This window comes from Taudactylus pleione, unplaced genomic scaffold, assembly GCF_031769625.1.
Source record: "Taudactylus pleione unplaced genomic scaffold, aTauple2 ptg000201l, whole genome shotgun sequence".
Classification (NCBI taxonomy): Eukaryota; Metazoa; Chordata; class Amphibia; order Anura; family Myobatrachidae; genus Taudactylus; species Taudactylus pleione.
The window spans coordinates 37,162,055-37,283,326 of NW_028284603.1; the positions used below are offsets into that span (position 1 = coordinate 37,162,055).

Below are 121,272 nucleotides of genomic sequence, written 5' to 3' on the forward strand. Positions count from 1 at the left end.
CCGCCATGACAGTTCCTCTCATGTGACAGTCCTCCTAACCAATGGTAGCATGATCTCAGTCAGCTGACGCTGTGCTCCAATAATCTGCTACCCCTGGGTATAAATCCGCCCCCAGAACTTCAGGAAGATGCTGTTCAACTTCGTTATTCCAAGTGCCTGTGTTACTCCCACTGTTGCTCTGTGCTAAATTCTTCAGGGTGTTGCTTCAGCCTGCTCAGTTTCCCAGTTTCCTGTATTAGCTTCCATGCTAAACCTTACTCTGAGACTTTAGCTTTCTCACAGTCCTTCAGTGTTTCATGTCCCTTCCCTGTGTGTCTTTGTATATGTGCTGCTAATTCTATTGCAGCTTTCCTGTGGCTATTACCCTGTATCACTGAAGTGTCAGATTACCTGCTGGTATTAATTAGCTCACAGCTGGACCCCCCAGCACATGTCTGTGTCAATCTGCTCTGTGTCTTGTCAGTGCAAATCTGCACTTGCAGTTAGCACTCTCCCAGTGTATGCCTATCTTCTCTATATGTCTTGTCTGTGCAATCTGCACCTGCATATATAATTATTCCCAGTATTTTGCCTTTGCCCAGTACCAGTATTTCTAGCTCTCCCAGTATTTGGCCTTTGCCCAGCACCAGCATTTCTAGCTCTCCCAGTATTTGGCCTTTGCCCAGCACCAGCATTTCTAGCTCTCCCAGTATTTGGCCTTTGTCCAGTACCACATTTCTAGCTTTCCCAATATATTCCTTGAGTCCACTCTACTCTTGTATGTGCAATCCCCAGTATATGTTTATGTTTTCCTGCATATTTAGCAAACTCCAGTACCTGCCTGTGTCCACATCTCCCTGAGCTGCTGAGCTAGTCAGCTCCTGGATTTCTTAGTGATTCTTAGTACATTCTCAGTAATCTCATGCTAGCCGGTGATCAGGATTTCTAATTGTGTTCCAGTGTATCTCCAGTGTTCTAGCAATAACTTAACGTAATATAGTTTCCGGTCTTCTGCCATTCCCAGGTACCTGTCCAGAGGGCCGCGACCTGCTCACTTGGTGCAGCGGAAAACCAAATCCCAATTGGAGGGGTCACTGGAGAAAACCACCAAGTGAGTTAGACTCCGCGCCTCTGGACAGGTCTAGCCAAACCTGGGTTTGGCCGCAAATAGGAGACCTAGCCACAGTCACTCCGATAGTCACCTGAACCCCCCGGCTCACCGTCCTCCACAGAGGATCACTTTCACCAGATTGTGACAGTTTGAACAGCCTAATATGCAAGCCGCCGGGTTCCAGGTTGAAGCAGGTTTTCAGGATTTACTCTTTCGTGTGTCTGCACAGGAGACAGCTTTGCAATCCGTCAGACAGCAGCTGCAAGAACTCTCTAGTCAAATGATGGTTATTCATTCAGTTCTAGCTGCTTTGCCCCCAGACACACCACAAGTTCCGCCAATGAATTCTCCACAGTTTCGTTCCGAAGTTTCAATTCAATGAAAAATTTTCTGTGCAAGCTAGTGAACCTCTCAAGTGTCCTCTGGTTCCCCAATTTCCTGATATTCGTGACCCTGAACCTTTCAAGAGTTTCTACTGGCTTCTAGAACTACAAAATCTCCGTCCCAAAATTTTTCAAGTTATTTCCAAGCTTTCTAGTGCTCCTCCTGACTTGACTAACAGCTTTTCCAAGCAAACTAAAGTAAAGCATCAAAGTTACCTGCGCCCTAAACTTACTGAGGTTGAAGGTCAGCGACGCCGGGAACTGCATCTGTGTTTATATTGCGGTTATGACGATCACTTTCTTAAGGACTGTACTCTGCGCCCACTGAGAAGTGGTGACAAGTGTGTGACTCCTAATGTCTGCGTTTTCAGTTCTCCCCATCATCCATCAGTGATTCCCGTTTCTTCAGTTACAGATAAGGAGGTGATGTCCACTAAGCAAAAGTTCAAGTTTTCGATTGGGGCCCTGCTACAAGATGCTTCAACCCTCGTCTAAGAAATATTGGGAGGATATTTCAACCTTCTAAAGTCAGGGACACTACTCATTCCACTTCTACTGGTCACGGCCCGGATTCCATTTCCATCAGTCCCAGCCCGGATTCTGCCTGTTCCGGTCCCAGTCCGGATTCTGCTTTTCCCAATAAGGGACTCCAGTCAGTAGCCCCAGGAGGGGTCTCAACTTCATTACCCCAGCAGGGGGTCCCAAATCTCGCACCCAAGCAGGGGGTCCCAAATCTCGCACCCCAGCAGGGGGTCCCAAGTCTCACACCCCAAGAGGGGGTCTCAAGTTCCACGCTCCAGAAGGGGGCCTTCGTTTCAAGTTTCATGCCCCAGGAGAAGGTTTCAAATCTCTCACCCCAGAAGGGGGTTACAAGTGTTGTACCCCAAGAGGAGGCTTTCATTTCAAGTTTCACGCCCCAGGGAGGGGTCTTTGTTTCGAGTTTCATGCCCCAGAAGGGGGCCTTCGTTTCGAGTTACACGCCTCAAGAGGTCTTCGTTTCGAGTTTCACGCCCCAGGAGGAGGCCTTCGTTTTGAGTCTTATGCCCCAGGAGCGGACCGTAATTTCGAGTGTTTACCCCAAGAAGGGATTTCAAGTGTCACGCCCCAAGAGGAAATCCTCATTTCAAGTTCTTTACCCCAGGAGAGGGTTTCAAGCCTCTTACCCAGAGAGAGGGTTCCTAGTGTCCTTCCCCTAGAGGGGACTTTAAGTGTCTCACCCCAGGATGGGGTTCCCAGTGTAATACCCCAGGAGGGGATTTCCAGTGTTACGTTTCAAGAAAGTCCTTATTTTAAGATCTTCACCCCAGGAGGGGGTTTCAAGCCTCGCACTCCAAGAGGGGGTTTCAGTTTCCTCAACCCATTAGGGGATTTCAAGTGTCTCACCCCAGGATGGGGTTCCCAGTGTTGTGCCCCAAGGGGGAGTTTCAAGTGTTATTCTCCAAGATGAGACCTCAAGTGTCTCACCCCAGGATGGGGTTCCAAGTGTTATACCTCAAGATGGGATTCCCAGTGTTATACCCCAGGAGGGGATTTCAAGTGCCTCATCCCAAGATGGGATTCCCAGTGTTAAACCCCAGGAGGGGATTTCAAGTGCCTCATCCCAAGATGGGGTTCCCAGTGTTATACCCCAGGAGGGGAATTCAAGTGTCTTACCCCAGGACGGGGTTCCCAGTGTAATGCCCCAAGATGGGGTTCGTGGTGTTATTCCCCTGGAGGGGACTTCAAGTGTCTCACCCCAGGATGGGATTCCTAGTGACATCCCCCAGGGGGGGATTTTGAGTATTACATTTCTGAAGAAGAGTTCAAGTGTCTTACCCCAGGAGGGGGTCTCAAGTCTTGTACCCCAAGAACAAGGGTTTCCAAGTGTTAGTCCCCAAGATGGGGGTTCAAGCATCATACCTCCAGAGGAGGTTTCTAGTTATGTACCCTGGCAGGGGGTATCAAGTCTCATAGTCCAGGGGAAAGTCTCAAGTTTTACATCTCAAAAAGGGATTTCAAAATCTGTATCCCAAGGAAAGATCTCTGGTTCTTTACTCAAGGAAGAATCTTCTAGTGTTGTGTCAAAGTCAAATGTTTTAGTGCCCAAGCCTACTAATGTAGTAAAATTTATAATTTCATCTTTCCAAGGTAAAGCTTGGGACTGGGTTGAGCCTATTTATGATTCAAAGGATCCGATGCTGTCAGATTTAGTAGCGTTTACTGCGGCAGTCATTAAAGAATTTGGTCCAACTTATCCTTACAGTTCTCTTGAGGATACTCATCTCAACAAAGTCTCAAGTTCTGGGTTACCACCCTCTGCTATTAAGCTCAGATGCATTTCTTTGAGTCCTTCTCAAAAAGATCCAGTTCAAAAACAACCTGTCCCGAAGGATAAGACTCAAGGAGGCATAAGGATGATTAATTATAATACAGATTCTGACTACGATCCTGAGTACGATGAAAAAATAATTTCGGTAATTCCCGTGAAAGACACTTTGCAACTTAAGTCTTCTACTTCTAGTTGTTCGAAAAAGTCTCGGAAAAAGAAGAGTCAATGACTTCCTGGTGACCAACCTTTCTATGACAAGTTGACCATTTTTTCCAATTATTTAGTCCCAATTGAAGTTTGAGAGACCATCTGGTAGTTGTGTACCTTGTTCTTCTAATCTTCAAAAACATCTTATGTCTTCAAAGATTTTTGACTTTCCTGTGTTTTCAAGTATTTTTTTGTGTCTTTCTGTGGAGTTCCAGCAGAGTTTTTATGGGTGTTCGGTGCCCACCCTAAAAGGAGGGGGTACTGTCAGGGTTCAGCCTAGGATCGGCTGTCTCTTACCTCCGTGCCGGCTTCCCCTGATTTCCTTGTGGTCAGACGCCTGGTGCAGTGAGGGGTGAAATGCTGAGTATTCTTCCTTAGGTGCTTTTGCGGACTTCCATGGTCGGCTGTGTGTTTTGGGGATTGGAGTTCCCATCATGGGCGCCGCCATGACAGTTCCTCTCATGTGACAGTCCTCCTAACCAATGGTAGCATGATCTCAGTCAGCTGACGCTGTGCTCCAATAATCTGCTACCCCTGGGTATAAATCCGCCCCCAGAACTTCAGGAAGATGCTGTTCAACTTCGTTATTCCAAGTGCCTGTGTTACTCCCACTGTTGCTCTGTGCTAAATCCTTCAGGGTGTTGCTTCAGTCTGCTCACAGTTTCCCAGTTTCCTGTATTAGCTTCCATGCTAAACCTTACTCTGAGACTTTAGCTTTCTCACAGTCCTTCAGTGTTTCATGTCCCTTCCCTGTGTGTCTTTGTATATGTGCTGCTAATTCTATTGCAGCTTTCCTGTGGCTATTACCCTGTATCACTGTAGTGTCAGATTACCTGCTGGTATTAATTAGCTCACAGCTGGACCCCCCAGCACATGTCTGTGTCAATCTGCTCTGTGTCTTGTCAGTGCAAATCTGCACTTGCAGTTAGCACTCTCCCAGTGTATGCCTATCTTCTCTATATGTCTTGTCTGTGCAATCTGCACCTGCATATATAATTATTCCCAGTATTTTGCCTTTGCCCAGTACCAGTATTTCTAGCTCTCCCAGTATTTGGCCTTTGCCCAGCACCAGCATTTCTAGCTCTCCCAGTATTTGGCCTTTGTCCAGTACCACATTTCTAGCTTTCCCAATATATTCCTTGAGTCCACTCTACTCTTGTATGTGCAATCCCCAGTATATGTTTGTGTTTTCCTGCATATTTAGCAAACTCCAGTACCTGCCTGTGTCCACATCTCCCTGAGCTGCTGAGCTAGTCAGCTCCTGAATTTCTTAGTGGTTCTTAGTACATTCTCAGTAATCTCATGCTAGCCGGTGATTAGGATTTCTAATTGTGTTCCAGTGTATCTCCAGTGTTCTAGCAATAACTTAATGTAATATAGTTTCCGGTCTTCTGCCATTCCCAGGTACCTGTCCAGAGGGCCGTGACCTGCTCACTTGGTACAGCGGAAAAATATGAGATATGGTAAGAACTTACCCTTGTTATCTCTATTTCTACGAAGTCCATAGGGTTCCACAGGATACCTTGGGGTATAGGTGTGACGTCAGTCGCAGGGCACCAAAGAGTTAAGCTTTCAGCCTCCCAGGATGCACTAGGTCCCCCTCCTATACCCCGCCCCCGGGCCAAGGCACCTCAGTTAGTTACCAAGCCATAGGCCGGAGGAGGAGAAGGAAGAGAGAGAACAAAGATCTGGACACATACAAGAATCACATTCTCACCAGAGGGAGACGGAAAACCGGTGACCAGAGCAAAGCCCATCTGCAGCACAGGTGCGACAGGGCGGGAGTCCTGTGGAACCCTATGGACTTCGTAGAAATAGAGATAACAAGGGTAAGTTCTTACCATATCTCATATTTTCTACTTCAGGGTCCATAGGGTATCCACAGGATACCTTGGGGATGTCCCAAAGCAGTATCCTTTAAGGGTGGGGACGCTCCTGTGCAGAAAGGAGAATCCGCCGCCCGAAGGAAGCATCCTGAGAGGCGAAGGTGTCAAACCTGTAATACCTCACGAAGGTATGGACAGAAGACCACGTAGCAGCCTTGCAGATCTGAACTGCCGAGGCACCACGTCGAGCTGCCCACGAAGGACCCACAGACCTAGTGGAATGAGCCTTCAGAGAAGGAGGGACCGGTAGGCCTTCATGAAGATAAGCTTCAGAAATAGCCATACGGATCCAGGCTGCCAAAGTTTGCTTTGAAGCAGGCCAACCCTTTTTACGGAAGCCAAAGAGGACAAACAAAGCGTCCGACTTCCTAAACGAAGAAGTGCGGTCAACATAAGTCCTTAAGGCCCGCACAACATCCAAAGAGGCCTCACCCACGGAAAGACCCGGTGAGTTAAAGGCCGGAACAACTATTTCCTCGTTAATATGAAACTGGGAAACAACTTTGGGAAGAAACTCGGGCCGAGTGCGGAGCACTGCCCTGTTCCCATAAAAAACCAAGAAAGGGGGTCTACAAGAAAGAGCCCCTAACTCAGAAACACGTCTGGCCGAAGCAATGGCCAGAAGGAAAACAGTCTTAGCTGTTAGCCATTTAAGATCCACTGAGCCCAGTGGTTCAAACGGCGGTCCTTGGAGAGCCCTCAGGACCACAGCCAAATCCCAAGGCGCCACAGGTGGAACAAAGGGCGGCTGAATGCGGAGAACACCCTGCATAAAGGTGCGCACATCCGGGATTGTAGCAATCCTACGGTGAAACCAGACAGATAGGGCCGAAACCTGTACCTTCAAAGAAGCAAGGCGAAGCCCATGATCTAGTCCCGCTTGCAGGAAGGCGAGAATCCGAGACAGACGAAACTCCCGCGGTGCATAACCTCTCGGTCGACACCACTGGAAGAACGTATGTCACACGCGATGGTATATCCTCGCGGAAGACGGTTTCCGAGCTCGTAACATGGTACGCACCACAGAGCTGGAAAACCCCCGGGACCTCAGCATGGCCGTCTCAACAGCCACGCCGTCAAAGACAGCCGAGTCAGGTCCGGGTGAAGGCAAGGACCCTGAGACAGAAGGTCCGGTCGTAGCGGCAACCGCAGAGGAATGTCCACGGACAGACCCTGAAGGTCTGAGAACCAGTGCCGTCTGGGCCACGCGGGAGCTATCAACAGGAGCGTCCCTCCTTCCTGTTTGAATTTCCGGATTACCCGTGGAAGAAGGGAGACCGGAGGGAACAGGTATGCGAACCGGAACGTCCACCGGACGGACAGAGCATCCACCAGAGACGCCCCTTCGTCTCTTGTGCGAGACCCGTACACCGGCAACTTGTTGTTGTGCCGGGACGCCATGAGGTCGATTTCTGGAAGACCCCACCTGTCCACCAGTAGTTGAAAAACGTCCGGGTGCAGGGACCATTCCCCCGGATGAACGTCCTGGCGACTTAGAAAGTCCGCCTCCCAATTGAGCACTCCCGGGATGAAGACCGCTGATATGGCCGGAAGATTGCGCTCCGCCCAAACCAGGATCCGAGAGACCTCTACGAGAGCCGCCCGACTGCGAGTTCCTCCTTGCCTGTTTATGTAGGCCACGGTGGTAGCATTGTCCGACTGGACCTGCACCGGGCGACCCTGGAGAAACCGCTGTGCCTGCTGGAGAGCATTGAAGACCGCACGGAGTTCCAAGATATTTATTGGAAGCTCCGCTTCTGTCGGCGTCCACCTGCCCTGGAACAAGTGTGGACCCGAAACTGCTCCCCAGCCCCGAAGACTGGCGTCCGTTGTCAACAGGACCCAATTTGGAACCCAGAACGGACGTCCCTTGTTGAGGTGGGTCGTCTGTAACCACCACGTAAGGGACAGGCGAACCTCCTGGGTGAGCACAATCGTCTGGGACTTCAGAGACTGAGTCAGCCCGTTCCACTTGGACAGGATCAGGTGCTGCAGAGGTCTGGAGTGAAACTGGGCGTATTCCACCATGTCGAACACCGACACCATGGAGCCCAGTAACCTCATCGCCGAGTGTAAGGACACCCGGCGGCTGTGCAGACAACTGCGCACCCTTGACTGTAAAGCAGAGATCTTGTCCTCCGTCACGAAGATCCTTTGCTGTCCCGAGTCCAATAAGGCTCCAAGATGCAGAATCCTCCGAGACGGGATTAGAGTGGACTTCTGCCAGTTGTTTAGCCAGCCGTGCCGTTGCAGCAGTGCAATGGTCAGGTCCAAGTGGCGTAACAGGAGCTCTGGAGATCCTGCCACCAATAACAGGTCGTCCAAATACGGCAACATGCGGACTCCCTGCAGCCGCAGAGAAGCCGCCATGACCGCCATCACCTTGGTGAAAACACGTGGTGCTGTTGCCAGGCCAAAAGGTAACGCCCGAAACTGGAAGTGGTCGCTGCTGATTGCAAACCTGAGGAACTGTTGATGGCGCCAAAGAATAGGGACATGCAGGTAAGCGTCCTGTATGTCCAATGACACCAAGTAGTCCCCAGGTTCCAGCGCCAGAATGATGGACCGTAGGGTCTCCATCCGAAACTTCGGGACCCGCAAAGACTTGTTGAGTGCTTTGAGGTTGAGAATCGGACGATATGACCCATTGGGTTTCTGTACCAAAAATAGATTTGAATAGAAACCCTGGCCCCTCTGGGAGAATGGAACCGCCACTATAACTCCAGCCTGGAGCATAGTGTGCAATACCTTCCGCAGCTCCGTAGCCTTGTTCCGGTCTGATGGGAGACCCGTGGTGAAGAAGCGAGCCGGGGGTCTGTGCCGGAAGGAGAGGGCGTATCCGTGGGAAACCACCTCCAGAACCCAAGTGTCTGTCGTAGTGGTCGACCAACACTGGGCGAACTGTAGCAGGCGGCCTCCCACCCTGGGATCCCCCAAAGGGAGGCCCGGACCGTCAGGCCGCAGGCTTGTCATCTGGCTTGGGGGCCGGACGTCTGGTACTCCATGCCTGCTTCCGGGGCTTGACCGATTTCTTAGGGCCAGCCTGTCGAGGAAACGACTGTGGTTTGGGCCTGCCCTGGGCCCTAGATGACCGAAAGGACGATGGTCCCGAACCAGAAGGAGCAGCGGCCGACGGGAGACAGGCAGATTTGGCTGCCGCCAGCGTGGCCACAATCTTATCCAGATCCGGACTGAAGAGAACTTCTCCGGTAAACGGCAACGCTTCCAGACCTTTCTTGGAATCTGCGTCCGCCTTCCAGGATCGCAGCCACAAGGTGCGACGAGCAGCTACCGCTGCTGAAGAAATTCTAGACACCAGAGTACTAATGTCTAGAGCCGCCTCGTTGATGTAGGTGGCCGAATCACGGAGATTGCCAATCAACTCCGCCTGATCGGCCGGACAGTCGGATTCAAAAGAAGCCTCTAATGAATCCGCCCAGCGCTCCATCGCTCTGGCAACCCAGCAAATGGCCATAGCCGGCCGTGCTGCCCCCCCTGCAAGGGAATAAGCGGACTTCAGGCAGATTTCTACCTTGCGGTCCGTAGCATCCTTAAGGGAGGACATGGATGGCATCGGCAATGTGGCACTACGGACAAGACGGGTCACGTGAGAATCCACCTGTGGAGGGGATTCCCACTTCGCAAAATAATTATCTGCGAACGGATAAGCCACCGCCAGGCGTCTGTGCGGCTGGTATCTTTTGCCAGGTTGTTTCCACGCCTCCTCTAAATGGTCCACCAACTGACCCGAAAGAGGAAAGACTGTGGCATCGCCCTTCACATCTTTGAAAAAGGCATACTTAGATTTAGCCGCTGGGGGAACTTCGTCCTCAATCACCAAGGCTGTGCGGACCGCCCGAATAAGTCCAGGAATATATACTTTGGACTTAGCATCAGCGTCCTTAGTATGGAGAGGTTCCTGATCGTAAGGATCTAGAATCTCCCCATCATCAGACGTCCCTTCGTCATCCTCATAAGGAGCGGACAGAGACGCCACCGGCCTTTTATGAGACCGCATCACAGACTCCCCTTGCAACACATCCGACAAGTGCTGTACAGAACTCGTCAGGGAGTTAACCCACGCTGGCTCCTGAGAACCCGGGAGCGGGGAAATAGGGAGACTGTGGGGTACCACCAATTGTCGTGGGAACCCCTGCATGGGTGACGACACCACAGACTGCTGGGACAAACCCATCGGAGTAAACGCGGGCTGCGGAGCTAACTGGCCCACTAAAGCTGTTAACGCCTGAGCGAAACAAGCCCAGGGCGGCTCCTGTACCGGTGCTGTAACCGTAATAGGCCGCGCCATGGACAAACACTGCCGGCAAAGGCCCTCCGCGCTACCCTCCCCCTCCGCTAACGGTACTTTGCACGTGGTACACTGTAGCCGGAGGGGAAAATCACTTTCAGACATGATGGCACCACGTATGTGACCTCTCTCACCAATTAAGTATTAAATAGGCGAGAGACCACCCTGCAGCACCGCACCGCAAGGGCTTTAGCAGAAAGAACAGGGACAGTAATAAAGCTGACAGTTTAGAGAAGAAAAGATTACAGGCAGCAGCGCTAGCACAGTCACATACAATGCAGAAAAATAACAATTCCTGCACTAACAGCGCTGATCACTCAACTACACAGACACAGGGCCTGGTAGGACACAGCGCTGCATACACAGACCTGACCACAGCGGAGGAGAGGTATGCGGGGGGACCCAGACCACGATGCTTCCGTCCAGCGCTTCCAGCAGCGTTCACCATGCGTTCTGGAGAAGATGGCCGCCGAGGAGCAGAGAGGAGGCTGGCCTGGGGGAGGAGCGCTGCCACAGGACCAGTCGGCAGCATGCAGAGAGGGCTGTGTGCAGCGGGGGAGGCGCCGGCTGTGAGACAGGGAAGGCGCGCTCCCCTGGCATGCATTTAACCCCTGGGACGCCGCAGCGCTACCGCTCTGCTGCGGTCCGCTGTCCCAGGGGGTAGTGGAAGCGCAGGTTGGTCGCCTGGCTCCACGCTGCAGCCAGTCCCCAGGGAGCCCCCTGCCTGGGGACTTAGGACCATGTGATCAGCGGGGACCCACCGCGGGACCCCGCTGCTTACCTCTGTCCCCCTTGAATCCGGCCATGGTCCGGAGCATCTGGGGTCACCGCTAGCTGTGACCCCAGACGCCCACCAGCATCCCCGGATCAGTACCGGCGTTCTGGTACCGGCGGGGTGTAGGGAAGACAGCATGGACGTCAGGACTGACTGTCCATGCTGTTCATCCAGTTGTGCAGCCACAGCTGCATGAAGAATAAGCTTCAGGGGCTCTTCTAGCCCCCACTCCAACAGGTGCACCCGACTCCGGCCGGGCACCAAACTAAACTGAGGTGCCTTGGCCCGGGGGCGGGGTATAGGAGGGGGACCTAGTGCATCCTGGGAGGCTGAAAGCTTAACTCTTTGGTGCCCTGCGACTGACGTCACACCTATACCCCAAGGTATCCTGTGGATACCCTATGGACCCTGAAGTAGAAACCAAATCCCAATTGGAGGGGTCACTGGAGAAAACCACTAAGTGAGTTAGACTCCGCGCCTCTGGGCAGGTCTAGCCAAACCTGGGTTCGGCCGCAAATAGGAGACCTAGCCACAGTCACTCCGATAGTCACCTGAACCCCCCGGCTCACCGTCCTCCACAGAGGATCACTTTCACCGGATTGTGACACAGTCATGCCGGTCTCCGTTGAATCCAGCTCATCACCTGAGACAGGTAACTCACAGACACCAATCGTGACAAGCACCAAATGCACACCCCTAGTTAAGGCCCCGACAGTGAGACTGAGAACTTAGTTTGGCTTGCTGTCACTGTTCCTGTGGATACACTGTAAGCCAATGGTGACGGGACTGGGTTTGAGCTCCGATAGGCAGTGATGGCATATAATGGGGTTCTGGCACATACAGGGCAGGTCAGCTACTAATGGCATAATAGGTACCCCATATTACCATATAAAGTGGGCATGTGTGGGAAATGGTATATGTAGGGGCATGAATGGGCTCTGTCTGGCATATTTACAGCGTGTTTTGTTGTAGCTTTTTAAAATATTTTAAAAACCTACAGCATTCAGTTGTAATTGTCTGTGAAATGTGCCCTGATTAATTTAAAATATGCTATAATAGATGTATCAAAAGCAGGATAGTGTCGACATATGATATAGTATAGACGTACCGCGGCTGCAGCAACATTATAATAAGGAGGCAGATTCAGTGTGAAATGTGGCTACTGCAGACTTGCCTACCCTCCCGCATTTGGCGGGAGGCTCCCGATGGTTAATTAAGCCTCCCGCAAATAATACTACTACTCCCGGTTTCACTGCCCCTCTGTGAAAATCCGAACTTCGCATGCGCTAGCCCGGAAATGCAGGGGGTGGGGCCTGATGGGAGATGTCATGACACACCACTGCGGTGCACCTAGTCAGTCCTATCCCCATCATCAGTCTCCATAACTCTCTGTCTGTAATACCAGGCTGCCCACCTCCTCCTTTCCCTGGCTCCCCTTCACCTATAATATCAGGTTCACATTCCCAGGGCACTGAAAATAAAGCAGCAGCAAGTGAACGAGTATTGGCTCCACCACCTCTTAAAGCCTGCAGGAGGCGGAGCCTATTTTTTCAGGGGCGGGGATTCAGAGTGACGGACAGATGCTGTTGCCATGCTGACTAGTCCCTGCAGCAGAAGAACATGGGGGAGGATGTGGGTAGGCAATGCCGTTCTGCTGGTATGGAAGATCCTGAGAGGCCACCTGCAGCTGCACCACACAGGCACCTGAGTTTATGTAGATTAATGAAGGAAGGTCCATCCCGGCTTCAGAAGAAGTACAGGTACTGACTAACATTATACTCCCCTGTTATCTGTGTGACCCTAGTACTTGTACTAACCCAAGCTGACTTCTTTGTTGTTACTACTGCCACCTTCGTCGTGCGGATGCGCTCTGGGCCACCATCGACCCGGTTGCGAGCGATCAGCGCTTGCGACCGGGTCTGAATCAGGCCCTGGTTCCCTTGTATTTATTGATGATGTGACTGCTGACAAAAGCAGCAGAATGAATTCTGAAGTGTTTCGGGCAATATTATATGCTCATATTCAGTCAAATGCTTCAGAACTCATTAGACGGCTCTTCACAGTGCAGATGGACAATGACCCGAAGCATACTGCAAAAGTAACCAAAGAGTTTTTTAAGGCTAAAAAGTGGAATGTTATGCAATGGCCAAGTCAATCCCCTGACCTGAATCCGATTGAGCATGCATTTCACTTGATGAAGACAAAAGTGAAGGGAAAATGCCCCAAGAACAAGCAGGAACTGAAGACATTTGCAGTAGAGGCCTGGCAGAGCATCACCAGGGATGAAACCCAGCGTCTGGTGATGTCTATGCGTTCCAGACTTCAGGCTGTAATTGACTGCAAAGGATTGCAACAAAGTATTAAAAAGTGAAAGTAAAATTTAGGATTGTTTAGTTTGTCCCATTACTTTTGGCCCCTTAAAGAGTGGGAAGCACATAGAGAAACCGTTGTAATTCCTACACCGTTCACCTGATTTGGATGTAATTACCCTCAAATTAAATCTGAAAGTCTGTAGTTAAAGCACATCTTGTTTGTTTATTTTCAGAGCCATTGTGGTGGTGAATAGAGGCCAAAATATGAAAATTCTGTCAATGTCCCAATATTTATGCACCTGACTATAGGTCCCTGCTACTACCTCCATCTGTCAATTGTGTCCTGCTAATACCTGCTTTCTCACCTGTGTCCCTGCTATAGCTGCCATCTGTCACCTGTGTCCCTGTACTACCAATTTTGAAGCTTGTAGGCTAGTACTGTGTGTATGTCCCCCAGTTTAAAATTTATCAGCCAGCCCCTGGCAGTGTTGTGGAGTAGTAGTGGCCGCCTAGCAGTTCAGCACAATTGCACAGTGTGCTTGGCGGCGGCGGAGGCAGCAGTGGCAATATAGACATGCTGTGGTTTCCTCTTCTCTTCCCTGTCAATGGTGGCCTGGTAAAATGTAAGGGAACTGCATCATGGCTTTTTACACCACTAGACTGTCAGACCCAATGCTAACAGGAAAAAGGGAAGAAACTGGGTGCTGTGTCACAGGCATTAACTGCACTCTGAAAGGGCACTCAGTGACATCCATCCATTCCATGGCTGTCAGAGATTACCCTCTCTGGGCATAGGTAATGCCTGTGACACTCAGCACCCAGTTTCTTCCCTTTCTCCTGTTAGCATTTGAGTTGGACAATCTAATAATGTAAAAAAAAAAGGAGCCAATCTCTCCTACAGTGAGCTGAGTGGTAATAGATACGCCCATAGTGAAGATAAACACGCCCTTTGGGCAGAGCTGGCCATGTCCCCTCTGCTTCCATCTATAATCTCCCTGAAACTACTTTTCAAAAGTAGGCAAGTATGGGCTACTGAATAAGTTGATCTTGCGGGCATCACTAGACTCAGTAGACAGATGCAGTGTGATAGGGAGCAATTCAATATAGTGACTGTGAATAGCGGTACTGATTGGGATATATTATGTAGTGGGAATAATACTGTGGCATAACATCGGCCTTGATATTAACTACTAAGTGAGGGACTTATGTGAAAAGCTTATGTGTGACACTAACATAAGTGTTAATTAAGATATGGGGGTGATATATAAAAATCCCTAATTGGTACTCACACACCCATTATACTGAATGTGAATTACATACTATGTGAACAAAAACAGATCCGTTTGACTTCTAAATCCATTAGATACAGGCAGAAGATCTTGATTATAATTTGTGAATTACACACACGGACATTATATAGAGTTTATTGTGCAAATGTAAATACTGGAATGAGAGGACTGAGAAAGTGATATCAGATAGAATATACAAGGTCTGTCTAAAACGTTTGGTGAATGGTCTGATGTATCTGTATGCAATGCTTGCAACAAGGTCGCTCATGCTCGCTGACATGCATGGACATGTCTGGACCTGCCCCCAGTCGGGGTTTGCCCAAGGCCACTACCGCACTGCCATTGCATTCATTTCAACAGAGTGTCCCGAGCAGTGTGCGTCGAACAGCAATGGATGCAGTGCTTGCAGTGTGAGGGATGCAGTCTGTGGGTGCAGTGTGTGGGTGCAGTGCTTGCAGTGTGTGGGATGCAGTGCTTGCAGTGTGAGGGATGCAGTGCTTGCAGTGTGAGGGATGCAGTGCTTGCAGTGTGAGGGATGCAGTGCTTGCAGTGTGAGGGAAGCAGCCTGTGGGTGCAGTGCTTGCAGTGTGAGGGATGCAGTGCTTACAATGTGAGGGATGCAGTGCTTGTAGTGTGAGGGAAGCAGTGCTTGCAGTGTGAGGGAAGCAGTGCTTGCAGTGTGAGGGAAGCAGTGCTTGCAGTGTGAGGGATGCAGTCTGTGGGTGCAGTGTGAGGGATGCAGTGCTTGCAGTGTGAGGGATGCAGTGCTTGCAGTGTGAGGGAAGCAGTGCTTGCAGTGTGAGGGAAGCAGTCTGTGGGTGCAGTGTGTGGATGCAGTGTTTGCAGTGTGAGGGAAGCAGTGCTTGCAGTGTGAGGGAAGCAGTGATTGCAGTGTGAGGGAAGCAGTCGTTGCTGTTCGACGCACACTGCTCGGGACAGTCTGTTGAAATGAATGCAATGGCAGTGCGGTGGCGGCCTCGGGCAAACCCGACTGGGGGCAGGTCCAGACATGTCCATGCATGTCAGTGAGCATGAGCGACCTTGTTGCAAGCGTTGCATACAGATATATCAGACCATTCACCAAACTTTTTAGACAAACTTACCATAGGAATAAGTGTGTATTTATAAATCTCTGAATCACTTGATACAGAGTTAGGGTGCATACACACCAGGACGATATCGGCATGATTTCCCTGATCAGCACGACAAATCAAGCATATCGTGCGGTGTGTATGCCCGTTTTGCGCACTCCCGCGGTCTCATGCGATATCGTATGATTGGCCGTGCTGCACGACCAATCACATGATATCGCATGTGAGGCTGTACATATTAATAAATGACGGAACAGTGAGCGTTCTGTCTTTCATTAACTCTTTTAAGTGTGTACCGGCAATCACGCGATGTCCAGGGTGAAGGCAAATCGTCCTGAACATCGGCACGATTGCCGGTAGTTTAGGTGTGTACCCACCCTTAGAATCACTAAAGGTGCGTATCCACTACACGACAGTGAAACAACTGTATGATTACAACATTGTAATCGTTTAATTGTTCATCATTCTGTGCAGTGGATAAAGGACCTCATTCAGAGTCGGTCATGGGCGCCGATGCGCTCGTAACCGACTCGATGGTTTGGCCTGCGCATGCGCAAGCCCCGGAGCGACAGAGCTCGTTACCAAAGGGGCGGCTGTCGATGTTGATCGACAGCTGCCCCCATTTGGTAGATGGGCCGGGGGGGGTGGTTTCCAAAACGGATGCGTTCCTTTACGAACGCCTACCGTTTTGTGGGCGGCCGCACTGACATCATCAGTGATGTCAGTGGGGAGCTTCCTGCTCCATCAGAGCAGAAAGCTCCCTGGGGCTTACGAGTGCCCAGACCCTACCCTAGGGTCTGGTCGTAAGCCCCGATGGTCGCGATGGTGATCACCACCGCAATCATCAACCTGGTCGGTCGTTAAGCTGTGGGTGATAACCCACAGCTTAACGATCGACAAGGAGGCGGCCGTTCAGAATGCAAGCGGCCGCCCTGATTCTGTGCGACTGCCTCTGAATGAGGTCCAATGTGCCCACACTGAACGATATGTCGTTCAGTGCAGGAACCCTCACTCATCCCCGAACATGCACAACCTGTTGATATCGGCAGGTTGGCCTGCATGTTCAGGCGATGACAAATGCCTACAACGACCAGCGGGAGCGCACATCACTGGTCGTTGACGGCATATTTACTGCACGATTAATGAACGGAATGAACGATAACTATGTCGTAATCGTTCAATCGCTCATTTTTTCTCATGTAGTGAATACGCGCCTTAAGAATTAGTGACAAGATACATTTGTTTCAGAAACTTCCTGTGTATCTGCATAATAAGATATATTTGAATCAATTGTATTGTTACACAATATGGTGTGAACACTGACATTGAATGCACATAGTGAAGATATGTAATACCTGAAGTATTTAAAAGGATTTATAAGCTTCAGTTAAATAAGTATAAGGTTATATATTCAGCTATCAATAGCTGTTACCTGCTGAGAACTGTCGAGTATAAACAGAAACAATACATTTAATAATACTCTATGTTTCCTCTCACGACTCCTCTTCCCCCCCCACAGCCTCTTACAGTAGGTGAACCCCAAGGTTCTGTTCTTGGTCCTCTCCTATTCTCCCTCTATACTTCCTCTCTAGGTGAACTCATCAGCTCTTCTGACCTCCATTATCATCTCTATGCTGATGATACTCAAATCTACCTTTCCTCCCCTGATCTCTCCCCCTCTCTTCTGACTCGTATCTCCAACTGTCTCTCTGCTATCTCTTCTTGGATGTCCCAGCGATTTCTTAAACTTAATATGTATAAGACAGAGCTGATCATCTTCCCACCCTCCCACATCACCTCACTTCCCACTATTTCTTTATCAATTGATGGAATAACTATCTCATCTAGTCCCAAGGTGCGCTGTCTTGGAGTTATCCTGGACTCATCCCTCTCCTTCAAACCACATATCCAGAACCTTTCACAGTCCTGTCGTTTCCATCTCAAAAATATTTCTAAGATCAGACCCTATCTCACCCAGGATGCTACTAAAACACTCATACACTCACTGGTCATCTCCAGATTGGACTATTGTAACCTCCTCCTATCTGGCCTCCCCAAATCCCATCTCTCTCCTCTCCAGTCTATCCTTAATGCTGCTGCACGGCTTATCTTCCTCTCCAAACGCTCTACATCTGCCTCCCCTCTCCTACAAGCTCTCCACTGGCTCCCCTTCTAGAACCCAATTTAAGGTTCTCACGCTTGCTCACAAAGAAGGAAGTCTGATGATACTGGCCCAGTGTTCTCCCCAGAATTTTTTTCCAGCCAGGTGGCATTAAGAAGTAGCCGGGTGGGGGCCTTCGCAATAATAAAATGTTTTAAACCCTGACCTTATACTAATTTAAACTTGAAATAACATTTTATATATTAATTCTCTTATTAGAGGCCCAGTTGTCTGAATATGAAAAAGCTGCAAAGTCTGTAGGATCTGGTCCTTTTTATACAGCTCCCAGATACTGTCCCCACTTGCAGGCTCCCAAAGTGCAAGGTGGTAGGCTGTTTCTTGCTGGGTGGTGCACCTGCAAAAAACAGCCTGGAGAGAACACTGCTGGCCTGAAATCTGGCAAATAATATGGTTGCAACTCTGACATTTTTAGCCACACCTACTGGGAATCTGTACATAGTATAAAATAAAGTCCCTAGTAGGCGTCTGTGTTGGTTCTGGCAAATCTCAAGAACCACAGGGCAGATTTTAATGCAGTTTTCACTATTCTATAGAGCATTTGGCGAGGAAGGTTTAGGTGTATGAAACATTAATGTATGACAAAAGAGAGCTGAGCAGTGACGATTGAAGTGAATCAAGTCAATAAAATAAAATGGACATCCAAGCACTTTCTTGTCTTATGCTGCCTAAACCGTTAAAGATATATCATGGACTTTATTTTACACCATGTAGAGATTGATACATATCTGTTTTCTCCAGGAAAGTTGAAGCCCTGTTTACGGACACAAAATTTCAGCTTTTTTCCCTTTTTTTACCGTAACTATTTAATTTATGTGAAAAACAATTCTTTAATTTCAGAGTCCAGTTCCAGGTAAGAGTCTGCTTTGGCGTGACAATAAAGCATAGGGACAGATACTTAGGGGGTCATTCAGACCCGGTCGTTAGTGCCGATGCGCTCGGACCGGGTTGATGGCCCCCACAGAGCATGCACACGACGGCGCCGTCGTGCGCAAGCGTAAGACCCGCTACGACCGACAGCGCCAGTCGTAGCGGGTCTCGATCCAAAGGGGGCGAGCTGTCGATGTTGATTGACAGCTCGCCCCGTTTGGAAGGCGGGCCGGGGGGGTGGCAGCCCAAATGGAGGCGTTCCCATGGGAACGCCTTCCATTTGTGGGCGGCCCCACTGACATCACTAGTGATGTCAGTGGGGAGCTTCCGGCTCAGACAGAGCCAGAAGCTCTCCGGGGCTTACGACCCTAGGGTCTCGTCGTAAGCCCCGATGGTCGCGATGGTCTCTGACCATCTCGACCATCACCAGAGCGGTCGTTAGAGCTGTGGGTGTTAACCCACAGCCTAACGACCGCAACAGAGGCGGGCGGTCAGGATGCAAGTGGCCGCCCAGTTTCTGAGCGACCGCTTGCATCCTCCGACCGCCTCTGAATGAGGCCCTTAATGTGGCTGGAGTTGACCTAAGTGGAGCCTGTTTTCTGATGGACAGCTTTACACGGCCCTTTTGCGTGTCACATCAAAACTAAATATTTTTGTGTTGACGTCAGGAGGAAAAACTACGTGTCTACAAGGCAATTTTATACGCCCTCGGTTTAAAAAGATTATCGGCGTAAATTCAAAATTGCTCCCATAAGAAGCCGGGGTGGGTCGCTAGTCTGAAAATAAAAAGGTGGTAACGCTATTTGTGACATACTGTAAAATGGTATTAGACCAGAGCTAATGTTGACAGTGTGTTGAACAATAATTACACAGTTTAATACAGCAAAAGACAACAGGCAGCACTCTGTGGCTTTTCTCTTGGCCATCAGCTCCTTCCTGCTTTATTTGTTACAGCTTGTACTTTATGCCTTAAACACTTTAACATGCCTGCTAATATGTTATTACAGATAGATGTCTATCATTTGGCCCGATTTCAATTAGCCGCGAATAGTCAGAATCCGCGAAAAAGTATTGCCGTCTGCAACTTTTCGCCAGGCGGAAACTTATCTCCGTATTCAATTACAAACTCTTTTCGCGTATGCGAAAATGCAATGCAATGTAATAGGCGAAAAAGATTTGCCTATGAATTGGTGTCGAAAAAAAGTGCAAAATCGCTATTTTGGGGTGCAAAGGAACACCCCAAAAAAATGCTTAGAAAAAGGGGTGAAAAAGTGCAAAGTGGGGGTACAAACTTAAAAACTAGCAAAATAGACTTTTGGGGGGTCTGCAAGTATGGGTGAGGTGTTTTTTGGATTGCAGGTGCTTGCTGCAGGTACGTTTTTTATGTTTTCTTTAAACTTTACTGTAGCGACTTTAAACCATTCTTGCACCCATTTTCAAGTACCCCAAATTTGACAGTACTACTTATTTTATAAAAAAAAACAACTGCTTAATGCTATTCTTCACCACTTGTGCAAAGACGCTATTTAGAAGAAATTGACAACCTTTAAGTACCCCAAATAGCTTTGTTAGGGCTATTCAGGGGCATGTACATTGATCCCCAATGTTATTGCATATTTTAGGGGGTGTCAGGCTGATTTCCCCAATTCTGACAGTACTTTTTGCCTGGTTTGCATTCGTCGGGTTGCGCTTTCACGTGTTATAGAATTGAATTCGGCATGCAAACAAGTATCGCATGTGCAAAACTAATTGAATACAGCCCTATGTCTGATAGATTAAGGGTAACGTGTAGACCTTTTGAATATTAGAGGGACCTCAAGTGTACGGGTAGCAGGATGATTAAACTCTTGGATTATATATGCAGTACAATAATTATAGTTTAATATATATAATTTTGTATTACATTGCACAATTCTGTCTATGGGGCTGATTCTGTGTTGGGAGCAAAGCAAAAATATGAGATATGGTAAGAACTTACCCTTGTTATCTCTATTTCTACGAAGTCCATAGGGTTCCACAGGATACCTTGGGGTATAGGCGATGGCGGCAGACACCCAGGCACCACAGAGTTCAATTTTCAGCCCCCCGGGATGCACTGGGGTCCCTCTCCTATACCCCGCCCCCGAGCCTCAGGCCACTCAGTTTCAACAAGCCATAGGCCGGAGCAGGAGCAAAAAAGAGAGAGGACAGTCTGGAACACACAAGAATCACATTCTCACCAGAAGGAGACGGGAGAAACCAGTGACCAGATCAAAGCCCATCTGCAGTACAGGTGCAACAGGGCAGGAGTCCTGTGGAACCCTATGGACTTCGTAGAAATAGAGATAACAAGGGTAAGTTCTTACCATATCTCATATTTTCTACTTCAGGGTCCATAGGGTATCCACAGGATACCTTGGGGATGTCCCAAAGCAGTATCCTTTAAGGGTGGGGATGCACCTGTGCTGTACGGAGAATTCGCCACCCGAAGGAAGCATCCTGAGAGGCAAAGGTATCAAAAGCATAATACCTTACAAAAATATGGACAGATGACCACGTGGCTGCCAATCACCGCTGAGGCGCCACGTCGAGCTGCCCACGAAGGACCCACAGACCTAGTGGAAGAGCTTTAATAGAGGATGGAACAGGAAGACCTGTGAATCCATCCTGCCAAAGTTAGCGTAGTGGCAGGCCAACCCATTTTATGGAAACTAGAAAGGACAAAACCGAGAGTCTGATTTCCTAAATGTACTGGTACGGTCAACTTAAATTCTTAAAGCCCGTACCACATCCAAAGAGGCCTCACCAAGAAAGGACTGGGGAAGTAAAGGCAGGTACTATAATTTCCTCATTGATGTGGAAACTAGACATCACCGTAGGTAAAAAACCAGGGCAAGTGCGAACCACTGCCCTGTTCCTAGGAAAGATGAGAAAAAGTGAGGTCTACATGACAGAGCCCCCCATTCTGAGATCCTACCGGCCGAATCAATGACCAGAAGGAATACAGTCCTAGCCGTAAGCCATTTGAAATCCACTGAGCCCAGTGGATCAAATGGTGGTCCTCAGAAAGCCCTAAGGACCACAGCCAAATCCCAAGGAGCCACAGGTGGAACAAAGGAATGCTGAATATAATGTACACCCTGCACAAAGGTGCGGACATCAGGAAGAGTAGCAATCCTACGATGAAACCAACAGGTCAGAAACCTGCACCTTCAGGTAAGCAAGGCGAAGACCATTATCTAAGCCCACCTGTAGGAAAGCCAACACTCTGGATATCCGGAATACCCGAGGAGCATAGCCTCTAGTGCGACACAACTGAAAGAAAGTATGCCATACCTGATGGTAAATTCTTGCAGATAAAAGCTTCCGAGCTCTTAGCATGGACAGAGGCCCTGTTGACTGTAGAGCTGGAAAAACTCCTAGACCTTAAGAGGGCAGTCTCCACCGCCACACCGTCAAGGACAGACAACCCAGGTCTGGGTATCAGCCAGGATCCTGAGACAACAGGTCCGGTCGTAGAGGCAACAGCTTCGGAGTGTTAACTGAAAGGCTCCAAAGATCTGAGTAATAGTGCCGTCTGACCCACGCACGAGCTATCAGCAGGAGCGCGCCTCCTTCTTGCTATTACTGGAGGAAGAAGGGATAACGGAGGGATGAGGTACACAACTTGGAAGGTCCACTGGACCTACATACGTCTACCATAAGAGTCTCATCTCTGAAAGGCTCCATTTGTTCACCAGAAGATTGAACACCTCCTGATGAAGAGGACATTTCCCTGAATGCACATCCTGCCGCCTGGGAAAGGCTGCTTTCCATCTGAGCATTCCTGAATGAACACTGCCAACACCCAAGCCAGAATTCGGGACACCACTGTTAGTGTCGCCCGACTTCGGGAACCTCCTAGGTGGTTTACATAAGCCATCATGATGGCGTTGTCAGACTGTACCTGCACGGTATTTCCGTGGAGGACCTGTCCTGCATGCTGGAGAACCTTGAATACTGCTCAGAGTTCTCAGATGTTTATAGGAAGCGCAAAAGCTACTGGTGTCCACCTGCCCTGGAACAAGTGTAGACCCGTCACTGCTTCCCAGCCACGGATACTGGCGTCCGTCGTCAGAAGGACCCTGTCCACAATCCCATAGGGGGTGCCCCTTGTTTAGGTGAGCTTTCCGCAGCCACCAGGCCAGAGAGAGACAAACTTCCGGGAAAAGCACTATTGACTTTATCCTATGGGGCAACCCATCCCATCCAGAGAGGATCAATTATTCTAGAGGTTCAGAGTGAAACTGGGCACCATGTCGAACAGCGACACCCTGGAACCCAGGAACCACATTGCCGAGTGAATAGACACTCGGCGACTCTGCAGGCAACTGCGTACCTTTGCCTGTAATGCAGAGATCCTTTCCTCAATCACAAAGATCCTCAGATGTTGGGATATGGAGCATCCTCTGTGAAGAATCAGAGAGGACCATTTCCAGTGTATCAGTCAGCCCTAACGTAGCAACACAGATATTGTCCATTGCAGATGGCACTGAAGTATCTCTGGAGACCCTGGTAACAACAGGAGGTCTCCCGGATTGGGTAACAAGCGGACCCCCGCCATCGCAGATGGGCTGCCATAACTGCCATGACCCTGGTAAAACTGGAAATGCTTATCGACCACTGCAAACCTGAGGAAAAACACTGGTGTGCTAAGAAAATAGGGACATTCAGGTAGTCACCCTGAATATATCCAACGACACCACAAAATTCCCAGGATCCATTGAATGATGGAATGCAGGGTCCCCCTCCTGAACCAAGGAACCCTTAAGAATTTGTTGAATGATTCGAGGTTGAGGATGTCCAGGTAAGACCCATTGAGTTTCTGTACCAGAAAGAGGATGGAGTAATACCTCGTTCACCTTTGTGGCAACGGAATAGGTACTATAACTCCTGCCTGGAACATAGAGTGTAACACCCTCAAAAATTACAGGGCCTTGTCTTGAATTGACAGAAGACCTGTAACTAAAAACCGTCTGGGAGGCTTTTACCGGGAGGAGAGGACATACCTTCAAGAAAATACTTCCCATACCCCAGTGTCCATGGTGGTCAGACACCAGCACTGGGCGAACTGGAGAAGCCGGCCTCCAACTCTGGGGTCCCCCGAGAGGAGGCCCGTCCCATGAGGCTGAAGGCTTAAAGTCCAACTTGTGAGTAGGACGTCTTGCACTCCAAGCCTGTTCTTATGGTTGAGAAGATTTCCTGGCTACTGACTGTCTTGGAAAGCTATATTTTAGACTTGCCCTGGCCTCACAGGGCCAAAAAAACGAAGCCCCAGACCCCGATGGGACTGTAGCCGATGGCAGACACGAAGATGTAGCTGCTGCCTGCGGGGCCACAATTGTGTCCAGATGAGGGCCAAACAGGACCTGTCCCGTAAAAGGCAAAGCATTCCAAATGGAATCTGCGTCCGCTTTCCAAGAGCGCAACCACAGGGAGCGGTGAGCCGCTACTGCTGCCGAGGAGATTCTGGAAAGGAGTAGGCTATATGTAAGACGGTCTCATTATGAACGTGGCTAAGTCTCTGAGAATTTGCCACTACCCACCTGCTCTGCTGGAGAGTCAGTGTGCAGAGATCCAGTTACCTACCCAGCGCTCCATGGCTCTGGCCCCCCAGCACACGGCCATAGCCGGGCTGGAAGCCCCTCCAGCAAGGGAATAATTGGATTTTAGATATATTTGCACCTTGCAATGTGTAACCTCCTTCAAGGAGGACCTGGAGGGCATGGGCAACGTAGCACCCCTCACTAGGCGTGTAACATAAGAATCTATCCGTAAAGGTAACTCGCATTCGGAAAAATAATTATCCGCAAAGGGGTATGCAAAAGGTCAACCGTTTTTGAGGCTGGAACCACTTACCTGGATTTTCCACGCCTCCTCTAAATGATCCACCTGACCAGATAGAGGAATTACAGTGGCAACACCCTTATCCTTAAAGAAGGCATATTTGGATTTAGCCACGGGGGATATGTAATAACCAAAGCCGCACGGACTGCCCGTATAAGGCCAGGTATATAGACTTTAGACCCAGACTACGCCTCCTTTGCACTAAGGGGCTCGTGTCTGAAAAAGTCAATAATGTCACAGTCATCAGACGTCATGTCCTTACCCGTCTGAGACCCGAAAAGCCGTTTAGAAGGCCGAAATGGTGACTCCCCCTGTAAAACGTCCATCAGGCGCTATACCATTTAGACAATAAATTCACCCACACAGGCTCTTGCGAGACCTGGGGGGCGAAAAACAGGATACACTGGGGTACCATTAACTGCCCAGGGACCCCTGCATGTGCTGAGACCACCACTCGCTGCGATAACCCCTATGGGGAAACGCAGGGGGCGTTGCCCACAAGGGCTGTAAGCATCTTAGCCAGCCGAGGGCGGTCCCTTTTTTGTGCAGGCACAGTGACAGAAATGGGGCGTGATATATAATACAACATGCCCTCCATAAACCCTCAGCTTCTACATATCCCTCTGCTAACTGTACATGATATCAGTCAATTATAGCTGGAAGAGGATATCCTCGTTCACTTTCAGACATGAGGAGTGTGAACGGAGCGTATGTGACCTCCCACACAGAAAAACCACGTTTACTGTGAGGTAATAAACACCCTGCAACACCGCACGGGCTGTAGCAGAAGAATAACAGGGATAGGAAAATGGCTGACAGTCAGAAATTAAAGTACAGGCAAACAGCGCTAGCATTTAAGTCACATACAATGCACAGATATCATCCTGCATTACAAGCACTGCGATCAACTACACAGACCAGAGCCTGGTAGGAAACAGTGCTGCATACACTGACCTTAATTGAAGGAGAGGTAAGCGGGGGACCCGGACCGCAATGGCACCTGTAACAGCTTCCAGCAGCGTTTGTCACTCCCAGCACATGTAGTGAGAAAATGGCCACCGAGGAGCAGAGAGGAGGCGGGCCCGGGGGAGGAGCGCTGACACAGCCCGCTGTGGAATGGCACTGTGCAGCGGGGGAGACGCCGGCTGTGAGACAGGGAAGGCGTTCTCCCCTGGCCTGCTATTAACCCCTGGGACGCCGCGCTGTACCGCACATGCTGCGGTCCACTGTCCCTGGTGGTCTAGTGGAAGGCGCAGGATCAGTACCTGGCCCCATGCGCAGCCGGTCCCCAGGGAGCCCCCTGCCTGGGGACCAAAAAGGACTGTGTTACCGGGGGGTGCCCACCGCGGGACCCCGCCGCTTACCTTGTCCCCCGTGCATCCGGCCACAGTCCAGGTAGCCGGGGTCACTGCTAGCTGTGACCCCAGCTACCTACCAGGATCCCCAGATCGGTACCGGCGGGGTGTAGGAGTGACAGCATGGATGTCAATACTGACTGTCCTATGCTGGAGCACTCTAGTTGTGCAGCCACAGCTGCGAAGAAATCTTCAGGGGCCTTGAAAAGACCCCCCTCTGTATGGTGCAACTGGTCCGGCCAGGCACCGACGAAAACTGAGTGGCCTGAGGCTCGGGGGCGGGGTATAGGAGAGGGACCCCAGTCAGTGCATCCTGGGAGGCTGAAAATTGAACTCTGTGGTGCCTGGATGTCTGCCGCCATCGCCTATACCCCAAGGTATCCTGTGGATACCCTATGGACCCTGAAGTAGAAAAAGTAAGTAGCTTAGTACCTTGATAAATCATGTTGCACAGCAGGTGGGGCAGATATCGCTCCCGAAACTTTGATATATCTTCTATATTAGTGCACACTATCATGGATGTACTTATGTACCAGCAGAAGCTCAGAGTCATAGCTGTGCCCTCTACAGGCTGCACAACCAACAACAGCAGCCCGTGACGTCATCAGCCACGCTGCGTGACCTCTACAAGCTCCGCCCAGAGGTCTGTGAATCGAAACCGGCTTTCCGTGCGGCCAGTGTGGTGACGTAGTTATCAGTCTCATCCAATCAGCGCCTGCATTTCGGGGAGGGCGGGGGATAGCTGTCATGGCCGCCTCCTGGAGAAGTCGTTCTGAAGTGATGATGAGCGGGTTACTGTACAAGGCATGGGGTGCTGCTCGGTGTGGAGTGAGGCGCTTCCCCCTGCCCTGTTCCCGTGTAGTGCTGAGTGGCAGCTGTAGGGCAGCCAGCGGCTCTGTGGGTGTGGAGCTGGGCGGCAGGTAATGCATGTGCAGGGGCACACGTGTGTCCCTCTCCCTGACTGACACCTGTCCTCTCCGTATTCCTGCAGTAAAGTACATTGTGGTCATTTAGTAGAAGAGTCAGCAGCACCATATATTTATGTATATTATTTATTTTATTTATTTTTACAAACATAATGAGTCACAATATCCTGGCCACAGTGTTTAATGCTATATTGTATTTTTGCTTGGTCATAACGTGTGTATCTGTATAATAATTATGGTAATGTCTGTTCCGTCTCCGATATGTGCTGGACTACTCTGCGGTATGGATGACCATTGATGATTTCAAAACATTCATGGTGGCCGTCCGATGTTATCTAGTTTTTCCATCAATGGCAGAGAACCAATGGTTATCCTGCCATCATTGAATGAGTGGGAGCCAAAGGTTTTTTGTGTTTTTTTGTCCCTTAATGGGACAGAGCTTAGCCCCTCCCCTGGCTGCCTCTAAGCCCTGCCCCCATTTTTTATTGGAGCATGGCCTGTCGTTCCCCCAGCAGCAGTGGTCATCGAGGGTGTGCAAGCCATTGATAGTTCACCATAGATGGTTTTTGTGCCATTGATGGTAATCAGCGATAGGCCCACCGATGGCCACCCCTATCAGTGATTACAAACCATTGATGGTCATCAGCTGATAAATAGTTTTACCATCGAGTGCTGCACTGTGTGTAAGAGCCGGGACGATGCTGACCTGCTGAGTGACAGCTGAGCCTGTCAAGTCAACTATAGAGTGAGGCTGTCAATCGGCACACTGCATACCTCCCAACATTCTTAATATATGTATCAGGACCCCTGTACACCCAAAATGGGGGTGTGGCATAGTGGTGAAGGAGGCATGCCCTCATGGCACCCCACAATTTTTTATCACTCTGGGGGCGAAGCCAGCACACTTGGTGATGTCCTGTGGGAAATCCTCTTGCTGCCCCCAGGCTCTCCCCGCACAGTGAAGAGATGCCGTATGCATTAGCACAGCATCTATTAGAGCAGCAGTGAGAGTGCTCTCCCCAAACTTCTCCCCACAGCCGGACACTGCAGCCGGCGGGTGGGGCTACGAGACAGTTGGGAGGTACGACCCTGTATGCTCTTTGATGGCCTGCCTTGCTCCATAGCTGACTTGACAGGCTCAGCATTCTGGCTCCAGATAAAGTTTGCTGGGATGCCGACCGAGACTCCTCCCCCGGGCCCTGTTCCTGTCAGAAGTTGAAGCTACCTGACCTCCGCACATGCACAAAGGAAACTGCCCAGCTGCACTGGCCGTCCCTTCTATGCATGTGCGAACACTTTGATGGACAAACTTATCGGTGGTACATAACTGCATAGTTTACCATCTATGGTTTGTGCCACTGCTGCCATCGAAGGAGGTCACTCTGATGGCCATCCCTACTCTGCTGGCACAGGAACAGGGTAAGTATTCAGTGGGGATGGAATTGGGAGGGGGCCAGATGTCAGACGGACCGATGTTACCCAGGTGTACTTGTATATATATGTGTGTGTGTGTGTACACACACATATATAATAATATAACTCCACCAAAGCAAAACACTTTGCATTCACGGGTGTGGTTAAAAAAATGTTTCATTCAAATAGATGCGCTTATCAGTTAGCTGTTCTATAGCCGCGTTTAACTTATTAGACTATGGCAGCGGCTCCCCAAGCTTCTGTCAGGGATGCAATTCACCAGTAACTGTATCAGCAAGAAATATTTTCAAATAAAAAGACAAAAGTAAGATTTTGTTTCATCAATAAATAATAAAAAAAAATCTATTGGTCAGGAAAACCCATACTCCTCTCTGGGTTACTACAATACAGACCTAGTTTGATTAGTTTTAAAATCACATATAGCTTAATACTCATTAAAAAAAATATATATATATATATATATTTTATAGTCAGTCACGAAGACTTGAACTGTGGCTTTTCTTATGCGCAGTGCAGGCATGTTTCCATGAAATGTTTTGTTTTGCTCATGGGATGCTGGGGCTGAGAAAGCATGTGATTATGCATATTCCGTAATATCAAAAGCATGTCCTAGTGTGAGATGACAGCAATACATTGCTTCAGTTGCTACACATATATAAACTTTCTTTTGTCAACAGAAAGTTGGAAGTTACCTCCGGGAAGCTTGCACGCTTTGCAGATGGGTGTGCTGTTGTGAAGGTAAAGTAGAAAATGTGTCTTCTTCAACTATTAACTTCCTTAGGACTTAATATAAAAGTGTAAAACCCTGTAATTGTCAAAGCTAAAAATAAAAATGTTTTTTCCTTTCGCAAAATATACAAAAAAATTTGAAATGTTTAAAAAGCATATACTTTTTTTTTATATAAGGAAAAAAAACTGTTGCATGAATGAGAGAGTCTGTTACAAGAACATGAAGTAATTTAATTTGAATGAATTTCAGGTTTATTGTGATTATTATTATTATTATTATTATTATTATTATTATTATTAATTTATTTTTTTTTTTTTTTTTTTTTAATCAAGCTAGGTGATACTTCAGTAATGGTAACTGCTGTGAGTAAGACAAAGCCTTCTCCATCTCAGTTCATGCCATTAGTGGTAAGTGAGATTTACGCCTCTGTTTTACATTTTTCAGTGTACGTGAGCTATAGCCACTGCAAGCCAAAAGCAAATCTGCTTCTGAAACGGTATGCAATCTGGAAGCTGGCGGACGTAAGCCCAACAGCCGGCTTCCCGACTGCTTTATCCCGGCGAGGGTTAAATGACAGGCGTCTAATTCTAGACGCCTGTAATTTTACCGACGCCAGGAGACCGACACCCGGCATCCCGATCGAAGTGATGCCGGGCGCCGCTGCAGACAGCCGCGCGGGGGGGTTAGGTTTAGGGCCCCTGGGGGGGGGACTTAGGGTTAGGCATCCCACTGGGAGGTTAGGGTTAGGCACCCCCAGGTGGGGGGACTTAATGTTAGGTACCCCCCCGGGGGGCTTAGGTTTAGGCGGTGGGGAAGGGGGTTTAGGGTTAGGCACTGGGGGGGAAGGTTAGGGTTAGGCACCCCTAAGGAAGGTTAGGGTTAGGGGGTTAGGTTAGTTCATACTTACCTGGGGACGATCGGGATTTTCAGCCATGTCGGCCAGCCGCTGTCGGGATTTGAACCGCCGGACTTGGGTCCGGTGGTAATTCGTATGTATTCCTCTGAAACCACTTTCCCTTGAATCTAGTTTTCAGCATATATGATCTATTGCTGTCATTGGGTGCATACATCTAATGGTGTCCCCTGGAAGGCAGATGATACCTGCGTTTTCTCAGGAAGAGTCACAGTTTGCTTATCTCAGTGATAAGAATTCCATGAAAGCTGCTTTGTTCATGCTGTGCTAGTGTTTTGATTTCCCATAGTGTAAAATACTTCAAATTATTTTCCTTGTAATAACAGAAATTGCCAATAAGTGTATCTGTTTTCTAGGTAGATTATAGACAAAAAGCTGCTGCTGCAGGAAGAATACCCACAAATCATCTAAGAAGAGAACTTGGGTCTACTCCCCATGAAATTCTTACCAGCAGAATAATAGGTACTTTACAAATAAGTTACTTCTGCAACATATAAAAAGTGCCTTCATTTTTAGAGTCTAATTTGCCCAGTACGTTGTTTTGACATTTATATTTAATTTTGTCTCCCAATCAGTAACCTGCTTTTACTTACTATTGCTACTGGTGTTACTTGGCTACCAGACAATTGTCAATGATGTACCATCATGAGACAGAGGGTATTAGAATATTCGCTGCCACCACCGGTCTCCTTCACTAATACTTGTGACTACTTACGGTTTTTTGGGGGGTTTGTTTTAGCAGCCGCAGCACCTATTTACTGGTGACTGGCTCATTTTTCTGTGAACACCTACAGATGTGTCCTCATACACCTTTGCTCTAATCATGTCAAAAAGCCCCATTAGGCGCGTCACAGACTTTGCAACTTTTCCGCACCAAGAGTCTTTTTTTTTTTTCTCAAATTTTGTGTCTTATTCACACCGCTAAAGTGACAAAACTGCATTACAAGCTTGCATTGACCACTGGCACTGGCAGTACTTCTCCTTCTCTGTGCGACTAAATCGAAAATGTGTAAAAGAAAAAAAAAAAAAAAGGGTTCAGACACGAGTGGCCATGGCCATTCCTCTTACTGAATCTATGCTTAATATGCAACTCTATACACATTTTATACCAATTCCTTTGCAACAAAAGTAGTAACCTAGCATCTTTGTATGTGGCTATGATATGACTAAGATGCAATATTTAGGAAAAGCTTTGCTTCACTACCATTTGCAGAGTGTCTAAGTTCATGCCATTAAAGTAGCACCAAGCGTCTTGCACCAAATGGCGTAAAGGCGTTTAGCTGTATGAGGACTCATCTGCACTTTGCACTTTGGATCAAGGCTGGAGCAAGATAATTGACTTAGAACGCGGTGTTCAACACAGGATAGCTGATCACGATGCACAGAATGGACATTTCTCAAATAAAGTTTTGGTCTGAAACGGGCCTAAAAAAGAGGGATTATCTCTTATTATTATTATTATTATTATTATTATTATTATTATTATTATTATTATCTAGTCAAGAAAATCACAAAAAATTCCCCCAGGTTAGATGGCAAGGAATAGAGTGGCACCGTCTATCTGTAAATAACAGATGCTCAGCTGGTATAATTGTCTTGCAGGAATTTTAATAAGAATAGTGTTTATTGTTCCAATGTCTAGTGCCCCATAAAAGCCTAAATCGACACACCTCTGGCTTTTATGGGGCACTAGACTCTGGACACTAGATGGGGCACTATAACCTGGAGCTGCTACAGCCAGAAGTCTGTTCTTCAGGGGACACTGGCACTACTGAATAAGGGCCTGGCACTCCGATCCCTATATGTAGAATTGGATTGCAGCAGTCCAAATACAGACATCCCCTTCTCGCACTTTGCTCCTACAAGGTTCAAGTGAACCCCGCCTGGAGCTACTGTGAAAGCACTCCTACACTACTGAGACCTACCAGTTTCACACTGTATCCTAGCCACCTGAAGGGAAAAAAAAACTACTCCTAAGGCCTGTTTCTTCACTTAATTTGTGTGCAACCTCTAATATTTTTTTGTTTGATCCTCTAGTTTGTTAGATCGAATATGCAGCTTCCTACAGCATGTCCATGTGTCTTTATTTAATTGTTCTTTCTATGGCACTTTCTCTACTTTTTTTTTTTTTTTTTTTTACAAGTTCATAATGACTAAAATTAAACATTTTTATCTTTACAGATCGGTCAATTCGGCCCTTGTTTCCCTCTGGTTACTTTTATGATACACAAGTGAGTGTTATGTGTTTGTTGTAAAGTGAGTGTTAAATTTAATGGCTACCTGAGTAAGTTTTCATCACAGCATTTTATATGTTTGGCTTCATGATTGTTTATCTGGGGATGTTTCTGTTAAACATCACAAATGCAATACTTGACTTATTTGTTTTTCAACTGTAGATCCTATGTAATTTACTAGCAGTGGATGGAGTCAATGAGCCTGATGTGTTGGCCATAAATGCAGGTATTACTGATTTCCCTACTGCTCTAAATACTTTATGCTGACATTTCAGAGTATTTTACCTCACTAGTGGCCTGATCACTAATATGTAGATGACAGATATGGCAATGAAGCAAGAGAGAGGGTGATGGCGGGGAGGAATACTAAAGATATTGTGGAATATGCTGAAATGAATATCTTAAATTGTTATTCTGCACATTTATTTCCCGTTGGTGTGTACATTGGCATATAAGTAATGTGTAAAGCTGCATATATTTATCCTTTTGTTGACCATCATTTCTATTGCTTGATTTATCAACAGTGAATCTTGTTTAGAGTCGGTAGGATTGCATAGTGTTTGATATCTGCAGCCTTGTTCCACCGTCTTGTGCAAATTGGTAGTTGTGATACCATTCATGCTTTCCTAATAACTTTAGGCTGCGTACATTATGTGCTCAAAGCTGTTATGGTCATTTATGTCTTCTTTTGCCACTTGCTTCTATAGTTGTACTGCATTTCACATAGGGTTTTCTTGTTTCAGCTTCTGCTGCACTTGCACTGTCAGATATACCTTGGAATGGACCGGTTGGTAAGTAAAGATTATACTGGATATGACTGCTACAATACCTTTTGGTCTGGAATAAGGAGATTTAATGTGTGCTGTAATGAATTGTTGCCTGTGATTAACTGAAGTATTACCAATTGCTTCATCATTAGATTTATTACTATATGTAAACAGATACCAATAAAGATCTGAAAACCCTGCAGGTTCTTAAAGGGATGTTCACATGTAGGTCCAATCGTGATTCACACAGAAGGCTAATAGGAAAAGAGGTGAAGAAACACCAGCCTGTGTTTGTCTGTTCCAGTTATCACAGACAACGGAGCAGCAGTCACATGACACAAGCCCACCAATCATAGTAACACAGTAGTGGTGCCCTGAATGCAAAGGAATTAAACGATGCAGAAAGTGAAGCACAAAGGGAATAAGCGCATCTCCGGAATATTCCAGATTCTATCGAAGTTTGTGGTTTTTTTCTGTAAATAAAGCCCAGTGTTTCATCACAATGTTGAAATCTGCCACACATGTCTGTTACCCATCCAGTGTCATAAGAAAACACATTTTTAATGTATATATTTTTGTGTGAAATACGTGAGTGTTGGAGAATACTTTTGTGTTTGGAAAACTTGAATATTTGGTTTAAAGCAGAGGTTTCCAAACTCTGCCATTACAGTGCAGGTTTTAAGGATATCCAATCCTGAGTCCAGATGGTTAAATCAAATTGACTGAGTTACTAATTAAGTCACCTGTGCTCAAGCATGGATATCCCTAAAATGTGGACTGTAATGGCGGAGTTTGAGACCCTCTGGTTTAAAGTATGCAAAAACCAAATGGAGAAACGTTGTTCGATGAAAGTGTGTTATGTGGAAATTGTTTCTCTTTATGAAGATTGATCACCTACCTACAAAATTGAAATTTTTGCTTATACACCTTGTTAGTGTGCAGTGTTACTGGGTGCTCTTATTTATAAATCTGTGAAAAGCCGTTTGTCATCTGGTATAAAAAGGATCTTATTATACTATTTTTAGTAGGTTTCCGCAGCTTGTGTATCATCTATTTACTCTACTTTAGCTCACCAACATTTAGTTTGGGGAAGCGATCTGCCAGCAGGTTATAAAGATCTGCTTACCGCTGGTTTATGTTAAATCAGAACGCCCATAATGAGCTTGAATTGGCCTTGTTGAAGGAGGAAAGCAGAGTAGAAAAAAAATAATTCTTCTTTCTCCCCGTCCTCCATGTGTTGCTCCTTCTGATTGGTATGTACATTGGTCACTACTATAGTCAAAACTCGTATGTTTTACTTCTGAATCACATGTGACTTATGTGCAAAGTTTTATTTTTGGTACTATGACTTATTTCTTAAATGTTTACTCAGGGTTGGCTTTTTAAACCATGATTTAAACCAAATGGTTAAAAAAAAAAAATAATAATAATTTTATTATGCTGTGACTATGTGGCTTCTTAAAAAAAGCCTATTATAAGGGAATCCCCCTGGTATTTTTCCACATTCTTGTTGCTATTGGTCTTCATTTCAATGAGATGAACCAATGCAGTAAATTCACACACAACAGAGAAATATGGAGGGTGGGAGGGTGAACAAGATTGGAGAGGTACTATATCTGCCTAGCATCAGCTAAGACTTCACAAACTCCTCCCCTAACAATCCTACAGGACAGGAGAAAACCACAATTAACATTCTCAATCTTAAAGAGTAAACAACTCTAACACATTAAAGAGGCAATACACAGAGAAACACTCGATTTTATTTTATTTTTTTTAACGATTTAACTATAACGACGTCGTTATCGTTCAATTGTTCAAAAAATCGTTCGGTTTCTGAGTTATACCAATGAACGAAATCGTTCAAGCGCGCTCCCGTTTGTAGTTCATTTCAGACTGTCCAACAGAACGATTTTCATTAAGGGAAGGAACATTTTTCGTTCATCGTTGTAAAAATCGTTCATTACACTTCAAAAAATCGTTCACTTTTCAAGGGAAAATCTGACAGATAATCAGTTACAAAATCGTTACGTGTGTACGCACCTTCATAGTTTAATTTCCTTCATGTTTATTTCAATTCAAAACCTTCATTCCTACTGAGATGAGTGGTAGCTTGTGATCTTCAGCCGCTTCGGGGATTTATGTGAGTCTCCCCGTATTTTTAAAGTGGCAAGAATTTTAAAGGCTAAACCAGCTTGGTTTAGCCCAGTGGTTCCCAAACTTTTTTGAATCCTGGCGTCCTAGCGTATCAGCATTTTTTTCATGGCGCCCCAAGGCCAAAAGTTTCTTACTGAGAAACTCAGGAAAAATTATTACATGAATTACTTGTGCTTACCTGCCATCTTATGTGGTTGTGGGCAGGGTTGGGATTCTGTTGGTCCATGGTTTTTTTATGATAGGCATAATCAGAGCTGTTGGCTGCCAATCAAATGGGGCATAAATAATTTGATTTGGCCCTGAACCACCAACCCGTTGCACCACTGCAAGGCTGCCAGTTTAGGAACCTCTGTTTCTTCTTCAGGGTCCATAGGGATCCACAGGGATGCCTTGGGGATATTGTGGTTGGAGAGATCCAGGCACCAAACAGTTAAAGCCTCAGCTCCCAGGTTGCCTCGAATCCTCCTCCATATATACCTCGCCCCTAGCCACAGGCATTCAGTTTGTTTGGTGCGGCATGATTAAGATGCACCTTTGTAACAGGATAGCTCTGGCAATTTTATATTATGCTTTATTTTATTTCCATGTTTTTGGGTTAATCTTAAAGCGTAAAAAGGGTATGTATATTTATAGTCTGTGTGCGGATACTTTTTTTTTTCTTCCTTTTACTAATCAGTGTTCTATTTATTTCCTTTTCCTACTTCTCCTAAATGGCGTCATTGGTATGAGTGTGATTGTTTTTAACCTACCTCTTATACTTGAGTAGAATTATACTGCTACATTTTCTACTTCAGGGTCCATAGGGTATCCACAGGATACCTTGGGGTATAGGTGTGACGTCAGTCGCTGGGCACCATAGAGTTAAGCTTTACAGCCTCCCAGGATGCACTAGGGTCCCCCTCCTATACCCCGCCCCCGAGCCAAGGCACCTCAGTTTAGTTTGGTGCCCGGCCGAAGTCGGGTGCACCTGTCGGAGTGGGGGCTAGAAGAGCCCCTGAAGCTTTCTTCAGTGCAGCTGTGGCTGCACATCTGGATGTACAGCATGGACAGTCAGTCCTGACGTCCATGCTGTCTTCCCTACACCCCCGCCGGTACCAGAACGCCGGTACCGATCCGGGGATGCTGGTGAGCATCTGGGGTCACAGCTAGCGGTGACCCCAGATGTTCCGGACCATGGCCGGATCCAAGGGGGACAAAGGTAAGCAGCGGGGTCCCGCGGTGGGTCCCCGCTGGTCACATGGTCCTAAGTCCCCAGGCAGGGGGCTCCCTGGGGACTGGCTGCAGCGTGGAGCCAGGCGACCAACCTGCGCTTTCCACTACCCCCTGGGACAGCGGACTGCAGCAGAGCGGTAGCGCTGCGGCGTCCCAGGGGTTAAATGTATGCCAGGGGAGCGCGCCTTCCCTGTCTCACAGCCGGCGCCTCCCCTGCTGCACACAGCCCTCTCTGCACGCTGCCGACTGGTCCTGTGGCAGCGCTCCTCCCCCAGGCCAGCCTCCTCTCTGCTCCTCAGCGGCCATCTTCTCCAGAACGCATGGTGAACGCTGCTGGAAGCCTGGAAGGAAGCATCGTGGTCTGGGTCCCCCCGCATACCTCTCCTCCGCTGTGGTCAGGTCTGTGTATGCAGCGCTGTGTCCTACCAGGCCCTGTGTCTGCGTAGTTGAGTGATCAGCGCTGTTAGTGCAGGAATTGATTTTCTTTGCATTGTATGTGACTGTGCTAGCGCTGCTGCCTGTAACTTTTCTCTAAACTGTCAGCTTTGTTACTGTCCCTGTTCTTTCTGCTAAGCCCTTGCGGTGCAGTGCTGCAGGGTGGTCTCTCGCCTATTTAAGTTATAATTGGTGAGAGAGGTCACATACTTGGTGCCATCATGTCCGAAAGTGATTTTCCCCTCCGGCTACAGTGTACTACGTGTAAAGTACCGTTAGCGGAGGGGGAGGGTAGCGCGGAGGGCCTTTGCAGGCAGTGTTTGTCCATGGCGCGGCCTCTTACGGTTACAGCACCGGTACAGGAGCCGCTCTGGGCTTGTTTCGCTCAGGCGCTTACAGCCTTAGTGGGCCAGTTAGCTCCGCAGCCCGCGTTTACACCGATGGGTTTATCCCAGCAGTCAGTGGTGTCGTCACCCATGCAGGGTTTCCCACGACAATTGATGGTACCCCACAGTCTCCCTATTTCCCCGCTCCCGGTTTCTCAGGAGCCAGCGTGGGTTAACTCCCTGACGAGTTCTGTACAGCACTTGTCGGATGTGTTGCAAGGGGAGTCTGTGATGCGGCCGCATAAACGGCCGGTGGCGTCTGTCGGCTCCTTATGAGGATGACGAGGGGACGTCTGATGATGGGGAGATTCTGGATCCTTACGATCAGGAACCTCTCCATACTAAGGACGCTGATGCTAAGTCCAAAGTATATATTCCTGGACTTATTCGGGCGGTCCGCACAGCCTTGGTGATTGAGGACGAAGTTCCCCCAGCGGCTAAATCTAAGTATGCCTTTTTCAAAGATGTGAATGGCGATGCCACAGTCTTTCCTCTTTCGGGTCAGTTGGTGGACCATTTAGAGGAGGCGTGGAAACAGCCTGGCAAAAGATACCAGTCGCAGAGACGCCTGGTGGTGGCTTATCCGTTCGCGGATAATTATTTTGCAAAGTGGGAATCCCCTCCACAGGTGGATTCTCACGTGACCTGTCTTGTCCGTAGTGCCACATTGCCGATGACATCTTATGTCCTCCCTTAAGGATGCTACGGACCGCAAGGTGGAGATCTGCCTGAAGTCCGCTTATTCCCTTGCGGGGGGGCAGGACGGCCGGCTATGGCCGTTTGCTGGGTTGCAAGAGCGATGGAGCGCTGGGCGGATTAGAGGCTTCTTTTGGTTCCGACTGTCCGGCCGAACAGGCGGAGTTGATTGGTAATCTCCGTGATTCGGCCACTTATATCAACGAGGCGGCCCTAGACATTAGTACTCTGGTGTCTAGAATTTCTTCAGCAGCGGTGGCTGCTCGTCGCACCTTGTGGCTGTGATCCTGGAAGGCGGACGCAGATTCCAAAAAGGGTATGGAGGCGTTGCCATTTACCGGAGAAGTTCTCTTCGGTCCGGATCTGGATAAGATTGTGGCCACGCTGGCGGCAGCCAAATCGGCTTGTCTCCTGTCAGCCGCTGCTCCTTCTGGTTCTGGACCATCGTCCTTTCGGTCATCTAGGGCCCAGGGCAGGCCCAAACCACAGTAGTTTCCTCGACAGGCTGGCCCTAAGAAATCGGCCAAGCCCCGGAAGCAGGCATGGAGTACCAGACGTCCGGCTCCCAAGCCAGATGACAAGCCTGCGGCCTGACGGTCCGGGCCTCCCTTTGGGGGATCCCAGGGTGGGAGGCCGCCTGCTGCAGTTCGCCCAGTGTTGGTCGGCCACTACGACAGACACTTGGGTTCTGGAGGTGGTTTCCCACGGATACGCCCTCTCCTTCCGGCACAGACCCCCGGCTCGATTCTTCACCACGGGTCTACCATCAGACCGGAACAAGGGTACGGAACTGCGGAAGGTATTGCACACTATGCTCCAGGCTGGAGTTATAGTGCCTGTTCCATTCTCCCAGAGGGGCCAGGGTTTCTATTCAAATCTATTTTTGGTACAGAAACCCAATGGGTCGTATCGTCCGATTCTCAACCTCAAAGCACTGAACAAGTCTTTGCGGGTTCCGCAGTTTCGGATGGAGACCCTACGGTCCATCATTCTGGCGCTGGAACCTTGGGACTACATGGTGTCATTGGACATACAGGACGCTTACCTGCATGTCCCTATTCTTTTGCGCCATCAACAGTTCCTCAGGTTTGCAATCCGCAGCGACCACTTCCAGTTTCGGGCGTTACCTTTTGGCCTGGCGACAGCACCACGTGTTTTCACCAAGGTGATGGTGGTCATGGCGGCTTCTCTGCGGCTGCAGGGAGTCCGCATGTTGCCGTACTTGGACGACCTGTTATTGGTGGCAGGATCTCCAGAGCTCCTGTTACGCCACTTGGACCTGACCATTGCACTGCTGCAACGGCACGGCTGGCTAATCAACTGGCAGAAGTCCACTCTAATCCCGTCTCGGAGGATTCTGCATCTTGGAGCCTTATTGGACTCCAGACAGCAAAGGATCTTCGTGACGGAGGACAAGATCTCTGCTTTACAGTCAAGGGTGCGCAGTTGTCTGCACAGCCGCCGGGTGTCCCTACACTCGGCGATGAGGTTACTGGGCTCCATGGTGTCGGTGTTCGACATGGTGGAATACGCCCAGTTTCACTCCAGACCTCTGCAGCACCTGATCCTGTCCAAGTGAAACGGGCTGCCTCAGTCTCTGAAGTCCCAGACGATTGTGATCACCCCGGAGGTTCGCCTGTCCCTTGCGTGGTGGTTACAGACGACCCACCTCAACAAGGGACGTCCGTTCTGGGTTCCAGATTGGGTCCTGTTGACAACGGACGCCAGTCTTCGGGGCTGGGGAGCAGTTTCGGGTCCACACTTGTTCCAGGGCAGGTGGACGCCGACAGAAGCGGAGCTTCCAATAAATATCTTGGAACTCCGTGCGGTCTTCAATGCTCTCCAGCAGGCACATCGGTTTCTCCAGGGTCACCCGGTGCAGGTCCAGTCGGACAACGCTACCACCGTGGCCTACATAAACAGGCAAGGAGAAACTCGCAGTCGGGCGGCTCTCGTAGAGGTCTCTCGGATCCTGGTTTGGGCGGAGCGCAATCTTCCGGCCATATCAGCGGTCTTCATCCCGGGAGTGCTAATTGGGAGGCGGACTTTCTAAGTCGCCAGGACGTTCATCCGGGGGAATGGTCCCTGCACCCGGACGTTTTTCAACTGCTGGTGGACAGGTGGGGTCTTCCAGAGATCGACCTCATGGCGTCCCGGCACAACAACAAGTTGCCGGTGTACGGGTCTCGCACAAGAGATGAAGGGGCGTCTCTGGTGGATGCTCTGTCCGTCCGGTGGACGTTCCGGTTCGCATACCTGTTCCCTCCGGTCTCCCTTCCACGGGTAATCCGGAAATTCAAACAGGAAGGAGGGACGCTCCTGTTGATAGCTCCCGCGTGGCCCAGACGGCACTGGTTCTCAGACCTTCAGGGTCTGTCCGTGGACAGTCCTCTGCGGTTGCCGCTACGACCGGACCTTCTGTCTCAGGGTCCTTGTCTTCACCCGGACCTGACTCGGCTGTCTTTGACGGCGTTGCTGTTGAGACGGCCATGCTGAGGTCCCGGGGGTTTTCCAGCTCTGTGGTGCGTACCATGTTGCGAGCTCGGAAACCGTCTTCCGCGAGGATATACCATCGTGTGTAGGCATACGTTCTTCCAGTGGTGTCGACCGAGAGGTTATGCACCGCGGGAGTTTCGTCTGTCGGATTCTCGCCTTCCTGCAAGCGGGACTAGATCATGGGCTTCGCCTTGCTTGCTACAGGTTTCGGCCCTATCTGTCTGGTTTCACAGTAGGATTGCTACAATCCCGGATGTGCGCACCTTTATGCAAGGTGTTCTCCGCATTCAGCCGCCCTTTGTTCCACCTGTGGCGCCTTGGGATTTGGCTGTGGTCCTGAGGGCTCTCCAAGGACCGCCTTTGAACCACTGGGCTCAGTGGATCTTAAATGGCTAACAGCTAAGACTGTTTTCCTTCTGGCTATTGCTTCGGCCAGATGTGTTTCTGACTTAGGGGCTCTTTCTTGTAGACCCCCTTTCTTGGTTTTTCATGGGAACAGGGTAGTGCTCCGCACTCGGCCCGAGTTTCTTCCCAAAGTTGTTTCCCAGTTTCATGTTAACGAGGAAATCGTTGTTCCGGCCTTTAACTCACCGGGTCTTTCCGTGGGTGAGGCCTCTTTGGATGTTGTGCGGGCCTTAAGGACTTATGTTGACCGCACTTCTTCGTTTAGGAAGTCGGACGCTTTGTTTGTCCTCTATGGCTTCCGTAAAAAGGGTTGGCCTGCTTCAAAGCAAACTTTGGCAGCCTGGATCCGTATGGCTATTTCTGAAGCTTATCTTCATGAAGGCCTACCGGTTCCTCCTTCTCTGAAGGCTCATTCCACTAGGTCTGTGGGTCCTTCGTGGGCAGCTCGACGTGGTGCCTCGGCAGTTCAGATCTGCAAGGCTGCTACGTGGTCCTCTATCCATACCTTCGTGAGGTATTACAGGTTTGACACCTTCACCTCTCAGGATGCTTCCTTCGGGCGGCGGATTCTCCTTTCTGCACAGGAGCGTTCCCACCCTTAAAGGATACTGCTTTGGGACATCCCCAAGGTATCCTGTGGATACCCTATGGACCCTGAAGTAGAAAATATGAGATATGGTAAGAACTTACCCTTGTTATCTCTATTTCTACGAAGTCCATAGGGTTCCACAGGACTCCCGCCCTGTCGCACCTGTGCTGCAGATGGGCTTTGCTCTGGTCACCGGTTTTCCGTCTCCCTCTGGTGAGAATGTGATTCTTGTATGTGTCCAGATCTTTTTTCTCTCTCTTCCTTCTCCTCCTCCGGCCTATGGCTTGATAACTAACTGAGGTGCCTTGGCTCGGGGGCGGGGTATAGCAGGGGGACCCTAGTGCATCCTGGGAGGCTGAAAAGCTTAACTCTATGGTGCCCAGCGATTGACGTCACACCTATACCCCAAGGTATCCTGTGGAACCCTATGGACTTCGTAGAAATAGAGATAACAAGGGTAAGTTCTTACCGTATCTCATATTATTTGAATGCATAATTACTGTTTTGTTTTTTTTTTCATCTGTGAGAGCTTGAGTCTTACATTTTATTTTCCTTTTTCCCCTGCATCAGGTGCTGTGCGAATTGGTCTGGTTGATGGAGAGTTTATTGTTAATCCCACCAGAAAAGAGATGTCTACAAGTACACTAAACCTAGTAGTCACTGGCAAGTCCCAAAGCCAAGTAGGTAAGTAGAGACTTCTTTTCTATGAAAGTATAGCTCCACAGGGAGACATTGGGGTGTAGGTGGGACCAGGAGGACCAGACACTTAACAGCAAAGCTTTTCAGTCCCAGGATGCTCCTGCCCCCTATACCCCGCCCACAGCCTAAGGGCACTTCAGTTTCGTTGGTTGTCCGGCAGGAGCTGGACCACCATTATAACAGAGGGCTGCATTAAGCAGCCCAAGCTTTAATTTTATGATTTCATTTACTTTGTCTTTTTTACCAAACGGGCGAGCAGCACCAGACATTCCTCTGAACATCTGTGCTGCCACGCCATCAACCCTCCGCAGCGCCCTGATACCAAGCCTGTACTAGGTACTCCCGGCGGGGCTCCGAGGGGGACTACCTAGCAGGCTCCCTGGACCTCCAGATTGCAGCCCGGAATTCAAGGGACAAGTAAGGTGGAACCCCTTTCACGCTGATGTGGACACTGGCTCGCCCACTAGACAACCGGGACATAACGATACTGGGGCAGAGGCATATTATAAAGGCCAGGGGACCTGGTGGTTAATGTCAGCCATGGGATAAGGTGCTCTCCCTGCAGCCCCTCCCCTAGCTCAGGGCGCCTTTCCACTGTGGTCTTGGCGATTCCTGAGCTGCTCCTCCCACACCCCCTCTGCCCCCTCAGATACGGGCCAGGTTAAACAAGCTATATCCTACCAGCCACTGCGGTCTGTGTAGTCGATTTTAGTGCCCATTGCAGACATGTAATGTTTTTTTCTGCGTTTGTATGTGACTTGTGCTAGCGCTAATCTCTATTTTCTATACTGTCAATTTATACCTGTCCCTTTTTTTTTTTTCTACTATACCCTGACACACTAAGGTATTGGGGGTTCATTGTACCTCACATCTATTTAAGTGTGAGGACTATGGCATACTATATACCGCGGTTGCACACTACCCACTGCCACATATAGCATGGTTGCACACTATATTGTGCCATATGACACATACTGCAAAGTGTTCATTGCACTGTATCATTCTGTGTATTTTGTTATTCTTGTGACTATGTCTGGCAAAGGAAAGAATAACAAGCAGCCTGATGCTGCTTCTTCTACTCTGATATCTTGTAAGTCCTGCTCTGCGGGCTTAGCCACAGAGGACCTCATTCTCTGTATTAATTGTTACACAGCCCCAAGTCCATCAGCCCTTGTGTATCTCCTCAGAACCCACCCTGGGCTGCCTTTTCACAAATGCTATCAAACTTTCTGGACCAAGTAGCAGTCCCCATGGTAGCTGTTAGGATCTGCAGTTAAGCAGATCATATTGCTTGGAGTTCCAGCCTTTGTTGCTACTGAGGCACTGCACTAATTACTGCCTGTCTGTGTGCAGTGTCAGGTGCACTAATTGATTCTCCTGTCTGGACACAGCCCAGGTGCACAATAGTCTGTCATAAAGGGAGACTTGCTTAGATTGGACTCTGATTCAGACCCGCTCGGAAACTTGTCGATGGTGGCCCAGTGCGCAACCGCGCCCCGTAGCAAGTGAGACCTTCACTCGCTCCGGAGCTCGCAGCAAAACGGGGCGGCTGTCGATGTTGATATCATCTGGGGAGGCAGAAGACGCAGATCTCTCTCACTCTGACTCCTTCTCCGGAGAAGAGGAGCCACCCTCTAAACTAAACTAAGTATACCTGCTGTTGTGAGAGCTATTAAAACTATTCTACAAATAGAAGAGGATGAACCCGCTTCTAAGAAAAAACATGCACTTTTTAAGCAACAAAAGGTTGTTTTACCAGAGCTTCCTCACTCTGACCAGCTATCTGATCACATGAGTGAAGCTTGGAATATGCCCTTTAAAAGGTTTCAAATTCCAAAATAGTTCAGTTCCTTTTGCCAGCTTCCAGCTCCTGATTGTACTAAATGGAAAGTTCCCCCAACGGTGATTCTCATGTAACACGTCTGGTTAAAAATGCCACCTTGCCCAATCATACTGCAACCTCCTTGAAGGAGACCACAGATTGATGTATAGAAGCTTGTCATAAATCTATATACTCTCTTACAGGAGCTACTACTCTTCCTGCTAGGGCTACGGCCTGGGTGGCAAAAGCTATTGAGAGTTGGGCAGAGGCCCTAGAAGAGACTTTTCCCCCTGATGCTTTGAGGGAACAACTGTCCTACATATCTCACATTAGGGATGCAGCCTCCTACTTGGGTGAAGCAACTCCTGGCCTCCAGGATAGTGGCCCGTCGTATTCTTTGGCTACGTTCTTGGAAAGTAGGTGCAGAATCAAAACGGGCTTTAGAGTCTCTGCCTTATACAGGAGACATCCTATATGGTCAAGAATTGGATAAAATTGTGACTACTTTAGCTTCCAACAAGACTGCGTTCCTGCCCTCTACATATAATATAAAGCTGCGGATGTCATCCTTTTCGGTCCCTTCACCCTCAAGGCAAAGCCAAGGGTCAGTCCTTTCCACGGCAACAGACATCAACCAAGGCCTCCAAGCCTAGGGCCAAACAAGCCTGGGCTACTAGACGTCCACCTGCCAAGTCTGAGGACAAGCCTGCAGCCTGACACGTCAGATGCCTGTGTAAGAGAAGTGGTCTCCCACGGATACACCCTCTCCTTCCTGAGGTGACCCCCCCCCCCCCCCAACAGTTCTTTTGCACAGGACCTCCATTGGACTCGACCCATGCCCTGCTGTTACAAAAAGCCATTCAGTTCTTACTGAATTAAGGGGTAATAATTTGGGTCCCCTCCTCACAACGGGGCAATGGTTGTTATTCTACCCTTTTCTTAGTTCAGAAGCCCAATGGGTCTCATCGGCCTATCCTCAAACTCAAATTTCTGAACAAATTTATCAAGGTGCCCAGGTTTCGTATGGAAACCCTCCGTTCTATTATCCTAACTATGGAGCCGAGAGATTTTATGGTATCCCTAGACATTCAGGATGCTTAACTACATGTACCTATAGCGCCTTCCCATCAACAATATATACGGTTTGCTACACTGCAGCAACATTACCATTATCAGACTCTGCTGTTGACCTCTCATTGGCCCCTCGGGTCTTTACAAAGATCGTGGCATTAATGGTGGCCTCTCTTCGTCGTCAAGGAATCAGACTGCTCCCATACTTGGATGATCTCTTGCTATTGGCCAGCTCCCCAGAGACTCTTCACCGCTATCTGCAGGTAACCATTGCCTTTCTACAAATGCACAGTTGGCTGATCAACTGTAAAAAGTCTTCCCTGAGACCCTCTCAAAGGATGGTACATTTGGGAGCCCTCCTGGACTATCAAGTTCAGCGAATCTTCTTCCTAACGTCGGACAAGATTTCAGCACTGCAGCACACGCTACGCAGACTGCTCCACAATCGCAGAGTGTCGTTTCACTCTACAATGCAGGCCTTGGGATCAATGGTGTCTACCTGCGGCATGGTGGAATTTGCCCAGTTTCACTCCAGGCCACTACAACACCTGATCCTCTCTAGGTGGAACGGGCTACCCCATCTGCTCAGATCCCAGACGATGAGCCATCCCCCAGAGGTTTGCCTGTCCCTAGCCTGGTGGTTACAGACTTCCCATTTGAACAAGAGTCATCCATTTTGGATCCCGGACTGGGCTCTCCTCACCACGGACGCAAGCCTCCAGGGTGGGGCGCAGTAACCGGCCAGCACTCCTTCCAAGGCCTATGGTCCCCAGTCGAGGCAGTGCTGCCAATCAGTTTCCTGGAATTTCGAGCCATCTACAGAGCTCTCACTCTGGCTTAGAATATTTTGAAAAACTGGCCAGTACAAGTACAGTCCAACAACGCCACGGCTGTGGCCTACCTCAGCCACCAAGGAGGCACTCGAAGTCAGTCAGCAATGACAGAAGTGTCCCACATTCTCACATGTGTCGAACGCAAACTCCCAGCAATCTGCACAGTGTTCATCCTGGGGATTCTCATTTGGGTAGCGGATTTCCTCAGCTGTCACAACGTGCACGCAGGAGAATGGTCTCTACATCCAGAAGTCTTTCAGCTTCTGGTGGACAAATGGAGTCTTCCAGAAGTGGATCTCATGGCCTCAAGACACAACAACAAACTTCCAGTTTATGGAGCCAAAACAAAGGACCTTCATAGACGCCTTGTCGATAAAACGGAACTTCCAGTTGGCATATCTCTTCCCTCCAATATCCTTTCTTCTTCGAGTGCTTTGGAAATTCAGACAGGAGGGGGTCACAGTCCTACTGATAGCTCCGGCTTAGCCCAGACATCATTGGTATCTGCGATCTTCACAGGCTCTCCATAGACGTTCCTCTTCAACTTCCTCTACGAGTAGACCTGATGTCTCCATCCGGACCTGGCCCGTCTGTCTTTAACGGCATGGCTCTTGAGACATTCCTCCTAACGGCTAATGGTTTCTCCAGCTCTATGGTCCATACCATGCTCAAAGCACATAAACCGGCCTTAGCCAGGATTTACCACAGAATATGGCATTCATATTTCCAATGGTGCGCTCCCAAGAAACTACGACTCTCAAGTCTTTAAAGTTTCTCGTATTCTTGCCTTCTTCAAGCTGGCCGTCTGTCCACACCGTTCTTTGGTTCTGTGCATTTGATACATTTGCCTCTCAGGGTGCTTCCTTCGGGCGTAGGGTTCTCCTATCAGCTCAGGAGCGTTCCCGCCCTTGAACAACTGCTTTGGGACATCCCCAATGTCTCCCTGTGGAGCCCTATGGACCCTGAAGAAGAAAAGGAGAGTTGTGGTAAAATTTACCATCATTAACTCTTTCTTCGAAGTCCACAGGGCACTCGCCATGACACACCTGGATTCTTTGGGCTCGTCCTCTTGGTCACTTGTTTCCTTCTTTGCATGAGAGTGTGATTCTTTAGTGTACCAGTCTTCCTTCTCTCCTGTCCTGCTTCTGCCATGGGCTTGTTAACAAAACTGAAGTGCCATCAGACTGTGAGCGGACTATAGGGGGAAGGACCGGAACATCCTGGGATTGAAAAGCTTTGCTGTTGGTGTCCGGTCCTCCAGGTCCCACCGACACCCCAATGTCTCCCTGTGGACCCTATGAACTTCGAAGAAAGAGCGTTAACGAAAGTAAGTTTTACCATAACTCTCCTTTTTTTTACTTGCATTTTTAGATAGTATTCTGTACATTTGACTTATATTTAATATATAAAGCCAGGATCAGCTATGGAACTGTAGCTGTACATCATTTATAAAGTATCTGCACTATTGTACACAACATCTGCTCCTCTATTCCCTTCCGTCATATATTCCTTCTTGCCCTAAATATATATTGGTATTATTGAAGCCTCAGACTAATTCTTGTCTTGACGGCACTCGGACTCATCTTTGGATAGAAACTGCCGCTTACTAACTTTGTCACTGTGTTTTGTACAGACCAAAAGTTACTTTTATTACAAAGAAATTTTCGTGGTATATTTTGCTTTGTTTACCTTAGCTTTTTGTATATGGGATTTATAACAAATGTTCTTTTGATATTTGACTAGTGTCCTCATTTAAAAGCTGAAGATTGTATGGGGTCAATTCAATTAGACACGACATAGTCGCATCCGCGAGTAAGTGCTGCTATATGCTGCACTTATGGTACCGCCAGACTCATGGATTTTTGTTTGCAGCCAAATAGGGATGAAATCTGGCAAGAGTCGAATTTCGGGGCCATTGGTAGCGTTTCCAAGCCCTTCTCGCATCTAATTGAATCGAGCCCCTATTTGTCAGATTCGTTTCTGTGCATGTTTCTGGCATTTTGGATGATAACATACAAACAAGTTTCAGGTCTTTTTTTTTAGTGTTTATTAAATGCTAGAAAACCTTTTTGTTGCTGTAGAACCTCCACACTGATTCTTTCAGCAGTAAACCCAAACTTCAAAAGGAAAAAAAAAAACTACAGTTTTGTGCAACTCAATAAAACTTTACCATTAAATAATTTACAATACACTTTATAAATAATACGTTTGGTAACTTAACTGAATTACCCCCTAAAAATGCAATTAGGAGAGATTTGTAGTATAAAGACAAACAGACTGGTCAAGGCTTTATTTATCTAATATTCATCAAGACTAGTTCTTCTACCAATAGTGACTTCTGTATTCTCTTACAGTCATGCTTGAAGGTGCAGCAGAAAATGTATTACAACAGGATATTTGTCATGCTGTTAAATTGGCGGTGAAGCAAACAAATCAAATAATTCAGGTTATAGATGAACTTGCTAAAAAGCACGGGAAAGAGAAGAGGGTTGTGGAGAAAATGTACACACCTCCTGCTGAGATTATAGAGATTTCAAGAAGGTGAGTAGAATGCAATCCTAACACTCCTCCACTAGGGAGATGTTAGTGTGCCTGTTATACAGTGTTAAAATGATCATTTAAAAGCTGTACTATCATATAGTAATAGATTTCATGAAGGGACAGATTTAAAATGTGCTGATAAATTTTATCTTTGGGAAGAGCATGTCCTAACTCGACATAAATTGCTGGGTAAAAATAAAGCTCTTCAGCATTTGTGGGTTACGTACAAAAGCAGCCAGTATTTGCCCTGCATGCAAAAATAAATACATATCTGGGCTCTTGCATTGCGATATGAGCTTGTCTATGTGCACAGGTGCTCGCTTTTTATTGCTTTGCGCCCAACTCCGAATCAGTCCCTGAATGTGAACTAGGAGAGTGGAGTAGTGGTATGCATGGGTTTAAGTGCTTGAGAAATTATTTTATTTGAGGCACAGGTGTGTAGAATAAAAATAAGCATTAATGGCATAAATCAAAGTGGTAATTGGATGTGATGCGCAGTATAGCACTATTCAACAGCAATAGTATGAAGGGCAAGGCACTCTTTATGCATGGTTTATTGTTTGTGTAAACATTTTTCATCTTGTCTGGAAGTGAATGTAGAGTACTGCAGATAAAATGAGTACAGTTTAGGATGGCAAAGTACAAAGAACCATTGACGTGGGAATGACAAAGCAGTAAGTCAGTTGGAGTTGAAGTTATTGGTAAATAGGATAACGTTGACCTCTTGCCTTAAAATCTTAAAATTAAAAGGAAACATCTGTAGAAATATTGGATGGGATAAGGATTGTCTGAATCCAGGATCAAAGATCAACATTTCTATTCAACCGAACACTTAATTATTGTTAAAGTATGATGCCTCAAAGTTCTGGTATATTTTAATTTTAGATCTTAGAAATTAACTTATAGATATATTTGTGCCCAGTATTCTCACCCTCTTTTAAATGCAAATTAGGGTGAAATATTATATCTAAGCGATTGCTATGTCCATATTATCCCTTAAGTAAGCTACTTGAAACTTTGGCGTTTCAAGCCACATACGTTTTGTACAGGACTTTCTAAACTACAGTATATGATTCCTCCACTAGGTGGTGCATCGTGGACACAAAAAGAATATCTCCCTATTTATAGTAAATAGCTGTTGCATAATTTTGACAGCCCAACTGAGATTACATTATTAATATTGGGTATGTGTTAGCTTTGCTTAAAAGAATGGTCTGCTTTGTTTATTATGCTGGTGTGTAAAGTTTGCTGGGTTTATTTTATCCCCCCCCCCCCCCAATTATGTATGAGAACTGTATTTCACTTGTAGCTCAAAAGAAGTGGACACTTTAATCTGGCACTTTTTGTGTTAGGTTTTCTTTGTAATCTACTTGCTTTTTATGTGATCCATGTAAAACTCATGTTTCGTTCCCTCAGTCTTGCATCTGAGAAGATATATGCAGTCTTTTCTGATTTCACCCATGACAAGGTAAATTTCATTAAATCATTAGGTGTATTTTTTTACTTGTCTGTGTAAGTCCATGGAAGTGTACGTTCTGCTCATGAAATACATCTCCAAAAGGGAGCATGCTGGTTTTGCTGTGCATATTAAAATGTAGTTTTGATAAATGTGTTGCAAGATATGTACCAAATGGGGAGCATTGGGCCAGCTGTGCTGCAAGACTCCTTTGACAGAGTGCTGCAGTGTTTCATATACGATGCATGCTAAGCATGTTGGTTATTGCTGTCTCTTAACAGTTTATTGTACACGTACTACATATTTGTAACTGTTTTGAGCCCTATTTTCTTGTGAAGCTGCCAAGAACGATACATAGATTGTCATGGAATACTTATTTTCCCTTGTTAGTATTAATGGAAATAAACAATAGTATTATTAAGGCACCATAAGGGTTTCATTAATCACAGCATAAAAATAGCTTCCAGTTCTAGGCGCTCGGCCTAAAGCCTGTAGAGGAGAAGACCAGGTGGTGCAGAATGGAGGCTTATTCAGTTATCAGCGTTTCCATATCAGCAACGATCTAGATGTAGCCAGAAATTTAGAAGAAGTCAGATAATTAGTGAAAGAACTGCTTAGGGCAGCAACTGCAGCACTTTAACTTACATGGAAAACTACAAACACAGCATACTGGCGAAGTAAATTAATCCATGTTTAATCTGTTATTGACCGCTTTGATGATCTATAATTTTTTTCTACAATATCTTTTTTAGATCTCTAGAGATGAAGCGATTAACAAAATTAGGCTTCAAACAGAAGAAGTATTAAGAGGTAATATTACGAGTTCCTCAAAATGTAGGTACTGTGTGCTGGTCACCTTTACACCCAGTAGTCGCAACCATCTTGTGGGTGTAATCAACGTTCATGTCTATTCATCCTATCCATTCATTAGAAACTAGTGACATCACTTGGTTCTTTATAGCTAAGTATTTCTGATACATGGATTCCTTGTCAGTTGATAATCTTTATTAGTCCACTTTAATGGGTTCTGCCAAGTCACCAACCCCTTGCATACTACAATCTAATTAACACCATAACATACACAGAGAGCGAATTTACAAAAACACCATAACAATTTATGCAAGATATTGTTGATGCTGCCTAAGTAGGCTCTCACACTGTGCCATCCTGTCGTCTTGTTCTGTTACAGAAAAATTCCTCAATGCAGACCAATATGAAATAATAGACTCTTTCAATGCTGTCTCAAAAGAAGTTTTTAGAAACATCATTTTGAATGAACACAGAAGGTATGGTATCTGCATTCTATTGACTATTGTATACTTAAAATGTAGGTTATTTTCTTTCATTTTCTTTCTTTTAACATTGTTTTTTTTTACTAAAGATGTGATGGCAGAGACTTAACATCTCTCCGAAATATCAGCTGTGAAGTTGATCTTTTAAAACCTCTACATGGTTCTGCTCTCTTCCAGAGAGGCCAAACACAGGTAAGTTTTATTGTGCTTTATACATGACCTCTTCTGTGTCCCACTTTTTTTTTTTTTTTTTTTTAAAGTATTGGAGGTTTTGTATAAATCAAAAGATAGGTTGTCACTTTATACTTAAAATATTATCTCCTGTGTGTGAATGTACCTCTTTAACAGTTATCGTGGTTACAATTCTAACTGAAATACACTGTCATTTTTTGCTTAGGTTCTTTGCACTGTTACTTTTGACTCCATTGAATCAAGTTTGAAAGCCGATCACATTACAACAGCATTAAGGTATGTTCTAGCAGCGTACAGTCCTAATCCCCTTCCCCCGTCTTCCATCTCATGTTTGAATATAGTCAGATTATTTAAATTGTCTCTGCTTTTAATTTGGTTTGTGAAATGATTCATTAGATATGTTTAAAGGATAATTTCTCCTACCTCTATAGGGGACTCTGGCGTATGCGTATAGTGAGTGCAGTGTGGAGCCTGGCAATTGAAATCTTGATAATTCTTGAGATTGGCTCCTCCCCTTTTATACCCCACCTGACCTCAGTTTTAGTTTAGTGCCCATTGGAGCTGAGCAGCTTGTCTCAGACTCCTACTTAGCCTGACATTTTATTTTTTGTTTCCTACTGGGCGTGCTACGCGAGTCTTGCCTACAACGTGGACTGCCTCTAGAGGAACCCGCCATAAGGTCGTGTCTGGGTATCCTGAACACTGTGTCCTCAGACACTGTGGTTCCACCGCGCACTGAAGGCTCGCGGTAGCGGTTAGTAGGGTCCGCCTCTGGACGGATCAGCTTTCTTGAAGTTGCGGTTGTTATCCCTCCGGTCCCGTGAGTGCCATTGCTGGGACTGGTAGGTGTCGGGGCCAGAGCAGCTGCTCAGCAGCATTTTATAGGCGGCCTGGATCCCTGGCCTCGCAAGAAGGAGTTCTACGGTGTCAGCCACCTTCTGACAGACGATTTTCTTCAGCTGAGCGCGCTTCTGCCTGCAGGATTGCCTACCAGAACTGCCAAACAGTACAGCGGCCCACTGAGGGAACAGCCATATCAGAGCCGGAAGCCGCCATTACACAGAGAAGGCTTCACAGCGCAGCATTAGCCCTGCAGCCACCTCCTAACAGTTCTTCAACATGCAACATGCTGGATCAGGCTTGCACTCCCCCCCCCCCTTTATACCTAACAGGACTGTGGGGTTTTACATGTGGGGCACTTGTGCGTGAGTTCTGTGAATGTGTGTTCAAAAAAGTTTCTTCGCATCAGTTTAGTTTATACTATCTGCCATTTTTGCTGTATCTGTATTATTGCCTGTTGTATTTCTATTACCTTGCATTCTGTTACATCTTCGGTCTGCTCCTCTCTCCTTTTTCCTCTCACATGATGGCAGGGTAGGGCAATGCTGGGGGAGCGCCTCAAACAAATAGTTGGGCTATTCAAAAGGTGTTTGCTTGTGCTAAGTGCCAGACAAAGTTTCAAAATGCATGGTCTGACTAGGGAACAGTCTGTGAGTTCTGCGCTGTTGAGCCCTCGGTTAGCGCAGGACTCAAGACTGCTCCCTAGTCAGACCCCACATAGGGAGACTCCAGCTTGGCTGACCACTCTAGCTGGGGCCATGTCTGAATTGTTTTAGCAGTTAGTGGCCTCTAGGCAAGTGCCCCATTCAACTCCTCGTCCTGCAGCAACTCTCTTGTGGCGTGGAAAGAGGCCTTTGTCTTTTTTCTGTGCCTCCTTCTTTTCTTGAGGAACCTCCCTGGGCTCTCAAGGGTTGGCTAGGTCAGTTCAAGGACTGGTACAGGTTTCATCTCCCTAGGGCAAACTTTTTGGACCTACATCCAGTCGTTTTCCACACACAGTAGGACCATGTTAGGTAGTCAAGGGAAGCATAGGCTTCCAGCGGGACTCCAGACCCATTGAGACGTATCCTCGCAAGGGGAGGAGGACGATGAGTTTCTAGATGACTCACAGGTCCTTACAGGATTCCACTGACTCACCTCAGGAAACCTAGCTCTTCGTAGCTGGAGAACTTACTATCTGCTGCGTGGCAGCATTCAGACCGTACGTTCCAGATCTCGAGGTTTTATGCTTTCTCCTATACCCACTACCAGTGGCAGATAAAAAAAAAAAAAAAAGTGACTCTCATTCTTTAGTGGATCATTCCATTTCCCATCTTTCCAAAAAGACTACTATTCCTGTTCCGAGAGCTACTTCTATTAAAGATGGCTCTGATCGATTTATGGAGCCACTGGGGCCTCTCTGAGACCAATTCTGACCTCAGCCTGGGTCAACAAGGCATTTGTGAAGTGGGCATATATTCTGGACAGTTTACATTCCGGTACCCCTAGGCTGCCACTGGTCGAACACTTTATGGAGTCAGCTACTTGGTGAGGCTGCTATATATGCAGGTCTGGTATAGGATTTTCGCAGAGCCCAATGGCTGAGATTGTGGCAAGCAGATTTTTGTAGGTCCTCTTCCATGGAGGTTCTTTTTCCAAGGGACTTCCGGTGTCCTCTCAAAGGAGAGTGGCCATTAATACGGCTGTGTGTTAGTCCGATTCCAACACATCAGAGAGGAGAGAGGTTTTATTCAAACGTTTTTGTAGTTCCAACACTAGATGGTTCAGTCAGACCGATTCTCAAGTCACTGAATGTGCATCTTTGTTACAACAAGTTCAAGATGGAATCTCTAAGATCTGGGATAGCGAGCATGGAAAGGGGGGAGTACCTGGTGTCAGTGCACATTGTGTGCTTACTTATATAATCTCATTTGGGAACCCCATCAGGCTCTCCTTCAGTTTGCAATCCGAAACTTGCATTATAAATTCAGTGCCCTCTGCTCCTCACCTTTTTTCCTTGGGAGTGACTTTCATCCCTGGACGACCTCTTCATCAAGGCTCCATCGGTGGTTCTCAATTCTCATGGCCACCTGGTGCTTCAAATTCTCATTTCGCATTGATGGATTCTAAACTTCAAGAAGCCCAATCTAGTTACATCTCAGCAGTCACTCCTTTTTGGGGATGGTTTTCGACACTCGTCACGAGTGGATTTTTCTCCCTTCGGACAAGAGGCAAGTCATTTAATTCCTCGTGAGGCTGGTTCTTAAGAGGCAGACTGTCTCCATTCATTTGTGCACATGCCTTTTAGGGGAAGCTCGTCTCTGCCTTCGATGTTGTCCAGTTTGTCTGGTTTCACTCCCGGGAGTTTCAACTGGACCTCCTATTGAAGTGAGGTGGCTCTCGCCTTCATCTGGCCATGGTAACCCGCCTTTCCCCATCTGACAAGGTTTTCTCTCCTTTGATGGTTGAACTCCAAGCATCTTCATGATGTTGGTCACCACAAACACCAGCCATAACGGCTGCGGTGCAGTGCTCCTTCAGAATCCATTCCAGGGGCTTTGGTCCACAACTGAGGCCCTTCTGCCAATGTTCTAAAACTCTGCGCCATATTCAATTCTTTGCTGGTGGCCCAGTCTCTCCTCGGGTGTCTGCTAAAGATCCAGTCAGACATTGCTGCAGCGTATATCAATCGGCAAGGAAACAAGGAGTGCTCTGGCCATGAAGGAAGTGGTTCGCACCCTCAAGTGGACGGCATACCTAAGTCATCAGGATCTCCATCCGCTCGAATGGTCTTTGCATACCAAGGTGTTTCAGGTCGTGGTGTCATGGTGGGGGACTACCATAGTCGACCTTATGGCGTCTCGTCTAAATCTTAGTCCCTCTACTGCTCCAGGACAAGAGATCCGGAAGCGTTGGCTGCAGATGCTTTCTCCATACCTTGGGATTTTCGTCTGGTGTACTTGTTCCCCTTATTTCTTCTCCCCTGGGTGCTCAATCCCCTCGAGTTCACGGATGACAACTCTGGTGGCTCCGGCCTGGCCCAGGAGGTCGTGGTACATGGACCTCCAACAGCTGCTAAAGGATGATCCATGGCCCCTTCCACTTCGTCCCTATCTGCTACTACAAGGGCCCTGTGGCTATCCTGCTGTCCTGCATTGCCTCGGCCACGTTTGACGGCGTGGCTGTTGAGTCCTTCGTCATCACGAATCTGGGTGTTCCGGCCGCAGTTATACCAACAATGCTCAGGGCTCATAATACGGTTTCCGTGGCTCATTATTGTATATGGCATGCTTAAGTGTCCTGGTGTGAACGTCATCCGTTCTCTCCACTGTCTTTCCGGATCACTAGTCTTTTGCGGTTTCTTCAGACAGGTATGGATGCGGGCCTGCGCCTTGGATCTTTTTAAAGTTGCAGATGTCAGCGTTGTCTATATTTTTCCATCAAGGCCTGGCGTCACCTCCTGCGCTTCAGACTTTTATGCAGGGAGAGTGATCCCTCTAGCGATCAGGCGGCCGCACTGGCTGATGTTGCGGTTGGTCTCTACCAGCTCCTTCTTCACTTCATCATATCGAAGTCTAACATGTTCCAAAGCCAGGTGACTGGTGGGCAGGTCGGAGCTTCTCAGTGCCAGCTCTGATGCCATCATCCTTCTACTCATAGACCTCCACAGGGGTGGCTACATTTTTTATTTTTTTATTTTAATAACATGTATCCCCCATAGGTTTTGGGCGCAAAAAAGTTTGCAACCAATTTGCAATTGAATGTCTGCGTCGTTTGTTTGCGGCCGATTGAATATGCCCCATAGTGCTTTCACAATAACTGTGCACAAATACTAATCCACATAGTTCTTTTTTTTTTTTTTTGTTGTTCCATTGTAAACCGGGCATGTGAAGTTCTGCAATGTATGCTTCAGTAATGAGAGTGTTGTTTGTTAAGTCTTATTTGGTAGGAATTTCAGTAACACAATACACCTTTTGTAATGTTTCACAGTCAAAGGTGTCTAAGGTGATGTCTGCATGAGTCTCCCAGGAAAAAAAAAATATCAGCAATAATTTGAATTCATACTCAAAATCATGATATCCATGCATTCATTTGAAATGCAACACATTACAGGTTGGGATGCGGTGAGGATCCCGACTAGCGGGTTGGCGTCTGCCGGAACCCCAGTATCGGAATCCGGAACGCAGAGACAACACCGGCGCTGAAATCCAGATAGACTGCATCCAGATCATAAGGACACCACGGAAAGGTGAGTATCAAACTCGGGGGGGCGGAGAGTTAGTGTTAGGCTCCGGGCAGGGGTGGTTACGTTCAGGCACTGGAGGGGGTTAGGGTAGGCACTTACCGGGAGGCTTAGGTTTATGGTTCGAGTAGGGAGGGTTAGTATTGGGGTACAGGAAAGGAGAGTTACTGGGTAAATAGGACATGGGAACATTAGTTACCGTTCCGCTGTGGGGATTTGAACCATTGGGATGCTACTGTCAGTGTACTGGCAGCCAGCATCCCGTCCATTGGTATTTCATATCGATTCCAACAGGTTAAGAAGTGTACATTGATTGCAAATTGCATCCTGGTATGCGAGCAGCCAGTTTCATCAGAAAACGGTCCGGCAAGAACTGCCTGGCAATGATAATGTGCTAGTTCAGTGGTGCAAATTACCACATGCTGAATTCCCTGAGATTGTATGAGTGGATGTTTTTACGCCTTCATTTTCACACATCACATGCCAGAATTGCCAAATCATTCTTGGGGAAAAATGTGAAGTGTTTTACATGAATCTCTGCAATACTGAAATTAAACAAATGGCTTTAAGGCCACAACAAGAACAGCAAAAAAAATATTCCTATGAACCCCGTGGTTTTGTATGTTTACTGTATGCATTACTAGGATGAAATGTATGGAGAAGAGCTGAGCTTTGCTAGAAAGTGGTTACTGGTAAACAGATGTACGTAGATGGTGACAAATAGCTCTGTACGAGTCACACGTTTGACATTTATATTCCATTGCTACTGTTATTTTTAAAACGATGAATGTGAGATGGTTTTGTAATTGCTGGAAATGGAGTGAGTGGGTGTTTTCCAGCTGAACAAGACACAGGCATTTCATATTGTGAAAAGACACATTGCTCCCTATATGCCTTCAACCAATGCACTCATAATCTACTCACGAATATTTCTGAAAGTACCCATGTTCCTAATGTGTTTTGGGAGAGCTGCCACATAAGCCCTACCATCACTCTGGAAGGGTTGGGTATGAAATCCCGGCTGTCGGGATGCTGAAGTTCAGAATACCGACAGCCAGAATCCCGACACCCATAGGGAAGAGCGGTAATCTCACCCTAAACCCTAGCCCTCCCTCCCCGGTACCTAACCCTGACCTACCTCCGTAGTGCCTAAGCCTAACCTCCCCCTCTCTGCACCCTAATTCTAATCCTCCCCGATGCCCCTAACCCTCCCCCTAGTGCCTTACCCTAACCCTGCACCCTAACTTCCCCCTAACACCCCGATACTTACCTTTTGGATGCCAGCGGTCGGGATACTGGTGCCGATATCTCAACCTGTCAGGATTTTGGTGCCAATATTCAAACTGTCGGCATCCCTGGGATGTGCTACAAACAACACTGCGACTGAGGCTTCTTGTTAGCATAAAACTGTGTTTAAGTGCATGTTGTTGAGATATGTTTTAGAAGCCTGCAACTATTTTTATATAGTTCAAACCTGTTCTCTCCCTGTTTTTCCCATCCCTCTTGCGTCCGTACATAACCTACTGCTCTATTGCTCTAAATCTTCCCTTCCTTTGCTCACCTATTCCTTTTGCACCTGCGGCAGATAATTTCCATCCCTGCTAGTATTATGTCAGTTCCAGACCCCCCTCCTTTTCCAGAGTGGGTTGCCCAGCCCTTCTGACACCTCTCCCTGTCGTGTGTATGGGTCCATTTTATTTTCACTTCTGCACCTCACTTTGTAATATCTACTTCAATATAGTAGTTAGTCTATATTTACTTTACGTAAATTCAAAATCATTTGTCGTATTCTGTATACATTTTAATGACTAGCTACACATTACACATGCTAAATCATTCGTAGACGACCTGATTCTGGGTCAGGGTTTCGTGCATAGCAGAGCAGCTCCCTCGCTTCGATCTATTGTCCCTGTTACTACTTTTGAATGTCTTTTACCTGCATCCATATGTATGTATTATTTATCCTGTGTTATTGCAGGTCTACCTATACTACCTTGAATTCCCAGTGCTAATACAGTAGCTAATATTCTTTTTATTGTGCTACAAATGGAAATGAGATTCTTGCTAGGAGTCTCCAAAATGCCCAAACCGAAACATAGATTTCATTGCGTTTGAAAAAAGACGGTGGATTTGAATATTATACACCCATGAATAAATATATATTTCGACATAGATGGAAGTATGTGCCTTATGCTGGAAATATGTGCTTTATGCCATGAGATACAGGAAGCATTGACTAAATCATAAAATGGAAATGGCTTTTAAATTGACCTTTTAATATCTTAAATACACTTAACCATATTAATAGATTAAAATAACATTGAAGGAAAAAGGGGATCTCAAAAACCAGTGTTAGAAATTGATGAGCATAGTAGACCTCTGGGAAGTCAGTTAAAATACAATCCAAAGTAAAAATCACGGTAACAGCACATTGAAAGAAATGGCAATTGTTATGCCGTAGTGCTTATTGACAGCAATACTGCAGATGACATGCCACTAAAGGAATAGTTTAGGAACTGTTATAAACTATTGCAGGGGTTCTCAAACTCGGTCCTCAGGACCCCACACAGGTCACGTTTTCCAGGTCACCCAGCAGGTGCACAGGTGTAATCATTACTCATTGACACTTTTTAAAAGGTCCACAGGTGGAGCTAATTATTTCACTTGATTCTGTTAGGAGACATGGAAAACATGCACTGTTTGGGGTCCTGAGGACTGAGTTTGAGAACCTGTGAACTATTGCATAAGGAACCACCATAAGATATAGTTTTACCTTAGAAGTGTCATCCTTAGTAGGCTGCAAAGTGTATTTTTATTGCGTATTCTCAGTATACCTCTCTTGGGTCTTAGCAGCGTGAGAGACTCCTGGGTCTGAGAGGTTGGAGCCAACCAGCTGGTAACAGGAAACAATGCAGATATATATTGGTTCTGCTCTGTATGCGGCAACACAGTCCTGTTAGTAGTGAGAATCTGTCTGGTGTAAACGAGTTATCCGAGAGTGTTGAGAGCTAATATTGTTATCCTGTGGTCCGGCTGTCAAAATGTTTCGTTCTCGTTGCAGAGAACTTTTTCAAGGTCTTTATCTATTGTATTCTTGTATCAATTGTCTTTATCTGTTTATAAAAGTCTTGTTGTTTTACTTAATGCTGGTCCACCTTGTAAATGAGCTTGCTCAATGGTGTTCGACTGGGATTGCTAAAGAAATTGCTGAAATCATGAATATGTTGGAAAATATCTTGTATTGAATGAAGATAATGTGAATATGATTGGTCATTGGGTCTTAAACCTATTCTATTTTTACTTTGCCTAGTGGTGTGAAAGACAAGAATTTCATGCTGCATTATGAGGTAAGGCTAGAAGATGACCTAATGTTCATTGATCAGTAGCTATTCCAAACCCTGTAGCCTTAAGTTATTTCAACGTATTATTTGTGCCAACCTCTCTCAATGCCTCTAACTGTAGAATCCCATGGTTATCCTGCCACTACTAGTAGACTGTGCACAAGTCCTGTACCCTTTTCTTTATACTCTTGCAAACTGGGTCACTTCTCAATGCTATTGCAGGCTGCGATTCAATTCAGCGCAATGCTGAACAGCCCCGGGAAGGAGCTCCCAAGGCTATTCGATTCAGCGCGCTGTTAAGTTGGAGAATCCTGGTTCTCACGACTTAACATTGGTGTTCAGTTGTGAGAACCGTCATCCTCTAACTACAGTGCCGGCCGCAAGGCTGTTAGCGCAGCGCTAAGCTGGCAAACAGCCGCACGGCCGGTACTTTTGTTGCCCCTCGCACCCAGGACCGTAGAGAGCCTCGGGGGCCCCAGGTACAGAGGGGGCCCCAAGTACAGAGGGGGCATGGCCTAATTGTGGGAGGCGTGGCCATGCCCCCTTGAGCAAAAAAAAACAGTGCGCAACCGGGAAGGGGGGGCTGTAAGCCCCTCAGCCCGGCGCAAAGCCAGGGGGGCGCGATCAGTGTGATCGCTCCCCCCCACAGGCAAAGGAGACTGCTGTGGCCACGAGCAGTCTCCCACTGCAGCTCAGCACACGCTGTGTGCTGTGCTGCTGAGAGAGAAGGGAGGGGGGAGCGGCACTGGACCCGGGCCCCTCAGCAGGGTGTGAGAAGAAATCCTTTAGTCAAGCCAAACATCTCGCTGAATTGAATAGCTCTGGGAGCTCCCTTCCCGGGCTATTCATCATCACTTTGAATTGAATCGCGGCCACAGAGACCCTAACACAAAGGTAAGCTAAAAAGTATATATTAGTCCAGAGGTTCCCAAACGCGGTGCTCAAGGCTCCCCAACAGTTCAGGTTTTAGAGATATCCATGGTTGAGCACAGGTGGTTATATCAAATTAACTGAGATACTAATTAATCACCTGTGCTCAACCATGGATATCTCTAAAATATGAACTGTTGGAGAGCCTTGAGGACCGCGTTTGGGAATCTCTGGGTTAGTCTAATGGCAATATTGATGGATGTATTAACATGCAGGTATTATCCAGACGTGTTATTGCATAATATGGAACACAGTGACTAATCTGTACTAAAATGTAATTTATCCCTGTCTCCACACTGCTTATGGTATTTCCCTCCTCATTGAACTATTTAGAAGAACTTTTCTTGGTATCTGTAAGAAGAAACACTTATAATCATGTCCATGTGTATAAAACCAAATCACAAAATTGAAGCAATAATTTGAGTGTGCTAACCCTCTCATTACAACAGCTTGGGAACATGCACCATCTGTGATAAAATTATTGTGTAGACAGGGACACAAATAGGACTGGTCAGGAATATAATTGACAGATATTGGTTCCTAACATATAACTATTTTTAGCATATACATTCCCCAGTTCTGAAATCAAATTGAGTAGAGGAAATGTCTGTAGTCCGTATAAGCAGTGGGTGATGTTTTGTCCTACACACCTGTTTGATCCATATGTTGTATAATGCTAATATTTTTTACACATATAGGTAAATAAACAAAACACTAATGGTGCATACACACGGTCAGATCTGTAAGATGAACAATTGAACGATTTTTACCAAAGATTTGAACGATTTTACAAACGATTTGAACGATTTCAGCCTGTATTAAAATTAATGAAATCGACCAAATCTGACTGCAAGCACATCAGATGTCAGATATCGTTATCTGACAATCGGGAACGCGCATCGTTCATCGTTACAGGCCCACATGTCAGATTTTCTGTCAGATTTGAACGATTTTTAAAATCTTAATCGTTCAAATCTGACAGAAAATCTGACCGTGTGTATGCGCCATTATAGGAATGTTACCAGAAATGATGGACTTAACCGATAAATAGGGAGATACATTGACAGGCAGATGCATACCCAGCTTCCCTACTGTTTGGGAGCACTGATCAGAAAGACTGAGCTAGCTTATGTTATAGAATGCTGTTCGATGTATTGGGAGTACTACATTGTAGCTACTCTCTTGTGCAGAGAAAAAGTTTATAGAACACGGTGTACTAAAGCCTAGGCCCTAGACCATTTTCCCTTTGTGACAAGTTCACTTTAATATTTAATTCCTCACATGTGCCCCTCCCCCCTTTATTCTCTGTTCTCTTGACATGGATACATTCTCAGTGGTGTCAGACCTGTCTAAACCGTTTAATGCGAGAGGATTATCCTAAAGTATTTTGTGAAGAGATGAGGGGATTGACAGATGCAATTAATGGCTCTGCAGGCAGACTAATACCTTTTTTAAAGAAGCTAGGAAATGTTCTATAACGTGAATTATGCACGTTATTATGCAGTTATCTAGAAAACATTAGGAAGATATGAAGGGAATTTTAAAGTGTTGGACATACAACAGAAAATAGGAAAAATACAAATCATACTACATAAACACAATTTAAAAATATGGTGTGTGTTACAATGTCCTACCGTGTTTTGTCATTTCCAGTTTCCCCCATATGCAACAAATGAAATTGGCAAGGTTGTGGGAATGAACCGGAGAGAACTTGGTCATGGTAAGGAAAGCTAGAGGCAAAACTTAGTAAGTGTGTTTGTTGTAGAGGTGAAATACACAAATATATAATGGAGGCCCGTACACATGGGTCAATGTGCCCAGTACAGTGTCCACCATTTTATGTTTTCTCTGCTCAATTTGTACATCAACATATGCAGCATATTAATATTGTCATTAATATTACTGGACTACACATAAATGTAGAAATGACATCATATATGAAGTGTATATGTTTGTTTATAGGTGCTCTAGCAGAAAAAGCCTTAAAAGCTGTCATTCCTAAAGACTTTCCCTTCACTATAAGAGTGACTGCAGAAGTCTTGGAGTCTAATGGTAAGTTAAATTCCAATATTGTAAAATAGAAAGACTAAACCTTTTTTATTCTCTAAATTTAAAACTATTAAGGTGGCCATGCTGATGATATTAATGATAGGGCCCGATATTGCAGCTTGCGGTGGCAAATGTACTTTGTGGTTAGTTTAGATATCTTTCTCCCAGCACATACTGTGTGAAATGCTTTTACACTATATCCAGACATGCGTGAAATGATAATACAATAATGCCAAAAAATGTTGGTACTGGCGCAACCTCCTAAGTAATTCAAATAGTTCAAACAATATATGTCCACAGTCACTTACTTCAATTAATATAGTCCTGGATGTATTTTACTTATTTACCAACTTTCTTTCCTACATATCTTTTTCACCTTAGTGCGGTATTCTCTTGGTTTTCATCTCCCAATGGATATTCTCCACCGTAAGTGCATTGAGGGGAGAGAGCGAATTCTATTAATAGTGTAATACCGCTTTTATTAATACATTGATGGACATACAACAATTTTCCTGCTGAATCCACCACCAATGAAAGAGCCGCGTACTGGATTGGGCGGTGTATAATGCTCACCACATCACGTCAGAACAAAAATCCTCCCAGCGCCTCCCAGGAATTGGCACCTGGCAAACCGTGCTCAACATGTACTCCACTCAGATGGACCAACACCTGGTATTCTGCTCTCCTGCACCAATGCGTTTCAACTCCTACACAGTCTTTATCAAGGTGGTTTTGGAAGGAGCTAAAACGTGTCTGTGGAGAATATCCTTTGAGAGAGAATAAGAAAACCAGGAGAATACTGTACTAAGGTGGAAAAGATATGAAAGATGGAAAGTTGGTAAATACGAAGCCTTCCCTTTAGTAGTACATCCAGGACAATATTAATTGAAGTCAGTGACTGGACATAAATTGTTTGAACTATTTATTTGAATTACATTGTAGGAGGTTGCGCCAGTACCCAATTTTTTGTATTATTGTCTTGTATGAGAGGCTGTGTGAGACCACCTCTGTGGTTCTGTGCAGCACCCATTGTTTGAAGCGTGGGATTTACTTTTTTCTCATAATATGCTTGAAATGATAACCTGTATACTTAATGTATATAAAAGAAACAAATATTTAAAGGTCAGTAATCTGGGATTTAGGGAAATCTGTTTTTAAGATGGGGGATCAGAGCACTGCAGTGCTGGAGCTCCCTGTTTCTATTTACTTTGTGGTTAGTTTAGATATCTTTCTCCCAGCACATACTGTGTGAAATGCTTTTACACTATATCCAGACATGCGTGAAATGATAATACAATAATGCCAATGGTGTTCAGTTGAGGCATTCAAGTCCTTTACTTAGTATGAGGGGGGAAGCAGCAGCAGCCATAGAGCTCCCTTTAATAATGCCAGACAGGTTTTGTTGACAATGGAGGAGATCAGTCCTGTTCAGCCAATGTGCTGGGCGAAATCGGCCTGTCATAACTTCCTGGCGTGGCATTGGTCTCTGAGGTTGTACTAGATTTTGGGACCTAGGCCCTGGAAGTCAGTCTGCGCTGCATGTCACCAAGATGGCTATAAGAAAAAGTTAAACTACCAGGCTAATCTTTGTGTATTGATCAGATTGTTTATAGAAGCTGTTTACTCTTCGACCCCATTCCCACCAGGCCTAGTGTAAAAAACTGTATAAGAGAAAGTCAATTAGCTCTTGTAAAGAAGTATAACATGACTATCTTCAATCGGGTGTAGCTGGAGTAACAATCAAGAGGTTCAACAACAGCTGCATGCTATCAAGAAGCAGCAGTTCCATGTACTGGTGAAGGAGCTTTGTGGTGATAATGATATCCTCTTACACCAACACCATATTGGTTGGCACTTGATACTCAGTGAGTGACTGGTTTGACCATGCAGCGCCAATAAGAGCAGTTAAAAATTATTTGTTGACAGCAAAACCTCCATAAAGCATGGTGGATGATAGGGTGGCAGAGTAAACTCATCCCATCACAAACCCCATGCCCAATAGTTATCTAATATTGATTAAATCATTATTATGCATGTTAGTAGATGTGGTCGAAAAAAGACCACATATGGGGTCTCTGTTGCATTGACGGTGTGTTTGTTATCTGATGCTAGGTGCACGACTTTATGTACCTATATATTTGTTAGAACTGCAGTATTTAACCACCAATTTTCTGATAAATATGAAACCATTATGTTCAGTAATATAGTAACCATTAAGTGTTCTTGGTGTTTTTATTAGAGATGTGCGATCGGTTTTACTCTGATATGTTCGAATCTCAAAAACGACATCATATTGGCTATCCGGCTGTCACGTGTTTTGGATAGCCAATAAGAGAAATCCGAACTTGGCGATAAGGACCGAAGAAAACCGAACCCGCACATCTCTAGTTTTGATACATTTGTGTTTGTAAAGTGTTTATTACACAGCTTCCCTCATTGAGCTTGCTTTTAAACACTATTGTTACATTAGGTTCTTCATCCATGGCGTCTGCTTGCGGTGGCTCTCTGTCATTGATGGATGCAGGTAATAATTAGCACTTTTTTTTTTTTTTCAATATAACTTTTGCCAACTAAATGCTGTTCTAGTAGTAAATTGAATTTTGTTTCTGCTTTTATACTAAATAAAGGCTCAGAATGAAAGACCGATGATGGGGTTAGTAACGAATAGATAAAATATAGTTGCCTCTGGTGACAGCACTAGGGCTCCTGAGCTTTTGCATCTTAATCTCCTGTAAACAATGAGGAGGTAGGAAGTGGCGTGTGAACTTGTTGGGAGCATCTTCATGGATTGTAATGGTGAAGAATAATGTTGATGTTTATAGACCCTATAGATGATGATGATAATGGCTTAAAAACTAAAAACCTGAAGAGGACTGGGTAATTAAAAATAGGGGGAATATAAGTGAAAGCAATTGTAATAGTATAACAGATATTTTTAGTTATGTTATATTACTGTTTTTCAAACGGTTAGGAGTACCTATTTCTGCTCCTGTCGCTGGTGTTGCAATTGGATTAGTGACCAAATACAATCCGGTAAAGAAAGATGAAATCGAAGATTACTGCATACTCACTGATATATTAGTAAGTATAGAGTGGATGACTGAAAAATTAAATATTTTAAGATTTCTAAAATATTTTTCATGTTTGTGACAGAATGTGCTTCCTCTGACATACAAGGGGTTTTACAGATTGGGGTTCTTAAGTCAGTAACCTGTGTTAAGCTGGCCATACACCTGCGCGACCAGCATCAGATCAGATTCACCATCTGACTCCCCGGAGCTCCCTGGCAGTCCCGGCGGCATATTTGTTGTTTTTCTTAGCACACAATCTGTCGTACAATCGCGCTCATTAGGGAAAAAGTCATTGAAATGACTTGAATGGACGCACGATGCATCGCATGCACAAAATAAAGGGTACGATCTGCACACGATAGGATGGATCATATGTACTTCACATCTGATCATACGATCCGTTTTAGGAGCTGCGGGAGCGCGCATCGGATCTTATCTTACTCCAAAAATACGCGATTTTCACAGGATCCATCCTAAGGACTCGTCGAAAAGGGGCAATCGGTCTGAAATCGTACAGGTATATGGCCAGCATTACTCTGCCACCAGAAAGTCTTCTCTAGTAGGGTGGTAGCCTGACTCCGGGGCAGCAGTCTCCTTTACTGAACCAGCATTGCTCTTTGCCTTTAGGGACACAAGTGTATCTAGGAGGTGCCATTAGAAGCCCTAGACCAATAATTCATTGACTATTATCTATATAAAACTGTGTATGTTTGGTAAGATGGAGACCTTGCCATAATGTTTCCATATCATTAAAACAGGCAATGATTAACTAAGCATCTTGCATTATGTGAATTTGCCCAAATCATGCAGTTATAAGCATGAATTACAGGCTCATGGTTCCGTTTTGTTTAAAGTTCTCTAACTGTTTACTTAAAACTTCCTTCTGTTTCCTCCCACGGCTTCTGCTTGAATATTTCTGCTGACCTTTCCATTGCAGAATGTTTTTTACTCTAGATATATTGTATGTCTGGTATTTGTCTCCTGAGGCAGCAAATGGATGTATTCTTTACATATTGGTGTGATATCTAAATTCTATAACTCTTAGGCTGGGTACACACACAAAGATTTTCTATCCAACTAGTTGATTGGTTGGAATGAAAATCTGGTAACTTATGAAAGCAAATGACAATCAGCAATTTGCTCCCAAACGCCGGAAAATTGACAAAATCTGTTGTTTGAACAAATTGTTTAGATCAAAAATTTAACAAACTTGTCTGACGACCATTTTCATCTGTTTTCTGGCATTTAGGAGCAAATTGCTGATCATCAGTTACTCCCATATGTTACCAGATTTTCATTCCAACCAATCAACTAGTTGGCTGGCTGGACAGATAATCTTTAGATGTGTGGCCAGCTTTAGAGTATGGTTGACCCTCAGAAGAAAAGGGCTTTCTCCCCTTTCTGGAGGTCTATACATAGTTCCTGTTAACACAGAAGACGCGGCTGCATGACATCATAGGTCACGCATGCCAAGTTGCTGTCCCTGCCGCCCGCAGAGTGCTCACTGGTATGCTACAGTTAGTATAAGCAAGGCTCCAATCACAGTACCTCAACAACTCCTGCCACTGAGGAACAGGGACAACTGCGATCTGCTGTTGGAAGGTAGGGGACAATGTGGTGTTTTTCTACTTCAGGGTCCATAGGGTTCCACAGGATACCTTGGGGTATAGGCGATGGCGGCAGACATCCAGGCACCACAGAGTTAAATTTTCAGCCTCCCAGGATGCACTGGGGTCCCTCTCCTATACCCCGCCCCCGAGCCTCAGGAGCCTGTGTGGGTGAATTTATTGTCCAAATGGTATAGCGTTTTACAGGGGGAGTCACCATTTCGGCCTTCTAAACGGCCTTTTGGGTCTCAGACGGGTAAGGACATGACGTCTGATGACTGTGACATTATTGACTTTTTCAGACACGAGCCCCTTAGTGCAAAGGAGGCGTAGTCTGGGTCTAAAGTCTATATACCTGGCCTTATACGGGCAGTCCGTGCGGCTTTGGTTATTACATATCCCCCGTGGCTAAATCCAAATATGCCTTCTTTAAGGATAAGGGTGTTGCCACTGTAATTCCTCTATCTGGTCAGGTGGATCATTTAGAGGAGGCTGGAAAATCCGGGTAAGCGGTTCCAGCCTCAAAAACGGTTGACCTTTTGCATACCCCTTTGCGGATAATTATTTTTCCGAATGGGAGTTACCTTTACGGGTAGATTCTCATGTTACACGCCTAGTGAGGGGTGCTACGTTGCCCATGCCCTCCAGGTCCTCCTTGAAGGAGGTTACACATTGCAAGGTGCAAATATATCTAAAATCCAATTATTCCCTTGCTGGAGGGGCTTCCAGCCCGACTATGGCCGTGTGCTGGGGGGCCAGAGCCATGGAGCGCTGGGTAGGTAACTGGATCTCTGCACACTGACTCTCCAGCAGAGCAGGTGGATAGTGGCAAATTCTCAGAGACTTAGCCACGTTCATAATGAGACCGTCTTACATATAGCCTACTCCTTTCCAGAATCTCCTCGGCAGCAGTAGCGCCTCAATGCTCCCTGTGGTTGTGCTCTTGGAAAGCGGACGCAGATTCCATTTGGAATGCTTTGCCTTTTACGGGACAGGTCCTGTTTGGCCTTCATCTGGACACAATTGTGGCCCCGCATGCAGCAGCTACGTCTGTGTGTCTGCCATCGGCTACAGTCCCATCGGGGTCTGGGGCATCCTTTTTTCGGCCCTGTGATGCCAGGGCAAGTCTAAAATATAGCTTTCCAAGACAGTCAGTAGCCAGGAAATCTGCTCAACCATAAGAACAGGCTTGGAGTACAAGACGTCCTACTCCCAAGTTGGACTATAAGCCTTCAGCCTCATGGGACGGGCCTCCTCTCGGGGGACCCCAGAGTTGGAGGTCGGCTTCTCCAGTTCGCCCAGTGCTGGTGTCTGACCACCACGGACACTGGGGTAAGGGAAGTATTTTCTTGAAGGTATGTCCTCTCCTCCTGGTAAAAGCCTCCCAGACGATTTTTAGTTACAGGTCTTCTGTCAATTCAAGACAAGGCCCTGTAATTTTTGAGGGTGTTACACTCTATGCTCCAGGCAGGAGTTTTAGTACCTATTCCGTTGCCACAAAGGGGAACGAGGTATTACTCCATCCTCTTTCTGGTACAGAAACTCAATGGGTCTTACCTGGACATCCTCAACCTCGAATCCTTCAACAAATTCTTAAGGGTTCCTCGGTTCAGGAGGGGGACCCTGCATTCCATCATTCAATGGAGCCTGGGAATTTTGTGGTGTCGTTGGATATATTCAGGGTGACTACCTGAATGTCCCTATTTTCTTAGCACACCAGTGTTTTTCCTCAGGTTTGCGGTGGTCGATAAGCATTTCTAGTTTTACCAGGGTCATGGCAGCCCACCTGCGGATGCAGGGGGTCCGCTTGTTACCCAATCCGGGAAACCACCTGTTGTTACCAGGGTCTCCAGAGATACTTCAGTGCCATCTGCAATGGACAATATCTGTGTTGCTACGTTAGGGCTGACTGATACACTGGAAATGGTCCTCTCTGATTCTTCACAGAGGATTCTCCATATCCCAACATCTGAGGATCTTTGTGATTGAGGAAATGATCTCTGCATTACAGGCAAAGGTACGCAGTTGCCTGCAGAGTCGCTGAGTGTCTATTCACTCGGCAATGTGGTTCCTGGATTCCAGGGTGTCTCTGTTCGACATGGTGGAGAGTACCCAGTTTCACTCTGAACCTCTAGAAAAATTGATCCTCTCCGGATGGGATGGGTTGCCCCATAGGATAAAGTCAATAGTGCTTTTCCCGGAGGTTTGTCTCTCTCTGGCCTGGTAGCTGCGGAAAGCTCACCTAAACAAGGGGCACCCCCTTTGGGCTTGTGGACAGGGTCCTTCTGACGACGGACGCCAGTATCCGTGGCTGGGAAGCAGTGACGGGTCTACACTTGTTCCAGGGCAGGTGGACACCAGTAGTTTTTGCGCTTACCATAAACATCTGAGAACTCTGAGCAGTATTCAAGATTCTCCAGCATGCAGGACAGGTCCTCCACGGAAATACCGTGCAGGTACAGTCTGACAACGCCATCATGATGGCTTATGTAAACCACCTAGGAGGTTCCCGAAGTCGGGCGACACTAACAGTGGTGTCCCGAATTCTGGCTTGGGTGGAAGACTATATCTCTGCCGTCATCAGCAGTGTTCATTCAGGAATCCTCAGATGGAAAGCAGGCTTTCCCAGCCGTCAGGACGTGCATTCAGGGAAATGTCCTCTTCATCAGGAGGTGTTCAATCTTCTGGTGAACAAATGGAGCCTTTCAGAGATGAGACTCTTATGGTAGACGTATGTAGGTCCAGTGGACCTTCCAAGTTGTGTACCTCGTCCCTCCGTTATCCCTTCTTCCTCCAGTAATAGCAAGAAGGAGGCGCGCTCCTGCTGATAGCACGTGCGTGGGCCAGACGGCACTATTACTCAGATCTTTGGAGCCTTTCAGTTAACACTCCGAAGCTGTTGCCTCTACGACCGGGCCTGTTGTCTCAGGATCCTGGCTGATACCCAGACCTGGGTTGTCTGTCCTTGACGGTGTGGCGGTGGAGACTGCCCTCTTAAGGTCTAGGAGTTTTTCCAGCTCTATAGTTAACAGGGCCTCTGTCCATGCTAAGAGCTCGGAAGCTTTTATCTGCAAGAATTTACCATCAGGTATGACATACTTTCTTTCAGTTGTGTCGCCCTAGAGGCTATGCTCCTCGGGTATTCCGGATATCCAGAGTGTTGGCTTTCCTACAGGTGGGCTTAGATAACGGTCTTCGCCTTGCTTACCTGAAGGTGCAGGTTTCTGCCCTGTTGGTTTCACCGTAGGATTGCTACTCTTCCTGATGTCCGCACCTTTGTGCAGGGTGTACATTATATTCAGCATCCCTTTGTTCCACCTGTGGCTCCTTGGGATTTGGCTGTGGTCCTTAGGGCTTTCTGAGGACCGCCATTTGATCCACTGGGCTCAGTGGATTTCAAATGGCTTACGGCTAGGACTGTATTCCTTCTGGCCATTGATTCGGCCGGTAGGATCTCAGAATGGGGGGCTCTGTCATGTAGATCTCCCTTTTTCTCATCTTTCCTAGGAACAAGGCAGTGCTTCTCACTTGCCCTGGTTTTTTACCTACGGTGGTGTCTAGTTTCCACATCAATGAGGAAATTATAGTACCTGCCTTTACTTCCCCAGCCCTTTCTTGGTGAGGCCTCTTTGGAAGTGGTATGGGCTCTAAGAATTTAAGTTGACCGTACCAGTCCATTTAGGAAATCAGACTCTCGGTTTTGTCATTTCTGGTTTCCATAAAATGGGTTGGCCTGCCACTACCCTAACTTTGGCAGGATGGATTCACAGGTCTTCCTGTTCCATCCTCTATTAAAGCTCTTCCACTAGGTCTGTGGGTCCTTCGTGGGCAGTATACGTGGCGCCTCAGCGGTGATTGGCAGCCACGTGGTCATCTGTCCATATTTTGTAAGGTATTATGCTTTTGATACCTTCGCCTCTCAGGATGCTTCCTTCGGGCGGCGGATTCTCCTTACAGCACAGGAGCATCCCCACCCTTAAAGGATACTGCTTTGGGACATCCATAGGGTTCCATACGACTCCCGCCCTGTCGCACCAGTACTGCAGATGGGCTTTGATCTGGTCATCGGTTTCTCCGTCTCCTTCTGGTGAGAATGTGATTCTTGTGTTTTCCAGACTGTCTTCTCTGTCTTTTTTTGCTCCTGCTCCGGCCTATGGCTTGTTACGAAACTGAGTGGCCTGAGGCTCAGGGGCGGGGTATAGGAGAGGGACCCCAGAGCATCCTGGGAGGCTGAAAATTTAACTCTGTGGTGCCTGGATGTCTGCCGCCATCGCCTATACCCCAAGGTATCCTGTGGAACCCTATGGACTTCGTAGAAATAGAGATAACAAGGGTAAGTTCTTACCATATGTCATTTTTTTTTTTTTTTCTCTGTGGGGAGCCATTGTGAATGTTTGTTCTGTGGGAGGCATTGCATTTGTGCTTTTTCTGTGGGGGTCATTGTGAATGCGTTTCTTCTGTGGGGGCCATTGTTGTGTTTTTTCTGTGGGGGCCATTGTTGTGTTTTTTCTATGGCGGCCACTGTTGTGTTTTTTCTGTGGGGGCCACTGTTGTGTTTTTTTTTCCTGCGGGGCCATTGTGATTCTGTTTAATTTTAGCTAATTATAACAGAAATAATGACAAATATCAACATATATTAAATATTGTTGTATATTATGTTTGAAAAAAAAAAAAACTACTGGTGTGCCTTGGCAGTTTAAATTTTTTTAATATGCAGCGAGTTAGAATAGGTTAAATGTCATTGGTGTAGTGTAGGGGACGTTACTGTGTGGCATAATGGGCACTACTACTGTGTGGCATAATGTGTATAGGGGGTAATACTGTGTGGCATAACCTGAATGGGCCCTGCAGTAGGCCGACGGCCGATGACGTTAACGACCCACGGGAGCGCACGTATCATGGGTACACACTAGACGATGTACCCGATTTACTGCTTTGATCTGCGGGACAACATATCATCTAGTATGTACTCACCTTAACTCAGAGCAGCTGACCAACTTTATAACTCATGCAAGTTCATATTAACGTCAGACTGAGGTTAAAAGGATACTTTTGTAGCTTTCACACAGATTTTTGGCAGACTGCCAGTTTCCACTAGAGCCAGCCCCAGAACCTGTGTAGTTTGTGTCCCTATTTTTAGGGATTGTGTGACAGTGTGTGGTCCTAACGAAGTTCAAACCTAGGCAAAAACCGAATCCTGGTCAAACTACACCACAATTCCAAATGTGCTGGTGCTGGATCCAAAATTCTGGCCGTGCATACAGGGCAAACGGAGAGGCACACATTTGATTATTATATAGATAGAATTTTATATTTTTATTGTAACAAAATTCTCTGGCTAATCAATATATTGTGATACTGAGAATTTTTACCTATTATACCACACAAACAAGTTACATTAAGATTGTTCATCTGGAGGATTATTTTAATTGGATTGTGAATTTTAATCAATTGTATGTGGGTTGTTGATCTAACTGACTCAGTATCTTAATCACCCACAAAGTGCTACACGTGCTACTCACTGTTTTTTACTGCTACTCACTGTTTTTTACTGCAACTCTAGCATGAACTGCAACTGTATTTGAAGTAGTATTATAAAAACTTGCACGCTGCTGGCTATTATGAATACCCTATACACTCTTATTCTATCCTTGTTATGGTTACAGTTTAGCACTGTTCTTTCATTTTTTTTCTTTGATTCTTCCTTTATTCTGTCTTTGGGGCTATTTAAAAAAAACCTAAATACTGAAGGACTGTGCATGGTATGGGGGAGGGGAGGGGGTGTGCAATTGGTGTTTAGACTTGAGATAAAATGAACTTGGCCAAACTGTTTTGCTGAGCCTCTATACCCCAGAGTTTAATGCAGGGGTCTTCAAACTTGGCCCTCCAGCTGCTGTGGAACTACACATCCCAGCATGCACTGCCACCTTTTTGATATAACAGAATGCTAAAACTATGTGCAGTGCATGCTGGGATGTGTAGTTCCACAGCATCTAGAGGGCCAAGTTTGAAGACCCCTGGTTTAAGGTGTCTTGCAACGTATGAATTCCAAATGCGATTTCTGGAAGAGGTTCATGGACATTTTGAAGGTGTGTTCAGTGCTGTATAGTGTGCAACCAGTTACTTGTGAGCAGTTTTGTGCACAGTTGGTGATTGGAATTTATAAAGGGGGTGTATAGGGCACAAAGCATAGAAATTATAGACCTTAATAACTATTGTGTGTGATGCATCATTTGGTTTTAAGCAATTTTCACACCTCTAAGCCATGGAATATGTTGCGTAAGATGTTGCTTAATGTCTAGTACAACGACACCTCAATTGTTATGTAAAAGAACTTTTTCCTTTGCAAAGTGCATCTGTAGATTAATGTAAAACAACAATGTGTAAATGTTTTGAAGTATTACCGGGCCTGTCCTATTCCCTGCTAATGGTTTAAGAAATATTTTAAATATAAGACGTTGATGTAGTTCGCCTAATGATGATGTGACTGACACCGGTTTATTGTTTTAAATAAACAAACTGAAGTTATCACTCATTCTAGTTGCCTAGTGGATCCACTGGGTCCTTCGTTGAAGGAAGTACTGGGAATCCCCCACAGTAGCTCCATATAAGCTTTGCTTGAATTCTGCAGGAAGCAACATATGAGATAAGGTACCCAACGATATTTGGGATGCTGAACTGCATGGGGACCAAAGGGCGGCAGCACTGATTTTTTCTTTTCTTGTAGAGCTTGTGGGATTCCTCATGGAAGCCCTAGTAACAGCCAAGTTCAGCTCTCTGTCTGTGGCAGCTCAAAGGTTTCTGTTCTTGTCTGTACTGTAGACATTTTCAGCTTGGATGGAGGCAACAGACTTTAGCGACCCCAAGTACTGGAAGTAGTTTAAGGGAAATATTAAAGTTACACACACAGTAGAAAGTGATACCAGGTGCTAGCGATGGAGACTGATAGTGATTCTGCAACTCTGGTCACCAGATCAATGTGCTTTTGTGTCGGTGAGTGTCTGGTGGCCAAGTACTAGAAGAGGTCATTAATGGCGGGTTACTAACAGGAAGAGGAACCTAAGAACAAATCTATTGTCCTGCCTCCACTGACCATGTGGCATAGTAAACCCATCCTGTCACAATCACCATTACTTTTCGTTTGTCTTAAACAACTCCTGGCTTGTGCTTTGTTTGATTGTCTTCGATTGCTTTATCAATAGCATCTTCAGCTCTGTATAGGCATTGTTACTGGCACCAAATCCTACTTTGTACATCTTCAGCATTTTGAGACCTATTCTTGTCAATGACATGTCTTGTTTTAATGTATATAGTAAAAAACAATGTGTTGCAGAATGGCGCTTGAACATGTATTGAGGGATAAAATAAACCAAATTTACCTACAAATACAGGGGAAATAACAATTAGGTTTATTACTTAAAAACATACATAAGATCACCTAAAAAACAGGAAATAATGGTACAAGAGTGGAGTTCCTTAAAGTCAACTTCCTCACTAAAGATCTTTGCTGCGGTGGGCTGGTGCTAAATCCTTAGCATAAGGTCCCGGGCTCAATAGTCAGGCACCACCGCAGAAAGCTTTCTAAAATCCAGTAGTTAACATGTGATGTGAAAAAAGGCTGTATTTATACCCTCCAAATGGCCCTTATTAGTGTTCTGATTCCCGCCTTCCACAGGACATTTCGGCTGTTAGCTTTACATCACTTCCGGTTATGAAAAGGAAGTGGCTCGCGTTCCACTGTGTTTCCGGTGGAACCGGAAGTCCTCTGCGTTCCACCTCGCAGAAATCTTTGATTTTTGCGTTCCACCTATGTTTACTAGAGCGTGAGTACCGGGCTTCAATCGCGGCCATTTTGGGGTGGTTTTTTTTTTTAGAAGTAGGATTAGGTTATTATTGCGGGATCAAACGGAGGTCTAGACTTGATGAAGTGGCATTTAACACAAGCGTTAATGTGTATAGTAAATATAAACTATGCAACATTGGCTAATAAATGTGAATGTATTAGTAAAGGTTCATATGCATGTGATCTGAAATATTACTTTAACAAAACCTGAGGGTGTTTTGTTTTTTTTAATCTTAGGGCATTGAAGATTACAATGGTGATATGGATTTTAAAATGGCTGGTAGCAGTAAAGGTATAACAGCATTGCAGGTAAATGTTTAATATTTCTTGAGTTTTCTTTAATGTAGACATTTTATTGCACAGAATTTAAATTAATTGTATTCCCTCTCACTTTATAGGCAGATATTAAAATCCCAGGGTTGCCACTAAAAGTTGTTATGGAAGCTATCCAGCAGGGGAGTGGTAAGTACTGTATGTCTGAATGTGTTTTTAATATGTAGCCAGCAATTTAGCTCTTATACAGTGTAATCCATGATGCAGTGATTACTGTAACTGGCTGCTGTGCAGCTCATCTGACACATGGATTGTAATTGACCTTACTATGATAGTACATCATAGCATAGCTCATAAAGAAAATGTCTGGTGTAATGAGGGTGAATGGTAAATATCTGTAATACCCCCTTATCAAAATAAAATATATAAATAATGTGTATGTAATAAGTATACCACTCTATGGTGTGTGGTCGTTCTATGATATACCTGTAACCTCAAAATCCTGTCTGTTTTATATATCAGTGGCAAAAAGAGAAATTCTGCAAATCATGAATAAAACCATTGCAAAGCCAAGGGAAGTAAGGAAAGGAAACAGCCCTGTAACAGGTAATATAGTATAGTATTTGTATACAGTATGTATGTTCCCACTCTTATGCTCATTACTGTAAATTATGTATATTAAGTAATAGAAGCTAGTGAGGATTACTTTTAAACATGTCACAGAAAGCTAATATATAATTTAGGGCTTGATTCACAGATGTATGCTAATGGCATTGCAGCTGCATCTGTACGGAAATATGCAAATGTTGCAGCCGTCGAGAGATGTGTTGAGATGGCCACCTGCGGCTTTGCACATCAAAGCATCTGCATAGAAAGTTGCGCACAGACACCGCATTGGTTGCAGATCATTCAGTTGTCCCAATCCTGAGTAAGTCTATGGTCCCGCAGAATGGCCGTGGGAAGTAAAACGACGTAGCCATGTTTCTTGTGTACGGGATTGCAGGCAACGACATGCCCTGGAAACTGTCATGACAAACCTGTGTTTTTGCCACCACTCCCCATTACCTCCCTCAAACACTGCCGGCTTGTCAATCACACTGTGAGTAAAAAGTTGCAGCGAGCGACTATGGTAAAGTACTTTGACGCATGCCCAGTGCAACTTGGATGCATGCGCAGTTTACTGATTATCATGATCAACTCGATAACATCTCTGAATCAGGCACTTAGTGTAGAGAGGAGTGTATTATCCCATATGTAAATATTTACAGTCTTTTCTCTTACATCCACTTGGGGACTCTGAAAGCCATGGGGCATAGTGACTCCAACTTGGACACTAGCATTTCTGCACAAAACGTTGCTCTTCCCTTCCTCTATAACCCCATCCTGTGAGCAACTTATACCCCTTTCAGACATACAACCCGGGAAATTTCCTGCTCAGACCCAGGAATTTCTCCTGTGAAAAATCCCGGGTATTTGGTCTAGACCCCCCTTTCACACTACAGTGTCTACCCGGGAAATCCCCGGTAGCACCATTCAGACGAGCAGGGTTTTTCAGGGTTTTTCAGAGTTTTTCAGAGTTTTATTAAAGTGGATGGTAAGGTGCAGAGGGACAGGTGGGGAAAGTGACAGAGGGACAGGTGGGGAAAGTGGCAGAGGGACAGGTGGGGAAAGTGGCAGAGGGACAGGTGGGGAAAGTGGCAGAGGGACAGGTGGGGAAAGTGGCAGAGGGACAGGTGGGGAAAGTGGCAGGTGGACAGGTGGGGAAAGTGGCAGGTGGACAGGTGGGGAAAGTGACAGAGGGACAGGTCACTGAAAATATCTGCTCCTACTCCCTTTCTCCCCCCCCCAGCCCCTCTCCCGTATGCAGCATGTGTGAAAGAGCAGAGCAGTCTCCCTGTACCTGTAGTTTCCAAGCGCAGCTCCGTGCAGCAGTGAGAATACCGGGAGGCTGTAATCTCTCCCTCCACTTCTGCCTGGCGACAGCCGGAAAGTTCCCCCGCTGGGGCTGAGGACAGGGAAGCCGCTGCTCTCAGTGCTGCCGGCGCTGAGTATGGGAAGGGGGGGAGGTGCGGGCGCTGTTACTGGTGGCGCTGCTACTGCTGGTAATTACAGGGACAGGGGGGGCGCTGCTCTCAGTGCTGCCGGCGCTGAGTATGGGAAGGGGGGGAGGTGCGGGCGCTGTTACCGGTGGCGCTGCTACTGCCGGTAATTATAGGGACAGGGGGGGCTGCTTCTCTCAGTGCTGCCGGCGCTGAGTATGGGAAGGGGGGGAGGTGCGGTCGCTGTTACCGGCGGTGCTGCTACCACCGGTAATTACAGGTACTGGGGGGCCGCTGCTCTCAGTGCTGCCAGCGCTGAGTTTGGGAAGGGGTGCGGGCGCTGTTACCGCCGCTGGTGCCGCCTCCCCGGTGGCTCAGTCAGAGCCAGGGCCAATCAGAAACTGCCTGGTGCAGCCCGGGAGTAAAATCCCCGGGTTGCACCATTCACACTAGAGCAGGGTAGTCTTCCCGGGACTTCAGTCCCAGCAAATACCCTGGTCAATTGCAGGGTCGGCTACCCGGGAACATGTTTCACACAGACATGAGACCCGGGAATTTTGGCCGAGGCAGGCCAAAATCGCGGGAATCTCAGTATGTCTGAAAGGGGTATTAGTTGTTGTGTACATTAAGAGCACCAAGAGGGATGAAAGGCTCTGTTCCCCTTTGTCTACTGCTGTCTCCTGCTCCCCTTGTGTGAATACATCACAGAAGGCTATCTCTGCCATCACAGCTAGAAAATTTCTGAAACCTGAAAGTAAGTTTCGGATTTTCTTAAAGAGCCATACTGCAAAATGTAAAAGTCTACCTAAGGTGGATGCTACCATAGCGAAATTATCTAAAGCTACCACCATTCCGATCCTGAATGCTGCATGATTACAAGTATAGGAAAATTAAAACAATCGTAAAATTAATTTATATAGTGGCCTGAGCAACGTTGGGAGGGTTGGAGTCTGGTAGGGGTGATTCTGAATTAGTGACCTTGCTTAAAAACATCCCAGTGGTGTTTTGAATACCTGGATGACTTGGCTCTGGTTCTTAGTCTGACCGTAGCTAGAATTTTGGCTTCAATGGTCTTTGCTCTCTACACCCTCTGGCTTAGGTCCTAGGATGCAGGTGTAAGAAGACTTTTTTTGGGGACGTAGTATTTGGCGTTCTTGTTTTTTTTGCTCTCGGGATATCAGCCAAGGAAAGACTCAACTTTCAAGATACACCTGTCCGGGTAGTCTAGAGGAAAAGAGACCAGCAGCCAATCCCATAGACAAATATTCTGCATAAAGGGCAGCCTACCCACCCAGCGGATGCAGCATCATTTGTTCTTTTTTACTCAATATTCCTAGTAAGTGACATCATGGAATGAAAATGTATTCGATTGATCTCCACCCAGACGTTTTTCACCACCAGTTTTGCTGAAAATCAGGAGAAATTTCAGACCCAGCAATTCACGCCTTTCTAGTCAGAGGTGCGGTTATTCTAGTTTCCGAATAAAAACACTTATCGTTGTTTTGCTAACCCCTTTTAAGTCGAAGAACCAAATTAAGTCCATTTCATCTTTCAAGATGAAATTGTTAAGATCATCAATGCCATGAAATGAGTCAAGTTCATGGTAACCATGCATGTTAACTTGCGTCTTCCCATCTTGGAGGGCCAGCAATGCTTTCTCAGATTTACAGTTCACTCACACCATTTCTAGTTTCAGTCCCACAGGCCTTTACCATGAATATGGCGATCATGACCACTGTTCTGAGGTCCAAGGGTGGGATGACCCTCCCTTACCTGGAAGGTTTTCTAATAAAGCCAAAGTTTGCTCTTGTAGTGTTATGAGGCAGTACAGACTTTGGGCACCAATAGTTAAATTATAAATTAATGGGAAGCCGATATAGTTCCATTGCAGTATTTTTAGTTCAACACTAAATACCAGGTTTTTTTTTCTCTTTATGGACCATATAGTCTCATTGCAGTGACTGTTGAGGTGTTTATTGGCTCTTAAACAAACAGTTAATATTTGCATGACTGTTCAGATGAAGATGGTGTATACTTTTGAATACGTACAGTTCAAAAGGTTTTAAGGCAAGGCTGTTCCGGATAGAACTCTTGAAAGTCTTTCACCATAGAAACAGACGTTCCTTTTACAGAGAGACGACAAACTGAACAGCTTGCCCTATTGAATCGGACGATTATGAAAATTTAGTGCTGGGGGGAGGCTGTCTCATTCATGGTCTTGTTTCAGAGTCTGTGATCCATGGGGGACACCAGTGCAGAATATTATAGTACTGTTTATACAAAGAGTTGGAATACTGGTAGTAAGACAGGTTTCTTGATCAAGATGTCTCCTCAGATTTTGGAATGGTGGTTTCACCCAGAAATCAACATAATTGCCTCAAGATTGAAGCACAAGGTAGAAAAGTACTGCTTAAGGATCAGGTGTTTCCAGTGGATGTTGTGAGTGTTTCTTGGGACTTCATAAGATTTATATTTTCCCCTCAGTGGTGATGCTCCTGTACATCCTCAAGCAGCTTCTGACTCTCCAAGGAGATCATGGTACACAGAGATCCTAAAAAGGACAGTGGGACTGACTTGGATTTTTCCTTTAAGGCAGGATCTGTTAACTCGTGGTCCCTGTTTTCTCCCTGACTTTAATGGTGTGGCATAATCTGTTTACAGATTTGGTTCTCCGACAGAGTGGTTGAGAACATACTGAAGGTGCTTGGGGAAGGATTTATCATAGCGTCTAGAATAACTTAGGTTTTCAGCTACCTTTTACTAAAGGTTCAGCTTTCTGAAATGGCAGGTGCACATCTTAATTAGAAAAGTATGATTCCAATGCTAAGATGTTTACAGGGCATTGCCTTATCTATATCACTAGGATACAAGGTTTTAGGAAAATGTCAAATCTTTTTGTTCTTATGGTGCTTTCACAAGAGCTAGATGGATCAATTTGGCATGCTTACCAGGGCCATCATGCTTACCTTGAGGTGGAAAAACCTGTTCCTCCCAATGTAAGGGAACATTTTACCTGAATAATCTCTCCCAATTACTCACATCATGGTTTTCAGTGCCCCCCTATGAATTTAGAGAATATGTTTTAATAGAAGTTAACAATTCCTATTTATAAACTGGAAATTGAACCCCCCCAAACAAGGAACCCTGAAGTCTCATGTCAAAGGTATCAAGTATTTTATAGGTTCTTAGGAAGAAGAACGTTGACTACTACTGTATGATGTACTGTTTGAAATGCTAAAGTTCTTACATTCTTTGAATTGTTTAGTTTTTCTGTACTGGAAGTAACCAATCGTGATATACATACGGTACTTTGTGCTTTACAGACTGGTCAATCCCTTTGTACTTTTTTAATTGACTCTTTAAAAAAAAATAATTTTGAAAGGTTTTTCTTTTTTTTTCCACTCCTGACCTTTTTACTTTAACACTGAATACATTGTAGTTTTTCTATTTCTTCCTTACATATAGTAGGTTTCATTAACATTTCCTCCAAATTGCAAAAAAAAAAAAAAATTGCCACCACCCCATATTGGGGTATAGAGCCACCAGAATAGCGTATGAGTTTGCACACCTCAAGTTAAATAGTCCTGGTAAGCATGCCAAATTGATCCATCTAGCTCTTGTGAAAGCACCATAAGAACAAAAAGATTTGACATTTTCCTAAAACCTTGTATCCTAGTGATATAGATAAGGCAATGCCCTGTAAACATCTTAGCATTGGAATCATACTTTTCTAATTAAGATGTGCACCTGCCATTTCAGAAAGCTGAACCTTTAGTAAAAGGTAGCTGAAAACCTAAGTTATTCTAGACCTTTTTATACCATGTCCTGTATCTTTATTTGTTAGATACACTGTGCTATAGTATCTTTCTGGTGTTAAACTTCATCAAGCCTCTGTCTACACATAAACCACATTGCAGCTTCTCAAATCCAGCACGATGTGGTTTCCAGTGAGTAGCACAAATGGCTAAAACTACATCCACATGACACGGCACTTGAACTTTATGCACCCTGCAGCCCAATTGTGCAAGGTAATTGTTAGCAAAAAAATAGTTGTAGGATAAAGTCCTTTTGGAAAGGATTTTGCAAACGTATCCCCCCAAAAGACTCCAATGATGTGACTGAATAATGAAGATTTATGCTGAACATCAGCACCTTACTGGGAAGATATTGTTGAATAATTAATGCTTCTATTTTACAATAGGATTAATAAAGTAGCTTATTCATTTAGTTAGACATTCGCATACATGCAAACAAAACCTATGCATAGGATAGTGATCTGATGATCTGTACTGTTGCTATCTGTGCATAAGTAAGTGCCGTAAGCCGTTACAGAGATTAATGTGATTTCTTTTTTAATGACTTTAAGAAAACATCAAAGTGCCTTTATCCAAGAGAACAAGATTTGTTGGTCCAGGAGGATATAATTTAAAAAAACTGCAAGCTGAAACAGGTTAGTTCCAAAGTATTTTTTTTTTTTTTTTATATATATAGAAACTTTTTATTGGTGAATATAAAGTGTCCTTTATATATAAACGTCATTGTAGATAAACACTTTGGTTATAGTTCTAATATAATGGTTCACTGAAAACTGCTTGGGATTCACTGAATTTCTCAGGGAGTGACTTGTGACTAGGCCCTTCTATACATCAAGTTGCGGCATCTGTTTTCCTCTGCTGCCATGCACAGATGAATATTAATCAATAGCCATACGTATTTCTTAGAGATTGCTGCCATTTATTGCATGTAGTAGTAATAGGGAAATTCTTATCTTTGTTTAGTCTGACTGGTGTCTTTACACAAGATTTCATCTTGAGACCATGTTAAGGCTTCAGTTATAGATTTTGCTAATGGATTCTAAGATGAAGATGACATTAATTTTAAACCCATTTTGGTAATATCTTCAGGTACTATGCTTAAAATGAGTACAAATTATATTAGCGCCCATATGTTAGTAAACCCATTTTCAATTTACAAGCAACCCTACACTTGCTGACTCAACACTTTTTTGAGCCTAATGGCCTTTTTGCCTCCGATTTATGCTGATTTTGATTATTCATATTCTAGATTTCTCCTTCATCAACTAGGGAACACTGGGGTATAGACGTGGGTCGAGAGAGCCTGGCAATGAAAAAAATTCTAAAGCTGTGATCGGCTCCTCCCTCTCTATGCTCCATCACCCCCAGTTTTAAAAATGTGCCCGAGACAAGCCGGAGCACTGTGGGCTGTCTCCAGCCCTGTTGATCTATTTTTTGGGGAGAGTGTTAGTGCCGATTGCCCTATAACAGGTGGCTCTCGCAGCGTGGTAATCCTGCTTCCCACTGTACAGGAAAGAGGCAGGTGGGGAGAAGTATAGCGCGGCATGGTCCCCATATATTCCAGCCGTGGACCAGCGTTAGAGGGGCGGAGCTTAGGCGGGCATACATTATGGTAAGGTTGCCTTTTCCCTATTCCCCTTGGCAAGTTCTGCACTGTACGGTGCCATTTTACAGAGTAGGGACGCTGGTGCTGCAGGCTCTGCTGGGTTGCCATGGTCACGGGGGAGCTAATCCAAAAGTTACGTTTGGATTAGGTAAACATCACAAAAGCTATTTGCTTGCTCTAAATGCAAGAAGAAATTCACACATGCACGTTCAGGGGGTAATTTCCTATGTGATGCGTGTCTATGTCAGAACAGTCTATTGCTCGGCAGGATGTGCTTATGCTTCCATCCTGGATGCAATCTTTTACTGGTGCTATGGCGGATCTAACTTCTGAGTTAGCCGCCTCCAGAAGGGAAAGGGAAGCTGCTCGGGCCCAGTACTTCCCAACCCCCTTCTGCAACCAATAATGGGCAGAAGGTTTTATCCCGTTCGGTAGACCGTTTAATACATATGATGAGTTCTTCTTCCAGACCATCGAATGTCGGTGCCAACCGGCAGTCCAGAAAATGAACTTTCTACTTCAGGGTCCATAGGGGTCCACAGGGTGACCTTGGGGTATAGCTGGATCCTCAGTCACCACGGAGTTAAAGCTTTTAGCTGCTCCCAGGATGCACTTGGGTCCATCCTCCTCTATACCCCGCCCCCGAGCCACAGGCACCTCAGTTTAAGCTGGTGCCCGGCCGGAGTCGGGTCACCCTGCGGGGGGGGGGGGGGGGGGCTGCAGGAGCAGCCCCCTAAAGCTTTTTATTTTTTACTACAGTTTTTTTTTTCTTCAGAGCGGCAGCGATGGGCTGTCTGTACAGACGCCCACGCTGCCGCTCCTCCCTGCTGGCACAGCGACGCCAGTACTGAACTGGGGATCGCGGTGGGGGAAGCCAGAGTCTGTACTAGCCGGACTCTGGTTTCCCCCGGGACTGCTGCCGGAGACGCCGGGGAGATGAAGGTAAGCCGCGCACCGCTGATTAGCGGCGGTGCGCGGGTTCCTTTTAAACGCAGTCCCATGCCCCCGGTCTAGGGGAAAGACCGGGGGCGCTAGCGGTGGCGGCGGGGGGCTCCCCCTCCATTGGTGGCATACCCCGCCAGACCACTAGACCACCAGGGTGAATAACGCGGCAAGCGGGATGCCGGCAACCCGGGGGTTAATATGCTAGCCAGAGGAGGAAGCCTTCCCTGTCTAGCGGCTCCTCCCCTCAGCTCGCCTTTCAGCTAGTAGTCTGGTGTCGCTGAGCTGCAGATACTCGGCCACTCCTCCTCTGATGTCTCCAGCAGCCATTTTCTCCAGTGGCAGCGCAGATACTCTCGGGGAGCACACGGACCGGTCCCCCTGTGTACCTCTCCCCTGCAAAAGGACAGTGTACACAGCACTATAGCCCTCCCAGACACTGAATCTGGGCAGGTTGATTGTAGTGGAAAGGTGCAGTGAGTATATCTTCCTGCATGGTATGTGACTTTTGCTAGTGCTGCCTGTCTGTGCTAATTTCTACTTACTGTCAGCCTATACCTATCCCTTTCCTTCTCCTACAAGCCCTACAGGTGTTCGGGGGAAGGGTGTTTCTACTGATCTCACTTACATAGATCACGTATTTGTGAGGTCCGTCACATACAGTTGTGTGCTACACAGGGCCATATTGTGGGCTGTTGTCCAGCACACTGGTGAGTGCGCATGTTTTCTTCCTATGTCATAACTGTATATTTAATTATATAGTCTGTCATGTCTGAGGAGGAGATTGAGCACTCCGTGGCTCCGGTATTTGTTCTCCTGCAGGCGCTGTTCTGCAGGAGTGGATAGGGAGGATTTGTCACAGGACGGCCTGTGCGGACGGTGCCAGGCGGTCCCTGGTACGTCTAAACCTCCTATGTCGCAGGAGCCACCATAGGCGATGTTTTCCCAGGTGCTGGTGTCCATCGCGGACCGTCTTGTCAGTCCCGACTGCCGTCCCTACTTAGGGCTTTGCCCCAGCCTACCATTCCCCGGGTGTCCCACAATTATTGCAGACTCCCCCGGGGTCTCAGCCTTTTGGTCCCTATGCGGGGTTGCCAATGTATATACAGTCCACCCCTGTGGCGCAGCAGGCTGTGGTGCCGTTTCAGGCTCCTGTGGCAGCTCCTCCACCCTGGGTGGATGCGCTTTCCCACACTGTCCAAGATTTGGCGGCAGCATCTTCGGCTTTTCAGTCGATGTTGCACAGTGACGTACCCTCCAGGGCGTCTAAACGCTCAGTTATGGTGCCGGCTGCGCATTTATCGGACTCTGAGAGGTCCTCGGATGATGGTGAGGTGCAGGATGACTCAGTGTCTACCTCCTGGACTGAGGCATCTGAGGCTAAGTCTTCCATCAATGTGCGGGCTCTGGTTAGGGTGGTGCGGGCCATTCTTCTGATTGAGGATGAGGCACCCGCTCCCAAGTCGAGGTATCCTAGTTTTAAAAAAGCTAAGGTTACTTCTGCAGCGTTCCCCTTGTCTGATCAGTTGACGGATCACATGGCGGTGGCCTGGCAGACACCCAGTAAGCGATTCCTGCCACAGAAGCGGTTGGCGTCCAATTATCCATTCCCGGAAGCGCATTGTAAGAAATGGGGAACTCCGCCTGCAGTCGATTCCCATGTAACACGCCTCATCAGGAGTGCTACTTTGCCATTGCCGTCTATATCCTCGCTGAAGGATCCTACGGACAGGAAGGTGGAGACTTGTCTAAAGTCTATTTACTCTCTCTCAGGGGCTGTAGCCCGACCGTCCATGGCCATCTCCTGGGTGGCCAAGGCCACTGAGGGTTGGGCCAACGCCTTGGAGGATACGTTTACAGATGAAGCTCCGGATGTCCAGAGGGCGTTGTTAGGACAGATGAGAGATGCCGCTTCCTACATTGGAGAAGCATCTTTGGATGCTAGCCTGCTGACCTCTAGGGTTTCGGCTGCAGCAGTGTCTGCTCGCAGATCCTTCTGGTTGGGGTGTTGGAGAGCAGACGCTGATTCAAAGAAAGGCTTGGAGGCCTTACCTTTTAATTGGTCCGGACCTGGACAAAATAGTAGATACCCTGGCAAAATCCAAGTCAGCCTTCCTCCCTTCAGCTACGACACCTACTAAGGTCCGGAGCTCGGCCTTTCGCTCCTTACGGGTTCAGGGCAAGGCAAAGGGTCAGTCCTTCCCGAGGCAGTCCGCAACCAAGACTGCCTCAAAGCCAAAGAAGCAAGCCTGGAGTGCTAGGCGCCCTTCTTCCAAGCAAGAAGATAAGCCTTCTGCATGATGGGACGGGCCTCCCTCTGGGGGACCCCAGAGTGGGGGGCCGACTTCTTCAATTCGCCCAGTGCTGGCACAATACCACCACGGATGCCTGGGTGCGAGAAGTGGTCTCCCAGGGGTACGCCCTGTCTTTTCGGCACAGGCCGCCTCGCCAGTTTTTTTGCACGAGTCTTTCTCAGGAAAAAACAAGGCCTTGCAGGTTCAGGAAGCCATAGAGGCCTTGCTGACGGCGGGGGTCGTTATACCCGTACCACAATCTCAACGTGGGATGGGGTATTACTCTATGCTGTTTCTGGTGCAGAAACCCAATGGCTCTCATCGCCCCATCCTCAATTTGAAGTCCCTGAACAGGTTTCTCAGGGTTCCCAAATTCAGGATGGAAACTTTGCGTTCCATCATTCTGGCGATGGAACCGGGGGATTATATGGTCTCCCTGGATAACCAGTATGCTTACCTCCATGTGCCTATAGCAACATCGCACCAACGGTTTCTGCGGTTTGTTATTCTCCACAACCACTACCAATTCAGGGCTCTACCCTTTGGCCTCTCCACGACACCAAGGGTATTTACCAAGGTGATGGCGGTCATGGCGGCTCACCTTCGGAGCCAGGGGATACGGTTGCTACCGTATCTAGACGACCTCCTCTTGCTGGCAAGCTCCCCGGAGGTACTGATCCAGCATCTCCATCTGACGGTCGCTTGTCTACAGGCGCACGGGTGGTTGATCAACTGGAAGAAGCCCTCTCTCATCCCATCACAGCGGATGGTTCATTTGGGGGCCCTGCTGGACTCTCGTCAGCAACGGATTTTTCTGACTCCAGAGAAGGTCTCCTCCTTACAGCTGCGGATTCACAGTTGGTTCCATGGTGTCAGCATTCGACATGGTGGAGTTTGCCCAGTTCCATTCCAGGCCCCTGCAGAGGCTGATTCTTTCAGAATGGAACGGATTGCCACACAGGCTCTGCTCTCAGATGCTGGTGTTGTCCTCGGAGGTGCGTCTGTCCCTGGCCTGGTGGCTACAGACTGCTTATCTCCTCGAGGCGCCCCTTTTGGGTCCCGGAATGGGTTCTGCTCACGACAGATGCCAGTCTCCGGGATTGGGGGCCGGTGACAGGCTCTTGTCATTTCAGGGTTGTTGGTCGGCGGAGGAAGCGATTCTTCCCATCAACATCCTGGAACTGCAGGCAGTGTACAGAGCCCTGCAGTCATCCGGCACCGCTCTTCACGGAAGGGCCGTTCAGGTGCAGTCAGACAACGCCACCACGGTGGCGTACATCAATCACCAGAGAGGGACTCGCAGTCGAGCTGTGATGTCGGAGGTGTCCCACGTCCTGGTTTGGGCAGAGCGCTATCTTCCAGCTCTCCTGGCAGTCTTCATCCCGGGAGTCCTCAATTGGGAGGCAGACTTCCTCAGCCGTTACGACGTGCATCCCGGGGAATGGTCGCTTCATCCAGAGGTATTCCAATTACTTGTGGACAAGTGGGGGCTGCCAGAGCTGGACCTGATGGCATCCCGTCACAATCACAAGCTACCCGTGTACGGGACAAGGGATGCAGGCGCAAGTCTGATAGACGCGCTGTCGGTGAAATGGCTGTTTCACCTGGCTTGCTTGTTCCCTCGGATATCTCTGCTGCCTCGGGTCCTGCGCAAGTTCAAGCAGGACGGAGGCACACTGATCCTGATGGCCCCAGCTTGGCCCAGAAGGCCGTGGTACTCCGATCTGCGGAGCCTGTCCATCGACGCTCCGTACCTCCTACCTCAACGGCGGGACCTGTTGTCTCAGGGGCCCTGTCTTCACCCGGATCTGGGTCGACTATCTTTGACGGCGTGGCTCTTGAGACAGCCGTCCTGAGGTCTCAGGGCTTTTCTAGCTCCGTTATTACCACCATGCTGAGGGCGGGCAAGCCTGCTTCCGCGAGGATCTACCACAGAGTGTGGCACACTTACTTTCAGTGGTGCGAGGCCAGAAAATATGATCCCCAGGTGTTCCGGGTTTCGTGTATTCTGGCTTTCCTTCAGTCGGGTTTGGACTTAGGATTACGTCTTTCCTCACTGAAGGTGCACGTGTCTGCTCTGTCGGTGTGGTTTCAGCGCCTTACAGGGTCCTCCTTTTGAGCCCTTTGAGTCAGTAGAGCTCAAGTGGCTAACTTTTAAGACAGTTTTCTTCTTGGCAATTGCTTCTGCCAGGAGGGTTTCGGATTTGGGGGCGCTTTCCTGTCGTCCTCCTTTTCTGGTTTTTCATCAGGACAGAGCGGTGCTTCGCACTCGTACTGATTTCCTGCCTAAGGTGGTTTCCAGGTTCCACATTAATCAGGAAATTGTTGTACCAGCCTTTCAGTCGCCTGATCTTTCGGCTGGGGAGGCTTCCTTAGACGTTGTCCGTGCACTCCAGGTTTATGTGGACCGGACTAGTTCTGTGAGGAAGTCGGATTCTTTGTTTATCCTCTTTGGTTTTCACAAGAGGGGTTGGCCTGCCAACAAACAGACTCTAGCCCGTTGGCTTTGTTCAGTTATTATTGAGGCTTATATGGAAGAGGGTTCCAGCCTCTGTTAAGGCTCATTCCACTCGGTCTGTGGGCCCTTCTTGGACTGCTAGCCGTGGCACCTCTGCTGTTCAGCTGTGTAAGGCGGCCACCTGGTCTTCCATTCAGACCTTTTTTGAGGTTCTCTGCGTTTGACACCTTTGCCTCTCAGGATGCATCCTTTGGGCGCCGGGTTCTCCTATCAGCACAGGAGCGTCCCCGCCCTTAGTTGGACTGCTTTGGGACATCCCCAAGGTCACCCTGTGGACCCCTATGGACCCTGAAGTAGAAAACAAGAGATATGGTAAGAACTTACCTTTTGTTATCTCTGTTTCTACGAAGTCCATAGGCTCCACAGGGCACCCGCCCTGACGCACCTCGCTTCATATGGGCTCTGTGACTGGTCACCGGTTTTCCGTCTCCCATTTCTGTGAGTATGGTTCTTGTGTGTTCCAGTCTTCCTTCTCTCTGTTTTGTCTCCTCCTCCGGCCTTGGCTGCTTACCAACTGAGGTGCCTGTGGCTCGGGGGCGGGGTATAGAGGAGGATGGACCCAAGTGCATCCTGGGAGCAGCTAAAAGCTTTAACTCCGTGGTGCCCGAGGATCCAGCTATACCCCAAGGTCACCCTGTGGACCCTATGGACTTCGTAGAAACAGAGATAACAAAGGTAAGTTCTTACCATATCTCTTGTTTTACCGGCGTTTCTCCAATTGGAGGAAGAATGTAATGGAAATGATTCTTCACAGGAAGATGAGACACTGGAGGACTCTGATGTGGAAGTCTTTTCTTATGAACCAGAACGTCGTAAGGGGTGGAGGCTTTGATTCTCGCAGTTCTTGAGGTACTTCAGGTGTCGGTTACAGATGTTCAGGAATAAGTGGATGCAGACCTGTTCGGTAACAAAACTAAATCCACTGTTACCTTTCCAGTTTCCCTGTAATTGGACGAACAGATGGTGGCTGCCTGGAAACATCCAGATCGGAAGTTTCGACTTCCGCGCCATCTGTCTCTGTATCCTTTTCCCCTAGATAATCGGAGTAGATGGGAAACTCATTCACAGGTGGACTCTTCAGTCTCTCGCCTTTCTAAGAAAACTACCCTCCCAGTACCAGGCGCTACGACCTTGAAGGACGGATCAGATCGCAAGATAGAAGTCACTCAAGACCATCTACGTAGCTGCAGGGACTCTACTTAGATAGGCCCTTGTTTGCTCTTGGGTCAACAAGGTTGTGGAAAAGTGGGCTGAGCTTGGTACTCAGAGATTCTCTCCCTCCTGGCGGACGATCCTTGGCCTCTTCCCCTTCGCTCAGACTTTCTGCAGCAGGGCCCTTTCGTTCACCCCGATTTACGTTGTCTTTGTTTGACGGCGTGGTTATTGAAACCACCATTTTAAGAAGTCTGGGTATTCCGAGGAAGGTGATTCCGACCATGCTTCAGGCTCGTAAGCCGGTCACCTCTTCTTGTACAGCCATGGCCAAAAGTTTTGAGAATGACAAATATTGGTTTTCACAAAGTTTGCTGCTTCAGTGTTTTGAGACCTTTTTGTCAGATGTTTGTATGGTATACTGAAGTAAAATTACAATAATTTCATAAGTGTCAAAGGCTTTTATTGACAATTAAATTTTTTATGCAAAGAGTCAGTATTTGCAGTGTTGACCCTTCTTTTTCAAGACCTCTGCAATTTGCCCTGGCATGCTGTCAATCAACTTCTGGGCCACATACTGACTGATGGCCCCCCATCTTTGCCTAATCAATACTTGGAGTTTGTCAGAATTTGTGGGTTCTGTGTCATGCCAACAGTAAAGCTTCTCAGCCAAGGGAGTGGGATCACTCACAATTTTGCCTAAAAACACAGCCATGAATAAAGAATGGTACCAAAACATCCACCAAGAGCAACTTCTCCCAACCATCCAAGAACAGTCTGGTGACGAACAGTGCCTTTTCCAGCATGATGGAGCACCTTGCCATAAGGCAAAAGTTGATAACTAAGTGGCTTGGGGAACAAAACATCGAAAATCTTGGGTCCATGGCCAGGAAACTCCCCAGACCTTAATCCTGTTGAGAACTTGTGGTCAATCCTCAAGAGGTGGGTGAACAAACCTACAAATTCTGCCAATCTCCAAGCATTGATTAGGCAAGAATAGACGGCCATCAGTCAGTATGTTGCCCAGAAGTTGATTGACAGCATGCCAGTGTGAATTGCAGAGGTCTTGAAAAAGATCAACACTGCAAATATTGACTCTTTTCATAAACTTAATGTAATTGTCAATAAAAGCCTTTGACACTTATGAAATGATTGTAATTTTACTTCAGTATACCATAGTCACATCTGAGAAAAAGGTCTAAAAACACTGAAGCAGCAAACTTTGTGAAAACCAATACTTGACATTCTCAAAACTTTTGGCCATGGCTGTACAACCTCCCTTTGTTCCACCTATATCCCCGTGGGATCTTAACCTTGTTCTTTCTTTTCTTCAATCCATGCTCTTTGAACCTTTTGGCTGACATTAAATTGAAGTACCTTACCTGGAAATAGATTTTGTTGTTGGCGCTTGCTTCTGCTAGGAGAGTTTCGGAATTGGGCGACCTTTCTTGCAGGTCTCCCTACTTGATTTTTCATGAAGACCGAATGGTACTATGTAGCTGCCCGTCCTTCTTACTGAAGGTGGTGTTGGCTTTTCACATAAATCAATCTATTGTGGTTCTGGCATTGAAGGATTCGTCGGGAGCTTCGGACCCTCTGGATATGGTGCGGGATCTATGAATTTATGTATATCGCACTGAAGGGATCCTTAAGACTGATGCTCCTTTTGTCCTTTATGATGTGGCCAAGTGGGGTTGGCCGGCATCCAAGCAGTCTTTAGCAAGATGGATCCGACTGACTACCAGTCAGGCTTATTTGGCTAATTCTTTGCCCCCGCCAGTTTCCATTTCTACACATTCTACACGCTCAGTAGGTACTTCTTGGGCGGCACGTCGGGGGAGGTCTCGCTACTTGGTCCTCTCTTCATACCTTTGTCAGGTTTTACAGGTTTGATACCTTTGCAGCCTCGGATGCTAGTTTTGGCCGTAGGGTGTTACAAGTCTCACAACACTTTTCCTCCCATGAAGGGGGCTTTGGGACGTTCCTAGTGTTGTAACTCCAGCGTCCCCTAGTGGATGAAGGAGAAGACAGGATTTTGGTACTTACCGGTAAATCTATTTCTCAGATTCCACAGGGGACACTGGACGCCCTCCCAGCGTTTTCCTGTTGTGTTAAGTTTCCTGTTGTGGTTGTTTTTTTCTGCATTCCTTGCTACAGTGTGTTGTGGTTTCTGATGTGACTGCTGTATACCGTGCAGTGTGGTTGGTTTGCGGTTGTGCTCATTCCCTTTTATAGCTGTTCCTTCTCCTTTGTGTTTCTTCCGTCTCCTCTCGGCTCAGTTTTTTTTTTTTTTTTAACTGTGGCTGATGGGGCATAGAGGGGAAGAAACCAGTCACATCTTTAGACTTTTTTAAAGTGCCAGGCTCTCTCGACCTACATCTATACCCCAGTGTTGTAACTCCAGTGTCCTCTGTGGAATCAGAGAAACAGATTTACCGGTAAGTACCAAAATCCTGTTTTTAGAACATGGTTCCTTTACATACTTTTAAGCAATAGTGGATTTACTTTGACTGCTTATTTGTTTTGTTGGGTTGTCTGATTGCTTAGCAAGCTTATACTCTCTAGTTGAGTAAATTTTCATGCTTTTATTCCTCGATATCGCTAATCTTTCTATATTGCTGTATGGGTGTGTGACATTGCAATTAATTTAATATGCATTTCAAGTAATATTTGTTTTCTTATTTTTGTGTGTTTCCCCTTCTTTTTCCGCAGGAGTAACAGTTAGTCAGTTAGATGAAGAAACGTTTTCTATTTTTGCACCAACGCCCTGCGCAATGCAAGAAGCGAGGGAGTTCCTTAATGAAATCTGTAAAGATGATGTAAGTGATACACTCTTGTCTGTGCTGAAACTGTTACTCAGTTAGTCCTTTTGCTTTTTCAGTTCTAACACATTTTATATTTTGCAGCAAGAGTTTAATTTGGAGTTTGGAGCCATTTATACAGCAACCATAACAGAAATCAGGTGCAGTGGAACTATTCTGATGGGGTTTTTTTTTTTTTCATTTAAAATACTTAATTGCGGTTATCCATATAGCTATAGTCAGGTGCATACATTTTTGGACATTGACAGAATTTTCATATTTTGGCCTCTATTCACCACCACAATGGCTTTGAAATGAAACAAACAAGATGTGCTTTAATTTGAGGGTAATTACATCCAAATCAAGTGAACAGTGTAGGAATTACAACGGTTTCTATATGTGCCTCCCACTTTTTAAGGGGCCAAAAGTAATGGGACAAACTAAACAATCCTAAATCTAACTTTCACTTTTTAATACTTTGTTGCAAATCCTTTACAGGCAATTACAGCCTGAAGTCTGGAACGCATAGACATCACCAGACGCTGGGTTTCATCCCTGGTGATGCTCTGCCAGGCCTCTACTGCAAATGTCTTCAGTTCCTGCTTGTTCTTGGGGCATTTTCCCTTCAGTTTTGTCTTCATCAAGTGAAATGCATGCTCAATCGGATTCAGGTCAGGGGATTGACTTGGCCATTGCATAACATTCCACTTTTTAGCCATAAAAAACTCTTTGGTTGCTTTTGCAGTATGCTTCGGCCCATTGTCCATCTGCACTGTGATGCGCCGTCCAATGAGTTCTGAAGCATATGACTGAATATGAGCATATAATATTGCCCGAAACACTTCAGAATTCATTCTGCTGCTTTTTGTCAGCAGTCACATCATCAATAAATACAAGGGAACCAGTTCCATTGGCAGCCATACATGCCCACGCCATGACACTACCACCACCATGCTTCACTGATGAGGTGGTATGTTTTGGATCATGAGCAGTTCCTTTCCTTCTCCATACTCTTCTCTTCCCATCACTCTGGTACAAGTTGATCTTTGTCTCATCTGTCCATAGGATGTTGTTCCAGAACTGTAATGGCTTTATTAGATGTTGTTTGGCAAACTCTAATCTGGTCTTCCGGTTTTTGTGGCTCACCAATGGTTTACATCTTGTGGTGAACCCTCTATATTCACTCTTGTGAAGTCTTCTCTTGATTGTTGACTTTGACACATATACACCTACTTCCTGGAGAGTGTTCTTGATTTGGCCAACTGTTGTGAAGGGGTTTTTCGTCACCAGGGAAATGATTCTTCTGTCATCCACCACAGTTGTTTTCCGTGGTCTTCCGGGTCTTTTGGTGTTGCTGAGCTCTCCGGTGCGTTCTTTCTTTTTAAGAATGTTCCAAACAGTTGATTTGACCACACCTAATGTTTTTGCTATCTCTCTGATGGGTTTGTTTTGATTTTTCAGCCTAATGATGGCTTGCTTCACTGATAGTGACAGCTCTTTGGATCTCATATTGAGAGTCGACAGCATCTGATTCCAAATGCAAATGTCACACCTAGAATCAACTCCAGATCTTTTACATGCTTAATTGATAATGAAATAACGAGGGAATACCCCAAACCTGTCCATGAAATAGCTTTTGAGTTGATAGTCCCATTACTTTTGGCCCCTTCAAATGTAAGAGGCACATATAGAAACCGTTGTAATTCCTACACCGTTCACCTTATTTGGATGCAATTACCCTCAAATTAAATCTGAGAGTGTGCAGTTAAAGCACATCTTGTTTGTTTCATTTCAAAGCCATTGTGGTGGTGAATAGAGGCCAAAATATGAAAATTCTGTCAATGTCCCAATATTTATGCACCTGGCTGTAATTTATAAATTAGTAGTTCTCTGACATCCGTTTGTGGGACACTGTGTACTATGGAGTTTAGAGGTGCTCTACAGGAACTTTGGTCACTTTAAATCTACTATAAAAGCTTAATCTTCATCCTCTATACACTAGTAGGTGCATGGGATTTTTAGAAGGGCCGCTGGACTGAGGGGGAGATTTAATAAAGCTTTAAGAGAGATAAAATTGTGTGAGAGAAAGCAGCAACCAATCGGCTCCTAACTGTCATTTGTCAAACACAGCCTGTAAAGTGACGGTTAGAAGCTGATTGGTTGGTACTTTATCTCTCACCGTTTTATTTCTCTCCAAACTGTATTAAATCTCCCCCTAAGTGCTGTCTTCTATGGTTGGTTTTGGCAACCATTATTCTTTTGGATATTTATTTATTACTTTTATGTTGTTTTTTTATGGATCATGGAAAGAAGCCAACAGCCGCAGCAGCTATGGGATGCCTTGAGACACTGACTGTTCCTGCTCATGCAGCCTGTCAGCTACCAACATGGGATTGCCACAAAGGGGCACTGTCACTGGACTGCAAACCAAAGGCGTGGCTTTAAACTGGGACGCAGACTTTTTTTTTTTTTCTCGTGAGCAGTCCATCTCAAACTTCCCCTTGCTGGGGTCTGTGTAGGAATGGGTGCACCACTGCTCAAGGGGAGGGTCAGTGCTCCCTAACCAGACAGCAGTACAAGTAGGGGATGGTCTAGGGAGCTAGCACTGATGGGAAGTGCTATCCATTTCCAGTAACTCCTCCCTGGCATAGCTTTTACTGAGACAAGCCTTTCAAAACTTATACCTTATAGCAGACATTTTTCTGAACTGTGTGTCTGTTTAGTAGTCCATCGGCAACCTGGCATGATCACACTGTCATATTGCATTGCAGCTGTGCTCTTTATCTCCCCTTATTGTTACAATCAGGTCTGATATCTCAATCCAGTTCAGGGCTAGAACTGGATTGGTACATCAGTGTGCTTTTTACCTGTTTTGTGGTGCCACTTGTATGTGATACAGAGGTCCAGCAACCACATATAATTTATGGGTGTGGAGGAGTTGGATTTGAGCCTGCAAGTGCAAAGTGTTTTGACCTGGTACATCATTATTATCCTTTATTTTATGGGCACCACAAGTGTTCCGCAGCGCCTTACAAAGTACATAAACAAATAAGTGAACAAGAAACCAGTGACTTACAGTACAATACAATGCAGAACAAGGCCATTAGCGATTTCAACACTCAAAATAAGCAGAGTCTCCAATTAAGTGTTGGGTGCCCTTGTGGGGAGTAAGGAGTAGAAGAAAGTATAAGTAAGGAGAAGCACATGAGGGAAGAGGGCCCTGCTTGTGAGCACTTACATTCTAGGGGAGGGACAAACAGGTGTGACACAGATGGGGTAGACGGGGGAAAGAGCATGTAGTTAGGATGAGAGCTGGAAGGCCTTGATGAAGAAATGGGTCTTTAGAGCCCGTTTGAAGAGCGTTGGAGAGTCTGATAGGGAGAGGAAGAGCGTTCCATAGCTAGGGAATGGGAAGAAGTAACCAGTTGGCAGGAGAGACGGCATGCATTTGTTGAGCGAAGTGGACGGGCAGGTGTGTGAAGGGAGATTAGGTCAGAGATGTAAATGGGAGTAGATTGGGTGAGGGTTTTGTATGCGAGTGTAAGAACCTTCAATTGAGTTCTGAAGGGGAAGGGGAGCCAGTGTAGGGCTTGAAGGAGAGGGGAGGCAGATGTGGAACGTTTGGAGAGGAAGATGAGCCGAGCAGCAGCATTGAGGACAGATTGGAGTGGAGAGAGGTGTGGGAGGCCAGATAGGAGGAGGTTACAGTAGTCCAATCTGGATATGACCAGTGAGTGGATGAGGGTGTCCACTTTTACCCAGGGCAGTATCATTCTGTCCACCACGCCTCTGTGGGAGGGTTGCTATAACTTCACTGTGTTTACCACACAGCTAGGGAGCTTCAGGCTCTGCTGTGGCATCACCGGGCGAACCAGTTATGCCACTGGGCCTGGAAAAGTCAGTGCATGACTTTGTTGGGTCTCATCTCCTCTGGAGAGGGTATTGGAGTCTGACTCCACAACCAAAACATGCAACAGTCTGTTCTAAGCTGCAGTTTTGTCTTGGGGGATCTGACTTTGAGGAGTTCTCCCAAGATAAAGGTGAGGAAGTCAATCCTGTGACCCATTGTGCTGGGCCTGGGGGGCAATTATTCATCCTCAAAACAGAGTTTATATAGACTTCATAATTCCTTTTTTTCGCTGGGATTATACTCTTCGAGCCAGTGCCACAGTGATTATTCACTTAACCACAATTTTCTACCTGTATAAGTTTCCTGTACAAAGGGACCCAGGTTTCAGCTATTTTCCCACAAGTTAAACGAGGCGTTAAATCCCAGGAGGCAGATTTCTGCTCCTCATGTAAGTCAGCAACATGGGTCAAAGGCTTGGGCAGTTAAGGTTTAAGCTTCAAAGCCTTCAGAAAAAGTAGACATGTTCAGCAGGCCACTCACACAAGACTTCCCCTAGAGGGAGTATTCAATATTCTCTTCTGGGACGGGTGGTTAATTTCCACAACTGACACTTGGGTGAAAGAAGCTGAATGTTTGGGATACTTCATAGATCCAGAGTTCCCCTTCTGCACCTTCTGGCCTGCTTGGAGAGACAACTAGGCATTTTGCATTAGGGAATCCATTCAGTCCTTTGGTTCCCTGGTTATTAGAGTAGCAGAAGTTTAGTTGAGATAAAATGTTTCCTCAGATCTCTCCTTAATCTGAAAAGCCTCTTTTGACCCATTCTGAACCTAAAATCCCTAAATATTCTGCTGTGGATGTCTGCCCTGAGCATTTAAGAATCCTGCAAAGGACAGTGCTAAAAGTTCCAGTCATCACAGCCTTTGTCATCTTAGGGATGTTGAAAGCTGGAAAAAGCAGTTCATTAGCAGTCAGAACCTTCACTCAGGAAATGGTCCTTTCTCTGAAAAGTCTTCCAGCAGCTTGTGAGACAGGTGGGGTTCAGACAGATGGCAACTAATTCCTCTCTGTTGAACCACAAAGGGTTTCACAATGTCTCAAAAGTGTTTTCTTGTTGATGTTAAAATTGGTCCCTTTAGTGCTGTCATCTTAGCCATGTTTCTGCGGGTTCTCTAGTAGGGAAAAAACAAGAGATATGGTAAGAACTTACCTTTGTTATCTCTGTTTCTACGAAGTCCATAGGGTCCACAGGGTGACCTTGGGGTATAGCTGGATCCTCGGGCACCACGGAGTTAAAGCTTTTAGCTGCTCCCAGGATGCACTTGGGTCCATCCTCCTCTATACCCCGCCCCCGAGCCACAGGCACCTCAGTTGGTAAGCAGCCAAGGCCGGAGGAGGAGACAAAACAGAGAGAAGGAAGACTGGAACACACAAGAACCATACTCACAGAAATGGGAGACGGAAAACCGGTGACCAGTCACAGAGCCCATATGAAGCCAGGTGCGTCAGGACGGGTGCCCTGTGGACCCTATGGACTTCGTAGAAACAGAGATAACAAAGGTAAGTTCTTACCATATCTCTTGTTTTCTACTTCAGGATCCATAGGGGTCCACAGGGTGACCTTGGGGATGTCCCAAAGCAGTCCAACTAAGGGCGGGGACGCTCCTGTGCTGATAGGAGAACCCGGCGCCCAAAGGATGCATCCTGAGAGGCAAAGGTGTCACACCATAGAACCTCAAAAAGGTCTGAATGGAAGACCAGGTGGCCGCCTTACACAGCTGAACAGCAGAGGCGCCACGGCTAGCAGCCCAAGAAGGGCCCACAGACCGAGTGGAATGAGCCTTAACAGAGGCTGGAACCCTCTTGCATATAAGCCTCAATAATAACAGAACAAAGCCAACGGGCTAGAGTCTGTTTGTTGGCAGGCCAACCCCTCTTGTGAAAACCAAAGAGGATAAACAAAGAATCCGACTTCCTCACAGAACTAGTCCGGTCCACATAAACCTGGAGTGCACGGACGACGTCTAAGGAAGCCTCCCCAGCCGAAAGATCAGGCGACATGAAAGGCTGGTACAACAATTTCCTGATTAATGTGGAACCTGGAAACCACCTTTGGCAGGAAATCAGGACGAGTGCGAAGCACCGCTCTGTCTTGATAAACCAGAAAAGGGGGACGACAGGAAAGCGCCCCCAAATCCGAAACCCTCCTGGCAGAAGCAATTGCCAAGAGGAAAACCGTCTTAAAAGTTAGCCACTTGAGCTCCACTGACTCCAAGGGCTCAAAAGGAGAACCCTGCAAGGCCCGAAGAACCACCGCCAAATCCCACGGGGCCACAGGTGGCACAAAGGGAGGCTGGATTCTTAAAACACCCTGGAAAAAGGTGTATACGTCCGGCATAGCAGCAATCCTGCGTTGGAACCACACCGACAGAGCAGACACGTGCACCTTCAGTGAGGAAAGACGTAATCCTAAATCCAAACCCGACTGAAGGAAAGCCAGAATACGCGAAACCCGGAACACCTGGGGATCATATTTTCTGGCCTCGCACCACTGAAAGTAAGTGTGCCACACTCTGTGGTAGATCCTCGCGGAAGCAGGCTTGCGCGCCCTCAGCATGGTGGTAATAACGGAGCTAGAAAAGCCCCGAGACCTCAGGACGGCTGTCTCAAGAGCCACGCCGTCAAAGATAGTCGACCCAGATCCGGGTGAAGACAGGGCCCCTGAGAAAACAGGTCCCGCCGTTGAGGTAGGAGATAGGGAGCGTCGATGGACAGGCTCCGCAGATTGGAGTACCACGGCCTTCTGGGCCACCAGGATCAGTGTGCCTCCGTCCTGCTTGAACTTGCGCAGGACCCGAGGCAGCAGAGATATCGGAGGGAACAAGTAAGCCAGGTGAAACAGCCATTTCACCGACAGCGCGTCTAGCAGACTTGCGCCTGCGTCCCTTGACCCGTACACGGGCAGATTGTGACGGGACGCCATCAGGTCCAGCTCTGGCAGCCCCCACTTGTCCACGAGTAGTTGGAATACCTCTGGATGAAGCGACCATTCCCCGGGATGCACGTCGTAACGGCTGAGGAAGTCTGCCTCCCAATTGAGGACTCCCGGGATGAAGACTGCCGAGAGAGCTGGAAGATAGCACTCTGCCCAAGCCAGGACGCGGGACACCTCCGACATCGCAGCTCAACTGCGAGTCCCTCCCTGGTGATTGATGTACGCCACCGTGGTGGCGTTGTCTGACTGCACCTGAACGGCCCTTCCGTGAAGAGCGGTGCCGGATGACTGCAGGGCTCTGTACACTGCCCGCAGTTCCAGGATGTTGATGGGAAGAATCGCTTCCTCCGCCGACCAACGACCCTGAAGTGACAAGGAGCCTGTCACCGCCCCCCAACCCCGGAGACTGGCATCTGTCATGAGCAGAACCCATTCCGGGTTCCAAAAGGGGCGCCCCTCGAGGAGATGAGCCGTCTGTAGCCACCAGGCCGAGGACAACACAAGCATCTGAGAGCGGATTCTGTGTGGCAATCCGTTCCATTCTGAAAGAATCAGCCTCTGCAGGGGCCTGGAATGGAACTGGGCAAACTCCACCATGTCGAATGCCGACACCATGGACCCCAAAACTCTCATCGCTGAGTCCACCGACACTCTGCCACTGCTCAGACAACTGTGAATCCGCAGTTGTAAGCAGGAGACCTTCTCTGGAGTCAGAAAAATACGTTGCTGACGAGAGTCCAGCAGGGCCCCCAAATGAACCATCCGCTGTGATGGGATGAGGGAGGACTTCTTCCAGTTGATCAACCACCCGTGCGCCTGTAGACAAGCGACCGTCAGGTGGAGATGTTGGATCAGTACCTCCGGGGAGCTTGCCAGCAAGAGGAGGTCGTCTAGATACGGTAGCAACCCTATCCCCTGGCTCCGAAGGTGAGCCGCCATGACCGCCATCACCTTGGTAAATACCCTTGGTGCCGTGGAGAGGCCAAAGGGTAGAGCCCTGAATTGGTAGTGGTTGTGGAGAATAACAAACCGCAGAAACCGTTGGTGCGATGTTGCTATAGGCACATGGAGGTAGGCTTCCTGGATATCCAGGGAGACCATATAATCCCCCGGTTCCATCGCCAGAATGATGGAACGCAAAGTTTCCATCCTGAATTTGGGAACCCTGAGAAACCTGTTCAGGGACTTCAAATTGAGGATGGGGCGATGAGAGCCATTGGGTTTCTGCACCAGAAACAGCGTAGAGTAATACCCCATCCCACGTTGAGATTGTGGTACGGGTATAATGACAAATCCTCCCTATCCACTCCTGCAGAACAGCGCCTGCAGGAGAACAATACCGGAGCCACGGAGTGCTCAATCTCCTCCTCAGACATGACAGACTATATAATTAAATATACAGTTATGACATAGGAAGAAAACGTGCGCACTCACCAGTGTGCTGGACAACAGCCCACAATATGGCCCTGTGTAGCACACAACTGTATGTGACGGACCTCACAAATACGTGATCTATATAAGAAACACCCTTCCCCCGCACACCTGTAGGGCTTGTAGGAGAAGGAAAGGGATGGGTATAGGCTGACAGTAAGTAGAAATTAGCACAGACAGGCAGCACTAGCAAAAGTCACATACCATGCAGGAAGATATACTCACTGCACCTTTCCACTACAATCAACCTGCCCAGATTCAGTGTCTGGGAGGGCTGTAGTGCTGTGTACACTGTCCTTTTGCAGGGGAGAGGTACACAGGGGGACCGGTCCGCGTGCTCCCTGAGTATCTGTGCTGCCACTGGAGAAAATGACTGCTGGAGACCTCAGAGGAGGAGTGGCCGAGTATCTGCAGCTCAGCGACGCCAGACTACTAGCTGAAAGGCACACTGAGCTGAGAGGAGGAGCCACTAGACAGGGAAGGCTTCCTCCCCTGGCTAGCATATTAACCCCCGGGTTGCCGGCATCCCGCTTGCCGCGTTATTCACCCTGGTGGTCTGGCGGGGTATGGAGGGGGAGCCCGCCGCCACCGCTAGCGCCCCCAGTCTGTCCCCTAGACCGGGGGCATGGGACTGCGTTTAAAAGGAACCCGCGCACCGCCGCTAATCAGCGGTGCGCGGCTTACCTTGATCTGCCCGGCGTCTCTGGCCGCAGTCCCGGCTAGTACAGACTCTGGCTTCCCCCGCCGCGATCCCCAGTTCAGTACTGGCGTTGCGGCGCCAGCAGGGAGAAGGAGCGGCAGCGTGGGCGTCTGAACAGACAGCCCATCGCTGCCGCTCTGGAGAAAAAAACTGTAGTAAAAAATAAAAAGCTTTAGGGGGCTGCTCCTGCAGCCCCCCCCCCCCCGCAGGGTGACCCGACTCCGGCCGGGCACCAGCTTAAACTGAGGTGCCTGTGGCTCGGGGGCGGGGTATAGAGGAGGATGGACCCAAGTGCATCCTGGGAGCAGCTAAAAGCTTTAACTCCGTGGTGCCCGAGGATCCAGGATCCAGCTATACCCCAAGGTCGCCCTGTGGACCCTGAAGTAGAAAGGAGGATTTAAGCTCTGATCTATTACAGGTTCAGGTCTTAACGATCTTGGTTTTCTTTCAAAGGAAACTGGCTTTGCCTGATGTGCAGCTGATCTCAACCTTGTGCTGAAAGTCCTATTTCACCGCCCTTTCAAAACGCTTCAAGGCGTCTCTGTACTGGTGACCCCTAACTCTACATGATAATAGCACCACTTTGGGTCATATAATTGAATGCTGTTATTCCACATGATAATAGAACATACATTAATATATTTAAGTTGAGAGCCAACACACCTGGAGGTACCCTAGAGTCCTCCAAATAGCACTACAGGAACCAGCACACCTTCCAAATGCTGGTCCCATCCATGCCTCTCAGAACAGTAACATAAAATAATGGCTGCTCAGATCAACTTAATGGTCTTTCACAGGTGCTTGAAAATGGAGGGGTTTAGTCTAGACCAGAAAGAGTTATACTGGGCACATATTTAACAATGTGCACCCAGCTGATCTATCGTGCATACACACTTGCCGATGCCGGGAGCGATGGCACGACAGCGGGGGGCAGCATGGTCTCTGTTGACGATGTCGCCCGTCGGACATGCATGCAGGTCCGACAGACTATGTCGCTGACCACACGCAGGAGCACGCATTGCCAGCGACATAGCAGGTACACACTGCCTGATGTGGACGATATGTCGTCCAATCCTTTTTAATGATCTGCTTGTATAATTAGTTCATATGCTAATCCACTGAAGCCAATGTTTTCTATCATTATTCTATATTTTTTCCAAAGTGAATATAGAATATTCCTTGCATTATTTTCCCCTGAGTAAGATACTGGTGAATAGTTGTCATTTACATTGTAAGTGGCTTTATGTTGTGGGAATTACTGCGATAATCTTAACTTTCCTATATTTGTTTGCATTTTTCAGAGAGATTGGAGTAATGGTGAAGCTTTACCAAAACATGACGCCTGTTTTGCTTCATAATTCACAACTTGACCATCGAAAAGTAACAATTTTTTAAGCTTTTATTCTTAAAATGTGTGGAGGATTTTTGTCTGATCCCATTGCTTCGCCTGGTCTGAGATATTTGAAATCTTATGAACTTCACAAAGTGTTTCTACATCAGGGTCCATAGGGTATCCACAGGATACCTTGGGGTATAGGTGATGAAGTCAGGCATCGGGCACCATAGAGTTAAGTTTTCAGCCTCCCAGGATACACTAGGGTCCCCCTCCTATACCCCGCCCCCGAGCCAAGGCATCTCAGTTTCGTTGGTGCCTGGCACGGAATCGGAGCACCTGTTTAGAGGGGAGCTAAGGATTGCCCCTGAAGTTTTCTTCGCGGCAGCTGTGGCTGCACATCTGGAAGTACAGCATGGACAGTCACTACTGACATCCATGCTGTCTTCCCTACACCCCGCCAGTACCAGAACGCCGGTACTGATCCGGGGATGCTGGTAAGCATCTGGGGTCACAGCTAGCGGTGACCCCAGATGTTTTGGACCATGGCCGGATTCAAGGGGGCAGCAGGTAAGCAGCAGGGTCTCGCGGTGGGTCCCTGCTGAAACATGGTCCAGAGACCCCAGGCAGGCGGCTCCCTGGGGACTGGCTGCAGCGTGGAGCCAGGTAACTAACCTGCGCTTCCACTACCCCCCTGGTACAGCGGACCGCAGCTGAGCGGTAGCGCTGCGGCTTCCCAGGGGTTAATTGAATGCCAGGGGAGCGTGCCTTCCCTGTACACAGCCGGCGCCTCCCCCGCTGCACACAGCCCTCTCTGCGCTGCCGAATGGCCCTGTGGCAGCGCTCCTCCACCAGGCCGGCCTCCTCTCTGCTGCTCGGTGGCCATCTTTACAGAAGCATGGTGAACGCTGCTGGAAGCTGCTGATCGGTGGCATCGCGGTCTGGGTCCCTCGGCATACCTCTCCTCCGTTGAAACAGGTCTGTGTATGCAGCACTGTGTCCTACCAGGCTCTGTGTCTGCGTAGTTGAGGAACAGCGCTGATAGTGCAGGGATTAATTTCTTTGCATTGTATGTGACTTCTGCTAGCATCTGCTGCCTGTACTTTCACTTTCTACTGTCAGCCATTTCACTGTCCCTGCTCTTCTTCTGCTAAAGCCCTTGCGATGCGGTGATTACAGGGTGGTTCTCCCACTATACTAATGAGTATTAGTGAGAGGGGTCACATACTTACCATCATGTCTGAGAGTGAATTTCCTCTCCAGCTTATGTGTACTAAGTGCAATATACCAATAGCGGAGGGGGAGGGTAACGCGGAGGGGCTATGTCGGCAGTGTTATTTATTGGCGCGGCCAATTACTGTCACGGCTCCGATACAGGAACCTCCCTGGGCTTGTTTTGCCAAAGCGCTTACAACCCTAGTGGGCCATTTAGCTCTGCCACCTGCGTTTTCACAGATGGGATTGTCCCAGCAGTCAGTGGTGTCACCCATGCAGGGGTTCCCGAGACAACTGATGGTACCCCACAGTCTCCCTATTTCCACTCCTCAGGTCTCACAGGAACCTGCGTGGGTTAATTCCCTGACAAATTCGGTACAGCATTTGTCGGACGTGTTACAAGGGGAGTCTGTGTTGCGGCCTGTGGCGTCTCTGTCCGCTCCTTATCAGGGTGACGACCGATGACGGGGAGATTCTGGATCTTTCTGACCAAGAACCTCTCCGTACTAAAGAGTCGGACGCTAAGTCCAAGGTTTATATTCCTGGCCTTATTCGGGCAGTCCGCACAGCTTTAGTTATTGAGGATGATGATCCTCTGGTGTCCAAGTCCAAATATGCCTTTTTTAAGGATATTAAGGATGACGCCACAGTGTTTCCTCTTTCGGGTCAGTTAGTAGACCATTTAGAGGAGGCGTGGAAACACCCTGTAAACGGTATCAGCCTCAGGCGCTTAGCGGTGGCTTATCCGTTTGCGGACAATTATTTTTCTAAGTGGGAATCCCCTCCACAGGTGGATTCTCATGTGACACGCCTAGTCCAAAGTGCCACATTGCCCATGCCCTCCATGTCCTCCTTGAAGGATGCTACGGACCGCAAGGTGGAGATCTGCCTAAAGTCCATTTATTCCCTCGCGGGGGGGGGGCATCCAGACCGGCTATGGCCGTATGTTGGGTAGCCAGAGCTATGGAGCGCTAGGCTGATAGTTTGGAGGCGTCTTTGGATTCCGACTGTTTGGCTGAACAGGCCGAGTTGGTAGGCAATCTCCGGGATTCGGCCACTTACATCAGTGAAGCGGCCTTGGATGTCAGTACCCTCACATCTCGGATTTCTTCGGCAGCTGTTGCTGCTCGTCGCACCTTATGGTTGCGATCCTGGAAGGCGGACGCTGATTCCAAAAAGGGCTTGGAAGCTTTGCCTTTTAATGGAGAAGTCCTATTTGGTCCGCAATATTGTAGCCACGCTGGCGGCAGCCAAGTCTGCATGTCTCCCGTCTGCTGCGGTCCCTTCCAGTTTGGGTACGTCGGCCTTACAGGGCCCAGGGTAGGCCTAAAACAGTCTTTTCCCCGACAGGCTGGCCCCAAGAAATCGGCCAAGCCCAGGAAACAGAGGCCGGACGTCTGGTACTCCAGGCCTAAGTCAGATGACAAACCTGCGGCCTGACGGTCTGCGCCTCCTTTTGGGGGATCCCAAAGTGGGAGGCCGCCTGCTGCAGTTCGCCCAGTGTTGGTCGATAACCACGACAGACAATTGGGTTCACGAGGTGGTTTCTCACGGGTATGCACTCTCCTTTCGGCAGAGGCCCCCATCCCGATTCTTCACCACGGGTCTTCCATTAGACCGGAACAAAGCCATGGAACTGCGGAAGGTTTTGCACACTATGCTCCAGGCTGGAGTTATACTGCCTGTTCCATTCTCCCAGAGGGGCCAGGGTTTCTATTCCAATCTATTTTTGGTGCAGAAACCCAATGGGTCGTACCGTCCGATTCTCAACCTCAAAGCCCTCAACAAGTCCCTTGCGGGTGCCTTGGTTTCGCATGGAGACCCTACGGTCCATCATTCTGGCGCTGGAACCTGGGGATTACATGGTGTCGTTGGACATACAGGACGCTTACCTGCATGTCCATATTCTTTTACGCCATCAACAGTTCCTCAGGTTTGCAATCTGCAACGATCACTTCCAGTTCCGGGCGTTACCTTTTGGCCTGGCGACAGAACCACGAGTGTTCACCAAGGCGACAGACAGGTTATGGCGGTCATGGCGGCTTTCCTGCGGCTGCAGAGAGTCCGCATGTTGCCGTACCTAGACGACCTTCTGTTGGTAGCAGGATCTCCAGAGTTCCTTCTACGCCACTTGGATCTGACGATTGCGGTACTGCAGCGGCAGGGCTGGTTAATAAACTGGCAAAAGTCCACCATGATCCCATCTCAGAGGATTCTGCACCTCTGTGCCTTATTGGACTCCAGACAGCAAAGGATCTTTGTGACGGGGGAAGATCTCTGCCTTACAGTTAAGGGTGCGCAGTTGTCTGCAGAGTCGCCGTGTGTCCCTGCACTCGGCGATGAGGTTAATGGGCTCCATGGTGTCAGTATTCGACATGGTGGAATATGCCCAGTTTCACCCCAGACCTCTGCAGCAATTGATCCTGTCCAAATGGAATGGACTGCCTCAGAGTCTAAAGTCCCAGGCGATGGTGCTCACTCCGGAGGTTCGCCTGTCCCTAGCCTGGTGGTTGCAGACGACCCATCTCAACAAGGGTCGTCCATTTTGGGTGGCGAACTGGGCCCTGTTGACAACGGACGCCAGCCTTCGGGGCTGGGGAACTGTCACGGGTCCACACTTGTTTCAGGGCAGATGGACTCAGGCGGAAAAGGAGCTCCCAATAAACATCTTGAAACTCCGCGCAGTTTTCAATGCTCTCCAGCAGGCACATCGGGTTCTCCAAGGTCACCCCGTTCAGGTCCAGTCGGACAACGCCACCACGGTGGCCTACATAAACCGGCAAGGAGGAACCCGAAGTCGGGCGGCACTCGTAGAGGTGTCCCGTATCCTGGTCTGGGCAGAGCGCAATCTCCCGGCCATATCAGCAGTATTCATCCCGGGAGTCCTCAACTGGGAGGCGGATTTTCTCAGTCACTAGGACGTTCATCCGGGGGAGTGGTCTCTGCACCAGGAAGTCTTTCAACTTCTGGTGGACAGATGGCGTCTTCCAGAGATCGACCTCATGGCGTCACGGCACAACAACAAGTTGTCGGTGTACGGGTCTTGAACAAGAGTGGACGTTCCGGTTTGCTTATCGATTTCCTCCGTTTTCCCTTCTTCCACGGGTAATCCGGAAATTCAAACGGGAAGGAGGGACGCTCCTGTTGATAGCTCCCGCGTGGCCCAGGCGGCACTGGTTCTCAGACCTTCAGGGTCTGTCCGTGGAGATTCCTCTGCGGTTGCCGCTACGACCGGACCTACTGTCACAGGGTCCTTGTCTTCACCTGGACCTGACTCTGCTGTCTTTGACGGCGTGGCTGTTGAGACGGCCATGTTAAGTCCAGGGGGTTTTCCAGCTCTGTAGTACGAACTATACTAAGAGCGGAAACCATCTTCTGCAAGGATATACCATTGTGTGTGGCATACGTTCTTCCAGTGGTGTCGACCGAGAGGTTATGCCCCTCGGGAGTTCCGTCTGTCTAGAGTGTTAGCTTTCCTACAGGCGGGACTAGACCATGGGCTTCGCCTTGCTTCTCTGAAGGTGCAGGTGTCTGCCCTGTCCGTCTGGTTCCATCGTAGGATTGCTGCAATCCCTGATGTGCGCACCTTTATGCAAGGTGTTCTTCGAATTCAGCCGCCTTTTGTTCCACTGGTGGCGCCTTGGGATTTAGCTGTGGTCCTGAGGGCTCTCCAGGGATTGCCGTTTGAACCACTGGGCTCAGTGGACCTTAAATGGCTGACAGCTAAAACAATTTTCCTTCTTGCCATTGCTTCGGACAGACGTGTTTCTGACTTAGGGGCTCTCTACTGTAGACCCCCTTTCCTGATTTTTCATAGGAACAGGGCAAGAGCTGCGCACTCGTCCTGAATTTCTTCCCAAAGTTGTTTCACGCTTCCATATCAACGAGGAAAGCGTTGTGCCGGCTTTTAACTCACCTGATCTTTCAGTGGGTGAGGCCACTTTGGACGTTGTGCGGGCCTTAAGGATTTATGTTGACCGCACTTCTTCGGTTAGGAAGTCGGACGCCTTGTTTGTCCTCTATGGCTTCCGTAAAAAGGGTTGGCCTGCTTCAAAGCAAACTTTGGCAGGTTGGATTCGTATGGCAATTTCAGAAGCTTATCTTCATGAAGGCCTTCCGGTTCCATCCTCTGTGAGGGCTCATTGCACTAGGTCTGTGGGTCCTTCGTGGGCAGCTCGACGTGGTGCCTCTGCAGTCCAGATCTGCAAGGCTGCCACGTGGTCCTCTGTCGACACCTTTGTGAGGTATTACGCGTTTGACACCTTTGCCTCTTTGCCTTCGGGCGCGGATTCTCCTTTCAGCACAGGAGTGTCCCCACCCTTGAAGGATACTGCTTTAGGATATCCCCTAGGTATCCTGTGGTTACCCTATGGACCCTGATGTAGAAAATATGAGATATGGTAAGAACTTACCTTTGTTATCTCTGTTTCTACGAAGTCCATAGGCTTCCACAGGACTCCCGCCCTGTCGCACCTGTGCTGCAGATGGGCTTTACTCTGGTCACCGGTTTTTCCGTCTCCCTCTGGTGAGAATGTGATTCTTGTGTGTGTCCAGGTCTTTCTTCTCTCTCTTCCTTCTCCACCTCCGGCCTATGGCTTGGTACGTAACTGAGATGCCTTGGCTCGGGGGCGGGGTATAGGAGGGGGACCCTAGTGCATCCTGGGAGGCTGAAAACTTAACTCTATGGTGCCCGATGGCTGACGTCATCGCCTATACCCCAAGGTATCCTGTGGAACCCTATGGACTTCGTAGAAATAGAGATAACAAAGGTAAGTTCTTACCATATCTCATATTTTCTAGAGGAAGCAGACAGGATATGGACCTACTGCTTATCTTACTGCTAGAAGTAAAATGTATGGACATGTGTGCAAACATACCCAAGGAGCAGCCTATAAGTAGGTTAGCCTGTAGCAGTGATTCTCAGCCTCAACAGGTGGGATAATTACTGACCCAGCAAAATAGCTTAACTCACTTGTGCATGATTAAAGAAATCCACAAAACGTGACCTATTGGTGGTACTTAAGGACTGGAGTTGAGAACTCATGGTGTATAGTAAAAGTAACGTGCTGCAAAACTGGGCACACTGTATACACTACCAACACACACACTGAGCATTTAGCCACCAGACGCTTACCGATTGCCCCCACTAAGCCTAAATAGAGAGGAAAGATAGCCAGATCTCATTGCAGCAGTGTTTCTGCTCCACAACCAGAACTCTCTTAAGTGGGCCTTAGATGGAATCATTAGAATCCTGCTTGCTGTGCGGGATAGGGATCCAGTACTGTTGCCCTCCAATGCCTACATGGTGGTCCTGGTTTGTCACAGCACAAAACAATGCTGGACCTTTCCTCTAACATTAACTCATGCAGCATTACTGCTAATCCTTTAACTGCTGTGGACACACCCAGCACTGTCTTTACGCAATCCCTGCACTTGCTAATGGGGCAGGGCACCCCAACAATACTCTTGCTAATGGGGAAGGACACCTTCTGGAACACCAGTGCAGAGCAGTGGCATAATACTGCTGGATATTCCCCAGATTCCCTATCGACCACCATGGTTAGTTTTAAATGTATATCTTATGGGGCCCCATACATCTGCAATGTATAGCCCCAATGCCCCGTTCATCGATGTCTGGAACTGTGGTGTTGATCATCGGACCAGCGTTGGGGAATTGCGACACTGATGTGTGGCCCGCATAAGTAAAAAAAATTTCATTCCATATGATAATTTAGTTTTACTCAGAGCACAATGTGTCCATATTTAATTTGTGGAGAGAGATAAAGTACCAACCAATCAGCTCCTGTCATGCTACAGGCTGTTTTTGAAAAATGAAGTGGAGAGAGATAAAGTACCAACCTATCAGCTCCTGTCATTTTTCAAAAACAGCCTGTAGCATGACAGGAGCTGATAGGTTGGTACTTTATCTCTCTCCACTTCATCTCTCTCCAAGGCTTAGTACATTTCCCCTAATGTTAATTTGTGTACTAGGCACTTAGAATTAGTATTTTCGTAACAATTGCATTGGCATAAAGATGAGATTAAGTACAACACATGGCATGAAGCGTGGCATGGCTCACTCTATCGAACCTCCATCTTTTGCGTTTTTAGACGGGTTAGCGTCTGAATTGCACACAGCAGCTGCATGCACTGCCAGCGCCCAGTGTACCCATGTATTGCAGTTTTGTTGCATTAGCAATGCAACTAAGACATTTTTTGTGAGAGTCTGTGGCGAGATGCATGGCTTATTCACAAAGACTGTGGCACACCAAATAGGGTTATTTGGTGCGATTTGAGGATACTGTAGGTGTATGTAGAAACATCTGTAATTTTAAATACTTTTCTAAGTAAAATGTTAAGCAGCATTAGTATTATTTTTATCCCTAATGACGTTTATTGTACTTATTGTATGTAACTATTCTTAGTGTGATTTTATAAACTTCTGAACTTTCTTACAGATACAACATCCTAGTGCATTGGGTTTTGAAGTTGGCAACGAAATACAGGTAAAATGGTTCATATTTACCAGAAAAATTAAATTCTCACAATGCAAGAATGCTGTAAAAAAACAAGAATCTAATTTATTATGGTGCAATGAACACAATTTGAGCCTTGTCACTCCACCAAATTGTTTTAGCATCTAGCCACTAGTGTACGAAGTGCGCCAGGTCATCCAAATTTAGAGACCAGCTGCATCAGATCCACCTAGAACTTAATTTTGTAACCCTTCTAGGACTTGCCTAAGTAAATGTCGCTCTTGCTACGACAATGGCTACAAATGCTGGCCTAAGCATTGAAATAGAGGTGGAAAATAGGCTCATTAGAAGACCTGAGCACAGTGCACCAAGAGCTCTAATACTTGATGGCAAGATACACTGAAGTTGTGCAACATATCTCAACTGTAAATCTCAGCTGTCAAACAGAACACACTGAGAGACTATCTATGGAGGATGTGTTCTTTATCCCCCATTGACATTTTTCTGTAATACCAATCTGAGGGATACAGATTTGTAATGTTCTAAAGACTCTTATGATAAGAGGAAAGAATGGCTTCTAATGCCGAGTACACACTGAACTATGTATACCTGGACGATATGTCGACCCAACATATCGTACCGTGGGTACAATCAGACGATGTAATGAATGACGTAACGATCCCTCGTTCCATCCTTCATTACCTGCAACGGCGCCCATGCGATATCGTCCGTTTGGCCATGCAGCACGGCCGACCAGACGATATCGCAAGGGAACGAGCAGATAGTCCATACACACTGGACAATCCAGCCGATATGTCATTCCAATTTGGCGGGAAACAACATATTGTGCCAACAATGTCCTAGTGTGTACCTAGCTTAAGAAACCATTCCCCTTCCGGGGCCCCCTCCTCTCCCCGGCAGCCGACTAATGCGACTGGCCGGCCACCGCAGCATCAGTAGACTCTGGGCACTAGGGTGTGCCCAGAGTCTACTGCGCATGCGCAAATCGCGGTCCTGTCAGTCAAAGTGGTAAAATGGAAAGTCATCTTGACTAAGCCATCGGAACAAGTGGGAGGGAGGCTATTGCAATGCAGGGACACTTTGCTTTCTTTTTCCTGCAGACCACTAGTAACTAATAAGCTAGAGGGTATATTTCAATCCAAAGATTGAAATATACCCTCTAGCTTATTAGTTACTAGTGGTCTGCAGGAAAAAGCCAGTCAAAGGCCCGGTGTACTATGCTAATGCATTTGTTTCCTGAGTATTTGAGACTTGAAGTAGGAAGCTAGTAGCTCTTTGGATTGAAATATACCCTCTAGCTTACTAGTTACCGGTACTAGTGGTCTGGAGGACCAAGCCAGCAAAGTGTCCCTGAATTGCAATAGCCTCCCTCCCACTTGTTCCGATGGCTTAGTAAAGATGACTTTCCATTTTATGACTTTGACTGACAGGACAGGCTTCATTGTAAATCACTGTGTATATTTTCTGTCCTTAAGTAGGAAAGTGCTCTTGCCTTTGTACGGATTTTTGAAAAAAAGAGAAATCTGACACTTTTTGGAAATCAGGTCGGTCACCTAAGCCTCGAGTCGTACTATAGCATTTACATACTAAATATTAGATGTGATAGACATATATATATATTTTGATCTTGTTTTTATTTTAGATGGAGTGAGATTATATACATTTTATTTTTATTTTCCCAGTCTCATACAGTAAAACTTAGATGTTTTAAGATTGAGGAAAGTAGAAAAATCATTTGTTCCTTATTAATCCTACATTTGTCTTCTGCAAAAAGTAACAGCTGCATTTTTTTGGACAGGTAAAATACTTTGGCCGTGATCCAACTGATGGCAGAATGAGGCTTTCTCGAAAAGTTCTTCAGTCACCTTCTAGTACTGTGGCCAAAACCCTGAGTGATCGGAATAGTATTATCATGAGTGGAGCAGACTCTTCAACATCACCTTAGGCAATATCTTGAAAATTAAGTTATTTCCCATCCATGTGAATGGACATCTCACTCTTTGTATATTCTGTAGATAATCTATTTTAAATACTTGATTAAAAAATTTATTTGATACAATCTTATTAAGTCATTATTTTATGTTGGTATTTGGTTCATTTAGGCAGATAGGTAACTAAAATGTGGAAATGAAACATGCCATGAAGTGATCAAAGCTTTAGCTTGTGTCACACACTTCCCCACAACAACCTTACTAGCTCTGCCTCCCGAAATGCATTTTCCACCTCGCTTTTTTCTCTTCTAAACTTTTCTCCAGCCATAATCACTGCTCCAAAACTCTGCCCTGCCCCTTCTCCTGTCTTTCAACTCTGCTCCCTACCCCTGACTTGCTACTAATATAGGTTGCCGTTTTGGCCTACATGCTAGCAGTTTGAGCCAGCCAAATCTGGAAGCTAAATTGGTATCAACGTCCTAGTAGCCAGGGGACTGCTGCTGATATAGGCCATGGATTGGGCCTACTTTAGCTTTAGATATTAAAACTCTGTCAGCTTGACTTCCATCAAACTACACTGCCATCATACACATTGCTGATGTTCTTATAAGACTACCTCCAACACTACTGTCATGTCATAATACTGCAACCTTATCCAGTACTACCAACTACGTTATACACTTAGCCTACACAATACTGCTTCCCTATGCATTACTGACACCTACACTATATTACTCACTTACCCTATACAGTACTATATACAGGCCACGCCACACTGCAATTTCATATAATGCTGCTCCCCTATACAATGCTGACACCTGTATTACAATCATTTCATTTATTTACAGTTATTGTATACAGCGCACACATTCTCAGTGCTTTTAGTCATTCACGTCAGTGGAGTTTACAATCTATATTCAATACCACATGTACATACATACACTAGGGTTCATTTTTGTCATAAACTAGTTAACCTCCTAGTATGTTTTTGGATTGTGGAAGGGTGCCAGAGTACCCAGAGGAAACTCACTTCAAGTTTGGAGAGAACATACAAACTTCACACCTTGCTGAGAATGGAACCACAAGACCTTAGTGCTGTGAGGCAGCAAGCTAATCATTGTGCCACCATACACTGTCATTGCACATATTGAACTGTTGTATAATATCAACTGTTTATGGCAAGAGGACTGGAAGCAGCTATGGAGTAATGTGAAAGTAATTACTTTAAACATAAAGACCATCTGAAATCTACATATTTAGGCAGGTACAACAACAGGCTGATGGAAACTCCTGATGTATGTTACATCAGATTATGCCTGCTGGCACAGTGAATTATTTCTGTTATATTGAGTTGATACAAAGAGCAAAAATAGAAATCTGCACATCTTGTAAGATCACAACATGGGAATTGAACTTCTTATAAGGAATTTACTAGATTACGGTTCAGTAGTGTCTCATTAACTGTGTGTATAGAAAGCAAATACAACTTGATAAGTTTGCCATGAATAGGATTGACGAAGCTTGCTTCAGGTAATACTATACTGGGAATAACCATAATTCATGCACCTATTGTGGTGGCTCTTGCACACATAGAAGACCAGCAGAAAGGCAAGGGTGCAGCGCAGGAGGGACCGTAAATGAGTTGTTTCAGATGGGTCCACCCTGTCATGTACCAAAAGGAAAGCATCACATCACCGTCCACACAGAGCATGACTCTTTTGGTGATTTGTATGTGTGGCAAGTATCAATTGTAAAACTAAATGACAACAAGCTGAAATCATTGCTGTGACTCTGGATCTGTTTCCAATCTACGCTTGACATCCTTTCGTGGCCACAGATATTGCAATGCAATATTTAAAAACCTGTATATGGAGCAAATACACCATGTGTTGCACACGAAAACATGGTTCTGTATAGGATACAATAATTTTTCTTAAGTTTTGAAACTTATTTGGGACTGATCAGTTTCATGAATGGAGTCTCAGATAACTAAAAGATTTTCAAGCATAAGTGCATATCAGTTTTGCTGTAAAATCTGTAATACATCCAGGGAGAATTGCACTCTAGACCGCAGGTTTGCATAGATTTAGATAGCCTTAATGCACAGGATGTATTTGAACCTGTAGAAGGGCCCACCTGCTACAACCAAAATCTAAGACCGTGTATGAATCTATATAGAAATGTGAGAAGCTGGAAACTGAACTGTTTTCAGGCAAATTTAACAACTTCAGCTCACACTGGTCTGGATATATGTTATTTCTACTTCAGGGTCCATAGGGGTCCACATGGTGACCTTGGGGTATAGCTGGATCCTGGATCCTCGGGCACCACGGAGTTAAAGCTTTCAGCTGCTCCCAGGATGCACTTGGGTCCAACCTCCCCTATACCCCGCCCCCGAGCCACAGGCACCTCAGTTTAAGATGGTGCCCGGCCGGAGTCGGAGCCCCCTAAAGCTTTTTATTTTAATTTTTACTATAAGTTTTTTTCTCTAGAGCAGCAGCGATGGGCTGTCTGTACAGACGCCCACGCTGCCGCTCCTTCTCCCTGCTGGCGCCGCGACACCAGCACTGAACTGGGGATCGCGGCGGGGGAAGCCAGAGTCTGTACTAGCCGGACTCTGGCTTCCCCCGGGACTGCTGCCGGAAGACGCCGGGGAGATTAAGGTAAGCTGGCGTCTGGCGTCGCTGAGCTGCAGATTACTCGGCCACTCCTCCTCTGAGGTCTCCAGCGGCCATTTTCTTACTGGCAGCGCAGATCTTCAGGGAGCACGCGGACCGGTCCCCCTGTGTACCTCTCCCCCGACAAGGACAGTGTACACAGCACTATAGCCCTCCCAGACACTGAATCTGGGAGGTTGATTGTAGTGGAAAGGTGCAGTGAGTATATCTTCCTGCATGGTATGTGACTTTTGCTAGTGCTGCCTGTCTGTCTTTTTTCTACTTACTGTCAGCTTATACCTATCCCTTTCCTTCTCCTACAAGCCCTACAGGTGTGCGGGGGAAGGGTGTTTCTACAGACCTCGCCTATATAAATCACGTATTTGTGAGGTCCGTCACATACAGTTGTGTGCTACACAGTACCATATTGTGGGCTGTTGTTCAGCACACTGGTGAGTGCGCACGTTTTCTTCCTAAGTCATGTCTGAGGAGGAGATTGAGCACTCCGGGGCTCCGGTATTGTTCTCCTGCAGGCGTTCTGCAGGAGTGGATAGGGAAGATTTGTCACAGGACGGCCTGTGCGGACGGTGCCAGGCGCTCCCTGGTATGTCTAAACCTCCCATGTCGCAGGAGCCACCATGGGCGATGTTTTCCCAGGTGCTGGTGTCCATCACGGACCGTCTGTCGGTCCCGACTGCCGCCCCTACTAGGGCGTTGCCTCTGCCTGCCATTCCCCGGGTGTCCCACAATTATTGCAGACTCCCCCGGGGTCTCAGCCTGTTGGTCCCTATGCGGGGTTGCCAATGTATATTCAGTCCACCCCTGTGGCACAGCAGGCTGTGGTGCCGTTTCAGGGTCCTGTGGCAGCTCCTCCACCCTGGGTGGATGCGCTTTCCCACACTGTCCAAGATTTGGCGGCAGCATCTTCGGCTTTTCAGTCGATGTTGCGCAGTGACGTGCCCTCCAGGGCGTCTAAACGCTCAGTCATGGCGCAGGCTGCGCATCTTTCGGATTCTGAGGGGTCCTCGGATGATGGTGAGGTGCAGGATGACTCAGCCTCAGATGCCTCAGTCCAGGAGGTAGACACTAAGTCTTCCATCAATGTGCGGGCTCTGGTTAAGGCGGTGCGGGCCATTCTTCTGATTGAGGATGAGGCACCCGCTCCCAAGTCGAGGTATCCTAGTTTTAAAAAAGCTAAGGTTACTTCTGCAGCGTTCCCCTTGTCTGATCAGTTGACTGATCACATGGCGGTGGCCTGGCAGACACCCAGTAAGCGTTTCCTGCCACAGAAACGCTTGGCGTCCAATTATCCATTCCCGGAAGCGCATTGTAAGAAATGGGAAACTCCGCCTGCAGTCGATTCCCATGTAACACGCCTCATCAGGAGTGCTACTTTGCCATTGCCGTCTATATCCTCGCTGAAGGATCCTACGGACAGGAAGGTGGAGACTTGTCTAAAGTCTATTTACTCTCTCTCAGGGGCTGTAGCCCGGCCGTCCATGGCCATCTCCTGGGTGGCCAAGGCCATTGAGGGTTGGGCCAACGCCTTTGAGGACACGTTAACGGATGAAGCTCCGGACGTCCAGAGGGCGTTGTTAGGACAGATGAGAGATGCCGCCTCCTACATTGGAGAAGCATCGTTGGATGCTAGCCTGTTGACCTCTAGGGTTTCGGCGGCAGCAGTGTCTGCTCGTAGATCCTTGTGGTTGCGGTCTTGGAGAGCAGACGCGGATTCAAAGAAAGGCTTGGAGGCCTTACCTTTTAATGGAGAATTACTATTTGGTCCGGACCTGGACAAAATAGTAGATACCCTGGCAAAATCCAAGTCAGCCTTCCTCCCTTCAGCTACGACACCTGCTAAGGTCCGGAGCTCGGCCTTTCGTTCCTTTCGGGGTTTAGGGCAAGGCAAAGGGTCAGTCCTTCCCGTGGCAGTCCGCACCCAAGACCGCCTCAAAGCCAAAGAAGCAAGCCTGGAGTGCTAGGCGCCCTTCTTCCAAGCAAGAAGGTAAGCCTTCTGCATGATGGGACGGGCCTCCCTCTGGGGGACCCCAGAGTGGGAGGCCGACTTCTTCAATTCGCCCAGTGCTGGCACAATACCACCATGGATGCCTGGGTGCAAGAAGTGGTCTCCCAGTGGTACGCCCTGTCTTTTCGGCACGGGCCGCCTGGCCAGTTTTTTTGCACAAGTCCTTCTCAGGACAAAACCAAGGCCTTGCAGGTTCAGGAAGCCATAGAGGCCTTGCTGAGGGCGGGGGTCATTATACCCGTGCCACAGTTTCAACGTGGGATGGGGTATTGCGCTACGCTCTTGCTGGTGCAGAAACCCAATGGCTCTCATCGTCCCATCCTCAATTTGAAGTCCCTGAACAGGTTTCTCAGGGTTCCCAAATTCAGGATGGAAACTTTGCGTTCCATCATTCTGGCGATGGAACCAGGGGACTATATGGTCTCCCTGGATATCCAGGACGCCTACCTCCATGTGCCTATAGCAACATCGCACCAACGGTTTCTGCGGTTTGCTATTCTCCACAACCACTACCAATTCAGGGCTCTACCCTTTGGTCTCTCCACGGCACCAAGGGTATTTACCAAGGTGATGGCAGTCATGGCGGCTCATCTTCGGAGCCAGGGAATACGGTTGCTACTGTATCTAGACGACCTCCTCTTGCTGGCAAGCTCCCCGGGGGTACTGATCCAGCATCTCCACCTGACGGTCGCTTGTCTACAGGCGCACGGGTGGTTGATCAACTGGAAGAAGTCCTCCCTCATCCCATCACAGCGGATGGTTCATTTGGGGGCCCTGCTGGACTCTCGTCAGCAACGGATTTTTCTGACTCCAGAGAAGGTCTCCTCCTTACAGCTGCGGATTCACAGTTGTCTGAGCAGTGGCAGAGTGTCGGTGCACTCAGCGATGAGAGTTTTGGGGTCCATGGTGTCGGCATTCGACATGGTGGAGTTTGCCCAGTTCCATTCCAGGCCCCTGCAGGGGCTGATTCTTTCGGAATGGAACGGATTGCCACACAGGATCCGCTCTCAGATGCTGGTGTTGTCCTCGGAGGTGCGTCTGTCCCTAGCCTGGTGGTTGCAGACGGCTCATCTCCTAGAGGGGCGCCCCTTTTGGATGCCAGAATGGGTTCTGCTCACAACAGATGCCAGTCTCCGGGGTTGGGGGGCGGTGACAGGCTCCTTGTCACTTCAGGGTCGTTGGTCGGTGGAGGAAGCGCTTCTTCCCATCAACATCCTGGAACTGCGGGCAGTATACAGAGCCCTACAGTTGTCCGGCACCGCTCTTCACGGAAGGGCCGTTCAGGTGCAGTCAGACAACGCCACCACGGTGGCATACATCAATCACCAGGGAGGGACTCGCAGTCGAGCTGCGATGTCGGAGGTGTCCCGCATCCTGGCTTGGGCGGAGCGCTATCTTCCAGCTCTCTCGGCAGTTTTCATCCCAGGAGTCCTCCATTGGGAGGCAGACTTCCTCAGCCGTTACGACGTGCATCCCGGGGAATGGTCGCTTCATCCAGAGGTATTCCAACTACTCGTGGACAAGTGGGGGCTGCCAGAGCTGGACCTGATGGCGTCCCGTCACAATCACAAGCTGCCTGTGTACGGGTCAAGGACAAGGGACGCAGGCGCAAGTCTGCTAGACGCGCTGTCGGTGAAATGGCTGTTTCAACTGGCTTACTTGTTCCCTCCGATATCTCTGCTACCTCGGGTCCTGCGCAAGTTCAAACAGGACGGAGGCACACTGATCCTGGTGGCCCAGAAGGCCGTGGTACTCCGATCTGCGGAGCCTGTCCATCGACACTCCGTACCTCCTACCTCAACGGCGGGACCTGTTGTCTCAGGGGCCCTGTCTTCACCCGGATCTGGGTCGACTATCTTTGACGGCATGGCTCTTGAGACAGCCGTCCTGAGGTCTTGGGGCTTTTCTAGCTCCGTTATTACCACCATGCTGAGGGCGCGCAAGCCTGCTTCCGCGAGGATCTATCACAGAGTGTGGCACACTTTCTTTCAGTGGTGCGAGGCCAGAAACTATGATCCCCAGGTGTTCCGGGTTTCGCGTATTCTGGCTTTCCTTCAGTTGGGTTTGGACTTAGGATTCCGTCTTTCTTCGCTGAAGGTGCACGTGTCTGCTCTGTCGGTGTGGTTCCAGCGCAGGATCGCTGCTATGCCGGACGTACACACCTTTTTCCAGGGAGTTTTGAGAATCCAGCATCCCTTTGTGCCACCTGTGGCCCCGTGGGATTTGGCGGTGGTTCTTCGGGCCTTACAGGGTCCGCCTTTTGAGCCCTTGGAGTTAGTGGAGCTCAAGTGGCTAACTTTTAAAACTGTTTTCCTCTTGGCAATTGCTTCTGCCAGGAGGGTTTCAGATTTGGGGGCGCTTTCTTGTCGTCCCCCTTTTCTGATTTTTCATCAGGACAGAGCGGTGCTTCGCACTCGTCCTGAGTTCCTGCCTAAGGTGGTTTCCAGGTTCCACATTAATCAGGAAATTGTTGTACCAGCCTTTCAGTCGCCTGATCTTTCGGCTGGGGAGGCTTCCTTAGACGTCCGTGCACTTCAGGTTTATGTGGACCGGACTAGTTCTGTGAGGAAGTCGGATTCTTTGTTTATCCTCTTTGGTTTTCACAAGAGGGGTTGGCCTGCCAACAAACAGACTCTAGCCCGTTGGCTTCGTTCTGTTATTATTGAGGCTTATATGCAGGAGGGTTTACCTGTTCCAGCCTCTGTTAAGGCTCATTCCACTCGGTCTGTGGGCCCTTCTTGGGCTGCTAGCCGTGGCGCCTCTGCTGTTCAGCTCTGTAAGGCGGCCACCTGGTCTTCCATTCAGACCTTTTTGAGGTTCTATGCGTTTGACACCTTTGCCTCTCAGGATGCATCCTTTGGGCGCCGGGTTCTCCTATCACCACAGGAGCGTCCCCGCCCTTAGTTGGACTGCTTTGGGACATCCCCAAGGTCACCCTGTGGACCCCTATGGACCCTGAAGTAGAAAACAAGAGATATGGTAAGAACCTACCTTTGTTATCTCTGTTTCTACGAAGTCCATAGGGTCCACAGGGCACCCGCCCTGACGCACCTGGCTTCATATGGGCTCTGTGACTGGTCACCGGTTTTTCGTCTCCCATTTCTGTGAGTATGGTTCTTGTGTGTTCCAGTCTTCCTTCTCTCTGTTTCATCTCCTCCTCCGGCCTGGGCTGCTTACCAACTGAGGTGCCTGTGGCTCGGGGGCGGGGTATAGGGGAGGTTGGACCCAAGTGCATCCTGGGAGCAGCTGAAAGCTTTAACTCTGTGGTGCTCGAGGATCCAGGATCCAGCTATACCCCAAGGTCACCCTGTGGACCCTATGGACTTCGTAGAAACAGAGATAACAAAGGTAAGTTCTTACCATATCTCTTGTTGTCTGACCTTTTGTAGCTTCTTGTGCCGCTAAAGTATTTAAAAATGCAATCAGCAATCTTTAATTATTTTTAACCTTTTTTTTTTAAATGTTGTCACATTCCTTACAAAGTCTATAAATAGAACACTTATGATACAAAGCATTGCAGAACAGGATACAAGTTATATAAAAATTGTAGCATATACAGTCACAAAGGTAGCGCCTGCTGAGCCCAAATAATTGGTGCAGTCTAAAATGGAGATGAGATGATTGTGAGGGAAGTAAAAGCACAAAAGGGAAGAGGGCCCTGCTATTTACAGCTTACAAGGTATGGGGAGGAAAAAACAAGGTTGACACAAGAGAGAGTGAGTGAAGATCATAGAGTTAGTGGTTTAAGATGAGAGCAGGATGGCTTAAGTAAAGTGGATTTTGAGAGCCCGTTTGAAGCTTTGGAGAGCGTTCCAGTGGTAATGAGCAGTAGAGGTGGGAGTAGGACAAGTAAACCCTTGGGAGGAGAGGTGGGAGTAGGACAAGTAAACCCTTGGGAGGAGAGGTGGCAGGAGTGTGGAGGGAGATGTAGGGGGGGGGGGGGGATATATTGGTTGAGGGCTTAGTAGGTGAATATGAGGAGTTTGAAATGGGTTCTGAAGGGGAACCCATGTAGGACCTGGTGAAGTGGAGATGCAGAAACAGTTAGTTTGAAGAGAAATATGATCCGAACAGCAGCATTGAGGACCGATT

The 121,272-nt window shown here is 47.2% G+C and overlaps 1 protein-coding gene across 1 annotated transcript; it reads left to right on the plus strand.

Moving 5' to 3' along the window:
• Positions 1–26,608: 26,608 nt before the first annotated feature.
• On the plus strand, positions 26,609–112,627 carry PNPT1 (polyribonucleotide nucleotidyltransferase 1). Its single transcript, XM_088477327.1, has 28 exons — positions 26,609–26,839; positions 28,957–29,017; positions 29,342–29,416; positions 30,279–30,384; positions 32,104–32,153; positions 32,319–32,382; positions 32,900–32,947; positions 41,867–41,980; positions 48,076–48,262; positions 49,679–49,730; positions 50,471–50,528; positions 50,908–51,004; positions 51,100–51,202; positions 51,408–51,478; positions 59,575–59,611; positions 62,189–62,255; positions 62,498–62,587; positions 65,055–65,108; positions 65,556–65,665; positions 75,343–75,414; positions 75,504–75,567; positions 75,901–75,984; positions 81,784–81,867; positions 92,457–92,563; positions 92,651–92,706; positions 102,823–102,901; positions 110,528–110,575; positions 112,365–112,627. The coding sequence occupies exons 1-28, from the start codon at positions 26,667–26,669 to the stop codon at positions 112,509–112,511; spliced, it is 2,358 nt and encodes a 785-aa protein (XP_088333453.1). The 5' UTR covers positions 26,609–26,666; the 3' UTR covers positions 112,512–112,627.
• Positions 112,628–121,272: the final 8,645 nt, after the last annotated feature.

What these genes read in the sequence shown, in the direction of transcription:
- PNPT1 (XM_088477327.1), top strand. Translation starts at nt 26,667, where the DNA reads ATGGCCGCCTCCTGGAGAAGTCGTTCTGAAGTGATGATGAGCGGGTTA. An exon ending in TGTGTTGGCCATAAATGCAG is followed by an intron (nt 32,383 to 32,899) that starts GTATTACTGATT and finishes TTCTTGTTTCAG; the next exon opens with CTTCTGCTGCACTTGCACTG. An exon ending in ATTTCATGCTGCATTATGAG is followed by an intron (nt 59,612 to 62,188) that starts GTAAGGCTAGAA and finishes TGTCATTTCCAG; the next exon opens with TTTCCCCCATATGCAACAAA.